Source organism: Schistocerca piceifrons, chromosome 5, assembly GCF_021461385.2.
Source record: "Schistocerca piceifrons isolate TAMUIC-IGC-003096 chromosome 5, iqSchPice1.1, whole genome shotgun sequence".
Lineage (NCBI taxonomy): Eukaryota > Metazoa > Arthropoda > Insecta > Orthoptera > Acrididae > Schistocerca > Schistocerca piceifrons.
In genome coordinates this window covers 382539516-382683694 of record NC_060142.1, presented here as the reverse complement: position 1 = coordinate 382683694, position 144179 = coordinate 382539516, and the positions used below count along the sequence as shown (strand labels likewise).

At 44.0% G+C, this 144179-nt stretch overlaps 1 protein-coding gene across 1 annotated transcript; it reads right to left on the bottom strand.

Annotated features, from left to right (window-relative positions):
* Positions 1-25259: 25259 nt before the first annotated feature.
* LOC124799004 (zinc finger protein sens-like) lies at positions 25260-116589 on the bottom strand. The gene is made up of 3 exons (XM_047262540.1): positions 116242-116589; positions 76147-76297; positions 25260-29072 (listed from the first exon to the last, which is right to left on the bottom strand). Exons 1-3 carry the CDS (start codon positions 116587-116589, stop codon positions 28885-28887), a joined length of 687 nt encoding a protein of 228 aa, XP_047118496.1. The 3' UTR covers positions 25260-28884.
* Positions 116590-144179: the final 27590 nt, after the last annotated feature.

Here is a 144179-nt window from a genome sequence, read left to right as displayed (position 1 = left end):
CCGTGGTCACCACGAGCTTTTCAGAACTCTGGTGCAACGAAGGCCGTAATTTATCACATTGTCATTGCAAATTTATATCGTACGTACTTTATGTTTCCGGTGATAAGCTAAAAATATTTTCTTCGCTGTGAGACGTGACTGTTACGCAAGAGAGTTAATATGTATTGCGGAACTGGTCGCTTCTCACACAGAGCTCTCTCACCAATAGCCTGCATCCTTGCTTGCGTCACTTCCCTCATAATTTCTGCAGAAGATGTTCTTCAGCAAAGTTGTGCTAAATGGAAGGCAATAGTTTGATGTGCACAGCGTAGCGTAGCGTTGATATCAATGGTATTTTGGTTTTGTTTTGTTGATACGTGTTGCGCAGTAAGGTAAGCTGTGTGAGTAGTTTCTTAAAACAGAAGCCACACGCGGCAACATCGAGAAAGTGCACGCTATAGTACGGTGACTAATAGTGTGTCAAATGCCCGACTCCCTAAGCATATCATAAAGAAGTGTATACTACATTTAAATCCAAGAATTGCCTTTCAGAAAGCATGGGTAAGATATACACCGTCTCAGAAAAAGTACCCACATACGTTTTAGCGGACATTAATGTAGGGTGTCCCCACTCTTCGCCTTTATGACGGGTCGAGTTCTGCTGGCGACACTTTCAGTGAGGTGTCTGAATGTCTGTGGAGGAACAACAGCCCATTCTTCCTCAAGAGCCCAAATTAGAGAGATAGTGATGATGAACGCTAGGGTCTGGAGAGCAGTTGACATTCTAACTCATCCCAGAGGTGTTCCATTGGGTTCCGCTCGGGACTCTGGGCAGGTCAATCAATTTCAGGAATGTTATTCTCCTGAAACCATTGCTTCACAGATGCTGCTTTGTGGCAGGATGAATTGTGGTGCCGCTAGAATCAATCTCTCAGAATTGTTCCTCTACAGTGCAAAGTAAAAAATGCTGTAGAATGTGGTCGAGAAACATGTGCCTAATGAGGTGCTGCTCGGTCATTGTACTCCATTCTTTTTAAATTCCTACGCACAATCATTGTGCTAGCTGGACAACTGGTAGCACTTTGGAACTCACGGCAGGTTCCTTTCGCTGATTTCGCACGATTTTTACCACCATCCTGTCCGTCATTAACTGAGGCCTGCCTGCCTGGTGGGCAACTTTAGAAGAATTGAAATGTCCCTGACGGCTGAATTAATCAGGTGACATCCAATAACTAGTCCACATCTGAAGTCACTCAGCTTTGATGACCGATCCATTCTGTCACTGCTTCTCTACTGAACACACAATACTGCCTGCCACATTTTATGTTCTCGGGTCCGCCTCAAGTGGCATCTAGTGGTCAGCTTCGAATATCATAGGAGTGGCGGGATACATTCGATCAGACAGAGTAATTCGCATTTCTGGATCGTCACTCAGCACATGCAAAAACGAAGTTCTCATCGACATTCGAATCGTTTTAAAGCTAATACAGCTCTTTTTGTGCTTTTGCGCTTCAGTTGATTTCTATGGATGAGCCGTGGTTCCATCATGATGTTGTTGGTGTGGTCTTCAATCCGAAGACTGGTTTGATGCAACTTTCCATGCTATTCTATCCTGTGCAAGCCTTTTCATTTCCAAATAAAGACTTCCGGCATAAGAAGTCAGCCTCATTCTGCCAACGGCCTTGTCAAAGAGGGCGGAGAAGCGGATAGAGGTTCAGGGCACTCTCTTGTCCTAGGGGCGGGAAATTGCCCCTAAAGGCGGAAGAATCAGCAATGATCAACGACATGAGGATGCAGAAGACAATGGAAACCACTGCATTAAAGACAGATAACGTGTATCCACAGGACATGTGGCCTGTAATTGAAGAAGTGTCATGATGATCTCTCCATTGGCAAAAGATTCCGAAATAGTCCCCCATTCGGATCTCCGGGAGGGGACTGCCAAGGGGGAGGTTACCATGAGAAAAAGATTGAATAATCTACGAAAGGATAAGGTTCTACGAGTCGGGGCGTGGAATGTCAGAAGCTTGAACGTGGTAGGGAAACTAGAAAATCTGAAAAGGGAAAGGCTCAATCTAGATATAGTAGGGGTCAGTGAAGTGAAGTGGAAGGAAGACAAGGATTTCTGGTCAGATGAGTATCGGGTAATATCAACAGCAGCAGAAAATGGTATAACAGGTGTAGGATTCGTTATGAATAGGAAGGTAGGGCAGAGGGTGTGTTACTGTGAACAGTTCAGTGACCGGGTTGTTCTAATCAGAATCGACAGCAGACCAACACCGACAACGATAGTTCAGGTATACATGCCGACGTCGCAAGCTGAAGATGAACAGATAGAGAAAGTGTATGAGGATATTGAAAGGGTAACGCAGTATGTAAAGGGGGACGAAAATCTAATAGTCATGGGCGACTGGAATGCAGTTGTAGGGGAAGGAGTAGAAGAAAAGGTTACAGGAGAATATGGGCTTGGGACAAGGAATGAAAGAGGAGAAAGACTAATTGAGTTCTGTAACAAGTTTCAGCTAGTAATAGCGAATACCCTGTTCAAGAATCACAAGAGGAGGAGGTATACTTGGAAAAGGCCGGGAGATACGGGAAGATTTCTATTAGATTACATCATGGTCAGACAGAGATTCCGAAATCAGATACTGGACTGTAAGGCGTACCCAGGAGCAGATATAGACTCAGATCACAATATAGTAGTGATGAAGAGTAGGCTGAAGTTCAAGACATTAGTCAGGAAGAATCAATACGCAAAGAAGTGGGATACGGAAGCACTAAGGAATGACGAGATACGTTTGAAGTTCTCTAACGCTATAGATACAGCAATAAGGAATAGCGCAGTAGGCAGTACAGTTGAAGAGGAATGGACATCTCTAAAAAGGGTCATCACAGAAGTTGGGAAGGAAAACATAGGTACAAAGAAGGTAGCTGCGAAGAAACCATGGGTAACAGAAGAAATACTTCAGTTGATTGATGAAAGGAGGAAGTACAAACATGTTTCGGGAAAATCAGGAATACAGAAATACAAGTCGCTGGGGAATGAAATAAATAGGAAGTGCAGGGAAGCTAAGACGAAATGGCTGCAGGAAAAATGTGAAGACATCGAAAAAGATATGATTGTCGGAAGGACAGACTCAGCATACAGGAAAGTCAAAACAATCTTTGGTGACATTAAAAGCAACGGTGGTAACATTAAGAGTGCAACGGGAATTCCACTGTTAAATGCAGAGGAGAGAGCAGATAGGTGGAAAGAATACATTGAAAGCCTCTATGAGGGTGAAGATTTGTCTGATGTGATAGAAGAAGAAACAGGAGTCGATTTAGAAGAGATAGGGGATCCAGTATTACAATCGGAATTTAAAAGAGCTTTGGAGGACTTACGGTCAAATAAGGCAGAAGGAATTGATAATATTCCATCAGAATTTCTAAAATAATTGGGGGAAGTGGTAACAAAACGACTATTCACCTTGGTCTGTAGAATATATGAGTCTGGCGATATACCATCTGACTTTCGGAAAAGCATCATCCACACAATTCCGAAGACGGTAAGAGCTGTCAAGTGCGAGAATTATCGCACAATCAGCTTAACAGCTCATGCATCGAAGCTGCTTACAAGAATAATATACAGAAGAATGGAAAAGAAAATTGAGAATGCGCTAGGTGACGATCAGTTTGGCTTTAGGAAAAGTAAAGGGACGAGAGAGGCAATTCTGACGTTACGGCTAATAATGGAAGCAAGGCTAAAGAAAAATCAAGACACTTTCATAGGATTTGTCTACCTGGAAAAAGCGTTCGACTATATAAAATGGTGCAACCTGTTCGAGATTCTGAAAAAAGTAGGGGTAAGCTATAGGGAGAGATGGGTCATATACAATATGTACAACAACCAAGAGGGAATAATAAGAGTGGACGGTCAAGAACGAAGTGCTCTTATTACGAAGGGTGTAAGACAAGGCTGTAGCCTTTCGCCCCTACTCTTCAATCTGTACATCGAGGAAGCAATGATGGAAATAAAAGAAAGGTTCAGGAGTGAAATTAAAATACAAGGTGAAAGGATATCAATGATACGATTCGCTGATGACATTGCTTTCCTGAGTGAAAGTGAAGAAGAATTAAATGATCTGCTGAACGGAATGAACAGTCTAATGAGTACACAGTATGGTTTGAGAGTAAATCGGAGAAAGACGAAGGTAATGAGAAGTAGTAGAAATGAGAACAGCGAGAAACTTAACATCAGGATTGATGGTCACGAAGTCAATGAATTTAAGGAAATCTGCTACCTAGGCAGTAAAATAACCAATGACGGACGGAGCAAGGAGGACATCAAAAGCAGACTCGCTATGCAAAAAAGACATTTCTGGCCAAGAGAAGTCTACTAATATCAAATACCGGCCTTAATTTGAGGAAGACATTTCTGAGGATGTACGTCTGGAGTACAGCATTGTATGGTAGTGAAACATGGACTGTGGGAAAACCGGAAGAGAAGAGAATCGAAGCATTTGAGATGGGTGCTATAGACGAATGTTGAAAATTAGGTGGACTGATAAGGTAAGGAATGAGGAGATTCTACGCAGAATCAGAGAGGAAAGGAATATGTGGAAAACACTGATAAGGAGAAGGGATAGGATGATAGGACATCTGCTAAGACATGAGGGAATGACTTCCATGGTACTAGAGGGAGCTGTAGAGGTCAAAAACTGTAGAGGAAGACAGATATTAGAATACGCCAAGCAAATAATTGAGGACGTAGGTTGCAAGTGCTACTCTGAGATGAAGAGGTTAGCACACTCTCTCTATGATTTTTAGCCCCCACATTCCCTCCAGTACTAGTTGGTCATCCTTTGATGTCTCAGAATGTGTCCTATCAACCAATCGTTTCTTCTAGTCAGGTTGTTCCGCAAATTTCTTTTCTCCGCAATTCTATTCAGTACCACCTCATTAGTTACGTGATATACACAACATATCTTCTACATTATTCTGTTGCACCACATTTCAAAAGCGTCTATTCCCTTCTTTTCTAAGTTCTTTATCGTCCGTATTCCACTTTCATACACGGCTACATTCCATACAAATATTCTCATAAAAGACTTCCGAAACTTAAATATACACTCAATGTTAACGAATTTACTTTCTTCAGAAAGGCTTTTCTTATCACTGCCAGTCAATATTTTATATCCTTTCTACTGTGTGCTCTGTCAAATTCTTCTCGCAGTATCATAACTCCCATCTCATCTTAATCTACGTCCTCACCCATTTGCGTAACATTGCCCTCAAGTACGTCTCCGTCTTATAGACCCTCTATATACTCCTTCACCTTTCAGCTTTCCCTTCTTTGCTTAGGACTGGTTTTCCATCTGAGCTGTTGATATTCATACAGGTGGTTCTCTTTTTTTCCAAATGCCTAATTTTCCTGTAGGCAGTATCTACCTTCCCCCTAGTCATATATGCTTCTAAATCCTAACATTTATCCTCTAGTCACTCCTGTTTAGCCATTTTGCACTTCCTCTCAGTCTCATTTCTTAGACGCTTGTTCTCCCTTTCGCCTGCTTCATTTACTGCATTTCTATACATTTTTTTCTTTCATCAGTAAAATTTCTACGAGGCCTGCCTTCACCATTCCATTTCTCAACGATACCCATTCGTATTTACTGTATTCCTTTCCCCTCTTCACGTCAATTGTTCTCTAATGCTCTCTCTGAAACTCTCAATAACCTCTGGTTCTTTCAATTTATCCAGGTCCCATTTCCTTAATTTCTTATCTTTTTTACAGTTCCTTCAGTTTTATTGTTTTTTGCATTTTTTCAGTTTTAATATACAGTTCATAACCAACGTGGTCAGAGTCCGCATCTGTCCCTGGAAATATCTTACAATTTAAAATCTGGTTCCGAAATCTCTGTCTTACCATTATATAATCAATCTGAAATCTTCCGGTGTCTCTAGATCTCTTCCACGTAAACAACCTTGTTTTACGATTCTTAAACCAAATGATACAAATGACTAAATTATGCTCTGTGCACACTTCTACCAGGCGGCTTCTTCTTTCATTCCTTTCCCCTATTCAATATTCACCTACTATTTTCCTTCTCTTCCTCTTCCTACTATCGAATTCCAGTCCGCTATCAGTATTAAATTTTCGCCTCCCTTAAGTACATGAATAATTTCTTTTATCTCATGATACATTTCCTCAATCTCCTCCTCATCTGAGGAGCTAGTTGGCATAAACGTGCCCCTGAGTCGTCAGTACACTCGGCGCCTTCCATGAAGTGACTAACACCTCTAGTTGCCGCTGTCCACTATCAGTGTTGTTTTCCCCACCGAAGATATGCAGTTACATGTGCCGTTGTGAGCAATGGCTTTCTACGAGATATCCGACTCCAAATGTCCACTGTATGCTGTTCCTTTCACAATATTATTTCGAAAACTGATTAAGATGGACTTGGATTCATTGACATCCGCAATTCCGGTCAGTTTTGAAAGCAGCTGTCACAGACTCTTCTCCAGTAGCTGTAGATTAACATTTGGAACACTATTCCTTACGCAGGATGAACGACCTAAAATGTGAACAGCAGATATTTCGAAATGGACAATGCTACTGAAGCGCGGCTTTCGCAGAATGAATTGTTTATCCGGAGTTCGTTCTTAGCCAATAAACAGATTGTAATAAGACTTAGAAAATGTATCTTTTATGCAAACATACACTTTTTTAAATGGAACGACGTTTACTGACATTAATAGACTAAAAGTAGGGTAAATTAGAATGTCAGTGGTGTTTTTTGCAGGATTCTAGTGCGAGTCGTTTACGAGATATCGAATTTTAAAAAATGTCCACACCGACACTTGTTTGTGACGTTCATACTGCGTGCGATGTTGTTATGTTTGCTTACAGTGTGCTCGTGTGTTCCTTGAGTGTATTAAGACTTGCTAGTCTACATCTGCATCTACATTTATACTCCGCAAGCCACCCAACGGTATGTGGCGGAGGGCACTTTACGTGCCACTGTCATTACCTTCCTTTCCTGTTCCAGTCGCGTATGGTTCGCGGGAAGAACGACTGCCGGAAAGCCACCGTGCGCGCTCGAATCTCTCTAATTTTACATTCGTCATCTCCTCGGGAGGTATAAGTAGGGGAAGCAGTATATTCGATACCTTATCCAGAAACGCACCCTCTCGAAACCTGGACAGCAAGCTCTTCTTTGGATCTTCTCTATCTCCTCCGTCAACCCGACCTGGTACAGATCCCACACTGATGAGCAATACTCAAGTACAGGTCGAACGAGTGTTTTGTAAGCCACATCCCTTGTTGATGGACTATATCTTCTAAGGACTCTTCCAATGAATCTCAACCTGGTACCCGCTTTACCAACATTTAATTTTATATGATCATTCCACTTCAAATCGTTCCGCACGCATACTCTAAGATATTTTACAGAAGTAACTGCTACCAGTGTTTGTTCCGCTATCGTATAATCATACAATAAAGAATCCTTCTTTCTATGTACTCACAATACATTACATTTGTCTATGTTAAGGGTCAGTTGCCACTCCCTGCACCAAGTGCCTATCCGCTGCAGATCTTCCTGCATTTCGTTACAATTTTCTAATGCTGCAACTTCTCTGTATACTACAGCATCATCCGCGAAAAGCCGCATAGAACTTCCGACACAATCTACTAGGTCATTTATATATATTGTGAACAGCAGTGGTCGCATAACACTCCCCTGTGGCACGCCAGAGGTTACTTTAACGTCTGTAGACGTCTCTCCATTGAGAACAACATGCTGTGTTCTGTTTGCTAAAAATTCTTCAATCCAGCGACACAGGTGGTCTGATATTCCTAGGCTCTTACTTTGTTTATCAGGCGAGAGTGCGGTACTGTACCGAACGCCTTCCGGAAGTCAAGGAAAATGACATCTACCTGGGCGCCTGTATCTAATATTGTCTGGGTCTCATGAACAAGTAAAGCGAGATGGGTCTCACACGATCGCTGTTTCCGGAATCCATGTTGATTCCTACAGAGTAGATCCTGGGTTTCCAGATACCACATGATACGCGAGCAAAAAACATGTTCTAAAATTCGACAACAGATCGAGTCAGTTAGTGTATGACAATCCAAGCAGTAAATCAGATGAGCTGACCATGGGATTTACCAATGAAGAAGAATCCGACATGCTCATGTCGTATGGAGAATGGAGGAAGAACGCAGTTCATTCTTGTACGGCGTATGCGGCAAGATATCCCAATAGATGCCAACTATCTCAGCAATTATTTATCACCTTCAGCCAGTTACGTCAAAGTGGTAGCGTACCACCTAGACGACGTAACAGGAAGAAGCAAGTGACGACAGAAGATGGGGGAAATTAATGTTCTTGCTGCTGTTACTGTTGCGCGCAATCGCACGAGGAAGTGACATGATTCAGACAAGTGTCCTACACGTTGTCCATGGACCAATTTCCATGCGTTTAACACATTTCTCCACCAAGAGCTGCATGGAGACGATTATGAGAATAGTGTACAACGGCGTTAAGGCAGGATACTCCAGATGTATCGTGTATCTTGTTTATTGATGAAACCACATTTACCAATGGTGGTCAGGTAAAACGGCGAAACATGGACTATTGGCCTGTTGATAATCCCCGTTGGCTTCGTCAAGTGGAACGTCAGCGTTCATGGAGTGTAAAAGTGTGTTGTGGGGTAGTGAGCCATGAGCTCATAGGCCAGATATTCATAGTCGGAACGTTGAACGTACACATATATCGGAGCCTCCTAACAGGCCATTTTCCTCGGATGCTAGGAGATGTTCTTCTGCAGACTAGGAGGAACTATGGTACCAAAACGATGGCTGTCCAGCCCGTAATGCACGAAGTTCGACAGCATGTTTTCACGGATTGTTTCCAGATAGTTGTATTGGACGAAGAGGACCTGTACTTTTGCTGGCCCACTCCCCAGATTTGACGCCCGTAGACTTTTGCTTGTGTTTAAAGCGGAAAGACACTGTCTACCAGGACATACCAAGTACATCCGGTTATATGTAACGACGTAATATTGCAGACTGCTCGGACATCTCTGCTGAAATTCTAGCACGCTTGCAGCAGTCGTTTCATACCAGACTGGAAGCGTATATTGCCGCTTTCGGTGGATCATTTTGAACTTAACCTTTGATGGTCAGTTGTCTCGTTTCTGGTCAGAATCTAAAGAAATGTCGACATTGGAACTTCACTGGAACTTTTCAAAATACGATAACTCGTAAACTACCCGCGCTAGAATCCTGCAACAAACACCACTGACATTCTAATTTATCCTACTTTCAGTCTATGAATGTCAATAAACACTGTTCCATTTTAAAAAAGTGTATGTTTACAAAAAAATACATTTTCTAAGTATTATTACAATCTGTTAACTGGCTAAAATTACGAGCCCTTGCCTATCAATCCATTCTGTGAAAACCACAGGTAAATAGCACTTTCCATTTCAGCAGTATTTGCAGTGCAAGTTTTAGGTGATCCACCCTGTATACAATTTGGACCGAACGCGTTGATACACCAACAAATCGGCTACTTCATTAACAAAAAAATGGTTCAATTGGCTCTGAGCACTATGGGACTTAACTTCTGAGGTCATCAGTCCCCTAGAACTTAGAACTACTTAAACCTAACTAACCTAAGTACATCACACACATCCATGCCCGTGGCAGGATTCGAACCTGCGACCGTAGCGGTCGCGCGGTTCCAGACTGTAGTGCCTAGAACCGCTCGTCCACCCCGGACGGCACTTTATTAACAGCGTGATCATGAACCCATTCAGATATGAGAGTTCCTTTGCGCCGTTCCGTCACGAATCCACGTCAGGCCATCTTACTATGTCGACTCCATACTTGTTCCCTACATCAGATTCACGATAATGGTTGTGATGTGGAAGGTGTCAACAGAACAGACACAGAACACTTAAATGTAACTAAATAAAACACATAGAAATGATATTTATATGACCGCGTGCTGGCCGTTTAAAGGCTGCTTTTATTTTTTAACGACTAATTACCTCTACTCAAGAATTTCTCTATGTTACAGAAAGACTTTGTGGTGTAGAAGAAGTTGTTAAGGGTAGAGCTCTTTAAACTACGTTTAAAAATCTTTCTACTGTATCTCGGAAGTTTTATTTCCGTGAGTAAATTGTCACAGAGTTTTACAGCTGCACATTTTATCCCTTTCTGTGGCGAAGTTAGATTCATTAAAGAGTAATACAGAACTTTTTTTCTTCTAGTAAACTTAGATGCATTGCTGTCAACGAATTTCATCAGCCAATAAATGTCAGTATTCCAAGCTGCTGAAAGAGATACCTGCAAGCTGCACATGTGTGAAGCCTGCAGATAATTCTGATTACTTTCTTTTGTGCAATGAATACTTTTTGCCCAAGCGAGGAGTTGCTTCAGAGTATAGTCCCTTAAGACGATGATGCAACGAATGTTGGCTTACCGATTTCTACATCCCCAAATTTCGCCATTATTCCTATGGCAAAAGTTGCCGAACCTAAACCTGTTAGCATTACTACTATATGTTGTTTTCAGTTTAAGTTTTCGTCAACACCCATACACCGGCAGTTTTCTGCCCTGTTTATTATTTCATGTTGGCATGCTGGGCTATTGGAAGTTGATATATTTTCGACAGGAGAAAATATGATGAATCGCGTTTTTTTTTCAACGTTTGCGCACAATCATTCACTAACTTTCACAGTAATGTCGTTTACTATTTTCTCTGTTGATGTCTTGTCTTCTCGGCTTCTTCGTAATAATGCTTGTATTATCTGCAAACAGGACCAGTTCAGCCCCCTGATTCAAACAGAATGACAGATTATTCAAATAAAGCAGGAATGTTATTGGGCTAATAATCGAGTCTCGTGGGACGCACATCGTAATTTTTCCCGACACAGATGATGTGGTGTCCCTCTTTGTATATTCGATCAGCATAAGGTAATTGTCTGCAATGTCCTTCTTAAATAAGAACTAAACCAGGCATTCGCTAAACAATGTATTCAATAAAAATGTAGCTTCCCCAATGCAATATTATGATTGACACTATCAAATGCCTTCGATAAGCCACCGAAGATCCCAGCTGGAGGTATTTCATCATTGAGAGACTTCATAATGCTCTCAGTAAATGTATAAATAGATGGATTAGTAGAATCTCCCATTTAAAATAACTGTGGGAGACTAAGTATCTCATTACTACACAGTTGATGTACATTATCTTCTCAAACATTTTATAAAATTGTATAACAAATGACACTGTGCAATAGTTACGGTCATATTTATATCTGTAGACACCCCCAAACTACGGCATACCTATTTCAGTCAACCTGAGAAAACACAAAATTAATGAAGCATTGTATAAGTGTCTATGCACATTATATATGATAGGAGCACAACTTTTTAGCGTCTTATAGGAGATATTGTCCACACCGTATGAACTTTTACTATTTTGAGTCTTGATGAATTTCCTTATTTGAGAAAGCGATGTGAAATCAGTTTTTAATTCACCGAATGTCCTCTGCATTTCTCTTCTCAACTATTTGCACCAATTTTCTCACCTACTTCTAAAAAGTATTGTAGTTATTAAAAATAACTCTTGTACATGAACTTTATTTTATAATGTTCTCACTCTCTTTAACAGAAATAATGTCAATTCTTATGGCGTCTTTCCCTGTCTCTCTTTGAAAAAAATTTATATTGATTTTTTTTATCTGATGTCAATTTCTGACGAGAGCAAAATCCAGGATTTTATTTACTTTTCTCAATATATTACAGGACCATTTACAACAAGAAAGTGTTTTTGGGTCATTAATTGTTATGGCTATTTTAGACGAATCCTCCATATGTTGTGAAGAAACTCTGATATCTGTAGTGATCCATGGTTCCTTTCATGACTTGCCATTATTGTGTTTAATCGTCTTTTTAGCGAAACTATTTTAAGATGGATAAAGTTAGCACTATACTCACTTTTAAGCTTTCTTTAAAATCTTTAGTAGTTTAGGCATTATTCAGCCTCACCGTTTTCTTAGTTTTTCCGAACTGTACATGGAGCTAAGTTAGATAATGTGACCAACTGTCCATCGTGATCGGACATTCCGTTTACCACCAGAGAGGCATGTATCTCTTTTTTTCTGCGTGTTGGATGAATACATTACCTGTAAGAGTACTACTATCTTGAGTGACTGGGGTAGGGAAATTTGTGACTGATAACAAATTATAAGTGGCTAATAGCACCTCTGGATCACTTTCACTGTCAAATTGTTTCACTAAATTTACATTAAAATCACCAAAAATTAAAAGTCCCTTCCTTCCAACTGACAGAGAGTACAATAATCTATCAACTTTTTTATGAAAATTTCCCAATTACCCATTGGAGACTTGCATACTGCAACAACCACAAATGTTATATTTCCCAGTAATAACTCACAAGTACATGTTCCTGTATCCTGAACTACACAGAATTTTCTTATTTCTACAGTTTTTTATTTATATTGTTCTTTTTATGAACAACACAACTCCTCGTTAATCCGTCTGGATCTACATGAATATGCAGCTAACGTATAATCACTTGCTTTAAACACTTTTAGATGTCTTCATCACAATTTTACTATTCCAGTACGCCTTATGTGTTTATTATGTCATCATCAAAGGCTGATGCTTGGTTTCCAAATGGATACATAGTCTCTTGTCAACATTTCTTAACAAGCAAGTGCAAACTTACATTTTCTTTTGATAGTAATGACATAATATCAGAAAGCGAAAGACTTTTTGGAATAATAAAATTGTAGTCAAGACATCTCAAAGTGTTTAAGTGCATTCAATGGCCGCTTTGTCTCACAGTGCTTTTATGCAAATTGTAACTTACATTAAGATTTACTGTCTTCGTGGTGATATGGTGTTCAGACAGACAGATGACATCAATTTCTTTCCAACTACTAAGATCTTGAAAACAAATTAACAACTCATATATTTTATTTGTACCCCTCCTCTAATATTGTAATGACGCAAGTTGATTTCACTTTTTTCCGTGTCAGTTTAAAGCCATTTAATCCTTTCTGTCTGAATCTGATATAATGTCAGTGTTCCACCTTAGCCAAATAACGGCAGCGATTTGTCTCTGCGTACTGGTGGCCCACCTTATGGTTTCTTCTAATGGATCTGCTTAGTCCTCATTGTCCCTCCGATTCAAATGTTGACCATGAGATATGTATCGCCATCTTCCTATAGCAACTACTGGAACAGTGTCTGTATGAGATTTTGCATCATCTATCTACACAGAAGAGTTAACGCACGACTGATCATGGCACCACAAAAGCTCCACAAAACCCACAAATGTGTGCACAGTAACTGCTCCTATTTTGTACAGGGTACGCCTAATAATGAGTTTTTCGTTTTTAGCCAGGCTGTTTTTACTTCCCCCAAGTATGAATACCTGGTCTTCTTTGTTGAAATACTTATACATTTTCTGTTACCTGACAAATACTGTCACTTGATTTGTCAAAACTTTTGGCCTTGTACATTGCACCTAATTTCACTTCAGCTGTTGGCCTACAGCCTTCCACGATAGGTATCTAGCACCAGAACTCTTCTTTTCCTGCTCTGTGTTGCAGCTGACTTAACTCTAAGGTTGTTAGCATTGTCCTGCTGCATCCTACATTTTTCTACACATCTATGAGACTCTTCCTTCTGGTTGTAAGCGAGATCTGTTGATCAACTGAATTTCAAATTTGCTTGCAAAACAGTTCTCCCTTTGCTTTCAGTCTTTTCACAGTACCACTTTTCTTTTTTCCCTTCCGCTGTGGTAATTGAAATATTGCTTTTTCTAACTCTTCTTGAAGGAGACAAATCTTCACCTCCTTTTTCTCGATTTTCCTGTCTTTCTGGCATAACCTACGATTCCATGGCAGAGAGATCTACTTTCTGGGGCCTGACGATGGGCATAGCATGTTGATCTAGAGTGTGGCCATAGCAGCAAAGACATTTGTTTTTGACCTTCAGAACACAGTATTTCGCTGCCAAACAATGAATTGGTATCGTCGACCACGAATGAAAATGTATGCGAGACATTCACAATGCACAGAATGAACTTACCTTGCCTTCAGTGTTGAAGAGGATAAGAAATCAGTACACCAACGAATCCAGGGAACAGCCTATTATCTTTACTTATGCCGCTGTATATCGTGTGAATTACTGTGACTGGCACGAATGCTTTGCAGTGCACTGTCGCTTTATGTTGTTAATAAGAAGGAATACTCGAATATTATTTAACTGTATTAGAGATTTGTCTAATACACTCCTGGAAATGGAAAAAAGAACACATTGACACCGGTGTGTCAGACCCACCATACTTGCTCCGGACACTGCGAGAGGGCTGTACAAGCAATGATCACACGCACGGCACAGCGGACACACCAGGAACCGCGGTGTTGGCCGTCGAATGGCGCTAGCTGCGCAGCATTTGTGCACCGCCGCCGTCAGTGTCAGCCAGTTTGCCGTGGCATACGGAGCTCCATCGCAGTCTTTAACACTGGTAGCATGCCGCGACAGCGTGGACGTGAACCGTATGTTCAGTTGACGGACTTTGAGCGAGGGCGCATAGTGGGCATGCGGGAGGCCGGGTGGACGTACCGCCGAATTGCTCAACACGTGGGGCGTGAGGTCTCCACAGTACATCGATGTTGTCGCCAGTGGTCGGCGGAAGGTGCACGTGCCCGTCGACCTGGGACCGGACCGCAGCGACGCACGGATGCACGCCAAGACCGTAGGATCCTTCGCAGTGCCGTAGGGGACCGCACCGCCACTTCCCAGCAAATTAGGGACACTGTTGCTCCTGGGGTATCGGCGAGGACCATTCGCAACCGTCTCCATGAAGCTGGGCTACGGTCCCGCACACCGTTAGGCCGTCTTCCGCTCACGCCCCAACATCGTGCAGCCCGCCTCCAGTGGTGTCGCGACAGGCGTGAATGGAGGGACGAATGGAGACGTGTCGTCTTCAGCGATGAGAGTCGCTTCTGCCTTGGTGCCAATGATGGTCGTATGCGTGTTTGGCGCCGTGCAGGTGAGCGCCACAATCAGGACTGCATACGACCGAGGCACACAGGGCCAATACCCGGCATCATGGTGTGGGGAGCGATCTCCTACACTGGCCGTACACCACTGGTGATCGTCGAGGGGACACTGAATAGTGCACGGTACATCCAAACCGTCATCGAACCCATAGTTCTACCATTCCTAGACCGGCAAGGGAACTTGCTGTTCCAACAGGACAATGCACGTCCGCATGTATCCCGTGCCACCCAACGTGCTCTAGAAGGTGTAAGTCAACTACCCTGGCCAGCAAGATCTCCGGATCTGTCCCCCAATGAGCATGTTTGGGACTGGATGAAGCGTCGTCTCACGCGGTCTGCACGTCCAGCACGAACGCTGGTCCAACTGAGGCGCCAGGTGGAAATGGCATGGCAAGCCGTTCCACAGGACTACATCCAGCATCTCTACGGTCGTCTCCATGGGAGAATAGCAGCCTGCATTGCTGCGAAAGGTGGATATACACTGTACTATTGCCGACATTGTGCATGCTCTGTTGCCTGTGTCTATGTGTCTGTGGTTCTGTCAGTGTGATCATGTGATGTATCTGACCCCTGGAATGTGTCAATAAAGTTTCCCCTTCCTGGGACAATGAATTCACGGTGTTCTTATTTCAATTTCCAGGAGTGTATATCTAGAATATCTGTTATTTGAACACATCCAGTAGACGATCGTGAAAAGGATGTCATTTTACTCCCAGCGATTTCTTCCAGTTTCCTGAATACCTCCATAAGCCTGTGTTCAGCTGACAGACAACTTGCAAATTATTAGTGTACTTGACTCGAAATGGAAAGGATGGGAAAAGCACAAATGTCTTTAAACAAGAAACGACATTTTCACCTGAATTGATGGAGGTAAAAAAATGAAAAGCTAAATCAGAATCCATGAACGCGGATTTGAAACGTGTCCCTGACTAATAAAAGCCCATGGCGTTAGCCACTGTGCGAGCTACTTCGGTATTTTCGTCTGTGATCAACAGGTTCTTGAAGTCCTCCAAATATATCGAAAGTTTTCATTGGCTCTCTTTAATGCGGAAACTACCGAGCAAGTGAGCGCAGAGCATATACAAAATGGACCTGTATTCTAAACCATCTAGGTTTAGATTTCCCGAAATCACCTTACGTAAATGTGCGACGGTGCCTGAAGTAAGACGAAAAATTTATTCTGAAGCCCCTGTCCTCCAGAGTCAGAGTTTTGTGTTGAATGACTGGCACCTAGTAGGGGGGCTGACCTCCTATTTCAATTTCTTGCATTATACGTTGAAAAGTGGCTGTATCTTCTGCAAATTTAAGTTATCATAAACTGCGCGATGTTTACGTACGAATAATCGCTGCTGATATAAACACATCTCTGCCTTTCTGCCTAGATATGACGGACTATTGAACATCTGTATGCATATCTGCACTGCCTAAAAAATGTTGAAGCACCCGGAAGACATGATCCCATGTCAATGCAGCTTCGTATACGTACACACCATAAGTGGTTGTGTAAATGGTTTGAGCTGCATTTCTCTGTAACACTTAGAACAGTTACCAGAGTACATTGGTGCTGTCGTGTTTGCGTTTTTTAAATTTAAGAGGAACGTACGGCGGCAGATGTCGAGTGATTACTGTGAAGAACAAGGAGATATCGCATATTCCTCTGAGACAACGGTAACAGTACATGACAGAGTTTAAAAGTGATGTTATTGTGAGTCTCCATTTGGCCAGCTGGTCGAATCGTGCAATGTCCATATTTGTGGGACATTCGGATGTGACAGTGGTCCGATGTCGGTCTGCATGGAATCCTGAGGGCAAGCATACTTATTGTTGGTTCCGTTCGACAACGTCTGACCACCACAAGGGAGAATTGCAGTATCGTCCACCAAGCTCATATGTGCCTGCAATACGAGAACCTGCAACGCCGTATGTAATCCTGCATCACTGGTCGGAGATTAGCAGCAGCAAGCATAGATTGCCGCTAATAAACGTAAACGGCTGCGTTTGGAGAAGTGCTACAACTGGTTAACACGGATGAGCCGTGTGCGGCCCGTGTTCATGTCATTTATTGTTTGTCATCTTCTTTTACGGTAACTGCCGCCTCGTTTTCTTATTCCATTTACTGGCGTCACTAGCTTCAGCCTTACTTGCCCGTGAGTGGCAGCAGCAGCGGTTATCGTTAAGTGCACTGTCGTACCATCTCTGGAACGACTGTGAGTATTTACGGATCGTCGTGTGTTTGAAAGTAAAGTTGGAGACGGACCAGGAGGTCGGGACGCAGCAGCAGTGAAGTCGGGGACGGAGCGCCGGTGAGGTGCGGAAATCCGGTACTCGCCCGATTGCTGGCGATACACATGCACTGTCCGACGGCCGCTGTGGCCGAGTGGATCTAGGCGCTTCAGTCCGGAACCGCGCTGCTGCTACGGTCGCAGGTTCGAATCCTGCCTCGGGTATGGGTGTGTGTGATGTTCTTAGGTTAGTTAGGTTTAAGTAGTTCTAAGTCTAGGGGACTGACGACCTCATATCTTAAGTCCCATAGTGCTTAGAGCCATTGTTGCTTTCTGCAAGATTGGCTCTGAGCACTATGGGATTAACATCTGAGGTCGTCAGTCCCCTAGAACTCTGCGAGATTCGTGCGAGCAACAACGTGCGTGCATTGTAGTCGGCTAGAATTGCAACCGTTTTCTTAGATGGGGTTTAACTTAATTTAATTCACTCCTTCAGTAATGAAGTGCACCAGTGGTATATTCTGCCTTGTGGCCGTTAATGTTTCGGTTACCTGCCCTGGGCGTTGACTTAGTTTTTGGCAGTGTATTTCCTTCGTCGTGTTGTTGCTGTCCAGCACGGCGTGTAGTTTGACAGCTGAGGTGTGTTGGTAGTTCTGGGCGTTTATTCTGACTTGGCTGGATTGGGTACCAGTATCCAGAATGTTGTGCTATTTACGTCTTGTAGTCGTTTTGCTAGTCAGGTGGAGCAGAACTGATTTGTTGGTTGGTTTGTCGGCTGGCCTTCGGTTGGATTGCCTTCCGATTAAGAGGCTGTCGGTCTGGCTGTTTGTCTTATCTAAACGTGCGTTAGTGTTGCTTTCCAGGCCGATCCTTGGAACCTTCTGAGCGCCGCTCCTTGTATTTTACGAAGTGATTTCCTTTTAGTCTTAAGTACTCTGTGTGGCCTTCAACCGAGTTTTAGCTTATTAAAATTGCAAGATTTTTTCTCTTTAGGCCTTAAGCAGTGATATTGTTTTCTCCATAGTGTGTAGCCTTCAGCCAAGTTGTAAACTCTCTTAAAGTGAAAATTCAAAATCTTGCTCTTGCCGTTAAGTCATTACATTCTTATTGTTTTGGTATGAGGCCCTCAGCCGAATTTGCATGAAATGTTTTAAGCTAAGGCCCTCAGCCTGTTAAATTGAAAGCTCTTCTTCCTAGGCTTTAAGCCATTAAATTGTTAGGTTGATGCAGCTTTCAGCCAGGTTTCAGCCTATTTAGAATTAACATTGAAAATCTTTGTTTTGGCCTTAAGCCATAACACTGTTATTGCTTAATGTGTGGCCTTCAGCCTATTTTTATTGAAGTAAAAAAAATTTTGAAAGAAGTAAAACTTCCAGAAGAACTCCTGTACCTCAATTCCTTGCTTAGGCCTTGGATTTTCGTATGTGGCTTTCAGCCAGTTTAAATCAAATCAAAGGAGCTCTTTCGTTAAAAACTTGAGAGTTTTTAATTCTTGCTTATGTTATTGTGTGTTTTAACTAATAAGATTTATATGTTGAGTGTAACTGACAGCAACTTATTTTGGCCCCTTTCCACAAATATAACCTCACCCACTCTGTCCTGATAGTCCAGGGATTTCAATGGAATGCTGGTGCATGGTGTCGCATTATATCCATCAGTGAATCACGGTTCTGCGCTACCCGCGATGGCTATTGTCGATGTTTTGGAGAGGCTCAGCAGTATTACTCCTGTCGTCATGGCATGGGGAGTCATCGGGCATGACTTCAAGTCGCGGCTGGTAGTGCTTGAGGTTACTCTGACATCACCCAGGTACGTCTTGGCCATCCTGTGTCCTTATGTGTTACGTCTCATGTAACAGTATAGTAAAGGCATTTTTCGCCAGAACAATACCACTCCACACGTGGAACGCGTCACTATGAAGAGTCTGCGAGATGCTGATGTACCCCCATCTCTCCAGCAAGATCCATAGATCTGTCCACTGTGGAACACGTGTGGCATCAGCCCGGACACAAGTCCGTCCCAGTGCCAGCATTCGGGATGTTAATGTCCAGTTCATCAGCTGCGCCCCATCTTGCTTCAGGAGAGGATACAATGACTTTACGACACCATTCCCAACTAAATCAGGTGCACGAGTTCACGCCAAAGAGGGTGGCTCGTACTGCTATGTTATTTGTAAATTTTACCTGTTTTTTCAATCACTGAAATAACATGGAATATCCTCGGTAACACCAGTCATTTGGGTAAGCATTTCCTTGCTCCGCTGTGCGTCACATGAAATGATGTCAGAGAAGTTACTCCTCGATTACAGGGTTGAACGCTCTGGCCAGAGACGTTCTGGCGTTTATTTTCGATTCAGCTGGTTGCATGGTGCAGGATGCAGTGCCCCCTTAGCGGCCCCTGGAAAGGCTGTCGTGCTTACGCAGACTGAAATACTCAATTTTGCCAGGCCATTTTGCACTTGGGTCGCAGTGAATTCATTTGCAGAAATTTGATTGCCATTTATTCCTTTTTAACTCACGCCATTTCATATCATGTGTACTTTCACTGAGTTAGTTTCTCTAACGCGCCATTTTTGGCGCTGCACTGCTTCAAAGTAATCCAGTTTTATTTAAAACCACCACCTATCCTCAAGTGCATGTTTTGTAACCTTTTGATTTCTAGGCACTTGTGATCATGATGTTACGAACCGCGCGTAAGTCTGAGGAGTTTCGTTCGATGTTTGTCTTGAAGCAGTCGTGTGTAAAAACTTATATGATACAGGGAGCTTTACTTGCTGTGGTAACATTTTCATTTTCATTCTTCCATCTGTAACACTTGTTTCATATTACTGTGTGTCTAGCTGTGGGTGCGGTCAGTTTAAATAATTGTTCAAATAGATCAGTGAACGCGTGTGTGGATGTGAGCCATCAGTAACAGACCACACGTATTTGTTTTGTGATTCCCATCTTAGTTGGGTTCCCAGTACAACCATGCTTTTATTGAATACTCGTTTATGAAATGAAGGTGCTACTTCTTGATATAGCTTTCCCCAAAGATCACTGTCTTTTCAAATTTCTACCACTTCTAGTTCCGTAATCTCGTCATCTTTCTCAAATTTAGTATAGTATTTGTGATACGTACGTATGGATTTCATCTAACGTTAAGGTTTTTAAAGCAGAACGATGTAGCTGTCACAGAACAGTGACGCAGTTGAATCCATTGCATAACGCTTTGGTTTAAATTGAGTCGGTCTCATTCACATAACTTATCTGTTCGGTTTCACCATATAGCGGAAATGTTGAGTCGCAGATTGCTACATTACTGGCCATTAAAATTGCTACACCAAGAAGAAATGCTGATGATAAACGGATATTAACTGGACAAATATATTATACTAGAACTGACATGTGATTACATTTTCACGCAATTTGGGTGCATAGATCCTGAGAAACCAGTACCCAGAACAACCACCTCTGGCCGTAATAACGGCCTTGATAAGCCTGGGCATTGAGTCAAACAGAGCTTGGATGGCGTGAACAGGTACAACTGCCCATGCAGCTTCAACACGATACCACAGTTCATCAAGAGTAGTTACTGGCGTATTGTGACGAGCCACTTGCTCGGCCACCATTGACCAGACGTTTTCAGTTGGTGAGGGATCTGGAGAATGTGCTGGCCAGGACAGCAGTCGAACATTTTCTGTATCCAGAAACACCCGTATAGGACCTGCAACATGCGGTCGCGCATTATCCTGCTGAAAAGGTAGGGTTTCGCAGGGATCGAATGAAGGGTAGAGTCACGGGTCGTAACACATCTGAAATGTAACGTCCACTGTTCAAAGTGCCGTCAATGCGAACAAGAGGTGACCGAGATGTGTAACCAATGGCACCCCATACCATCACGCCGGGTGATACGCCAGTATGGCGATGACGAATACACGCTTCCAATGTGCGTTCACCGCGATGTCGCCAAACACGGATGCGACCATCATGATGCTGTAAACAGAACCTGGATTCATCCGAAAAAATGACGTTTTGCCATTCGTGCACCCTGGTTCGTCGTTGAGTACACCATCGCAGGCGCTCCTGTCTCTGACGCAGCGTCAAGGGTAACCGCAGCCATGGTCTCCGAGTTGATAGTCCATGCTACTGCAAACGTCGTCGAACTGTTCGTGAAGAATAGCGATACGAGGCCGTTGGGATCCAGCACGGCGTTCCGTATTACCCTCCTGAACCCACCGATTCCATATGCTGCTAACAGTAATTGGATCTCGACCAACGCGAGCACCAATGTCGCAATACGATAAACCGCAATCGCGATAGGCTACAATCCGACCTTTATCAAAGTCGGGAAGGTGATGGTACGCATTTCTCCTCGTTACACGAGGCATCACAACAACGTTTAACCAGGCAACGCCGGTCAACTGCTGTTTGTGTATGAGAAATCGGTTGGAAACTTTCCTCATGTCAGCACGTTGTAGGTGTCGCCACCGGCGCCAACCTTGTGTGAATGCTCTGAAAAGCTAATCATTTGCGTATCACAGCATCTTCTTCCTGTCGGTTAAATTTCGCGTCTGTAGCACGTCATCTTTGTGGATTAGCAATTTTAATGGCCAGTAGTGTTCAACAAATGTCTGGAAGTGAGCTTCCGTCCAAGACCTTTGTCGAAAATAAAATACAGAAAACACACACACACGCACGCACACACACACACACACACACACACACACACACACACACACACACACACACACATACATACATACATACATACAAAAGTAACACACACACACACACACACACAGATAACCACAGCCTCTGGCAGCTGGAGCAAGATTGGCAGCTGCCGGAGACTGTGGTTATTTGTGTGTGTGTGCGTGTGTGTGTCAGTGTGACTGTGTGTGTTTGTATGTGTGGAAATTTGGAAATTTGTGGTCAGAGCCTATGAGACCGAACTGCTGAGGTCATCGATCCCTAAGCTTACACACTACTTAATCTGACTTACACTAACTTACGCTAAGGACAACACACACACACCCATGCCCGAGGAAGGACTCGAACCTCCGTCGGGGGGAGCCACGCGTACCGTGACAAGGCAACCCAGACCACGCGGCTACCCCGCGAGGCTATGTGTGTGTTTTGTCTATTTCGGACAAAGGCCTTCTTGCCCGAAAGCTCACTTCCAGACATTTGTTGTGCCTGTCTGCGACACAGCATCTCCGCTATATTGTGAATATCAACTATCCTTTTCATAATATTGTTAGATTTCATCCTGGATTTTTCATTGTTTGATTTTTTTCCTTTGGAGAGTTAGGCAGAATAGAAATTCCTGTTGGTCAAAAACGTACAGAATCCGCTTTTTGATTCTGTGAATATAGTTCTACAGTCTGTTTTATTGTGTCTGTATGTTTGTACGATTTTGTACTGCTGACGTTTTCCTTTTGTTCCATTTCATGTCACATTTCACAGCACATTCTATTTTATCTATATAATGAACACACCTTATATTACAAATGAATACTTTTGGCTTTTTTTTGTATGTACGAGAACTTCTACATAAAGTGTGGCGTAGATTCAAGGACTTCAGAATTCCCTAACAGTAATTCAACCATGATACCTCTCTACAAGTAACACCGATATAAGTGATCAGTCTGGGAACGATGTCTGGTGTTAGTCATATTCTGCATAAACTGTGAACTTTAGTCTGTTCGCAATACCACTGAAGTACAGTCGCTTGCACGTTTATTTCTGATTTACATAAACTGTGCTGAGCTATGTACCATTACGTAATAAACAAAGATGGGAATGACATAGTACTTGACTATGTTTATCGTAAGCTAATGCATCGTGAGCGAACAATTTTAAATAAGCTTCTTTGATTGACCCCATTAACAAGGAATCCTTCTAGTTCTGTAGAATTAGCTGCAGTAATTCACTGAGTACAAACATGTTCTCTTACTGAAAGGGTACAGTACCGCGCGACATTGAAAATAGGTACAACATACTTCATTATTTTTGTCAGAAGAACACATTTTTTTTGTAAAATAACTCAATTTCAATTAATACAGCGAAACCGGATACCAGTGTGGGAAAGAATGACAATTTATTTATTTAATTGATCACATGTGCACTCCCACAAAATAAATCCCTACATCCAGTTTGGTGAGATCTGTGAAATGAATGAATGTATGGTCGTCTGCTAACCGCAGATAGTGAATGTGAATATATGATCATCTTTGAGTCGATCCTTTGGCCACCTTTGGTGGGACCAAAGAGATGAAATTTACCAGAGCTTTGAGCGCCTGAAATGTGGCTGACCAATACGATAGCAAGGTGCTTCCCCCACCTCGACAGAGATGGGAGAGAACCTCAGGAACGGCCATGTTTCAGCACTCTGCCGCTGGATCTTGTGCTGTTAAGACCTGTTTTAGTTGTGCTCCGTAATGACGAAAGAGTGGAGACATGGTATGCATGTGGAATATTTAAGAGTAGTTTGAAATATTAATTTCTCTATTTCAGGAACTTTTGTGGGGAGAATTAAATGTCAGGCAGGTAATATTAATGTGATTGTAGGAATCTTCGGAAGTGACCAACGGTCACAATGAAACCACGTGTAGCATTAAGTTGAAATACTTCCGTGTGCTTAAGTTAAGCTGAATTACTAGCGTGTGTACAATAAGTTGAAATATTTAAGAAATAGCGTGTGTACCATAAGTTGAAATATTTAAGAAATGGCGTGTGCAGGACTTGAAATTAGAGACGAGTACTTCCACGTGGTGAGTACTGTGTGAGTCTCAAACTGTGTATGAGACAAAAGATAAAGAGAAGTACTCGTCCATGGTATCAGTTGAGGACTCACGTGTGTGATGTTCTTAATATTACTTTGCGTGATATGATTCCGTGTGACGCTTGATTCAAACTCTGAGAGAGAAGCAAGGTGAGTCGGCCGTCTATCCAGCAACGCCACTTGGCTTGCATTGCACAGGAAGACGTGCAAATATCTCCAGAGTTCATAGTAGGAAAGTGGAATTATGAAGTGGGGCAGTGTCGTGTGAAACTGGGATAAATATTGATTGAAGTGGGAAAGCTGAAAGTGATAATGTTGTGACTATTCTCTGTGTAGTATTTCATGTTGTAGTGTGGTGTATGTCATGTAATTTGGGTATGTGTGGTTTGCATGGGAGAGTAGCGAGGTAGTTTCAAAAGATTAGTGGGTTATGCTTGTTCCTTCGGTACCGCTCGGTCTGGAGGAAAGTTTCGTGGTGATGATTGTGAGAGTCGAAGTGTGAGGTATAATAAAAGATCCACCATCCTATCCAGAAAGTGCACAGTAGCGTTAAAATAATTACGAGACCATAATATAGAGATTCACCATTGTAAAGCCATGCCCACTGGGCGGAATTTCTCATGTGTTATTGTTGTAGGTTGTAGAATTTGTGTGTTTAGGTTAGAGAATTTATCGGAATAAATAAGATAGTGAAAAGAAAAAGATTTGTGGATTTTTCCTTCGAATTGTATGTTGTCATAATGTCCCGAATTTATAATGTGTGCGGTGGCCACGTGTTGACAAAAGCCGTTAAGTAAAATAAGAAAGAAAATGTGGTATTGCCAGTGCGTAGTGAACAGTCAGAGTTCTGTAAATCACTGATAGTCAGATATGCGTTTCCGTTGCGTATTAATTATATAGGAGGATAATTTGTAACTAAATTGTGAGTACGAGAGTTCATGTTACTCGATAAATTAAGAACGAATCCACTCGCTTGGCGGACCACTCATCTTGCAGGCCTGACTGCTTGATGCCACAGTATGAGCAAGGCATGTGGGTGCCTCTCATAATTTATCATGATTTTCATTTTCCTTTTCTTCCAAGATTGCTGGTTTGGTTATGGTGGGACAGAAGGAGGAAAGGAGCAACGAGGAAATGGAGAAAAAAATCTTCTACTGAAGAACACATTTATTGTAAATAGGAATTTTATTGATCACAACTTGTATAAGAGATATGCAAACATTATCAGTTGTCGCTGTACTTCATTTTGTAAGGAATGATGAATAAAAATTCTACTGTACACAAAAATTTTCCAAAAACAAGTAAATCCGAATTCCACAACTAAATACAAAGATTCTTTGGTTGCTAGCTGTTATGAAAGTCTTAGCAATGACTTGGTTTTCCTTAAACATAAGAACATGGTAAATTTTTTTGTAGGACGGTACATTAATCATGAGACAGGTTTTATTTATGAAAAAAGAGAACTGAATTGCGATTGCCGTATGGCATCTGTATTGCTGCAACCTGTGTTTAAACGCTGAGCTATGGAAGTGCCCGAAATTCCCATCAAGCTTGTGTAGTATTCTATCAGAACTGCAGGTCTTCAAGCGAGATGGGAACTTCAGCCCGAATCCTACATCAGAGGTATGCTGAAGGTACTCATCCTACAATTAAAGGTGCTTGTGTAGTATTATATACAGTGCATCTGTACATTATTCGAACAAAACGCTTTTTACATAAAATATATTTTGCACTCGCTCAGTAAAGACAAAGAAGAGAGTCAACTTGGGTATGTCATTCCCAGATAGAATAATTGTTTTGCGGGCATCGTATACATGATTTATAAACCTGGCAGGCACATAGCAGTCCGGCCAGACAACCATTTGAAACATTTTTAAATGTTTTACGTCGGTATGACTAAGCACTTTTGCGTTTATCAACAATTCACAATTTAAAGACTAGAATTAGGAAGAATATTTCACTCTGACAAACTGCCTTCCTAAGAGCACCACGTTTAGTTACAAAGCCCATCAGTTAGTAACTTTCATCAACCTCTTTCTTTTATAACATTCCTATATAGCAGTCAATTATATAGGACCCAAACTAGCAAACTGTGACGAAGATACATTGTCATTCGTCGAATTAGAAAACCAACATAAAGCATACAAATAAAATGTATGTAACTAGAACAATAAAGAACAGTTCTTGGAATGAGCAACTGCTTTAGTTTGAAACAGTGTTCTAAAAGACACACAATATTAAAATAATTGTGTGTACATCGAATGACTATTCTGATCTGAGGGGAAATATACGAAATATATTTTAGAATAGCATTTTTATGCTATGTTATTGCTTCAGCTGAATGATATCCGGCTACAACGCTTTAAGAAGCTATGCCTACACTAATCAACGTCGCATATTTTTATTTTTGGTCCCAGTAGAGTGGCCCAGATACTTTGGTATTGTTTACACTTTTTTTTTACAGGACGGAAGTCATACAGTGGACGGATGCGATCATCACAAACGATGAATCTAACCTAATTAAGTATAAAACATCAAAAAATCTTTGGGTTGAGTTGCAGTATAGAATAAGGCCACAAAAACAACCGACTCTTTCAGCTAACTAGGAAAGAGACAGCAACAAGAGACATCTTTGGTGATTTTTCCTCTTTCTTCACCAAACTATTTACCAACCATCCCTAAGTAGCATTATTGTTGAGGTCGTACTATCATTTCAGCGAATAACATTGTTTAGTAGTAGTGTTCACGCCCGTACTTACTTCTCGGAGCCCATAAAATATTTTTCGGGTACCTGCTACTAGTTTTATACGTTGGAAGAACATTATTTTATTAACCTACAACCACTTCAGAGAACTTCTTGTCATTTTGACTTAGATTCTATCGTTATGTATATAGTTTTAATTTTATGAGTTGTTCTACGTTTATCGTGGTTTACATGTTAATTTTGTTCTATATGCATCTAATGAAAATCACGGAAGCAGTACAAGAATAAATATCCATTGACCCAATGAAGCAATGTTAGAAAGTGGCCAGGTTGTTGTAGAGATACTGTCTCCACGTAGAAATGACTGTGCCATATAATGTTTTCACCTTACTGTAATGTAATGCTGTTTTGATGAAACATCCTTTCGCGTTGATAATTGATGTATAAATTACGGAAACATATCATCTCAATACAGAATGACGTTGTAGATGGCCAGTATTCTTTTAATGCCTACTGTGTTGTTTTTGGGGTATTTTAGAATTTGTTTCCAGCCTGAACATTATTTTTAGAGTAGGGTAAATCACGCTGAAGTACGTTGTAGGAGCAGATGATTCGCCCAACATCCCAATGGAGGTGTCTCTGAAGCTTATCTGTGGTTGAGTTTTCAACGTACTCTTTCGGTTTTAGTGCACATATACATCAGCGTATGCACTTTAAATTGATAAGGGTTGTGCACTAAAAAACAGAAAAAGAAGTAGCTGCTGTAAAGAAAGACATTTCCACATTTCAAGACTTTTCAGTTGCAGATCCAGCAGCCCATCCTCAACGGAATCGAGAAAATTAAGAGAGATTTGTTCCCGTGAACGTGTAGTTTAGTGACGTATGTGCTGTAACATTATCGTCACACTCAGAGCACTTTTATAAAGCACTGCACAGATTACGTCACAAGTGAAGAAAAATATTCCGTACTCAGTCGCACACTGAGCTATTAACAGCAGTCTTTTTCTAGTGCTCCTATGTCGTTAAATGATAATGCTTCTTAACACACGATATACGATGGGAATTTTTAAATTTTTTTGTGTTTCAACACTTGATTGTAATGTAGTCTGCTGCTCTTTCCGTTTACAGCAGAAACTTCAAGCGACACGAGACAATAGTTATTGCCACTACTGGCAACGCATGGCTCACAGGTTTTCACATGTTTGATCGTACTGTACGACGAAACGAGTTTTTTTCCCCTCATCTTCCTAACGTTGGATGATACAGATCAGAACCTCGGTGCGTGATGTGACACATCGTGAGAGAATAATTTGTTCATATCTTGAGGGTGTGAAGAATCTTCTTAAATGGTTAACTTCTTTCTTTGTTATGTAAACAGTAACACTAGGAGAAACAAAAATAAGATTCTGTACTTGTTGTTCTTAGCAGCATGCTGTCCATGCAATATTTTTCCTCATTCACGACTCGCTCTGTATAATGTCGTTTCCTTGTGTAGTGACATACTCTCGAAGCCTCATATTATAAATTTATTAAGTCTTCAACGTATTATGTCGCTGATTTCCGGTAACTAAAAGCCCGACGGGAAGTCTGACTCAATGCTTGACATGTGTGGCTCGAATGACGACCACTTCTTATCTTAACATTTCTGTAGGACATACACTAACAGTGACGAGTGTTCAACAATTCTGACACAGACCAAACACTTCAAGAGCAAAAGCTCATAAACATATGAGATAACACAAAATTAGTTGTCTTTACAGACTAGTTCTGGTAATATGAAATTAAAGGAAAGGAAATGCCCACTGTTGTCACTCATGATGGCTACACCACAAATTTCCTTCTCCTTCTTTGCACCAGCTGCCTATACAGCTCTTGCAACATAGTTATTTGGTGTGATGGTCAGCTTGTGCATTATCACAGGATGTCTCTGATGTGACCGAGCCATCTGTCACGGGTGTGGTCACCGCTGAATTGTTATCGGTGTAGCTGCCGAGTCAAGAGGGAGTACTGGCGCAAATTTTGGAAGGTGAGCTCCATCCTGTTCGATAAGAGTTCTGCACTTGGACGTGTGACCGAGGACAGCACCGAAAGCTCGAGCTGAGGCTGGCAGCCGCGGCCGCCTCAGGTGAGCGGCGCGCTGGGGTGCTGGCTCTCGCGGTGCCGGCGCAGGTCGACCTTGCGCTGGAACGCCTTCTCGCACAGGCCGCACGAGAAGGGCTTGTAGCCAGTGTGCTTGCGCATGTGCGTGATGAGGTTCGACGATTGGCTGAACGCCTTGCCGCACACGACGCACTTGTGCGGCTTCTCCCCTGCAACAGAGGCGGGCGAGCACCGTGAGAAACAACAGTGGCGGGGCTTCTTCAGCCGGCACCGCAGAGAAAGCAGGAAAGAGCAAGTAACAGAACTCGAGGACATGGCAGCCACCTCAAGAGGTTGCTGGGCAGCCGGATATCTGATTTGCAAGAAAGAGTGAAATTTGAATATACACTGAAGCGCCAAAGAAACTGGTACAGGCATGTGTAATCAAATACAGAGATATGTAAAAAGGCAGAACACGGCGCTGCGGTCGGCAACGCCTATAAAAGACAACAAGCGTCTGGCGCAGTTTATTTATCTATTATTTATTTATTTATTTTATTATTTTATAAAAAAATGGTGAATGAATGAGTGTGAGAATGTGTTAACTGTAATATGTATGAGTGAGTACAATGTATATATCGTGTGAATGTGTGAGCGAATGGAAAAAATTTAAAATAATTTAAAAAATAAAAAAAATAAAATAATTAAAATAAAAAAAATTAAAAATTATTATCATCCAGCCAATGTCTTTTTAAATCATTTAAAAGAAGAAAAAAACAATACAACCAAAAAGCTATTGTTTTAATGTCAATTTTTATTATTGAAAGCGTAGCCGCATGGCTTGAACTTCTATTTTCAGACTGGGCAATCCTAGATGCTCCAATATATTCTGCAGCGGCGCAGTTGTTAGATCGGTTACTGCTGCTTCAATGGCAGGTTATCAAGGCTTGAATGAGTTTCGTGTTATAGTAGGCGCAAGGACGATTGGACACAGCATCTCAGAGGTAGCGATGAAGTGGGGATTTTCCCGTACCATCATTTCGTAAGTGTACCGTGAATATCAGTTACCCGGTAAAATATCAAATCTCCGACACCGCTGCTGCTGGGAAATGGTCTGCAAGAACGGGACCAACGACGACTGAAGACAATCGTTCAACGTGACAGAAATGCAACAAAGATTTACGCCTCGCCTGGGCCCGTCAGCACCGACATTGGACTGGTGATGTCTGGAAACATGTTGCCTAGCCGGACGAGTCTCGCTTCAAATTGTATCGAGCGGATAGACGTGTTGTGGTATGGAGACACCTTCACGAATCCATGTACTCTGCAGGGGAATGTTCAAGCTGGTGGAGGCTCTATAACGGCGTGGGCCGTGTGTACTTAGAGTGATCTGGGGCCCCTGATACGTCTAGAGACGACTCGGACACTTGACACGTATATAAGCATCCTGTCTGATCACCTGTATCCATTCATCGTGCATTCCGACGGAGTCGGACAATTCCAGCAGGACAGTGCGACACCCCACACGTCCATAATTGCTACAGAGTGGCTCCAGGAACATTCTTATGAGTTTAATCACATCCACTGGACACCAGAATCCCCAGACATGAACATTATTGAGCGTATCTGCGATGCCTTGCAACGTACTGTTCAGAAGAGATCTCCACCCCCTCGTACTCTTTCAGATTTATAGACAGCCCTGCAGGATTCATGGTGTCAGTTCCCTCCAGACATTAGTCGAGTTCCTGCCACGTCGTACTGCAGCACTTCTACGTGCTCACGCGGGCCCTTTACGATGTTAGGCAGGTGTAACAGTTTTTTTGGCTCTTCACTGTAACAAATTGTCTCCGCATGCTATCCAGTTGTCGTTGAACTTGTAACATCGACCCATTGTGCCGTTAATATTACTGTTTTATTATTAACGTCTTGTCAAATTTGTGTATATTTTTTTCGTCGTTCACGGAAGGGAGGAATACTTTTGTGTGTGCTGTACACAGAGACATGTACATACAGAGATGGCAGTAGAATCACGTTCACTAAGGCTGTGTATTGGCGGGGCTGTCATTCGTACTCAAGTGATTCATGTGAAAAGGTTTTCGATGTGATTTTGGCCGCGCGACCCGAATTAACAGTAGAATGATAGTTGAAGCTAGAGGCATGGGACATTCGAATTCGGAAATCATGAGGGAATCCAATATTTCGTGATCCACAGTGTAAAGAGTACGCCGAGAATACAAAATTTCGGGCATTATCTCTCACCACTGACAGCGCAGTGGCCAATGGCCATCACTTAACGACCGAGAGCAGCGGCTTTTGGTAGCGTTGTCAGTGCTAACAGACAAGCAACACTGAGCGAAATAACCACAGAAATAAGTTTTCAACAAAGCACAGTACAGGCTGACGGTGGCTCAATATGAACTATGTCTATATGGAATGTACTGAGTCCTTTGGTCCAAATGAATCGATCATTGTCTGCAAACGGTTATGTTCGGCTACTTGGAGACCATTTGCAGCCGTTCATGAACTTAATGCTGCCAAACAATGATGGAATTTTTATGGATGACAATGCGCTATGTCACCGGGTCAGAATTGTTCGCGATTGGTTTGAAGAACATTCTGGACAGTTCGGAAGAATTATTTGTCCAGTCAGATCGCCTAACGTGAATCCCATCGAACTTTTACGGGATATAATCCAGAAGGGAGTTCGTGCACAAAATACTGCACCAGCCACACTTTCGCAATTATGGGCAGCTGCTGTAGAGGCAGCGTTGTTTATTGTTCCTGCAGGTGACTTGCAACGACTTGTTGATTCCATGCTTTGTCGAGTTGCTGCACTACGCAGGGCAAAAAGAGGTCCGACAAGACTTTTGTCACCTCATCATATGTATGAGAAGGTGTTGGTGCTAATTATTGATTCATGCATAGGATGATGATAATTACTGTCTGATAGCATCAAACGTCCGGGCTATTAGCGCCCGTAAATGAAGTAAGTAGAGACGAGGGTTCTGAAAAATAATAAACTTTAAATCCAAGATGTGTCAACAAACAACAATGTAAGGTACAAAACTGACATTTTAAGATTCATAAAAGGGCACCTACAAAATTCATGCGTAGGGATTGATAGGTACTAATGTACTGTTAGGAAGTGAATAACTGGTGGAAAGTCCCTCTCTGTATAGGAGGTGGTTATAGCGACAGAGTAAAAGTCGTAAGGGTGTGTAGTGAGGACGCCACTAAAGGCGATAGCCTCTAGACCGTCTGTGTGGAAGGAAGCACGTTTGCTGCATAGTAACAGCCACGAGCTAGAGGGAGGGAGAGGGACTTCCCCTACTCTAAGCCTCAAAGTCCAACAGAGAGCGCCTTAAGCATTTCGCAAACTGCGTAAAACAGAAATTAAATAGTGCTACAGTTTTTATAATTGGCTCATAGAATAGTGGAGAATGATGTAGACGTATGAAATAGTCTGACTAAAAATCTATAAGTAGTTTCCACAATTGCCGCTATTATTCCTAATGTTTACAGGCCGCAAGAAAAATAGATAAGAAGCTGGAATTTGGAGAATATATGTGTGTTTGTATAAAACTAAGATCTAGAAATTATGGCGGACTTAATTGCAAACACTTTTTGAGGTTTTGCAAGAAATGTGAATTCTGAACTAAAAAACAGAAAACTTTAATAGGTACACTTTATTCTGCATAAGATGTACACCGCATCTATCGTTTTCTTCCCATTCAGATAATTTACTTGAGGCGCATCGATTTTCTTTATTTATTTTGAGTTCATAAGTTAAGTTGTGCGGCGATAAAGGACACCCTTGTTGATTCCCTGTGTCATTCTCCTGGTTGCTGTACCATCGCGTATCTCGGTGCTGTTATCAGCGCACAGACTATGAATTACCTTCTTAAATGCTGAGGGATGCCGTAGTCTCCTAAAGTGTGGAGGGTAAAAATTGTGGAGGCAGACGAAGAGGTGAACGCAGAAAGCAGGTTCAAAAGGATGTGGGTTGCAGTAGTTATTTGTAGATGAAGAGGTGTGCACATGATTGATTAGCGTGGACAGATGCATCGAATCAGTCTTCGGACTTGAAGACCACCACGAGAACAACAACAGTTAGACAGTAATGCTCGTATAAGAAAAGCAGCTGGCGTGTTGTGACAACCTAAGCGCAGCCACAAGCCATGAGCCGGGAGTGTGCGGCGAGGGAGTGGCAGGGATTGCAGTTGCTGCTGCGGCGGCGGCGGCGGCGGCAGGTGGTAAGGTCGAGGTCCCTGGTGGCGCGGCAGCTGGCCCGTCTGTCCGCGGCCCTCGCCCTGCCATGCGGGCGCCGCGCCGCGCGAGCCTCAAGGTCCGCGCCCAGGACAGCTCAGCTCAGCTCTGCCGCCGGCCCCAGGTGTCGGCGCCTACGCTCGCGCCTCATTACCCACCCGCATCGCGCGTTCCAAACCAGATTCGCTGCCTGTCCGAGATTACGCGAGGGCAACGACGCCGGCAGGACTTGAGGGTCAGCTACTGCCGCACTCTCGCTTTTCAACAAAGGATCTCATAGTTTCAACAGCGCAAGAGTGTGGGTGTTCCAAAAAATCAGTTTATTTAGCTTAGTGACAAGTCTGTTGGCGTAGCCACCACGCGCACCAAGCACGGAAATATTAGCATTGTAAGTAACAACCACATTTTCTGGCTGTAATGTATTTAATTTTTTTGCAGAAGCGTTTCGCCGTTTTACTCGTCTTCAGTTGAATCTAGAATGATACAGATTTGTTTTGGTATGCGGTATTTGTTCATGTCTCTTTTTTTACGTAAACAAGTGCTATTTGAGTTAGGTCGCACTGTAGTTTCACTTACGAAACGTAAGCACATATTCACATTACGAACTTTCTTCCTCACAACTTTCATGTTCCTTGCGCTAATTGCAGTGGAGTACTATTGTTTGTCTGACGCTAGTTGTAGAGGTTTAACCGAAAATTGATTTGAAGTCCTAGCTAATGTTTTTTACTTAATGATCTTTCCTATGTGCTTATGTTTCGTAGGTGAAATGGTAGCATATGACCAGATGAGAGGAAGCACAGATGCCAGCCAAAACTCGAATAACAGTAAGGCATCACTTATTTCCGTGGAAACAAGCATGAAATATTTTGCAATCTACAAATATCGCATATCAAAACAAATCTGCATCATTTTAGATTCCGTTGAAGATGCCTCAAAGTAAAAAGGCGAAGCGCGTCTGGAAAAAAGAAAACTGAAAAAAACATTGCAACAAGAAAAACGCGGTTTTTATTTACAAAACGAATATTAGTTCAGTGAGGTGCAAACACCGACTAAATATCGTCTTTAACGCAACATAATTGAAAATATACGAGTATATGCTAAACAGTAAGTAAATGCAAAGTAAACATAAAAGAACTGTGTGCGTGTGTGCACGTTCGAGGATGAAGCGGACAAGGAGAACGACAACTTGAGCAAAGAATTCTACTCAGTAGAAGTGATGTGAAAGCAACGGTAGTTCTTAATATTCAAAACGTTTGCAACATCAGTGGCTTGCAAGATAACTGTTTCCCTTGTAGGCTACGTAGTAAATTAAAATAAATTTCATGTGGCATTGTTGCTCGAAAATCCCATCCTAAGGGGAGGATTCAGCCGCCTAAAGGAAACTGTGTTCTTCCTCTGCCCCTTTTCTTGCGGATTTGCGAAAGTTATGTTGTATGTTTATTTGTAGAGTGTATGTGAGTGTAATGAATGCGCGAATAATGTAATGTTATGTTTATGTTATATGATGATGATGATGAGACAACGGGGAGGGTCAGATCTTCTGCCTATTTCTCTCGAAAGACACTAGGTTGCTGCCGATCTTAACATCCCCAGCCGAAGGACGTATCACCATTAATAGTGCCACATGCCCACACTTCATGAGATACTCCAGACCGGTTTGGTTTTTAACCCAGGACGCTGGAGTAAAGAATGAACATCAGGAACTTTACACCACTCCCTCTCCTCCCCTTGTCGGCCAAACTCTGGCAGTGAAATTTTCATCCATCATCAGGACTCAAACTGTCGTAACTCCGACATAAGCGATGTATAACAGAAGGTTATATTATGTTTCTTTCATTAAATACACATTTTTAAAGTTGTGGTATTCTTTTTGAATCACCCTGTATAATAAATCTTAAATAAATAATAATTCAAAATGATATTTTGTTGTTGTTGTATTCTAATTTGAAGATTGTTTTGATGCAGCTTTTCACGCTAATCTATTAGTACAAGTAATTTCATCTGTGCATAACTACCGCAGCTTACCCCACTTGTAGCTGCTCACTGTACTCAGCCTGTTCTCACTCTACAATCTCCCTCCCCCCCCCCCAAAAAAAAACCTTCCTTTCATTACTTAAATGATGATTTCTTAATGTCCAGAATGTTCCCCATCAGCTTATTTCTTCTTTTAGTCAAGTTCAACCACAATTTTTTTTTCCTCAGTTCGATTCAGTGCCTCCTAATTCGATCGATCTATTTAAACTTCAGCATTATTTTATAACAGCACATTCAGAAGCTTCCATTTCCTTCTTTCCCGATATGCCTATCATCCATATTACACTTCCAGACAAGACTACTGTGACAAATACATCCAAAAAAGATTTTTAACACAAATTTATATTCAATGTTAACAAATTTATCCTCATTTAGAAATAATTTTTCTGCTATTGCCAGCCAGATTTTTATATCCTCTCTATTTCGGCCATCATCATTATCTTATTGCCCAAATACTAAAACTCACCTGGTACTACTTTTGCTGCCTCATTTTATAATGCAACTCCCTCAGTTACTCCTTATTTAATGCAACTGCAATCCATTTCGCTTATTTTATTATTGTTGTTGTTCAGAGTCTAACCTCTTTCTTAGACAGTGTCTATTCCAAGCCCTTTGGCATTTCTGACAGATATACAGTGTCAGTGGGAAACGTGAAAAAATTTAGTTCCTCTCCCTGTTCATTAACCCCTTTCCCAAATGTCTCCCTCATGCTTGTTACTGTTTCCTCAATTTATAGATTGACCAACGTGGGCGATAAACTTCAAACCTATCTCATTCGCAACTATTGCCTGTGTATTACGTTCTTCGACTTCCATGTCTGCAGTCTGGTTTGTGTACAAGTTGTAAATAAGCTTTCGATAGCTGTACTATATCCGTACTACCTTTAGAATTTTGAAGGGTGCCGTCCAGTCAACAGTGTCAAAAGCTTCCTCTCAATGTACAAATAGTTTGTAGCGTAGGTTTGTCTTTCTTTGACCTGTCGTCCAAGATAAGTCGTAGGGTCAATGTCGTATTACATTTCTCCGGAACGCAAACTGATTTCTTTAACCACATTAAATTCTTGGAAAATGTTGCTACAGTTATGCGAAGCATGTGGCTAGTTTCAATGTTCTTTACAGCTCGCGCGAAACCTGTTAAGTAATTCATAGTTTTCTGGTATCTGTTATCTGGTTGGAACAATGGTAACCTTTTACTCGTATTTAATAATTTAGGCCGTCCATGGCAGCACCGTATTAAGTACGGTATGGATTCATATAACTTAGTCCAAACCTTGTAGTTGAAAAATGTTCCGTTGTTCCCCCAGGCAAACACCTCGCTTCGCCGAGGTACAGCTTGTTTACTGGGAGACATAAAATATACACGAATTCGGTTCCTCCGAGTCATTTTAGTAGCTGCGACAAATCTCTCGAGGGACACGAGAAACCCTGCAGCCCCGTGCAGGAAACAAGTTGTTAATTCGCCGGCGCGAGCAATTGCGTGAGTACTGATTACTTCGATAAGAGGACGCAATAAACGTAATGGGGCGAGCCAAGCCGTCAGTGGCCGCCAGGCGGGGCCCAAATATTTACCCGCCGCCAGCGCGGCGGCTTCGGGGCGCCGTGTTGACGCTGCACGGGCTGCCTGTTTTGCCGCGCCTCAGCTGTCAGGCCGGCTACCAAGCGCGGGCCCGTGATACCTTTGGCAGAATTACTGCTCTCCCTAGCTGGCCCCTTCCGGGTCGTAAAGAAAGCCGGTGTGTATGTGTGTGTGGCGGGTTCTGCGGCACAACGCAGTAGTGCAAGGTTTTGTTGGCGCCGGCACTCTTGAACAACACGGAAAGCTACGTTGGGCGATGTTTGCAGAGAAAACAAATTATCCAAGATTGCTTTGTGACGCGGACTTTGGTTGTGAGGGCAGCACGCGGGCGCAAACTCGAGCGGCGCGCTACTGCCAGACCGTGAAAGTGAGAACCCGTCTACGGCGGGGTGTGCGTCGCTCTTGTTAGGTCCCGTTACTCGGAAACGAGATCGTAATCATCATTAAAATTGAAGTAAAATGGAATCTTCCTTTACTTAAACCCATTTTCTTCATTACGCAGCACTCACTCGAATCTGTTCCAGGCGGCCTCGAATGAAATTATCGACCGAGACGGCAGAGTCGTTTAAGGTACAAGACCCGCATTTGAAAGCAACACGGTTCGAATCTCCGTGTGAGATTTAGCTTTTCAGTTTTTCCCTTAAACCGATTTAGGTGCAGGCTGGAATGATATCTTTGACAGGAAGTTGGAGGTTTTTCTTCATCCCGAAGGACCTCGCCGTCTTAGAATGCAATTACGTACAGACTTATTCGAAAAGTTTCATTTAAAATACATTTGCACTAACCAGGACAATGTTTCACAGAGCAATCAGTGGCGACACGTAATCACAATTTCTTTGCAAACAGCTCTTTTACTAACCCATGTTACCGGAATGTTTTTGCTTCTCTTAATGTATACCTGTTTCAGTTTTCAGTATTAATTATGATACACCGAGAGTTTTCAGCAAGAAAAGGAAGGAAATGAAAAATTATCCCTCGAAACGAGATTATTTTTTTTTCCTCACGCGTAACACGAGGGGCGTTTGATTTTGATTTGTGGTCTATGCCGGCTGGAGTGGCCGAGCGGTTCTAGGCGCTACAGTCTGGAACCGCGCGACCGCTACGGTCGTAGGTTCGAATCCTGCCTCGGGCATGGATGTGTGTGTTGTCCTTAGGTTAGTTATATTTAAGTAGTTCTAAGTTCTAGGTGACTGATGGCCTCAGAAGTTAAGTCCCATAGTGCTCAGAGCCATTTGAACCATTTATTTTGTGCTCTATATTTTCCCATCACTCACGGTGCGCTATTTGACCCAACATTAGGTGTTGCAAGTAACCGGTGGTTGCACTTAAAATGCAGCTACTCAAGGAGGGCCAGCATGGGCTATAATTATCATATAGCTGCGAAACTTAGGTGGTATTCCAATGCGTTAATACGGAACCGATTTGCGCTGGAAGAACATTACCTCCAGTTCTGCAAATATGGCGCTATAAACTGTTTGTATGACGGTACGACATCCACGCTGTTATTTGACAAGCCATAAAGTGAGTGAACAGTATGGCTATCGAGGAGAGAGACCGTGCACCGTCAGAGAAACTGTTACGTGTGAACGGCAGTAATTACGGTGCTATATTGAGTATCGCCGACTGAAAGGTCTGAGGGGGAACCCGTCATCATTAAATGGTTCGAAGAAGATATAATGAAATGAGAAAACATGGGTGAGCGTGGTGTGGCCCCTGGAAGAGGAAGGCGTCGTATTCCAGTGGAAGTTATTGGCGAGGTTGCTGTTGCTGCAACTGACCACGTAGCACGTGCCCCAGGCGGTGCTAATGCTCGTGTAGTGGTACGAGGACTGTCCATCCCGTGGTCAACAGTACGGAAAGTTTCGCGTTCTATATTACACTGGTACCCTACAAGATCCAGACGGTAGAGCAACTGAAACTTCATGACTCGCAGTAACGTCCAGAATTTGCTCTTCGGTTTCTGGCACGGATCGAAGTTGATGACAAGTGACCAGGCAATATTCTATGGAGTGACGTGGCACATTTTACTCTACAGGGTGCAGTGAATACACAGAACTGGCTAACTGGGGCACTGTTAAACTGCGTGTTTGCGCACGAAGAGCCACTGCGCTGGTTATATGTGTCTGTGTGGTGCGGATTCACAAGCACGTTCATTCTCGGTCCGTTCTTCTCTGAAGAGAATTCACCCAGAGAGTCTGTGAGGTATACTGTGACGTCTGCAGGTTATCGATACCTTCCAGTAGTGATATGTGTTTTCTGCTCTGGAAGCGCACAACTGTGTGGAAACCGCTGTTTTCATTCAAGATGGGGGAACACTTCATGTCGCTCGCCGAATGAAAGACCTGCTTAACAACCTTCCACGAGCGTCTTATCTCCAGACGTTTTCCAGATGCATGGCCTGCAAGATCGGTTGATCTGAATCCATGTGATTTTTGGCTCTGGGGATTTATCAAGGATACGTTCTATCTCTTCTTGGGCTGAAGGCGAATGTACAGAAATCCGTTGCTCAGTTCCATCGGAACAAATTGTGTAAGCGGTAGTTAATAATAAAATCAACAATTTGCCTTTCCCTTTTGTTTTACCTTTTCCGCCCACGTCCAGTTCCTAATCCATTACGTATGGAAAAATTCTAACCATCTTTCTCACATTTACAGCTCCAGATATGCACCTGGTTGCCAAATTTAGAACTAATTTTTTTTGCAGGCTAAGTAAGTTCCGCATTAACGCACTGGAATATCTACCAAGTTTCGCTGCCATACAATAATTACAGCCCACACTGGATCCCTGTGAACATCTGCACTTTAATTCTAACCACCCAGTATGTAATACTCTGGTCTAACCGCTGGTGGCTGGGCAGTCACTAGAAGTGTAGTCACTGTGTAGTACAGCCCATTTTACCGACTGGTTTCATTACGTGAGTGGACAACATGGAGTGTCATCACCAAGGTCAGCGCTGAAGTACGTGATTTCTGTGGAAGGAGGATGTAAACAATGCGGATATCCACAGGCGATTAGTGGGAGTTTGTGGAGAGTGTGTACCGTCACGAAAATGTGCTCTTGTAACATGACAACGCTCGTTCACATAAGGGTCGGAAAACATCACTGAAATGGAGCTCGAGGTACTGCCAAGGCCGTCCTATTCTCCTGACTTGGCGCACTTGACTTCTCTTCGAACCACCTCTTCGGAGTGTGTCGTCCCCACCGCAGGACACCTGCTCACAATTCCTGGAAGTCTGAGAAATGATGTCCACACAGAGGTCTCTTCATACCGCGAATAGGTGATACTCAGAAGGGGCCAAGTCAGGAGAATACGGTGGATGTGGCAGTACCGGGAAACCCATTTCAGCGATGGTAGCCGTGGTTTTTCGTTACGTATGGAGACGAGCACTGTTGTTGCAAAACTACGTTTCCCTAACGGTGTACACTCTCTACACACTCCCTACAATTGTCTCTCAGTATCCGCATTGTTTATACCTTTCTATAATACGATTTATTTGGGATGGTTTTTCAGAGAGAAGGGGAATGGAATGAAAGGCTGTTAAACATCCTATCTACGACGAGATCCTTACAGGCTGAACGTATGTTGGATTGGGCAAGGATTCTGTAATACTGAGGAAGTCGTTCTGCTTGATACCCTATACAGGGGATAGGCAAAATAATGTGAACAGTGGGAGTAATGGGATGGTTGTGTTTAACCGTCATCAACGCCAGGTAAGGCACATGTCGCGCTGGACTGTACGGTTCAGTACCGACTAGGCAACAGTGCAGGTTGTTTACGAGTAGTGCACACTTCGTATTTGCATTCAGAGGCCGAGGTCGACGTGCAATGAAACACCTCACAGACTCCCAAAGAGTGCAGATTGTGGGGGCCTGATCAGCTGGAGCATCTGTAACCAAGACAGCCTGCTTACTGAATGTTTCAAGAGCAACTGTTTCAATAGTCATGACAGTGTATACAAAACATGGAAAGACGTCATCTTGTAAGCGTAATAGTGGGTGCAAATCAAAACTAAATGACAGAGGTTGTCATACGCTGCCACAAAACAATGGCGGTTAAAGTGACTGCAGAGCTCAATAGATGTCTTTGAAACCCCGTAGCTATCGACACTGTCCGCTGAGAACTTTATAAAAGGAATATTCGTGAACGAGCTGCTATACCCAAACCATTAGTGACGACAACCAACGCAAAGAAGTGTAAAACATGGTGTCAGGAGCATAAATCTCGGAAGGCTGATCAGTGGAAAACGTCATATGGTCCGGCGAGTAAACGTTTTCGTTATTTCCAACATCGCGCCGGGTTAACGTCTGGAGAACGGCCAAAAGAAGCCTACTGTCCTGACTGCTTGATTCCAACGGTTAAGCATGGAATTCTGCTGGTTTAATCATTACTCTCAAAGGCCGTTTTACAGTCAACGATTATTTGAATATTTTAGGTGATCAGGTGCACTCCGTGATTCAAATGCTGTTCCCCAACAATGATGCCATATTTCAGGACGATAATGAACACATTGACACAGCCAGGACAGTACAATCGTGGTACGAGGAGAATGAACTGACCTGCAGCGTCTTCCCTGGCCAGCACAGTCCCCAGACTAATATTATCGAGCCTCTGTGGGCAGTATTGGAGCACAGACTCCGGAGCGGATTTCCGCCTCCCTCGTCACTACAGGGTATAACATTCCACTGGAGACTATACAATCGCTATATGCCAGTATTCCAAGAATTATCGCAGCTGTGTTACAGGCAAATGGGGGTCCAACCCCTTATTAATAAACCATTCCCAAGTAAGTACAGGTGTTCACATTATTTTGCCTATCCCCTGAATATGTGTTAGATATAGTTTACTTTCGATTACACTTGTTTTGCGAGGGGTGTCACGCAGGTAAACACGCTGCACTCATACTCGGAAATAGAGCTCATATACCCATTGGGTCATCCTGAATTATGATTTCTGTAATGCTCGCAGATTAATGCAGGTATATACCAAGATCACTTCCACTCCATCAGAGATTACTTCTACACCATCAAAGATTACTTCCACACTTTCTAATTACCTCCAAGTCAACTGGACATTAAGGGGCAACCATTCTTTTTTACTTTATTCTTATCTTTTGAGGATGCCACAAAACTGGTTTCACCTTGGCCTGACAAAGGATTCTTTGGCCTTGTTAGGAAATCCCTTGAGGCGAATTCCTGGCTGGGTTCTACGTAAATCGTCAGGCTGATTTCCTGCTCCGTCCTAATCGAGGAGTTGTTAGGCTTTTGCGCATAGCGATTAGGGAAATCACGTAAATCTTAAAACAGAGGCCAGACGGAGATCTGAAGATCACTCCTCGAATACGAGTCGGATGTTTTAACCAGTTGCTCATCGAGGCGATTAGGCGAGGAATCTCGAATAATGATTAATTTGATATCGGTCAGGTAACATTTCTTAAGATGAAAAACTATAACCAGAAGCTTCAGCTGCGTAGTTTATGCGTTTAGGTGTTCACATCATGCAAATGGCCTTTGAGTACATGCCCGGAGTGGCTTCCAGGTGTCCGCTACTGACTGCGTGTCGTCCTATGCATTACGCTGATGGTCGCTTCTGGCCCGTGGCGCAGATGTAATTACTGACTCTTAAATAGCCCTTTATAGATTGAGATTATTTCATGAACGCTCGAAATCCTACGTACTCCATAAAGGACAGCTCATTGACTATTAATGGCGCTTAAAACGCCTTTCTTTCCCAACAGGCGTTGAACGCTCTTCACTGTTAAACGTACTGGGAGAATTATCTCGAGGACAGGTGGCGAACAAACGCGTTTTGGTGACGCTGTTGGAGAACATTACCATTACACTTGATAATTACCGGCCCTGTCCGAAGGCCATGGCTGCCCTGCTCACGTAATAGCTGTAGCTGTAGGCAGGCGGCCGACGATGCGCCGTAATCGGGAGCAAGTTTGTAATTACTGCGCCCTTAACGACACCTCCAAGTGTACCTCGCTTCTGTTTTTCTTGATCAGACTTTCGCTTAGCTATTTTTCTTGGCGCTTTTATTCTGTGATGCAAATGGAACATTCTGTGGAAGAATAAAGCTCGTTATCTCATTACGGATGATTCAAGTGCTCTTATGGCAATATTTGTCGAGTATTGCAAACGCCCGAGTGACCAATTAGAGATTATTTTTAATTCAGATACAACAAGAATTGTGCCTTAAATATCAAAGATGTGTAAGTATCTCCTAAAACAGAATTTAGTCTGGGTAACTTTCTTCAAAGTTCTTCGATAAAAATAGAAGGTTAAGTACTGAATTAAAATTTGTGGCTAGGCCGGGACTTGAACCCGGGTCTCCTGCCCACTACAACACTGTGGCATTGTATCCCAGACATCTGCGTCCGCAGCTCGTGGTCGTGCGGTAGCGTTCTCGCTTCCCGCGCCCGGGTTCCCGGGTTCGATTCCCGGCGGGGTCAGGGATTTTCTCTGCCTCGTGATGACTGGGTGTTGTGTGATGTCCTTGGTTAGTTAGGTTTAAGCAGTTCTAAGTTCTAGGGGACTGATGACCACAGCAGTTAAGTCCCATAGTGCTCGGAGCCATTTGAGCCCAGACATCTGCACAGGCTACCTTAGGCCGTCAGCCGAGTTTCCCCTACTTAAATCGTCAGTATTGCTGAGGTTCTCTGATATTGGAATAGCACCTCAACTCTGTACGTAATGGGGGAATCCTCTGCATATCTCAACCATAGGTGATCTATTCATCTGATAGAATCACATTTTTCTGAAGACATACTGAGTCTCAACCTTATCTTCGATGAGAATAGAAGCTGAGGTGTGAACTGAAGTTTGTGTTAGGGACGGCATTGGACTAGGGTATTCCGCGCAGGTGAATACGCCACAACACCTCACTGGTGTAGTGATTAGCACATCTGTCTAATAAGTGCAGGCACGGTAGCTCAGCGTATTCGAGAGGGTTAACTACCCTCTGTAACAAAAAACTGAGTGCACAGATCAATGGAGAACCTAAATTGAATGAACAATAGAGAACAAAATGAAATAGAGAAAAAGTAAGCAGCCTTACCCCAATTTTTAATTCGTTACTTCAGCTTCTATCCTTATCGAGGATTAAGTTGAGATCATCTGCCTCCAGGAAAATGTAATTTGTGGGAACAGATTACTACTGTTGGAATTTTCGCCTGGGGATACGAGCGACTTGCACGAGGCAGACGTCGGAGGAGGTGATGGTGTTGCTCAGGAACCCGGCATAAAACATTACTGGTAAAAGCATTAACTGAACAGAACATCGTCTTAGGTCTCCATCAGTGCTGCTCAGTGCGGCTGCTGAGAGAATTTTATATACAGTACTTGAGCTGGCTATTCGGTTTTCAATACATATGTCCGCTAGTGGCTAAACACATAGTCCACAAGCTCGTGTTTACTGTATAGCGGAGATTATTCTGTACCAGTCTTAGCCACTCAGTATCCGACTTCATTCGCGTATAGAGTCTACTTCGAATATCCATTGTCTAGGTTTGTCATAAGGTTTCGTTGTAAAAACGGCTCGAATCTCTGCTGGACTTCTGTATGAGCTGTGCTTACCCTTGTCAAATGTAACATCGCGTCTGCGCTTAGGTCTGCTTCATAAAGACTCTGAACACGGGAGAAGTAAATAGAATTTGTTAGACTAGTGATTCCTTCACGAATGCACTTCTTTTTCCTCGAATTCTCCTCACAACTTTCCCTTAAGATCGCCTCCTGGGTTTCATTTCCAGTCATTGCAAAGCCACAAGGAACAGAAACCAGAAACACAAAAAATTCTCATTATTTTGAGGAATCGGTGATTCAAAGTACGTAAAACTTGTCGAGAAAGCGTGGTTGCACACCGCTGTATTACTTTTTACCAGTTTGAATATTAAGAGACCATCTTCCAGAGTATTCTGAAATCGTAATCAGATGGGTGACATCTCACAAGCACTCTTAACCATTACTATCAAACGTGGTAAACTGAACGTGAACAAAAGCGCGAACAGCTGTTAATTGATGATTTGTTCACACGACCAGTTTCGCTGCGCTAAAGCATCATCTTCAGACGGTAAGTATTGTTAGATAGATTAGCAGACAAAGACGCCGCCGAACGATCATAGACACATAATCGAACCCCATGAAGACAGGAAGTAACAAATAACCGGACGAGCATTGGGGCGAATTTTACAGGGGATGAAGCACAAAAATAAACTTGTCGGAACCGAGAATGAACATAGTAAATAGTAGGGAACCCATTTCTAATGGCAACACTGTAGCTGGTAAAGCTGACCGCCCCCAGCGTTTTACCCTCACGACAATCAACTATAGGGTTCCAGGATGAGATTTTCACTCTGCAGCGGAGTGTGCGCTGATATGAGAGTTCCTGACAGATTAAAACTGTGTGCCGGACCGAGACTCGAACTCGGGACCTTTGCCTTTCGCGGGCAAGTGCTCTACCAACTGAGATACCCAAGCACGACTCACGCCCCGTCCTCACAGCCTTACTTCTGCTTGGGTAGCTCAGTTGGTAGAGCACTTGCCCGCGAAAGGCAAAGATTCCGAGTTTGAGTCTCGGTGCGGCACACAATTTTAATCTGCCAGGAAGTTTCAACTATAGGGTTGTCATTTCAAATGGGGTCTCCAACTACCTGATACGTTCATTTTCGGTTTCCGACTGTTGTTTCTCATCCCCTACACCATTCACCCCAAATGCTCTTCCGGTCATTGGGCTCTGAGCACTATGCGACTTAACTTCTGAGGTCATCAGTCGCCTAGAACTTAGAACTAATTAAACCTAACTAACCTAAGGACATCACACACATCCATTCCCGAGGCAGGATTCGAACCTGCGACCGGAGTGGTCGCTCGGCTCCAGACTGTAAGCGCCTAGAACCGGTCATTATTTTTTACTATTTCCCCTCTTCATGGGGTTGGATTCTGTGACTACGATCTTTGGTGACGTCTCCGTCTGTTAATCTGATACTGCTTATCACCTGAAATTGCTACTCTAACGTTGCGAAAAGGGCCGTTTTAATACAACTTCAATTAACAGCGTTTGCGGTTAAGTTAAGCTTACCATGAATTTCAGTGGCTGTGGCTGCCCACGTTATAAAGTTGTATGTACCAAACACGAGCACATGTACCACCCAGTAATGGCACAGAGAAGCGCTTGACTGCGTTTCCAGCCATCCCCTGCCCACTGACGTCGCTCTTTGGACCAGCTCAAGCTTCGGTTAGCACTGTCTACAGAAATGTGTGGCTTGTGAGAAGCTGCTGGAGCTCTGTACCACATTCTTCTTAACATCCTACGCACAGTCACTGAGCTAGCTAGACCACTGGTAGCATTTGGAACTCACGAGTGATTACTTCCGCTGATTTGATGCGGTTTTTTACAACCACCCTCCGCAATGATCAGCGGTCCCCGTCCGTCAGGACAAGATGTCTGCCTTGTCTTGGTGAGCTGTGGTCGTTCTTTCGCTTTCCCACTTTACTATCACACCGCCAGCAGTCGATTTTGGCAGCTTTAGAAGGTTTGAAATGTTCGTGATGGGTTTGTTAATCAGGTGACATCAGCTGACTAGTCCGTAGTCGAAGTCACTGAGCTTTCCTGATCGATCGATTCTGGTGTTACTGCTTCTCTACTGAAAACACAACACTCCCCGCTTCAAATAACATTGGCAGGTGGACCTCTTGTGACATCTAGTGGTCATATCCCCACTGCATACGGGTGTCCGAATACTTATGACCAGATTGCATACGATGTCGAAAAGCAACTGTATTTTTTGTGTGTCTGGCCAACAGTATGTCTCCCTTGCAACACGTTCGAGACTTATATTTTCAGTTATGGGTATTTCTGCGTCATCGTGGATTACGGAAGCCAGTGGAACATTCTGTACAGCAGAAGCCACGTCAACCTATGCTGCTGTCCGGAAGTTCTACTGAGACGCGACGCGATCAGAGCGGACCCCCGTACACGCAGCCACACACGCGCGTGTCACCGCGCACTGGCGTAGATTTTTCTGACGCGCGCTGCTCGCTGGCCATTAGGGCTCAATTTAATGGCTCGGCTGCCATAAAGAATTCATCGCGGCTGGCGTCCCCAGCTCATCAGCGCGGCCTGCGCGTTTCCCGAGTGTCCGGCACTACGGAAGAGGGGGAGGGGAGGGGTGGCGATGGGGGGGGGGGGGGGGGGTGGAGGTTGGGGCCGACTTGTAGGCGCCGGCTTACAGCGGGCAATTACCGCCGCTGCTACTCTGCCGCGGCCGATAGCAATCGGGGCACCTGTCGAACGCACAGATTGAGGGAACCACAACAATGACTTAATTGTACGACCGGAAATTGCACTCTGTCGCTGGACACTGCTGCCGCTCCACGAGGCCTTTCTCGCATTTCATATTTGTTACCGTTGTCATCTGATTATCATAATACTGGTCGATATACATGAAAAGCAGTTGGAACAGGAGAATCATTGTAAGTACCACGCATTGAGGACATTTACTTAAATGTGAGACAAGACACAAGTTAGCATCTCTGCTGTTTAACCGGAATGTTGAACTGTGTACGGACACCGAATGTTTTATGGGGTCAATGCATACGGCGGCTGTGTCAGGGCAAATTGAGAGGCATAAATACAAATAAGTCCGTGTTTGCCGCGGTGGTGTGGCTTAGAGTGGAACTATCCAGGAAAGATGGAATAACACTAGAGTCAGTCTCATCGGCAACTAGGTGGGCGGCAGAAGTCAAAATATGTTCAAAAGCAGCAGTGAAACTAGGAATAATGCGGAACAATACACAGAGCAGACGCTTTCGGGGCACTTGTCGCCAAATATAAAATTTCGAAAGGTTAATGTAAAGCAACCTTTGCGAAATCCTAAAAAGGTAAAAATAAAGTGTAAAGAGACCGTTGCCGCTAGTGCAAAGAGCGTTAGACAAGGTTGTTGCCTCCCACCTTATTTGATCAACTTATACCTTGAATCGATTATTACGAAAGGCTCAGATGGGAAAAGAGAGGTATGTTTTGGTAGGAAGGGAATAGAACATATAAAATTTGCTGAGGATGTGGTACCCGTAGTAGAAAGTGGAAGAACTGTAAACATAATGCTAAAAAATCTGGATGAATCTCGTGTGGAATGTGGTATAGGAATCAATACAGCAAAGACAAAGAACATGATGATCGGCGCAGGAAGGAGAATGGCAAATATTAAGATAGGACAAATTACTGTTAGCCACATAAAAGCATTTAAATATCTTGGAAGTGCCATCACTGAAGACTTGAGATGTCATCAGGAGCCGCAACGGTCGCAGGTTCGAATCCTGCCTCGGGCATGGATGTGTGTAATGTCCTTAGGTTAGTTAGGTTCACTATTCGAACGGTATCGAAAGTGAATGATACTTCGACACGTAAATTAGTCTACTTTGCTTATTTTCATTCACTTATGTCGTATGGTATTATGTTTTAGGGTAACTCTTCCCATTCTAGAAGGAACTTTTTGGCTCAGAAACGGGCGGTTCGGGCAATAAGTGGTGTTAGTTCACGAACCTCTTGTCGACCTCTGTTCACGAGTCTGGGTATTTTGACATTGGCCTCTCAATATGTATATTCCTTATTGTCGTTTCTTGTTACCAATATTAGTTTATTTCCAACAATAAGCAGCTTTCACTCAGTTAATACTCGACAGAAATCAAACCTCCATTTGGATCGGACTTCCTTAACTCTTGTGCAAAAAGGTGTGCAGTATACTGCTGCATCCATTTTCAACAAGCTGCCACTCGAATTCAAAAATCTTAGCAGTAATCCACGCGCTTTCAAATCGAAACTGAAGAGTTTTCTCATGGGTCACTCCTTCTATTTCGTCGAGGAGTTCCTTGAAAAATTAAGATGATTCTCATTGTATTGCTGATAGCGTTTGCTTAAACTTATGGACTGATTTTCTTTCAGGTTCATGAACATTTATTTTTATCTGTTATTACTTTCATGTTGTAAGTTCATGTACTGACACGTTCCATGATCTTGGAGATTTGCTCCTCAATTTGGTCCTACGGAACTTGACATGTAAATAAATAAATAGTTCTAAGTTCTAGGGGACTGATGACCTCAGGCGTTAAGTCCCATAGTGCTCAGAGCCATTTGAACCATCATCAGGAGCTAAAGACTCGCAATGCTGTAACGAAGGAGGCGTTCAACATAAAGAGGAGATTATGTGACAGACTAGAGACAGATCTGAGGAGAAGGTTTGACAACTCTTTATCCTGAGTATTGCACTCTATGGATCAGGAACAAGGACATTGATAAGAGAACGTGAAAAAAGGCTAGCATGTGAGATGCGGATGAGGTGGAGAAGGAGAGGATAAGCTAGCTGAAAAGAGTAAATACGATCGGGGTTTTGGAATGTTAGGTGATAGGAGAAGACTGTTGCAGTTTATAAAGAGAAAGGAAGAAGAAACGGATGGGACATTCGTTGAGGCGGGAGTGCTCGCTATCAGATGCTCTGGAAGAACTAGTTTGTGGGAGAAGATTGAGACGAAAGAGGAGATACGAGATGACGGGACACCCTCTGGGTACAACACTGATGATGGTGTTGAATGCCCAATTGACTTTGACGTTGCAAGAGATGTGGAATGATCTCGCTGAAAGAAAGATCACAGGAAATCTAATTCAGGATGAGCAATAGGGGATTTAAATGCCGCTCTTTCCGAATATGAGTCCGGTATAATACCCACACACCACCGATCAGAAAACACGTGGGTAACCGTAATTGTAATTTAGCTGTCACATATACATTGTCGCACAGCTGTAGATTTCCTCATTAATGAACTGTGTGAGGCAGCATACAATCATCCACCGACAGTAACAGATGCTAACATATCTTTAAAGCATTTGTGGACTTAAAAGACCTTTTCATTTAATCGTATGGCTAGGGCCCCCAGTCGGGCAGGCCGGTTGCCGGGTGCCGGTCTTTCAATTTGACACCACTTAGGCCACCTGCAGTCGATGAAGATGATAGGATGATGATAAGGAGAGCACAAAACCCAGTCCCTGGGCGATGAAAATTCCCCGACCCAGCCGGGAATCAAACCCGGGCCCAGAGGATTGACAATCCGTCACGCTGGCCATTCAGCTACCGGGGGCGGACGTTAAAGGACCTGACAATATGCGACAGAGGAAAGTGTTAAACATGCTGCGGAGAATGATAATAAATAACAGAGCTAGTCGGGTAATTTACGATATATTGTTTAGACGAACAAGGGAGAGTAACACAGAAAATCAGGAAAAGCAGGCTCATGTTAAAATATGTGCAGGAAAATTCACATCGACTTTCGCTTAGCATGTATGCTGAAAAATCAATAGGAATATTGAAGCAAACTTTCATAACAAGAGTAAAGAGCAGCAGTCGAAATGCAACAAACTTGTAACTTTCGCTTGTAACTGAACTGACTGAAATTGAGGAAGACTTGATAAAGATACAAATGGAGCAGGTAGGCTGCTTTCTCACCAGTTATGCTCAATGAAAACATAAAGAACGTATGGCGTAAGTAACAAGCGAAAAAGACAATACGGAACTTTGTACAGTTAATTAGTAGAAGAGAGTGTGACAGTTTGTGTAGAAGCGAAATTGTGCAAGACGTGATCTTTTTGTAATCAAAACTTTTGCCTAGCCGGTCGTTCGGAACTGAAGATTTTCTCCTGATTTCCTGGGTGTTTGTAGGATGTACTGAAGTATTGAGATGAAGCTCTGATTTTTTTAGACAGTTTTGTGCGTGATGTATGTGAAGACGAAGTAGGATTGACTATGATGAGTGCTCTTGCTGTGTATTATTGTACTTATATTATTGCTAGTAAGTACGGAAACAAAAAAGAAGGGAAGGGTGACAATCCGTGCCAATAAACTGCCTACTCCGACCAAACAGCATCAAGATGGTATCTAAACTTAAAACTCATACTCTAACGACAGTTCATTATTAAGAAGCCACATAACCTCACTAGTCGAGACACTGTGTACAGGTTTAAATTTCATCGCATGATATTTGCGGATAATCTGATGATGCGAAATATATATATTACCATCTTTCCTCTTATTTTCCGCTATAAACTGGTGATGAAAATCACGGTAATGACCACTATCGGAATTGAGTACGCAATGATCTGAGTTAGCACACTGGCTTGCCTCAGCGATTTTGACCTCGGAAATGGGTTGTAAATACATGATCTACGCACTATTTACAAAGACGGCTAATCGAGGTGGGGATAGAATTAAGCCATTCATCACAATGTATTTAAGCATAACGAATGAACCCTTTTCAGGCTATTACCAGAAGTATTCGAAAAAAGCTGCGCTCAAACTTCGGCAGGCGTTTGCAACTTTGTCAGCCTGATCTTCACGTACGAGAGACACGCGCTGCTCACATTGTCACCGCCTGCCCTCATGCATTATGCCCGTGAGAAGGCAGCCAGCCGGCAATCTGTTGCACGGGGCATCAGATGGCGGCGGTCGCAGTCGATTGTCTGCGGTCGACTCGAAGCACAGTGCTCGCCTTGCGTATCTCGCTGAACACAGAACTCACATTTGTCTAATTACTCGACCACTGACGTAGTATCGATTGTGACAGTGGCCTGATGATAGTGTTACGCTACTGCTGTGATCGATCTCAGCCCGCGCTTGTAATACCTGTCATCGCCGACATGTCTACAGGAGAAAATAGGAGCGAGAAATGCGCGATACGGAACTGAAGACTTCCAATCCACCGCGTCCGCCAGTGGCGAAATGCTGAAATCGCTGGCGGAGTTATTACGAATCAGGTATCAAGATTTTTACTGAATTTTCTGTAACGTTGTGTTCAAATACTGGAGATACCGAGCGACGTGGCGTAATGATCAGCATACTGGACTCGCATTAGGGAGGACGACGGTTCGAACCCTCGTCCGGCCATCCTGATTTAGGTTTTCGTGAGTTCCCTAAATCGCTCCAGGAAAATGCAGGGATGTTTCCTGTGATAGGGCACTGCCGACTTCCTTCCGCATCCTTCTCCAATCTGATGGGACCGATGAGCTCTCTGTTTGGTCCCCTCCCCCGACTCAACCAACCAACTAACTAACTAGAGGCGTCACCCAAATACACTCTTCTAAGACAAAAAAAAGTGATGTACATGTACAGACAAACGAATTATTGCAATTTCAGAAAATGCGAATGGTTTATTTAAGAGAAGCTTCACAAATTGCTCAAGTCAATAACACGTTGGTCCACCTCTGCCCCTTATACAAACAGTTCTTCCGCTTGGCATTCATTGACTGAGCTGTTGGATGTTCTCCTGAGGGTATCGTGCCACATTCTGCCCAAATGGCGCGTTAGATGGTCAAAATCCCGACGTGGTTGGAGGCCACATGGCTATTTCCATCAAGGAATTTCTGAACCCAAAAGGCATTTCTGATGTTCTACAGCGCCCCCCCCCCCCCCCCCCCCCATTCACCTAATCTGTGACCCTGTGTCATTTTTTTCGCCGAGATTGAAAAATGTCTTAAAAGGGCTTCATTCTGGGTCTCTAGAGAACATTCAAAAGAACGGGACCGAGATGTTAAGGGACCAACCTGCCTTTCAGCGCTGCTCCCAAGACTGGGAACGACTCCACCCGTATATAGCTGCCGAAGAGGATATTATTGCTGTTTAAGAAAAACATAAAAACTTTTATAGATATAATGTCAGTCTTATTGCTTTTCTCACATAGCTTAGACATTTTACAGCACTGAGTGCTGCATACAGTACGCTGATTGCATCAACATGACAATGCACGATGTTATAAAGCAGCACCTGACAGACAGTGGTCTGTGAATAATGAAATTCCTGAAATGGATTGGCCTGCCCAAAGTCCCAACTTGAACCCAATGGAACACTTCTGGAATGAGTTAGAACATAGACTTCGCTGCAGACCCCAGCGTCCAACCTCACAATCTTCTGTGGTTTCTGTTCTTGAGGAAGAATGGTCTGCCATTCTTCCATGACATTCTGACGCCTCGTTGAAAGTGTTACCAGCAGAGTTCAAGCCGTCATAAAGGCGAAGAGTGTAGTTTTGGTCGTATAGCGTATACACTACTGGCCATTAAAATTGCTCCACCACGAAGATGACGTGCTACAGACGTGAAATTTAACCGAAAGGAAGAAGATGCTGCGATATGTAAATAGTTAGCTTTTCAGAGCATTTACACAATGTTGGCGCCGGTGGCGACACCTACAACGTGCTGACATGAGGAATGTTTCCAACCGATTTCTCATACACAAACAGCAGTTGATCGGCGTTGCCTGACCAAACGTTGTTGTGATGCCTCTTGTAAGGAGAAGAAATGCGTACCATCGCGTTTCCGACTTTGATAAAGGTCGGATTGTAGCCTATCGCGATTGCGGTTTATCGTATCGCGACATTGCTGCTCGCGTTGGTCGAGATCCAATGAGTGTTAGAAGAATATGGAATCGGTGGGTTCAGGAGGGTAATACGGAACGCCGTGCTGGATCCCAACGGCCTCGTATCACTAGCAGTCGAGATGACAGGCATCTTATCCGCATAGCTGAAACGAATAGTGCAGCCACGTCTCGATTCCTGAGTCAACAGATTGGAAATTTTGCAAGACAACAACCACCTGCACCAACTGTTCGACGACGTTTGCAGCAGCATGAACTATCAGCTCGGAGACCATGGCTGCGGTTACCTTTGACGCTGCATCACACCAGGAGCGCCTGCGATGGTACACTCAACAACGAACTAGGGTGCACGAATGGCAAAACGTCATTTTTTCGGATGAAACCAGGTTCTGTTTACAGCATCATGATGGTCGCATCCGTGTTTGGCGACATCGCGGTGAATGCACATTGGAAGCGTGTATTCGTCATCGCCATACTGGCGTATCACACAGCGTGATGGTATGGGGTGCCATTGGTTACACGTGTCGGTCACCTCTTGTTCGCATTGACGGCACTTTGAACAGTGGACGCTACATTTCAGGTGTGTTGCGACCCGTGGCTCTACCCTTCATTCGATCCCTGCGAAACCCTACATTTCACCAGGATAATGCGCGACCGCATGTTGCAGGTCCTATACGGGTGTTTCTGGATACAGAAAATGTTCGACTGCTGCCCTGGCCAGCACATTCTCCAGATCTCTCACCAACTGAAAACGTCTGGTCAATGGTGGCCGAGCAACTGGCTCGTCACAATACGCCAGTCACTACTCTTGATGAACTGTGGTATCGTGTTGAAGCTGCATGGGCAGCTGTACCTGTACACGCCATCCAAGCTCTGTTTGACTCAATGCCTAGGCATATCAAGGCCGTTATTACGGCCAGAGGTGGTTGTTCTGGGTACTGATTTCTCAGGATCTATGCACCCAAATTGCGTGAAAATGTAATCACATGTCAGTTCTAGTATAATATAGTGGTCCAATGAATACCCGTTTATCATCTGCATTTCTTCTTGATGTAGCAATTTTAATGAGCAGTAGTGTATGTAAGAGGAGGAAGTGTCACAGATTTGTGTTTGTTGGGCAGAAGACATTACGAGTGTATAAGGTTGCTGGGTATTTTACTGACATGTGGGAATCATAACATCAAGTAGTGATACTAAAGGCGGAATTGTATCGAATCACTGGCTACAAGACTCCGAGATATTGCTCGGGTGTCTACTCAAAAAGGGTTTGTTTCCTCAGCTCACAGCGGCAGCTTTTCATGTGTTGTACGGTGATTTTGTCTTTGGTATATCTGTCGAGTGCAGGTGACTGTAATGGGCGTAATATCTCGTTAGTTTTATATAGTGATAAACAGGAAAGGGTATTGATGCCGCTACAAAGCCTATTCCTCTCGAATAGCACCAAGGCTTAATTACTCTTTCAACAGACGGTTAGTCATCAACAGTATGTCGTGCCCTCACTTGATGACACACTGTAGAGATGGAACTTAATGCAGGAGGAGATTGGCGCAAAGTACGGTAGGTCTAAAGTTAGAAGGCTTAACACAAAAGTGCAAATAATTGTGATTACGTGATCCAAAATTTAGCCTGAGTTCTTCACCAGAAAATAGACCAGTATGGTATATACGTGAAGTATTAATGTTTTGGCATCATACGATAATCATCAATGCGTAGGATATACGAATACCTTTTGGCGACTGTATGGTGATGGCGATCTTGACGCAAAGGAAATACGGCAAAGAAGAGCATAATGGTCCACGAAACGAAGATCAGCGAGAGAGAATGCATTAGTTAAACGCTGAAATATCGGCTCGAAGACTAACGGCAGACGGTGAAGTTAGCATAATGACGGTCGTTTTGCGTATGAGAATCGCCAGTGCCGGCTGCCGGGTTCGCGAGCGGCTACGCAGCAGCTGCCGTGCTCTATCTGATGGCTGCGCTTGCTCAGTTATTTTAAAGTAATAATCATATGTATATGAAGCGGCGCGTGTGTCGTAGATAATGGCCCATATCATTAAGCGATGACCGAGATAAGGGAAGAGAAACGCGCGTAGGGAGAAAGTCATGAGAGGCGAGGCGAGCTGCACCTGCCAATCCGCCCAGCCGACACGGCGGACCGGTCTGCTCTGGGGAGACACGTGTCTCCGAGACACACACATGTGGGTTGCTCCTGCACAAGGGAAAACACACGAGAAATGCGACAGAGAGGGGAGGAAACAAATGCGCTAGAAAAAGATTGGAATGTCGCTGCGCGAAGAACGTTCAGACAAACCGCAGTGGGCAGTGACCGAGAGGTGGAGGTTCCAGTGAGAGATACGACTTCGTTAACCCATTCCGAAGCTGTCCGCGTGCCTTCCGCTCAGAAACAAGTAGTCGTGAATAAGACGCGACACGTGATCAGTTGCTGAATTACATTCAACTACCAGGCTAAACGAGTTCCGCCTGAATTTTTTTAAATTTTATTTTTTTCCAAGCTGCATTATGACTACTAGGGCCTGCCATCTCACAGCTTCATGCACACCGCAGTGCTCCACACAGACCTCTTAGCCAGTACCCATGGCCCCCACGGCGCAGCAGAACTGTGCTACGCAGTTGACTCTGCGTGCACTGTTGCCCATGCAACACCATGTGAAGGTGGGGCTGTGCGGAGGTCTTTTGTCTGCTGTTTGATATTGTGTTGTGTGGTATGGTAACTGTGGGACTAGGAACGACGGAGAGGCTCCGTTCCCGCCGCAGCCGCAGTGGTCCACAACACCACGACGACTACCGCAGTCCTCTTCACCCCTCTGCCTTCGCACACCGGACCCAGGGTTATGGTGCGTTTCGGTTTGCGCAGCAATCGCCGGCATAGTGTAGCTTAGGCGGGATAAGGGGAACCAGCCCGCATTCCCCGAGGCAGATGGAAAACCGCCTAAAAACCATCCAAGGACTGGCCGGCTCACCGGACCTAGACACGAGTCCGCCGGGCGGATTCGTGCTGGCCGGACGCGGTGGCCGAGCGGTTCTAGGCGCTTCAGTCCGGAACCGCGCGTCTGCTACGATCGCAGGTTCGAATCCTGCCTCGGGCATGGATGTGTGTGCTGTCCTTAGGTTAGTTAGATTTAAGTAGTTCTAAGTTCTAGGGGACTGATGACCTCCGATGTTAAGTCCCATACTGCTCACAGCCATTTGAACCATTTTGATTCGTGCCGGGAACCAGGCGCTCCTTCCCGCCCGGAAAGCCGTGCCCTAGACCGCACGGCCAACCGGGCTGGCGATGCTCTTTGATATTGCTTTTTATTTACTTACAGCAATTATACTTGAACAATGGCCGTGTCCCAGTTGAAATACCGGTTGCCGTCAGTTCACCGAAGTTAATTACTGTCGGTCTTGGCTACTACTTGGATGGGTGACTTCCGGGTAAGCCGAACGCTGCTGGCAAGCGGGCTACACTCAGCGCTGGGGAGGCCATTTGAGGAGGTACTTGACTGAGGAGCAGCGGCTCCGCTCACGAAAACAGCGGCCAGGAGAGTGGTGTGCTGACCCCATTCCCCTCCTCATCCGCATCTAGTGACGCCTATAGGCTGAGGATGCCACGTTGGTCCATTGGATCTTCCGAGGCCTCTTCGGAAAAATTTTTAAGGAAAAACACATTAGTTTGGAAAAAGGAAATGATAAATTTATGGCAGATTTTAAGAAGAGAACAAAAAGAAGATAGAATGGAGTATATATGGATGCCCTTCAGCAGCACCACGCGGAAAGAGGTCCTGGTGTTAAATATAAAGTCCAGCGTCCCCTTATGGTGTTACCCATGTAAGTTTACCCGCATTGACGTCACTCCTCCGGAAAACTCGATTTATGCTAATGTAATTAAAATGGTGTCGTTTCTTAGCGTGATATGTGTTAATGTTTGTTAGCTTACATAACAAAAATTATTACTACTCGGTTAGTATGTAAACAAATTTCGCATAGCTTTGGAGCCATATCGCGCCACAGTCTAATCTAATTAAGTTTTATACAGATGTCGTATGGCTGCAGAAAAAAATAACAAGCCTGAGTAACCTAATTATTGAAAATACGTATTTGTACAACAAAATTCGTTCCTTTGAGTAGTGTTCTTATCGCTTGATGTGCTCATTTACGTTACTACTTTACAATAATGTCTACAGATACACCAGTCCGGATAGCTGTGTGCTGTAGCGCACCGTTTCCGCAATTCGGGAAATAACGAGAGACGCTGGTGTGTCGGCAAAAACGTTTTTAGGCTGTTTCCCGCATCCACCTAGGTGAACACTGGGCTGATTCCCACCACGTCCCGCCTCAGTTAGACAATACGCAAACACACTGCGGCGTCAATAGTTGCGATGCCTCGTCGTAGGTGCACGCTCTCGTAAGTTGGCACTACGAGAAGAAGACTAACTACGCCGACCAAAACGCCCTCTGGCCGACGCTGTGGAGCTCAGGGAGTGCCGTCTTGATTTCGGCCATTTCATCAAGAGCAGACGGCCTGGAAATATCACTTCTACTACCGAGTGGGCTAGCTTGCTATTGAGACATTGTGTTAGTTACGATCACTTAAAGTTTGGACAGCAACGAGTATTTTTTAGTTTTGAGATTATGCAGAACAGTCATCCTAACTTCACAGGATTAGACATGGACTACGGCTTCACACCTACGTGCTCGTCCTAGCCGAAGTTATGTATGCATTTGATATTTACTTGTGTTTATGACTCTATTAAAAGTGTTAAAGTTACATGCAGTACCGAAGTGCTTCACCTCTCCTGCTCCTACTCGCTTCCTTCACACTCGTCCTATATTACAGAAGCTGTTCACAGGAGCAACCCACGCACCGCCTATCCAGGCGGGATACAAAACATACAGTAAACAGTCGCACGGGATAACACTAGACGCATACGCTTGAGTTATACAAATTTCATCCCAGGAGAGGGGGCGTGGGGTTCTGCGAAGGCGCCAAATCCGTAAAATTAAAATGCCGAGGCCATTTAGAGACTGTATAGAAATCAGGAAAAAGAAGAAAAGGAAAAGAACAGTGCTGAAGAAGATGTAAGCAATTAATGTCTGAATACTGATGCATGTACCAATTGCTCAGATGCAAATGAAGCAAAACAATTACATAAAGAAGTCGTAAGCCTAAGAATAGCTTTGTTGTATAAACTTCTATTCGTCACGCACCAAATAGCGGCAGGTGTGAAACCATTTGTGGTAAATCCCGAAGAATTAATACGTGCCGGCCGAGGTGGCCGAGCGGTTCTAGGCGCTACAGTCTGGAACCGCGCGACCGCTACGGTCGCAGGTTCGAATCCTGCCTCGGGCATGGATGTGTGTGATGTCCTTAGGTTAGTTAGGTTTAAGTAGTTCTAAGTTCTAGGGGACTGATGACCTCAGAAGTTAAGTCCCATAGAGCTAAGAGCCATTTGAACCATTTTTTGAGTTTATACGTAAGGTATCTAACAACATAAGATATCTACCAAATGCGACCAGAAATGACAGTTTTTTCTTACATGCCACCTCCAGGTGCATGGCTTTCAGTCAGAGCTACCCTCTGCCACACAACGGAAGGTCACTTGCGGAGTAGCAGATGTAAAATTAATAGTATAAAATACATACAAATTAAAATTTTGTTTTCCTGAGACTGAAGACCGTAACTAAAAACTAAACTTTGATCGACTGCTATGTCACCCGTCCCGCATATCGCTCGCTCGACCGTTAATGCAGCTTTCCCGAAGCGGAACAACGGGTTTTTGTTCAAATAGCTCTTACAACTGGTCGCACAAAGTTGAGTTTACCCTTGCGCTGACGTAGTAGTCAGACATAATTACCACTCAACTATAGAGACGGACAGAGAGAGAGGCGAAGCAAAATATTAATTATTTCTGCAATTAAAAGTTTATGCAATGCAAATAGCAGAAACAACACGCACCAACAAAGAGACAAGCGAAGCAAAATATTAATTATTTCTGCAACTAAAAGTTTATGCAATGCAAATAGCAGAAAAATAAAACGTACTAACCGCTATTAGTATAAGAACACATATCATAATCACACTTGTAGTCTCTATTGTCTACAGCAAGTGTCGTTTATAAATGGTAGATTTCAAAAGATGCAAGAGAGAAACGTCGAGGTGACTTGGACCGAAAAAAGAAGAAGAAGAAGAAAAAGAGCACTATGGGACTTAACTTCTGAGGTCACCAGTCCCCTAGAACTCAGAACTACTTAAACCTAACTACCCTAAGGACATCACACACATCCCTTCCCGAGGCAGGACTCGAACCTGCGACCGTAGTGGTCAGGCGGTGCCAGACTGAAGCGCCTAGAACCGCTCGCCCACAGCACTTAGACAGCATTTTCTTGGTGTTCTGTTGGTTCTACCGCTGCTCTCCGCGGGTGAATCCTTCTTAAGATCTTTGAGCAAAATTTAAGTGATCTGGCATGTTATCTGAAGGTACGTATTACCCTAATGAGGAGGCACTCTTCCAGGATTAAAATGAGTTAATATAAAAAGTTCTGTTTCAGTTTAGGTTCCCACTGAAAAAAAAAATTATAATCAGCTGTTAGTTCGTAAAACCGGGTGCACACTTCCATCCTATGATTGCTGACTGTTGTAGATTCTGAACGCAGTAATGTAACTTAAAACAGTCCCCTGGAAGTGTCTCAATGTTGTATATTTACTGCGACACGAATCATAATTTTAAGTAGCTGTAACGTCATTTTATTTCTTTTCGTTCGACTATTTCAATTGTGTGCGAGGGCTGTTCAGAAAGTAAGTTCCTGTCGATCGCAAAATGAAAAACACAGTGAACATCAGAAATGTTTTATTCGTAACATTTACCGACACCATCCAACTACTTCTCTACATAGTCGCTGCTTCGACTTAGACATCTGTTGTAACGTTGTACAAACTTTCCAATACCCTCTTCATAGAAGGCACCGCCTGTGCTTTCCGCCAATTCTTTAGTCTGGTTTGCAGCCCGTTGGCTATGCCACAGTGTTGTCTTCATAGCCAGCGGTTTATGGGAACAGAGACAAAAATTAGGGGGAACCAAGTTTGGGCTGTATAGTGGGTGATCAAACACTATCGATCGACAACGCCGCAGGAGTATCTTCATTTCACCTGCAGTGTGTGGCCGAGAACTGTCATGAAAAAGGAAATGTATGACAGCTACGTTATACGGCGTTGCATAAAATCAGACGAAATCTCTCGGCAGGCACACATGCTTGGCGGAAAGCACTATTTTCTAGTCATCTCACTGTGCGCTCAGAACGGCCAAATGCAATGTGACGCGATCGACGTGCGTACTAGAGGCGCTACCCAACACATCTGTGCAAAGCTTCGTCGAATTTTCACTGTGGTTTCCGTTTCGCGACCGATCGGAACTTACATACTGGACAACTTTCGTATATCGAAGAATAAATATTATGATTAGATGGAGTACAATAATCTGGCCTCTGGATCTCACAGGGAGATCGCTAGATCTGACGTAAGTTCCATTCAAACTTTTGTTATTCGAAATGGGAATCCTTCGAGGAAAGACGACGCGCTTCACATGGTTTCTAACCAAAGACAGATGCAATAAGAAAACGTTGCTCCATTGTATTTTAACAGTGGCACAGCTCTTATCTGTGCCTGCCAAGGAATTTTCCTGTCAGCCGCTTAAGTTGTTTTGCTTAATTATCCTTTGCAGCGCAGAAGCGTCCGGTAGGGCTCCTCGCCGCCGAGGCGACAAAGACAAATTGACCGACGCGGCGTGGACGTACTCGTGCGCCATATCCGGACCTCCGTGTCCGAAACGGCGCGATGCGCAACTCGCACTCGTGCGCCATTAATAAGGCAGCCCCGTACTTCAGAACAAGACGATTCGTCACAGGAACTCATGCAATGAACGGCAAAAGCGAAGTCAGGGACATGAAAAATTCATCCCAGACAGGCGCGACGTCGGTAATTTCTCTCTCTGACTGCAGAAGCGATTGATTAGAGTCCGGTAAGACGTTTGGAGGTAGCGGACGAAGCGGGAGAAGGCTGGCAGGATGAGGAGAAGAGGGCATCGAGCAAAGGGAACGAGCCCGCGGCTATAGAGGCGTCCAAATATACTCCTTTCGCGGGCGGTAGGTCCGAATCAATTTAGTAGGAGAGCAAGAAGGCTACCGCTCAGTCGCATAAATTAATCGTAGCATCGCAGAGAACTGAGACGGCCTTTAATAAATGAACTGCCACGGCAGCCCAGCGATTGCAAAGGCCGCTATTAGAGAAGCGAGCGCTGCTTTCCACTCCGCCATGTGAGTGCACTTCGTGAGTGTGTATTAGCCTTCGCAAGCTGCGTGCTTTTCTCCAACTTGGGGGGGGAGCATTCTGAACACGATAAAGGTCGCCGACTGCTGAGTTCCACGACTACTCCCACCCATACAAAAGGCTCGTCGAGCCACCTAATCACCAATGACAAGTGCTGGGAGTATGATCCGAAGACGAAGGAGCAAAACAAGCTGTGGAAATACTACGTGTGTTCAATAAGTAATGCAACACATTTTCTTTATCCGACAATTCCGCGTGTAAATGAGAAATTTTTTGTGGGATATCGTAGAATATTCCCGCTTCAGCCGCTATGTCTTCATGAAGTTCCGATAGGTGGCAGCGCTATACGTAGCCTTCAAAATGGGGTCTGTAACGGAGGTGCGACCAAATTAAAGAGCTGTCATAGTTTCTTTTGACCCAAAACCATAGCGTCGTAGATGTCCGTAGGCGCTTGTAGAATGTCTTCGGAGACCTGGCAGTGAACAAACGCACGGTGAGTCGTTGGGCGACGCGTCTGTCATCATTGCAATAACGTCACGCAAACCTGTTCGATCTGCTGCATGGCGGCCGGCCGCACGCAGCTGAGACTCCTGTAATTTTGGAACGTGCGGACACTCTCATTCTATATGACTGACGGATCCCATTGAAACACCTCGCTGCGCAACAACGAGAGTTGCCCAGAAAGCAAGGCACCCCATTTTCTTTTCTCAGCGGAAAACAATGTTACGAATTCGAAACGTTACGTATGTATTATTTGAAGTCTCCTGAGGAAGCGCGCCAAGTATCCGTCACTTCTGACAGATAGCGTAGCTGCAACCCAGTTTCAAAATGGCGTCTGTAGGTGATGTACGTTACAAGAAACGTGCCGTCAATGAAATTTTCACTGCAGAGAAAGAAACTGTGGGGAATATTCAGAAAAGCTTGTGCAAAGTCTATGGACATCTGCTGTTGACAGAGGTACAGTTAGTCGCTGTGAACAGAGGGTAAGGTCATCAGAACGTGATTCGGCGGAGCTCCACGATTTGCAGCGGTCGGGGAGACCATCCACGGCTGTCAGACCTGACACATCTGATCTAGCCCCCTCGGACTTCTACTTCTTTAGGCCATTAAAGGATGCCATTCGCGCAAGACATTTTGAGAACGATGAGGAGGTAATTCACACAGTGAAGCACTGGCTTCGCCACCAGGACAAGGTTTGGTACCGACAGAGCGTACGCGCCCTTGTTTCGCGCTGGAGGAAGGCCAAAGAAAGACAATGGTTCAAATGGCTCTGAGCACTATGGGACTTAACATCTGAGGTCATCACTCCACTACACTTAGAACTACTTAAACCTAACTAACCTAAGGACATCATACACATCCATGCCTGAGGCAGGATTCGAACCTGCGACCGTAGCAGTAACGCGGTTCCGAACTGAAGCGCCTAGAACCGCTCGGCCACAACGGCCGGCTCAAAGAAAGGGATGGAGATTACGTGGAAAAGTAGGGTGTGTACGTAAAACACCATTCTTTGGGTTGTGTAATTCTCATTATGTTCAATAAAGAATTGTTGAAGAAAATAATGCACCGTAGATGTCCCTGTTGGTAGTGCTGACACTGGTTCACGAGTTGAGGTCCTCAAATGTGTGTACCCGCTTTGCTCCTCGTCGCCTAACACAAGACCGTAAAGGGCAACGTAGGACTATCTGTGTGGAACTGCTTGCACTTTACGAAGCTGGTCGCGACAATTTTTTGTCGAACATTACCACAGGCGATGAAACATTGGTTCATCACTTGGGACTGCGAAGAAAACGGCAATCCATTGAGTGGCGCCACACCGCAGCTCCTCAGAAGAAAAAGTTCAAAGCCGCAACATCAACCTGTTCTCATGGCGACGTTCTTCTAGGACTGCGAGGCGGTTGTTCTTTTTGATATTCTCCCTCGTGGTGCAACGATCAGTTCTGAGGAATACTGCACTAAACTCACGAAATTGAAGAAACGCTTTCAGCGTGTTCGTCGCCAGAAAATTACAAACTAACTTCGCCTTCTCCATGACAAAGCAAGACCTCACACAAGTTTGTGCGCACGAGAGGAGCTCACAGAACTCCTCATCCACCCTGCAGCAGGGATCTCGCTCCTTCCAGCTTCTGTCTGTTTGGCCGAATGAGAATGCACTGCGTGGGAAGCAACACGTGGGTGACGGGGATGTAACTGACGCAGTAAGGCGTTGCCTCCGACGTCGACCGGTAGAGTCGTACCATACTAGCATACAGGCCCTCTCAGTAGGGTGGGGAAAGGCCGTCGAACTGAACGGAGATTATGTTGAGAAACATGGTTCTGTAGTCAAAAGAGTGGGGAATAATATAGTGTATTTCAATCCTGAATAAAACTTACCTGCTATCAGAAAGAAATGTGTTGCATTGAATGTCCCTCGTACACTATCTGATCAAAAGTATCCCGCCATCTACTAGTTGACATGAATATGGGGTGTGTTCATCCTTCGCCTTCATAACTGCTTGAACTCGGCTGCGAATGCTTTCAATGAGATAGCTAAATGCCTGTGGGTGAATGGTAGCCCGTTCTGTCTCAAGAGCAGATGTTGGAAGCTGGGGTCTGGAGCAACTCGACATTCTGATTCATCCTAAAAGTGTTGAGTGAGGTACAGATCGGGATTCTGGGCAGGCCAAAAACCTTTGTTGACAAGTGGTGCTTTACGACAGCGTGCATTGTCCTGCTGACAGAATCATCGTCTCTGAACTATTCCTCTACTGTGCTCAGTATACGACGCTGTAAAATTTGCTCACATCCTTCAGCAATAAAAGACCGTACCACAAACACTTAAGAACAGTCAAATGCCGTCACACCACCTTCTCTGTACTTCACTGACGACAGGTATCATCCACTGATAAGTGGCGTCACTCCTACATCACCTGAAGCGTAGAGTAGAGTTGACTAGAAAATATGTGGCTTATAAGGAGCTGTTAGACTATTGTAATCCATTCTTTGTAACTCCGTACGCTGGGCTCCTCGTTGCACTGTGGAACTCACCAGGGACCCCTTCCGCTGATTTCATCCGATTTTTTGCGACCAACCTCCGGAATGCTCGACGTTCCCTGTCCGCCAATACATGAGTGGTGCCTGGTCTTGGTTTAGTTGTTATTGCTTTGCGTTTCTACTTCAAATTACCAGCGGTCGATTTGAGGGGCCTTACGAAGTTTTAAACGCTCCTGACTCTCTCGGGTGACTTCTACTGACTGGTCCATGTTCGTAGTCGCTGGGCTCTCCTGACCTATCTACTCTGGTGTTAACTGCTTCTCTACTGACAACACAGTATTCGCCCCAGCCTCCTTTCGTACTGGCCGATCAGACTCTCGTCACGTCTAGGAGACAATTCCGTATTACATAAGAGTATCAAGATATTTTTGATGGATTTTGATGTATTATATGGATCCACCAGCGCCGAAAAGAAGCGAAGACCCCACCATCATCGTGCAAGATGACGCTCGGTGTTTTTTTGGAACAGACATGGTGTGATGCTGTGCTGCTGAAAGATTATCTACTTAAGGGGAATCCGTCGGAGGAGCATCCCCCCGAAATCTCCTAGAGACATTATCGGAGGCTACCGAGAAGAATTTCGCGGGAAACTTTCGAAGAGGTCGGTTTTGTTCCTGTACAATTCATTCTGCACGAGTCAGTCACTCAGGGTGCTTCATTGGGTTATCAAAATTTGCCTATCCACGTGTTATTCGGACATGGCAGCAGAAACTCCTTCCACTTCCCACGGATGAAGAAACCATTACGCGGCAGGCATTTACAGAATGACGAGGTAATTTTCGTGGTGGAACGTTTTCTGAATTGTCAAATCGCGGATTTCTACAACCAATGTCTCCCATAAATCATCGATCGTTGGGTATTGAAGGGTGAATACGTGGTATATTACTACCGTGTTGTTCCTAAAACGAGCCGCACTTGTTATCCAGATTTCATCGTGGAAAAGTGTCTTATATCCGCTACCTTTTCTTTTTACAAAGAATAGCTGTACAAAATTTAAGCAAATTTCGAACAATGCAACTAACGTCACTAGCCTAAACTGGCGACAAGCAAACTTTTACCGGTGTTTTATTGACGTTAACATATTCTAGATCTAGCAGTATTGTTTCGTTAGCATATAATTCATTTCAGTACTGGTAAGAAAGCCTGATTGATGACGATATGAACGACCATTTAGAGTGAAAGAGTCATCAAGCCAAGGAATTTGGCGTAGTTACGATGCAAACTTCAGACTTACAATGGTGCGTTCTACGAAACCACAACGAACAAAGAGGCCGGAAGAAAATGTGGATTGGACGAATCTATCGTGCGACGTTGGGTTGCTTCATAAGAAAAAAATGGATGAAGCGAGTTTCAACGAGAAAATCGTTCAGGCAACTGAAATGTGGCAAGTATCCGGAACTTGAAGCTAGGGTTCTTTCCTGTGTTCAAGATAAGACGGTAGCTGGGATGCCTACCTCAGGGGAAATTATTATCCAAATAAAGGGACTGGAAATCGCAAGAGTCTTAAACGAGAGCTGCGTGGCATCGTCGGTTTATACGGAGAAATGGCTTTGCTCTCCGTAGTACTACACCAGCACAGAGGATGGCAGCGGATTTCGAGGAGAAGGTGGTCAACTTCCAGCGAAACGTCATGCATATGCGAAAGTGCCACTCATACCAGATAGACAATGCTGACGAAACGCCAATGTTTTTAATAAGCCGACCAATACGACAGCAGACATGAAAGGACCACAAAGCATCTCATTAAGAGGAATCAGAAATGGAAAAATTGAATAACTGCGATGTTAGATGTTATAGCCGATGGGAGAAAGTTATCTCCTTATGTGATTCTGAAGCGAAGAATCATGCAAAACAAAAAAAACTTTTCTATGCACTTATTGATTCGTTGCCAAGAAGATGGTTGGGAGACAACGCAATTGACGGTTGACTGGTTGTCTTCTGTCTGTCTGGAATCGCAGACCTGGGGCACTTTTTGCTAAGAGAGCCATGTTAGTTTTCGATGCTTTTAAGGGGCATATAACTGCTGAAGTAAAACATAAACTTGCTGCACAGAAGACATGTCTAATCATAATATCTGGAGGAATGACTTCGAAACTACAGGTACTAGATATGGCGATAAACAAATAGTTCAAGCACAACCCCCTAAAAATGTATTCAGATTGGTTCTGGAAGAAGAACATGTCCTTATACCAGTCTGGTAATACTAGGTAGGCACCAGTAACATTTTTTGTACGAGTCGATTCTTGCTCCATGGACCTCAGTATTATCAGAGACTGTCAATGAGCGGTCTACCCGACGAGAGGCCCTCGTCACACGCCATTATTATTATTAATGAGAGGTTCAAGAAATTCTGCATATCGAATGAGCTGGATGGCAGTGAGGACGACGTGCTGTGGGAAGGGAATGAAGAATGTGATAGGAGTCATGAACCAAATACGGGTACTGATAGTGTTGAGAGTAAATAACACAAAATATGTTGCCAATGTCTCATATCAAATGTTACAACAAATGTTTACGTACATAACTCCGTCTTACATATTAGTACCATAACATTTTTGGTAATTTTTCTTCTCTGAACCAGTGAGCGGCTTATATTTGTGCTACATCCTATTTGGTTTTCCTCGAAATTTAGGGGTGTTGCTTTTATGGGGTGGCAGTTTATTTTCGGGCCAATACGGTAAAACCATGTTTCGTGGTCGCAGTTAATGTTTTCGAGGTGACAAGTAAAACATTGTAAGTAGCCCACACGGTTAGCTACAGCAACGCTCGTTTCAGTCCGAGCGTATCTGAGAATGCTGCGGCGCTGAACACTAAAGCTATTATCAGTTGTGTCTGCGACGTCGACGGAGGCATAGCGCCCTTCACCTCTACGACGGCAAAGCGCAGCGCATGCGCAGTATTGCGAGCGGGCCCTGAGTGTCCGGTACCCCATCAGGGCAGGGTCGTTATTAAATCGTCATACCCGCGCCGCTCGCTGGAGTCCGCGCACCGGCGCAAAAGTTTTTGTGACGCGAGTAGGGGGCGGGGGTGGCGGCTGAATAATTCCTCGCGGTCGTGGGAGGCGCTGCAGCCGGCGGCCGTAATTCCGGCCACGCCCACCGCGACCATGTATAATATAGAGCGCCGCGGCGGCGAGCCTCGCCGTCTGGGACCGCCTGCTGACGAGCTGATTCCACCTTTCTGGGGTACTTGTTTTACCGCCGCCGGCCGGGTTAAAAAGAATATAGCGTTTGCCGCCAAATCCCGGTATTAATCCGATCGTTTTGTCAGTTTGGAGGGGAAAGTTAATGCCGCCACGCGGCACGCTCCGGCCGCCGGAGTATTGCTTGACTTACAAATCGAAATCGTGGAAAGTAAATAATCGGAGAAGCTGGTCCACGTGTTTTATTCAGGATGTTGTTCCTACTCCGGCCTGTTACGGAGATGCCAAATTACAGGTTCCCTCTAATATTTGAAAACCTTTTTTAATGTTCTGTGCTGTAAACTGCTCCCCGTGTTTCGGTAATAGCCAACAAATAACGTGCACAAAACATAGCCCTGAAGGGCGTGTTGCATGTATTGTTATTACAGTCGATAACAAACACCATGCAGCACATTAAACGTAATTTGCTTGAAGGTTTAAAGAGGTGCCGTAGGTCGATTGTGTCTTATCATTGTATCTAAGGAACATGCAAGCATATCGGATGGAAACCCCAAAAAATAACTTAACGCCTGAACAGTTTAATATCAGGCAAATTTATATGAGAAAAAAGCGTATAAAATTTTAAGAAATATATAAAAATAAACCACTGTCGTTACTGTTTTTATTTCAAAATTATCGGTAGTACATGACACTGCGCTGACAATTCCATTCGACAGGTTACTCTGTGACTACAACATACAGTCTGAAGATCTGCGACATTGCCCGAAACCGGTAACTTCGAAATAAAAAGCTTCCTCCGTCAGCTAGCTGTCCCTAACCTGTTTGTTTAATTATATTCTTTCAAATGGTTCAAATGGTTCTAGGCACTATGGGACTTAACGTCTGAGGTCATCAGTCCTCTAGAACTTAGAACTACTTAAACCTAACTAACCTAAGGTCATCACACACATCCATTCGGAGACAGGATTCGAACCTACGACCGTAGCAGCAGCACGGTTCCGGACTGAAGCGACTAGAACCGCTCGGCCACAACAGCCAGCAATTATATTCTTTCCCATTGTCTTTTTACTTAAATATCTTGTTTTAGCGTATTCGTTAACGCAGGCCAATCTTGATTTCACTCTTCTGTCCAATGAAAATAATGTATCAGTCACGTATTAGGAGTGAATTGCATTCTGAAGACCGTCTGGTCTTCCCTATTTTCATATTTTCTGAAATAACTTTAGATGAACAAGGGGATTAGTTTTGTAACACGGGTACTGCAATTTATCCCCTAATTTTCTCTGACTTTGCTCTTGCTAGCTTACCACTGCACTCGACAGTGAATGGCTGTCATCTCTATTCTCCATTCCTGGTGCTAATCCTTTAAGTGAAACTGAACACGCTACTTTCTGTTAATCGTTGTTGTACTTTAGTCTCCCTTCTTTTTCACTGAAGGGCGTTTGCGTACCGAACTGATAAACGGAAGGAGAAGTTTCATTCAAGGAAATGTTATTGTTAACTAGGTGAATATTCTCCGAATGACATTTTCTCCTTAATGTTTCTGAGCCCAGTAACATGAAGGTGTTCTTCACCAATGTAACAAATAACACGAACCATTCATATGCAGAGTTATAAGTTCGGAAGTTGTTTATAGTGTGCCCTTCTTTCCTTCCTTCTCCTTTACTTTTTCTTGACAAAAATGTCATCAGAAATTCTACGGCTACTAAGTTTCATATAGGAGATTTTTACACCCTTGTCACCACAAATGAAATTCATAAACATTTTCTCAAATTTTTCAGTTAATAATTTGATGCTAAAACTAAATGAAATCTAATGCACAAATTAATCTACGTTTTCTCTTTAAGATTAAAACGGAGCTGCAGTACATTCATCTAGTTCTAATAGGCCTACTATCGAAATAGTACATGACGCCATTCAGTCGAAATAATGAACGCAGCTCTCATAAAATGAAGAAAACATTCAAACAAATGACCACAATCCATTGCATATACACAAGGCATCACAGATAAAACCTGAGGTAAATTTTTAAATTCATGGCTTTCCCGCCAAATGTGGTAAATCTGTCATCATAAATAAAGTATGAAGTCAAAATGATCTTTAACCTTCCAGAGAAAACAATTGCAGGCCTGCCAGGTTCGCCGAGAGTGCTAATGCGCCACCCGGCGGATTAACGACGTGGGTCGGTGTGCTGGCCAGAGTGGATGTAGTTTTTAGGCTGTTTAACACACACTTCTAGGTGAAAACTGGGCTGGTCCCCACGTCCCACCTCAGTCACACGCCTCGCAGACATCTGAACATGTTCACACTATTCCATGTATTACACTAGAGTCAGACAACTGGGATACACTAATTCCGTCCTGGGTGGTACGGGGTGGCGTCAGGAAGGGCATCCTGCCACTCCTTAACATTAACCTTGCCAAATCCGATTGTAACATTGCCAACCCTGCCAAACTGCGGGATAAAGGCAGAAGAATAAGACAATAGAACTTTTATATCCCGTCAAGGGTGACTTGATGCTTTGCACGCGCTAGATTTACAAAATTACTGCGAATTTGGCCTTTCGTACATCTGACACAGAACACTGGAAAATCTTGCCATATGCCAAATGTACAGAAAACTTTGGCAACATGCGAAGACGAAGAAGATGACAATCAACTCCTGGTACTGACTATGCTTCATCTACAGCCTATAAAAGAAAGAAATGCTAATTACTGTAAAAAAACCTGAAACTTTTTAATGCGTCGAATAACAAAGACATTTTTGTGCAACATGATATGATTACGTTTGCATTATGGTGATAAATTGTTCAGTTGTAGAGATGCGTGCAAGGCGAAGGTACATTCGATTATTACAGCCCAGTAAATCGGGTGTGACAGTGCTCTGTGATGAAGGAAGCAATGGAAGTTCGTTTATCGAAGGATTTAATTGATAGAGATAGTGGTTTTAGCCTGGACGAAGCATGGAATCCGGCGCTTTCATCAACTCGCAACTATGTAGCTACATTGCAGCTCCTACTCATGTATGTATCGAGAAATCACTTTGCACTGACCGCGTAACCATAGATTCAGCTCATACATGTACATAGCTATTCGCTGCCGCATAACATTTCTGCCGGTTGAGTATTCTGTGGGCGCAAGCGCAGTAACACGGCTCTCGTGTTTAAAATAATGGATGCGACTGCTGTAACCTCTGTCTCTCAGCGTACACGGAAGATGGCCGAAATACGTTGAAGGGATGAAATTTCTGTGGCTGCATGCCAGAAATGTAATGGAATATTAACTGAAACATCAGAAACCGTGTTTTTTTAAGAAGGGAACCGATCGCACGCCGAGAAGCGACACTGATCGATGTGCTTCGCGCATGAAAGTGCCGTTCTCCTTGTAGCGAGACAGCAATTGCTTCCAGCTGTTTTAAAGAAGCAAAGACGGTCGTGAAATTTTAACTTTCTCCACAACGAACGACAGTATTTTGCTGTGTCCCGCTTTCTTGAATTGATTTATTAAAAAAGAATAAATGCCGCATTTAATAATCTTTTTCATTTCGTATTAAAAATTTCTGCCTCGATTTATCACAAACGCGCAGATCAATCGACTTGCATGCATAAAAAGCGCTTCATTTGTTTCACTATTTTCCCCCCTTGTAATTTGTACCGTTTTTGTAGAAGAATTAAATTCTGCATCAGCATTCAGTTCACGTGCTCTCGGGTTTCACATTCTACTTTTTAATATTATAGCTATAATTTAAATACTGCGCTAAAACTTATGAAAGACTTGTCGCTTTAAGATATTCATTTCAAAGAGACTCGTATATGCAAACCCCCTCGTGCGTACTCGCAATGTTAGGGCGACTGCAGAGCTGCTAAATATTTCCGAGAAAATATAAAATCCCCCTTTGGAAAACAGTGGCAGTCGTTTATCGACATTGTTAATGTAACTTTATGTGCTCCGTGCACCCCAGATTACTCAAGCGTAGAAGTTGTTTAACACAATAGAATGGGAAATGGTACGGTAAGATAATTACGCCGGTGCCGTTCCATTGCTACTAGAAGACACAAAAGAAACTAATTCAAGGGATTTGTATTTCGTAATTGCAAGATAAGGTCTAGAGTATAAATGAATGTAATCGGTATATGATGACAGATCGTAAGAGAGACGTCATCACTAATTCAGCTTCCATACTGAACATCCAGTTCCCCTCTCCGGTGGAGACCTGAGCGAAAGGGCCCAGATATAGCTGTGTACCAACCTTAGTGCTTGATTTAGCGTGCGATACTATTTTTGTATTGCTAATGCTGCATGCAGACGACGAACAGTGAGGGATTTTGTTGCAATGTGGCACACATTTAGTCTGTATGATTGTGTGGTCTGCACATTCTCAGTGGAGTGATTGTGCTGACTGCGTGGTATGTAAGTGTAATATACATGTTTTTACGAATACGAATGGAAATGAAAATAGAGATGTGTTACCGCATTTTTGGAAATAACAATAGAAGCTTATTCATCAAATAAACAAATATTATGTACGAGTTTCTGAAATACTTCATCTGGATCACAGAAGATTTTTATAGAGTGCGACAGCGATTAAAGCCATTCTCATACGTAAGCGAGGCTCGAATGAGCTACGGTAGATCTTCAGGGTACAGCCTACCTATACAACGAAGTAGGTGTGAGAGCTATTTAGGAAGATTTCACAGTGTGACATCACGTTATTTACATGGAGCATAGAAGGACTAGGATTCATACACTGCTACAGTGCAACGAAAACCTAAGATTCTTATCGCTATACCATAGATAAGGCATTAGATTCCATAAAAGATTATAGTGAAACGCATTCCTTCCAGAACACCACTCTTTTTCTACGTAACGCAGCATCACGTTAGGGATAGTTTTTGGTATTGAAATAGTAGTTGTTTTCACTGCTGGGAGGTGGTAAACAAACTGTTCAAAGCGTGTCTGAGTTAAGTTATGCATCTCGATTTGTCGTCACAGAGAGTCTAGCTATTCCACAAGATTACTGGAAAAAAAAATGGTTCAAATGGCTCTGAGCACTATGGGACTTAACATCTGTGGTCATCAGTCCCCTAGAACTTAGAACTACTTAAACCTAACTAACCTAAGGACATCACACACATCCATGCCCGAGGCAGGATTCGAACCTGCGACCGTAGCAGTCGCGCGGTTCCGGACCGAGCGCCTAGAACCGCTAGACCACCTCGGCCGGCTACTGGAAATCAGCAGAAATGAAATGAAACGGAAATACGATCACTTCACTAAACTGTCATTACCCATTTTGGTTTCCTTCTCCACCATCGAGAAGCTGAAATGAGAGAAAAAGCTCTTACAATCACACATGTGTAGAACGAGAGTTTTTGGAAGGAAAGATAATTTTCGTTCCACACCTCACCGAGTCTGATCCTTCTTACTTAAGAGACGAATTCCCTCCCGAAAGCACTTATAAATAAATAAAACTGAAATTTCGACCATAGCAGCAACGACGCCGAGTTTACGCCAGAAAAAGCATGGCATGTGATCGCTAAAACTTGACCGACGCGCTTGTTTGGCAGTACACATCTGGTGCCGTAACTTTGACACTATTTATTCTCAGCGTGGTGTGTTCGAATTATCATCTAATCTAAGTAAATGACTTACTTTTTAAATTATGAGGAGCTTTTCGTAAAACATGTAAAGTTGTTCCCCCGTTCATGACAACTATTTATCATTCACAGTCTTGAAGCTTTTAAAACTGAATCTGCTAAGCATTCGAATACAGGTGGTTGATGAAATTTGCTTTATCAATATTTGTTCTTGTCCGGCAAGAGGAGAGAGTTAGTTGCCTTCTGTTCTTCGTCACCATACTTGGTGCCCATGCCTTGAATGCAGTCCCAAGCCTTTCATCGTTCTCATGAGTGAGATCTATAACAGCAGATTATGTGCTGACTCTATCCTTATCCCTCTCCCTTCCTTTCAACCATAACAATATTACAATGTTTAAGCATTCATAGCAATGATGTGCATGACACACATATACACCGTCAGCCAGAACATTACGACCACTGACCTACTATCGATATAAACTGTCCAACCGATAGCAGCATCACTCGGCGAGGAATGACCGCTAGTCACACACACGTACGGTGCGTGTAATATCAGTGATTGTGGGGTCCGTATGAAGAATGGGGAAGGCACGTGATCTATCTGAGTTTGACCGGGGGCAGATTGTGATGGCCCGGAGGCTGGGCGTGAGAATTTCGGAAACTGCACAACATATCGGGTGTTCGAGGAGTCCTGCGGTGAGCGTCCTCGACACGTGGCTATATCAAGTGAAACCATGTACAGATGTGGGGTTGGGAGGCCACCCCTCATCACAGATGTCGGAAGTTGTAGGCTGGGCAGACTGGTAAAACAGGACTGGCGGCGAAAGATGGCGAAACTAACATCGCACTTTAATGTTGGGCAGAGTACAAGAGTGTCTGAACACGCAGTGCACCAAACATTCCCAACGATGGGCCTTCCCAACAGACGACCCATGCATGTATCAACGTTAACACCATGACGTCGGCTACAACAACTGAAATGGGCACGTGACCATCGGCACTGGATGTCGGTGCAGTGGCAGAGCGTTGCATTGTCTGATGAATCCCGATACGTTCTTCATCATGCCGATGGGAGGGCGCGAATCCGTGGTCTTCCAGGAGAACAGCTCTTTGACAACTGTACTGCGGGACGGATACAGTCTGGCGGCTGCGGCTCTGGGAAACATCCACGTAAGTATCCATGGATCCAATGCAACTCGTGCAAGGCACCATGACGGTCAAGGCGTGTCGTACACTGGTTGAAGACCACGTACACCCATCCACGATGATCATGCTTCCCGACGGCAGTGACATTTTTCACCAACATAAAGCAGCATGCCACAAGGCGAGGAGTGTGATGGAGTGATTCGAGGAACACAGTCTCGAGTTCCAGTTGGTGTGCTGGCCCGCCAACTCGCCAGATCTGAACCCGATCGATCACGTCTGGGATGTGATTGAACGTGGCGTCAGAACTCATCGCCTCCTCCCGGAATTTACGGGAATTAGGTGACCTCTGCGTGGAGATGTGGTGCCACGTCCCTCTAACGACCTACCAAGGCATTACTTCCAAGCCACGACACCTCGCCGCTGTTATACGTGCCAAAAGTGGACATTCTGGCTGATCAGTTGACTGGGATTCCCTCATCTGCTGTCAACTGTCATTTCCTGAGTAAGGGCCTTACTTTGACTTCATTGTCTAACCTAGACTTATAGTTACGTGCGGCAAAAATTAAGTTATTGTAGGGCTAGTACGTTGCTGTAAGCACATTTACGCATATCGTCTGCGAAATATTGTGAGTATGTCACAACTTCTTATTTGCAGAAGATATTAGTGTCTTACTCACTTCTACGCAGTGTCCTAAAATGGTTTCTTTTCACACAAGTGACGTGTTCAATTTTAATACTTTACAATCACGTTCCATAACTGCTCTGTCACTGTGGCTACTTCGCCCTGTTCATCGATTTACATTTGCTTTTTTTTAGCCACTCCTTAGGATTGTTACGGCAGACACTATGCAGTAAGAATATACATTACTTTGAACTGAATCGTTACTACATCAAGTAGATTTCTGCTGCGGTCGGCCGTCTCGTAACACTTGACATATGTTGTGTACATAGTTCCGCGCAGTCAGCGCGTACACAACTTTCCCACTAGAGCGCGCCCCGCTAAGCACAACAGCGCAGGCGCAACGCTCGGACTACGAGATGGCGCTGTCTTAGAGATGGACCAAATTCTGCTTCCGCCGATCCGCGTATTAATATGTCTCGCAGCCAATGAGATTGCTGCTAACGTAGAACCTTTTCTCCTCGCGGATCACACTCGCGCAGTGATACCTGAACGCTCGAGGTATTGTAACGAGTGTACAGACCTCCGATTAGTCAGTCTGCATTCGTCTGCATTTATCTGCACCTGTCTGTACCAGTCTGCATTTGTCTGTACCAGTCTACAGTCAAGTTTCAGTCTGCGCCTAATAAGATTACCATATTCCTGTACATAGCCATGAAGATAAATGAGTAGACACTTTGTCAAGTATCAGAGATATGTGAGAATAAGATTAACCTACCAAGACCAAAGGAACTTCAGATTGTCAATTGTAAATAGCATCCAGAATCAAGTTAAGTAAGGTTTATGCTTGTTACAATTTTAATAAATGTGTGTGAAAATTAATCAAGTTATGTTTAAAGTTGGTCACCGTCAATCTGCTACTCTAAGCGTGCAAGTGGCATTTCTATCGTCTGACCTAACGGCAGAAGATAAACACGCCACGATAAGACCACGAGACATAATGCTGACACTCGCCTACTTCGTTAGAGCGACAAGTCAAATAATCTGATGGTGTGTGTACCGATGGTCTTACAGTACGCACACCACAACATATCTGTATTTGCTAGGAGAAGAGTCTTGCAGAAGTCGCGTGCGCAGCAGCTTGCAGAGGAGACTCACCTGTGTGTATGTAGGTGTGCTTCTTCATATCGGACTTCTGGTGGAAACGCTTCCCGCAGAACTGGCAGGGATAGGGCCGCGTGTCCGAGTGGATCAGCAGGTGCGTCGACAGCGTCGACGACCGTTTGAACGACTTCCCGCACTGTTTGCACTGCCGGCAAAAAGACGGACGCACCCAAAGTTAGCGACACACATTGCGTCTAATATAGTGTACAAACATCAAGGCCGATATTTGTTACTGTAATATCTTTGGTCATTGATTGTCACCGAAAGCTTCACTGCAAACGCTCTGAGCAACGTATATGCTCTCTTTTCTCCGAAATACTATTACAACACTTTTGGTTCAAATGGTTCAAATGGCTCTGAGCACTATGGGACTTAACTTCTGAGGTCATCAGTCCCCTAGAACTTAGAACAACCTGAACCTAACTAACATCAGGACATCACACACATCCATGCCCGAGGCAAGATTCGAACCTGCGACCGTAGCGGTCGCGCGGTTCCAGACTTTAGCGCCTAGAACCGCTCGGCCACTCCGCCCGGCTCACTGCCGTGAGTGTTCTACGCAGTCCTTGAGGGAGAGGATTCTTTGCAAAAGATTTCGGAGACAATGAAACTGACGACTATGAACTGAAGTATCTCGTTAGCTGTTGTAATACAATTATACACATGTCTGGCTAGCATTTCAGATTTGTATAGATTCGTCGACAATGTCAATATAAGGTTTTTAAGAACACTACAATTAGTCCTGTGGCACAATTAGTTTTATGGGTTCTGTTTCATAATACTGCGTTCATGTTTCAAGCCCCATAAAACTCTTTGTCCCCAATATGTTATCAAGGTAAGGTACAAGTACACATTGCTGTTAATACACACGTCAATACAGTGTCCATGCCCAAATGCATGTCATTGTGAACCGGCCGAGGAAAATGGAAGATAGAAATTAGGGGTACCGGAAGGCAGTTATTGTAAATAAAGGCTTTCTTTGGATTATTGAATATACCGGAATCCACAATAATTCTAGCAGACGCATCTCATTTATTTTCCGAAAACGGATGTGAATTTCGTTGATGTAGGCACCAAGATGGCTCTGAGCACTATGGGACTTAACATCAGTGGTCATAAGTCCCCTAGAACTTAGAACTACTTAAACCTAACTAACCTAAGGACATCACACATATCCATGCCCGAGGCAGGATTCGAACCTGCGACCGTAGCAGTCGCGCAGCTCCGGACTGAGCGCCTAGAACCGCGAGACCACCGCGGCCGGCAGGCACCAGTAAAACTCAGTGTTATCCATGAGTATATTTCCATTGTTCACGAAGAAGTTCTGTGATGAGGCATTGACGTCCAACACCTGGTCGCCTACTTGTGGTTTCACCGTCCTTGAAACATTTTCCGTAGATGCTCAGGACAGTAGCACGCCAACAGACGACCAACTTCGCCGATTTCGAGATGCTTGTTCCCAGATTCCGGACCATAACAACCTGCCGTTTGTCAGAGTCTCTTAAGTCACTGGATTTCCTCATTTTCAACCCTTATGTTTCCGACTTTCCGACTACATCTACAGGTTGCATGCAGTCTTGCGTTGGATACTGCTCATAATGTTTTCACTTATAATTTGTATAACAGATGATACTTACAAGCCGCAGAGAGGATGGGGGCACTGAGACGCAACAGGCGCGTATGAGGCGCCGGGGGAGGGCTGGTACGGGGACAGTGGGTCGAATACATGGGCACTCGTCACCGAGGCGTCTGGTTGGTCCCACGGTGGATTTTCCATAGATATTCAAATTACGTAATCTAAGTCCGTGTCGTTCCAGGGGCTTTCTGCTCTTTGTTTACAAGGGATGCCATCAAGTACAAGCAGTCAATAATTTGCCTCTAACGATGATGTAAGTCATTGATTGCTGAAGCTCATAACCGAACTGACGAGAAGATTTTAGCGAAACAATAGGCAAATTTAAACCGATGCATTTGGGAGACTCGCAGGACTAGCATGGCAGACATTAAGGGATTTAGTCAACCGCTTACGTCCATACATTGTTACCAGTAGGTCTTTTTGTTTTAGAAAATTTCGTTCTCCTCAGAGGGTGCTGTTTGCAGCCAATTTTTTTGTTTTCTTTCGTATCTTCTTTGTTATTTTGTACTGTGAAACTGAGGAAGTGTGGTGACGGAGCAGAAGAAGGGAATATCTCCCAGACGGAAGTAAGTTTAGAGAGATTTTGGGAGATAGCTCCTGTATTTGCCTCACTGCCAGGCGAAATTCCAGAAACCGTAGCTGAAACCCGATGCCAGAAGGCTGGACATAGAGAAAGAGTAGAATCTAACGACCTGTCGATAATAAGATCATTACAGATCGAGCACAAGCTCAGATTGCGGAAGGATGGGGAAGGAAATCGACCGTGCCGTATGCAATGAACGATCCCGGCGATTGCCTTAAATGATTTAGGGAAATCACGGAGGACCTAAATTTGGATGGGCTGGCAGGGACTTGTGCCGTCGTTCTCCTGAATGCGAGTTCAGTGTGCTAATCACTGCGCCACCTCGCTCCACAGGAGACTGGAGCGGTCTCTCATTGAATATGTACCGATTAGCTGACGAATGGCGGTCCATGTTCTCTTTCCTAAGTTCGATACCATGCCAGCTCTTCGCTTGGCTCCTGTCACTCCGTCCAGTATCCCTAGTCTCGCTGCGTGAGCTTACGTATTGTCAGCGAGAGGTTGGGGGGGAGGAGGTGGGAGCTGAGGCCTTCATGAGTTGGTATCCAGAGCCGCGGCTATGGAGGTAATGGGTAACAATGTTTATGAAAGGAAGCGTATATTCTCTTGTGAGTGTGACTCTAGCTGGTACCACTGTTTTTCGAGATGAAGAGTGGCAGCAGACGCAGGATGACCGACAGTTCGTTTGTTTGGTGTCGTGCCGGCGCGCAGGTGCGCGGGAGGTTCCGCTCTTGTGTGCTGCGGGTCTGGTTTGCACAACACTGCTTGCACAGCGGCGCAAGTGTTCCCCCTTCAGGTGCGGCGTGATGGAGCACATTTCCTGCCGCCCGGCCCGCCTCTTGTCATCTGCGATACCCTGCCTGCTACTGTACACCAAGCTGCCGTAATCAGCGCACCGCCGATATCCGCCACGTTAGCACTGACATGAGAATACTTCACTCTTACTGAAGGCCTAAATTTTCTTAAATTTACGCTGAGATTTCAATGTTTATAGAATAATAGCGATTTTCCGAGAATGATTTTGCCCCTTTTTGACAGTTAAAAATGTCAGTAATGATATACGCGACGGTGTAACTAAGCAGGACGAGACAGGGAGATGAGACAGACCTGGATCGAATTCGCGTGGTGGTTTGACGACTACTGCTCTGTTAATATGGTACACCGTCCACACTTCGTGTCCTTTCTAGGCGCTTTTCCACTTTCCTTTAGGCAAATACTTGCGCTCGCCAATCTCGACTTCAGAAAACACGATACTCAAAGAGTTAAAAAAAGATAGCACACAGAACAAAGCTTACACAGTTCACATACATATGACTCACAATGCTGCCCATTCCGGCCTCCCCCCCGTCCCCCTTTCCCAAACTCCCACATTCGCTGACGACTGTGACGACAGGAAGAACATCCGGCCGCAAGATTAAAATAAAATAAATTTTCTAGATCACTCCGTAAGAAGGGCCAAACGATACTAAAGAGAGAGGGGGGCGGGGCGGAGAGACAGAGACGGAGAATGGTCGGTTGATTTGGGGGAGGGGACCAAATAGAAGGTCATCGGTCCCATCAGATTAGGAAGGATGGGGAAGGAAGTAGGCCGTGCCCTTTCAAAGGAAACATCCCGGAATTTGCCTAAAGCGATTTAGAAAAATCACGGAAAATCTAATTCAGGATGGCCGGAGGCAGGTTTGAACCGTCGTCCTCCGGAATGCGAGTCCAGTATGCCAACCACTGCGTCACCTCGCTCGATAGAGACAGACAGAGAGAGAGACAGAGAGAGAGAGAGAGAGAAAGAGGGAGAGGGAGAGAAAGTGGCGAATGACATAGTAATTGAAGTTATAATATCTGAGCGGCCACTTGTAATCTTTCTGTCATCTCCGTAGCCTACAACGCTATCACACGTTACAGATATTTTGTCTCGGAGGTAGCAGGTTCAGATTCCGAAGGTCGAAGAAATTTACATCACAATGCGGCGTAGAGGGAAAGGGGAGGCAGTGCTTTGCTGTTCTTCTTCACCTGACATTACAGCCGTGTTGTGGCCCTAAATCCACATCTTCCCACAGATTATCACGTATTGGCGCCTGGTAACACTGTTAATAAGGACTTTAAGGTTGCTGGAGACCGTTGATAATGGAAGCAAGACTCAAGAAAAATCAAGACACGTTCTTAGAATTTGTCGACCTGGAAAAAGTGTTCGGCGGTTTATAACAGTGCAAGATGTTCGAAACAAACAAGAGTGACTTAGAGGGAAAGATGGGTAATATACAATATGTACAGGAACCAAAAGGTAACAATATGACTGGAAGACCAAGAACGAAGTGCACGGATTAAAAATAGTGTAAGACGGGTTCAAAATGGTTCAAATGGCTGTTAGCACTATGGGATTTAACTTCTATGGTCATCAGTCCCCTAGAACTTAGTACTACTTAAACCTAACTAACCTAAGGACACCACACACACATCCATGCCCTAGGTAGGATTCGAACCTGCGACCGTAGCGGTCGTGCGGTTCCAGACTGAAGCGCCTAGAACCACTCGGCCACTGCGGCCGGCTGTAAGAGGGGGGGTGCACTCTGTCACACCTACTGTTTAATCAATACATAGAAGAAGCAATGATGGAAACAGAAGAAACATTCCAGAGTGGGATTAAAATTCAAGATGAAAGATTTGCTGATGACACTGCTATCCTCAGTTAAACTGATAAAGATTTACGGGGTGTATTTCATAGAATGAACAGTGTAATGAGTACGGAATATAGATTGAGAGTACATATAGGAAAGCAGCAGAAACGAGAATACCGATAAATCAGAATTGCTGATCACGAAGTAGATGAAGTTAAGGAATACTGCTACTGACGCATCAAAATAATCCATGACGAAGGAACAAGGACATAAAAAGCAGACCAGCACTGGCACAAAGGCTAGCACTGGCAAAAAGGATATTCCTGGCCAAGAGAAGTCTACTAATATCTAATATAGTCTTTAATTTGAGGAAGAAATTTCTGAGAGTGTACGTGAAAAATGGCTCAAATGGCTCTGAGCACTATGCGACTTAACTTCTGAGGTCATCAGTCGCCTAGAACTTAGAACTAATTACACCTAACTAGCCTAAGAACATCACGCACATCCACGCTCGAGGCAGGATTCGAACCTGCGGCCGTAGCGATCGCTCGGCTCCAAACTGTAGCGCCTAGAACCGCACGACAACTCCGGCCGGCAGTCTACGTGAAACATGGACTGTGGGAAAAAGGGAACAGAAAAGAACAGCAGCATTTGAGATGTGCTGCTATAGAAGAATGTTGAATATTAGGTGGACTCATAAGGTGAAGAATGAGGAGATTCTCCGCAGAAGGAAAGGAATATGTGGAAAACACTGACAAGAAGGGACAGGATAATAGGACATGTGGGAATAACTTGACGCCAAGGGGAGCTTTAGAAGATAAAATCTGTAGAGGAAGACAGAGATTTGAATATATCCAGAAGATAATTGAGGATGTAGAGAGCAAGAAATTTTGGAAGTCTACTCTGAGAGGAAAAGATTAGCACAGGAGATGAATTCGTGGCTAGGTGCGTCAAACCTGTCAGAAGACTGATGATATAAAAAGAACTTGCCAGTCGCGTGGAAAGTATTCGGAGGAGTAGCTTCTGTAATGAAATCAACAGTCGCCTCGACGGGGCTTTTTTCCGTTTTCTTTAAGAAAGAAGCTCCGCTTTCTGTTCCAGACGGAATAATCAGGATAGACCGACCGCCGTGTCATCCTCTGCCAATGACGTAATTATGATGCAGTATGGATGGACATGAGGTTCAAAAATACACTCCTGGAAATGGAAAAAAGAACACATTGACACCGGTGTGTCAGACCCACCTTACTTGCTCCGGACACTGCGAGAGGGCTGTACAAGCAATGATCACACGCACGGCACAGCGGACACACCAGGAACCGCGGTGTTGGCCGTCGAATGGCGCTAGTTGCGCAGCATTTGTGCACCGCCGCCGTCAGTGTCAGCCAGTTTGCCGTGGCATACGGAGCTCCATCGCAGTCTTTAACACTGGTAGCATGCCGCGACAGCGTGGACGTGAACCGTATGTGCAGTTGACGGACTTTGAGCGAGGGCGTATAGTGGGCATGCGGGAGGCCGGGTGGACGTACCGGCGAATTGCTCAACACGTGGGGCGTGAGGTCTCCACAGTACATCGATGTTGTCGCCAGTGGTCGGCGGAAGATGCACGTGCCCGTCGACCTGGGACCGGACCGCAGCGACGCACGGATGCACGCCAAGACCGTAGGATCCTACGCAGTGCCGTAGGGGACCGCACCGCCACTTCCCAGCAAATTAGGGACACTGTTGCTCCTGGGGTATCGGCGAGGACCATTCGCAACCGTCTCCATGAAGCTGGGCTACGGTCCCGCACACCGTTAGGCCGTCTTCCGCTCACGCCCCAACATCGTGCAGCCCGCCTCCAGTGGTGTCGCGACAGGCGCGAATGGAGGGACGAATGGAGACGTGTCGTCTTCAGCGATGAGAGTCGCTTCTGCCTTGGTGCCAATGATGGTCGTACGCGTGTTTGGCGCCGTGCAGGTGAGCGCCACAATCAGGACTGCATACGACCGAGGCACACAAGGCCAACACCCATCATAATGGTGTGGGGAGCGATCTCCTACACTGGCCGTACACCACTGGTGATCGTCGAGAGGACACTGAATAGTGCACGGTACATCCAAACCGTCATCGAACCCATCGTTCTACCATTCCTAGACCGGCAAGGGAACTTGCTGTTCCATCAGGACAATGCACGTCCGCATGTATCCCGTGCCACCCAACGTGCTCTAGAAGGTGTAAGTCAACTACCCTGGCCAGCAAGATCTCCGGATCTGTCCCCATTGAGCATATTTGGGACTGGATGAAGCGTCGTCTCACGCGGTCTGCACGTCCAGCACGAACGCTGGTCCAACTGAGGCGCCAGGTGGAAATGGCATGGCAAGCCGTTCCACAGGACTACATCCATCATCTCTACGATCGTCTCCATGGGAGAATAGCAGCCTGCATTGCTGCGAAAGGTGGATATACACTGTACTAGTGCCGACATTGTGTATGCTCTGTTGCCTGTGTCTATGTGCCTGTGGTTCTGTCAGTGTGATCATGTGATGTATCTGACCCCAGGAATGTGTCAATAAAGTTTCCCCTTCCTGGGACAATGAATTCACGGTGTTCTTATTTCAATTTCCAGGAGTGTAGCTCTGAGCACTATGGGACTCAACTGCTGAGGTCATTAGTCCCCTAGAACTTAGAACTAGTTAAACCTAACTAACCTTAGGACATCACAAACATCCATGCCCGAGGCAGGACTCGAACCTGCGACCGTAGCGGTCTTGCGGTTCCAGACTGCAGCGCCTTTAACCGCACGGCCACTTCGGCCGGCGGACATGAGCTGATTCGGCACACCGCTCTTCCGACCGATGTAGGGTTTCTTGACTCTGGAGCCGCTATTTCTCACTCATGTAGTTCCTCAGTTGGCATCGGGTGGATGAGTTCACCTCATTCCAGTCCCTGAATCATGAAAAAATACCTAGTAGTATCGGAAATCCTCGTAGCAGCCAGACAAGCTGACCACTGAGCCACGAAGGTGGACTTCTTGATAAGTCACATCTTCAGGTGCAATGAATATCTATACGAATCACCTAGGATAATATAGTGATTCTCAGGCATAAGGCACATGAACGGAAAATTCATATTATTGACCACGTTGAGCACTGTAGCCGACGTTTAAATGCAATACGTGAGGGCATATTAGTGGCGAGCTTATGTCTTGAACTTTGACCTGTTCTGCATGTGGTCGCCAAGAATCCCTGCTTACAATCTGCTGCTGAACCGATGCTGATCGGACACCCCGACCATTCGCCGAAGATTGTCTGTAGCCCACAGACGACGAGTATTCGATTGATGCTGCCAATTCTGGTAAAAGATAAAGAAGACTGATAAAAGAAATCCTATAACTGTGATGGTTTGACGGTTTTAATAACATTCATCCTGTATACAACCGCTATCTGACGGTAGCCGCCGGCCGGTGTGGCCGAGCGGTTCTAGGAGCTACAGTCTGGAACCGCGCGACCGCTACGGTCGCAGGTTCGAATCGTGCCTCGGGCATTGATGTGTGTGATGTCTTTAGGTTAGTTAGGTTTAAGTAGTTCTAAGTCTAGGGGACTGATGACCTCAGATGCTAAGTCCCATAGTGCTTAGAGCCATTTGAACCATTTGAAGTGTGTGATTCCATTTCCGCAGCGGTGGTTAGTGCCTGTGGAACCAAACTGCTGAGGTCATCGGTCCCTAGACTTACACACTACTTAATCTAACTTAAACTAACTTACGCTAAGGACAACAGTCACACCTATGTTCAAGGGAGAATCGAACCTCCGACAGAGGGACCTCACGGCTGCCGCGCATTTTGGCGGCAGGTGGGAGTGTGTACCTCGGTAAGCTTCTCAGACCTTCGCATATAGTGGAAGTTTAATATATTTTCTTATTCCATTTGTAAATGATTGCATTCATGTTGTCATGGTGAAGGAGAGGGTGCTCCGTGTGCGGACGAACTGTTCCAATGTGTACTTTCAAATTTCTGAGGGTCTCTAAGAACCTTGCAGAGTTTATGGTCGTGCCTTTAGGCCTTTCAAGTGCGACACACCTTGGACATCCCAGAATACAGTTTTGAAGTTTCTCGGTGTCGGAGATTCTTTGCGGCGGTCCTCCATTCATCGTCTCAGGGGTCAAAATGGTGGAACCCACCCTTCATCAGCTGCACACTGTTGTTAAGCAACCCATCATACTCACGCTCAAAACTCAAGAGAAACTGTTGACAGATATCCAAGGTGCTGTGTTTCATGTGTCACGCTGTATCTCAAGCACCGACATTGTTACATCACACATCGCCATCTTACATGCTACAATTCGGAGCCCTCTTGCGGCAGGGTGTTGCAATTTGAGTCAGTGAAGCGAGAAAGCCGACCGAGTATTGTGCATGACATGTAATACCTCGACCAGTACTCAGAACGGAATAAAAAATTCGGAAGCGTTACTTTTCAGCAAGACCTCATATTTTTTTAAATAGAAGCTATTTATAACTGTTAAGACAAAAAAAGGAAATTCAATTCATTTTTTGGTATCATATGTCCCACGGGAAAAGATCTTTTGTTTCAGGACAGAAGATGGTGGACGACCGACGAAATATGGCTTAACTGTCCATGTGATTGATAAATAGTTCCAAAAATATATAGAATTTTTCGCAACACGAAATTCCGGACCTGAAGAATTAGCAATGTTTCTAAATAGCCTTGATAAATTCTACAGCACTTGAATGTGTGGAACGCGAAATATTTATAAATGCCTCGAAAAACGAAGCCTCATGTCTGACAATAACAAAAAGTTTAGAAAATATCGAAAATTGCTTATGTCGGCCTTAGCGCGCATTCCTTCCCGTTATTCTAAAATTAAAATCAGTTACTAGACTGAACTACCGGAAAAACAGGTACAACACTCTATCCCGCATATACGACGCTATATGCAGCACTGTGACTTAAAAATCAAATCTAGACCGCAAGTAATACAACACTTTGTAGGTGGTAAAGCCCGAAAATGATTTTCTGTGTTGTTGGTTTAGAGAGAAATGTTCTACATGCATTATTATCTCGTATTTTATTCGTGTTTCTATTATGGCCATTAGTACATACAGAATAAATATTGATCTTGTTCAGGCAGCTTGAGTTATAAATTCCCCAATCCGTTCTGGGACTTTTCCATCAAGCAGCAACTGTGTACACTGCCTTCGTGTGCGAACGGGGAGGGGCTAGGGACATAGTCTTCCGGCCGTCGGCGGTGCGTGCGCTAATGAGCGCCTATTGTGGGCTGGCCTCTTTGGTTTACGCACTGCGCACCTGCGTCTCAAGGAATTCACAACACCCTGCGTAAATACCGGCAGCTGGAGTCTGCCGCCGACCTGGTAGGCACACACACACATTTCACGCTGCCGGAAGGAAGTGGCGGCGCTATAATCTGGACACCGCCAGTCTCTGGCAGAGTGACGGCTCTGTAGGGGATCAACACGTCTGAGAAAGTCATAACAGTTACTAGTTTGCTACACACTTTTTGTGCAGGTCCAGCTCACATACTTCATTGACAAACTTGTAAAAGCGATTATCGCAATTCGATACAAATGCTAAAACCGTATCTGAAATATCCCGTCCACGTTTCATTCGAGTTGGAGGACATTTTTGGGTATAGACAGAGATGAGGAAAAACATGGCACACGACCTTTGAAGGAAGTCTTCATTTGAAATGAAATAAAGCATGGATTCGGCGTGCCAGGTGTTCGACAAGTACAGGGTGGTCATAATTAAAGTGCAGCTACACAGATGAAGTGTGAGCTGTAATTATCGTATGGCAGCGAAACTTGGTAGATATGGTAATGCGTTAATGCGGAACCGATTTATGCTGGAAAAAAATTAGTTCCCATTTTAGCCACCAGGTGCCAATCTGGCGCTCTACAGCATCTCGTCGACGTCTACGGTGCTCATGTTCAACACACAAAGCGGTGGTTTATAATAAACTGAACTTTATGCCTTTCTCATTTGTTTGACCTTTTCTACCCACGTCCAGCTTCTAATCCGTAACATATGCAAACGTTTCTATACGTCTTTCTCGTATTCAAAGCGCCGTATTTACACCTAATGGTCCAAACTGGAATTAATAACTGACCGTTTTCGACCTCTGCGAGTAGCTCCACTTTAATTATAACCACCTGGTACTTGATAGGTTTTTATAGGTGTGCAAAAGCAGATGTCTAGCACAAGTCACCGTAACGTGGAGTGTGGGCGTGGTGTTAGCCCCTGTTAGAGTCCCAGACATGCACCATCGGATTCGAATTTGGTGGCGTATGTTAACTACCACGCTCCTCAAATCACTGTAGCACATTCGTGATTCATAATATCTTCATACAGCTGTATTAAATTTTAGTTTCCAATAAAAGGAGAGTACAACGAGCTTCAAGGAGAACAGTCACATCTTCAGGTGCAATGAATATCTATACGAATCACCTAGGATAATATAGTGCTTCTCAGGCATAAGGCACATGAACGGAAAATTCATATCCTTGACCACGTTGAGCACTGTAGCCGACGTTTAAATGCAATACGTGAGTGCATATTAGTGGCGAGCTTATGTCTCGAACTTTGACCCGTTCTGCGAGTGCTTTTTCCAAGCGGCCTTGGAATATATGAGACGAATTTTGAGATGATTAATGAAAACCACATCAACTGTAAAATTACTTTTTTTACAGTTCTACGACCGGTTTCCTTCTTCGAAAATCTCCAGGTTGCCGAGTTGTGCTAAAGCAATCTGAAGACATTGTAAGAGCGAAACTGGTCGTATCACAGTAAATGTCTAATTACACAGCTGTAAATGTTTCCATTAATCAGTTAGATTTGTCAGCTGTAATACTCAACATGCTCAAAAATACAAGTTTTCTGCTTACATGCCATGTACTTGGTAATTTCTGTATTACTCCTGCTGACTCATAAGAATATTCTATGCGCCTGAAGATGTGATTGTTGCTCTGAAACCTGGTTTGCCCTCCTTTTATTGGAAAATAAAATGTAATACGGCTGTGTGCAGACGTTGTTAGTCGGGAATGATATATACAACATGTCAACTGAACATATAAAGTCTGAAAATGAGTCCGTGATCATATTTTCTTGGCATTTTATTTTACAGGCCCATCTTGATCACACAAAGTTTTACATTTCACCATTACCGATTTCGGTTACTGCCATCTTAAGATCATAAACTATTCTGATGCAGTATCAAAGTCAAACTAAACATGTAGGTACATATTAAGTGCGCACTTACTATGTACCTGTATGTTTAGTTTGACGTTGATACTACATCAGAATAATTTATAATCTGAAGATGGCAGTAGCCGGAACCGGTAATAGTGAAGTGTAAAACTTTGTGTGATGAAGACGGACCTGTGAAATAAAGTATACAACAAGTGTTGATGTCCTATCAGGAGAGACTATGTAGCATGATTCTGGTCTGTGACGCGAGCAGTAATCTCTCTGGCAGTCGCCGAAGTGGTGTCAATTAAAATTGCACCAAGTGACCAGTCTACAATACATGATCGAAGGCCCTAGCCACACGCACATTTTATCTTACTGGAAGATTCCATCACCGTCAGGAAAGACATCTAATACGAAAGGACGAAGGTGGTCCGCAATAATGGTCACGTAGTCCACAACTGACATGGAGCCTTCGTTTATAACCACCACAGATTCCATGGAAACCCAGGTAAGTGGCCCGCATAGCATAATACTGTCCTCACCCGTTTTGTGTCATGGCGAGATGAATGTTTCGATCAATTGTTGGCATCGATGCTAGCCTGAAACTTGGTGTGAGTCAATTCAAGTTCAGGTGAAAGTTGCAGTTTCCCTTCAAGGGCGCCATTTCCGTTGTTAGTACCAAAAAGTAAAATTATATCTGCTCACAGTATTCACAACGATGTCTACTGTTAGCGAGGGAAATAGCGAAGTGCTTAAAGCTTTGCAACCACGTACTGGGGGAGCAAGGTTCTAATCTCGGTCTAGCCATCCAGATTCAGATAGCTGCCGCGGTAGTTCTACAGACAAGGCCACTGCTGACTTTCTGTCCCATTCTTGTCTAATAGGAGCTCTGTCATTAACTTTAATGACCTTGTCGCCCAACGGGCGTTAAACCTTAATCCTCCTTCGTCTGGCTTAACAACAGGCAATTTGCCCGCAGTGAGCCTCATCGAGGATGACATAAGTCAAACCATAACCGCTGTGTTTGTTCAAGTGCGAAATGTGGCCGTCTGGAATATAAGCCTTCATTCATCAGTGTCGGTTGGTTTCCTTTGTTCTCACACCTACAGTAATTTCGTTTCTTCTCTACCATCGTCAACATACCAGCCGTGGAAAAGGTGTTTCAGGCAAGAGCTGCGCCTGCATATTGGATCTTCTTATGAAACATGGTGCCAGAATTCATTTCCCTTTTACTTTTCGATGTCGGCACGACTGCACTGCTAGCTACAGTACGACATACGGTACAAGGGAGTACGTGCACTGTTTCTCCAGTTTCCTCTTCCATTCGGGAATGGTACGCGCAAAGAACGATTTTCGCTAAGTCTTTGTACGAACTTTTACCCCCATGATAGGTTCATGGCAAGTAGTGTTTAACTTCGAGACTTGTGTGTCGTATTGAACATTAATAAACCGTTAAAACTTGCAGTGTGTCCATTTCAACGTGCTGTGCGTTAATTATATTTTTCTAAAGTATTTGTGTCGGCTTTCATTGCCTGGTTACAGAGGCATGATGATAGCATAAAGGGGAGTTACCGAGAGGATCGCTGGTGCCAAAGCCTCAGGCACGTATTTCTGCATCGAGACACAGAAGCTCTTTGGGCACCGTGTGTCGACACAATCTTTGGCGAGATGGAGACTGGTTTTAGGTGACAACACGGTATGAAATTTTGATGGCCTTGCCCTACTTGTTTAAATTTTTTATTTTATTCTTACATCATCATGCTTCAATTTTATACGAATTTTTAGAGAAATATTATGGCTCAGTAGCTTGTATATACTTTCATGCCATCTCCATGTCAATACCCGCCTAGGCATAGACCGGCAATGGTGGAGACCCGTCAATCAGACACGAGGTCAATGCACTTCCGAATAATGTCCTAAGTGATATAGAGTTTCTGCAGGACAATAAACAGCTCGCAACGAACAGTCTGGCATTCATCGCGTGTCATAATTGCAACTTTCAAAGTTATCCTTTTTTTGCATAATCTGAATCGCAAGCATACTGCAAGGATGTTTTGTACGCCAAATGATAGCTCAGTCTTTGACTAGTTGAGTAAAGATACGTTCACCGAGAAGTTCTTTGGCGAGTGGCGCTGTGAGCGAATAGTGAGCCAGCGCTGCTACATGGCGTCGGCGTTCTGCCCAGTTTGAAGTGCACAGAACACTCTATTCCATTCCTGTGGGCGTTTTCGGATGGTCTTCTACGAACGACTCAGTTACTTCCACGTTTCTGCTATGGACGACTGATGTAGTAGCCTCCCTTGAAGTTGCTTTCTAATTGTCATTCTCGTGTAACGAGTGAGGAAAGTGTGATGAGATTTGGTAGCTTGGCGTAATATTTGTTTAAGCCCGGGCGGCTACCCGTGCGGTCTAACGCACTACTTCCCGAGCGGGAAGGCGTGCCAGTCCCCTAGAGTTGAAGTCCCGTGGGCCGGCCAGTCAGTGGATGGTTTTTAAGGCAGTTTTCCATTTGCCTCGGCAAATGCGAGCTGGTTCCTCTTATTCCGCCTCAGTTACATTATGTCGGCGATTGCTGCTCAAACACTGTCTCCACGTACGTGTACACCATAAGTACTGTGCCACGCAAACATTGGGGCTCCACTCGTCTGGAATGAGACGTTCCTGAGAGGGCCCACTAGGGGCCGAAAGGCACAGTAACCCTGGGTTCGGTGTGGAGTGGCGGTGGGATGAGTGGACTGCTGTAGCCTGATGTCGGTTTGTGTAGCACTGAGGGCTACGGCGGGGACGTAGCCTCTCCTTCGTTTCTAGGTCCCTAGTTCAATATGATATTTGCTTTTAGCATTTTCAGCTCATCAGCGAGCTTTCACATGTTCTCAAACGTTCGTTATTCAATGGGGTAGTCTGTTTTCGATGCTCATCTTACGGAATCGAGTTTTCAGTGTGCACCCGAATTGTAGGCGTGTTGAATACATCACACTCTCGTTTATTTAAATGATAATAAGATTTCCTAATGCGCCAATAATTCTTCATTGTGCAGTTCCATCTTATGTGGTGGTCTTCCAGGGTATGTGGAACACGCACGGAAAACTACAGTCTTCTCTATATCCATGACTATGATTCGTGATATACTTTCAACTGAAGCATATATAATTCATTTACCTTCCTTTGTCACTGATAAATTCAAGTTTAGGGAATAACTATTTACTTGGCATTGAATTGATTTTTTTCTATGCGCAGGAGTCGAGTATGAATTCTCATCCACCCTCTGCCTTCAGCAGGAATGTTTATTAATGCGAGGCACAACTGCAATCAATATACAGTTTTTTTCGGAACTACAAACAGCGGAAACCTCTGAGTACTCTTTGCATGTTTTTCAGGTTAGAAAGTAAGCGACGGCATTGAGACCCCGAGTCACAAACTTTCATTTATGCGCATAATTCTTTCCGTTGTGCAAAGTAAGCAATAAGTACTCTTGAATGTCTTTAAAAATGGTCAGATTGCGTTATAAATCCTTTCTTTGTTCAAAGGATCGTGTAAAGGGGAGCATTTATTCAGGGTATATTAGTAAACACATACACTACTGGCCATTAAAATTGCTACACCACGAAGATGACGTTCTACAGACGAGAAATTTATCTGACAGGAAGAAGATGCTGTCATATGCAAATGATTAGGTTTTCAGAGCATTCACACAAGGTTGGTGCCGGTGGCGACACCTACAACGTGCTGACATGAGGAAAGTTTCCAACCGATTTCTCATACACAAACAGCAGTTGGCCGGCGTTGCCTGGTGAAACGTTGTTGTGATGTCTCGTGTAACGAGGAGAAATGCGTACCATCACGTTTCCGACTTTGATAAAGGTCGGATTGTAGCCTATCGCGATTGCGGTTTATCGTATTGCGACATTGGTGCTCGCGTTGGTCGAGATCCAATTACTGTTAGCAGCATATGGAATCGGTGGGTTCTGTTTTCAGCATCACGATAGTCGCATCCGCGTTTGCCGACATCGCGGTGAAGGCACATTGGAAGCGTGTATTCGTCATCGCCATACTGGCGTATCACCCGGCGTGATGGAGTGGGGTGCCATTGGTTACACATCTCGGTCATGTCTTGTTCGCATTGACGGCACATTGAACAGTGGACGTTACATTTCAGATGTGTTACGACCCGTAGCTCTACCCTTCATTCGATCCCTGCGAAACCCTACATTTCAGCAGGATAATGCACGACCGCATGTTGCAGGTCCTGTACGGGCCTTTCTGGATACAGAAAATGTTCGACTGCTGCCCTGGCCAGCACATTCTCCAGATCTCTCGCCAATTGAAAACGTCTGGTCAATGGTGGCCGAGCAACTGGCTCGTCACAATACGCCAGTAACTACTCTTGATGACCTGTGGTATCGTGTTGAAGCTGCATGGGCAGCTGTACCTGTACACGACATCCAAGCTCTGTTTGACTCAACGCCGAAACGTATCAAGGCCGTTATTACGGCCAGAGGTGGTTGTTCTGGGTACTGATTTATCAGGATCTATGCACCCAAATTGCATCAAAATGTAATCATACGTCACTTCTAGTATAATATATCTGTCCAATGAATACTCGTTTATCATTTGCATTTCTTGTTGGTGTAGCGATTTTAATGGACAGTAGTGTACTTTCATATACTCACACAGAGTATTTGGCTTACAATCGACACACGTGCAGCAGCTAATTCGCTTTAACAAACTCTTCTTGCTGAGAGCAATAAGATCTGTGATAGTAGCTTTGCAAGAACGAGTGGGTAATTTGTTGTGCAAAGTTGCAGAAGAGCAGATCCGTCCACTGCAGTGGCGAAGTATCTCATGGTTTAAGCGCTCCTATGTACACAGCTACGTGTATTGGGAGTATTTTTGACAACGGTCTCTGTGCACTGTACTGATGCCTCCCCGCCTGCCGCCGATTTGCTATCTCTGAAGCCGTGCTGCGGCTGCTGCGCTGGCCGTCCCAGTTACGGCCGCCGGCTCCCGCCGCCTCCCACCGCCACCGCCGTGTCGCGTGCCGCCGCCCACGTGGCCGTCGTCGATGACAGGACGGGACGCGGCGCGAATACCCGATGAGGCACGCCGGTGGGATAACAGGCTGCGTTCCTCTTCAATAAGTCAGCGCTTCCTTTTTCTGCATAATTAATTCCGTTGCCGGTTTATCGTGGTGACACCGGTTTTCAAAACAGAGCAAGGTGTTTGCCATAAATTTCTACCGTGAATACTTTGCCTCCAGTGGCTTTCATCGGTTCTAGCTCCACACGATATAATGTCTGCTGTTTTCGTCGAATGAAAAATGATTCCTTGACCCACGTTCTGATTTCCTTTCCTCCTTGCCGACCTTCGTAATCGGCTCATTATGTGTACATTCCACAACTGAAGAAGAACTAGAGTTACTCTAACAACCCCTTATCTTGAATCTGGGAAACTTGGATCATAACCACAGACAGAAGAAACCGTTCCATACACTTTTCCCATTTCCGGCAGCACTTTACTCAAATAGACTGCCGGTACTCACGGTGTGTTAGTTTCATTGCTTTTCTTTTTCTTTTGCTTCCGTTAGCGAAACGTATCTAATAATGGGGTACCTCACTGTATATCCGCGCCTGCAGTCCTATGGAAGGACTAAATAAGCAAACAGAAAACGCTATTCCGGCGAACCCCTGTATTACAGCAAATCTGAATAGCACTGGGAGCTGTTCTGAGACAGTCAACTAATTGACACAAGCAGGGAATATTGAAAAAAAAAAACCACGCTGCTGCTGTAAATTCTTTATTAAAGGCACGACCGGTTTCGTAATTTTAAATTACGAGGGCTATTCGTAAGGTAATGAACGATAGGTCGCGAAATGGAAACCACAGTGAAAATCAAAACTGTTTTATTTGCGACAGTTAGCTACAACTTTCAGCTACTTATCTCCATAGTCACCGATCCGGCTTAGACGTTTGTCGTATCGTTGTACCAACTTTCCAATACCCTCGTTATAGAAGGCAGCCGCCAGTGCTTTCCGCCAGTTCTCTACGCTGGCCTACACCTCGTTGTCTGTGCCAAAATGTTGTCTTCATAGCCAGCGGTCCATGTGAGCAGAGATGAAACTCAGAGGGAGACAATAACGGGCTCTATTGTGGGTAATCAAACATTTCCAATTGAAAACGATGCATTGCCCCTGAAGAATGCGGCTGAAAATTGTCTTGATGAAGAAAACGCACGACACTTATGTAATGTTGGCATCATAGCTCCAGGCGAAATTTCTTACGAGGTCCACGTACTTGGCGGGAGACACTATTGTTCTAGGTATCTTTATGTGCTCCCTGTGCGCTCAGAACTAAAAAGAACGAAGTAACGCGATCGACGGGCATAGTAGAGACACTGCCCAACACACCTGTGCAAAATTCATCGGATTTTCACTCTGGTTTCCATTTCGCGACCGATCGTTCCTTACTTCCCGAATTACCCTCGTACATCATCAGGTGCAGGAGACCGTAAACACTTTTTTCGCAGACCGTATGACACTGACAAAAAGTGTCTGGAAGAGCGAGTACTTACATTAAGTGGTTAGGCCATGTTTACAGTCCGATCCCAACCCTTCCTTTAAAATACGGGAAATTTTGGAAAGAGCGAGATCATGGATTAAAATACGCGGGATGAAACTGGAACCTATGAACAAATCGGATGAAGGATAAGATTATAAAACACTCATCAAAGAGGAAAGCGGGGGGGGGGGGGGGGAGAGAGGCGGAGAGGGGAGGAACAAAGTACAGAGTAAACAGTGCCTTACATAAAGCCACGCCGGGGCGGAACGCTGCCACTGCCATACATGGACGGATTGGATTTCAAAACATAGCTGCCCTCAGATTACCACGTGATGATGTAATTTAAAATTCCGAAACGAGTCGGGCCTTTAATAAAGGATTTACAACAGGTGTAGCGGTTTTTATTCAACATGCAAAAGGTTGGCTGTGGTTGCCCATCCAGTAAACTGTTATGTTCAAGACAAGCAGGGAAGCCGAACACACAAGTCACAAACAAATTCCTACGCGACCATACACAAAGAGAAGCCTTTTTGTAGTCAAACTGACCCTAGTATGACGACTCGGTACGTTACAGGTACGCTGACGCTGCAGCAGAACCAGGTGACTCCATCAGAGACCAGTTACAATGGTAATACCTCTCTACCAACAACCACCAACGCTCAACATCAACTATCGCTACTGGCACAAATCCGCCAGTAGCCCTACTACCCGCCCACATTACCGCAGAAGTTTTTCCCCAGCGGCGCTATCCGTGGCACTTTTCTCCCTCTTTGGCCTTAAAACCACTACCCTTCAATCGCTTTCTGTCAACTATCCCCTCGATGGGACCGTATTATTGGGCGATCGCACCCAGACGTACGGACAGGATAATACCACAGGCCCGCATCCTGTGACTCCTAGATTCGAATACTAACCCTTTTGCTGAGTTGGTAATAGAAGAACATTTTGTGATGGTCGCTATACTGGTGCGAGTGAGGAAGGGCTCCAGTGCTATAGATCCGGCAACAGTCTATGACGCCGAACACAGCTTTATCCTCTTACTCAAGCACACACACACATACACTGCATCAGATATATATATATATATATATATATATATATATATATATATATATATATATGTGTGTGTGTGTGTGTGTGTGTGTGGGAAGAGATATACTCGACAATCCAATTCCTTCTTCACGTCCAGGGCACCCATTATAAGATATGTTTCGCTAAAGGAAGTAAAAGAAAACGAAAAGCAATGAAACCAACATACCGCGAGTACCGGTGGTCTGTTTGAGTAAACTGCTGCCGGAAATGGTAAAAACTTGTGCACATCAGGGACAGGCATCGACTTTTGCGGATTGTTAACAGCATATAAACTGACGCGAAGAAACATTATGATCGTGTGGCTACGAAGCCTTTCGCGACGGAGTCCTTGGATAAAAAGTTCTCGGCAAAAGTGATGCACCACATCTCCATAAAATCCCAAGCTTTCGGTGATTATCTCCATCATCGTCATTAGAGGCATCGTCTGATTGTAGCGAAGCTGACGAGCTCAGAGGCGCAGGTGATTGGCTGCATTACGTCATGATGACATCAAGGAAATAGCGCTTACTCAGATGACACCCTCTATGTCCATGGATTATGTTGGCGTACTCTATCCAGCGTCACTTGCCACGCCATCACTCGTATTGGGTAGTAAACTACGAGAAGTTCTCCTGTGACGTCTTTATTAAGTGCACGATTCCATGTATTTCAAAGTACATGATTGTTGTATCCATTGAAGATTTTATCACAGCGGCTAATCTCCACCGCTTATTTAACCGCAGAGTCCAATAGCTCGAAGCGTGGAACAGAATTCTTGTATGCTCAGACATACAACCTGTCCCTAGTCACCGATATTTTTTTAGAATTCTTGCACTTTAGGTGACGCTGTCCAGCGCGGCTATCGGCAACAGTCCGTGCAGACTGAATCACGTATCATCTCCTTCATTCACAAGGAATATTATAAATCCCTGGTAGTCGGCCGGAACTGACTTTAAGGGGTCGCAACATTTCCTTACTTTTCCTAGGAGGACGAAACACCAGTCTGATTCCTTGCCCGTTTAGGATTACGCATACCTTGCTGGTTATTGCATAACAGAATAGAACTTCCCTTGTGTTGGTCCTCGTGGCTTTGCTGAACGATATCACGTTTTGGTTTTCTCGAGCGGAATGACTTAATGTCATGCATTGAATACTGGTTCCTTCTGAACAATTTCGTCCGAAGATTCGTCTCCGAGCCGAGATGGCCATTGTCCGAAAAAGTCCTGGCTCTCTGCATTACGTTGTTCTGCATTGCTCTCTTCTGTGCTGGATAATGAAAGCTGCATCCATTGAGATTACGTCTGTGTGAGTCGGTTCTCGGTACACAGAATGGCCAAGTCGACCATCTGCTCTTCGTTCAAACAACGCATCTGAGAGTTACATCTTTTCATCCTTCTCAACCGTAAAGCATATGTTTGGATGCGTACTGTCCATGTGGTTAGTGAACTGCTGCAGCGCCTTTCTGCCATACAGCTAGATTGTATCACCGTTGTATATGAAGAGCCTGGATGGATGGAGGAGGTGGCATTCGATGCTTCCTCAAACTCCTCCATCAAAAATTTAGCTGATGATAGTCGTGACCCCATGGCTTTTCCTGCAGTCGTTTCATAATACGTAGCCATCAGGGTGCATCGGAATAATTTTAAGATTTCAGACAGAAATGAGTGGTCAATGGAGTTAACGTTTCTTATACTGGTCGATGACATCGAGGCTAAGCGTGATTTTATTGGGGCTGTCCTCATCTCCGTGATCAGACCCTCAAACCTTTGACAGTTTTTAATATGTAACCTGTAGTGGCCAACTATAGGTGCCAATAATTTAGATAAATACTTTGCCCAGTGTATGTAGGAAAGCTGATAACACATCGCTCTTAGTGGTATGCCATCCTTTCTTGTTTTAGGAAGATCCGAGCTAGGTGTTCTTGGCCTCAAATTATACAAAAGTTCGTCATAAAGACCAGAGATCTTTAACAGTTTTCCTGTCTTCCGATGTCAAACCTCGTTTAAGAACCTGGTGACTGAAATCCTCCAATAATAGACGTACTTTGTTTCGATAATCATTTGTTTTGAAGATAACCATAGCACTCCCCCTGTCATCCTCTAAAACAACCAATTCTTCATCTTTCTCCAACAGTATAAGTCCTTTCACCATGCAGCTCAGAAGTGGACTATGTTGAACACCGCGAGTCATAAAACCAGGGCCATTTAGCACAAGGAACACCTCGGCTCCAACAAGAAACATAAGATGATGGTATTCAAAAGGAACGAGTTTTCAGTGAGATACATTAGGCCAACGCTGTCGAGAAAACCAAGACGCGATATCGTCCAACAAAGTCAGGAGGACCAGCACACAGCGCAGTTCCGTTACTCGGTGCAACAACCGGTAAGATAAGTGTAATCCTAAATAAGCAAGGAATCAGAACGGTATTTTGCCCTCCAAGGAAAATTAAGGACTTGTCACGACCTGCTAAAGACAGTTTCGGCCGAGTGCCAGGGATTTGTAACGCTCCTTGTGAGTGTAGCAGCAGTTACGTGGGTCAGTCTACAGGGACTGTTGCCGATAACCGTACTGGACATCAGCGTCACTCACAGTACAGGAGTTTTGAAAAATATGCGGTGGCTAAGCACAGTTTGTATGTCTCACAATATAAGTATTCTGGCCCATGCTTCGACTTGTGCTGGGACTCTATAATTAGAGAAGTAGTGGAAATTAGACTCAGTGATAAGAACTTCAGAAGAGACATCTGGTATTCACTTAGAAATACATGAAAGCGTGCACTTAATAAAGAGCACAGAGGAGAACTTCTCGTAGTTTGCTACCCAATGCCAGTGATGGCGCTGCAAGCGACGCTGGATAGTGTGTGGAAAATTAGTCTATGGACATAGAGGGTGTTACCCCAATACGGGCCATTTCCGTGATGTCATTATGATACAATTTTACTAATCGGATGTCGTCCTTTGAGCGTAAAGTGGAGGCCTCGCCAGTTTTGTGACAGTCAGACAGAGCCCCTGATGACGATGGAGGAGCGAATCATCGAAAGTTTGGGATTCTATCTGCATGTAACGCGGAAAGTTTACCACGAATTACATCACCTGATTAACAGCGCATTGGTCCATGTTAGGAAGGCAAAACAGCACCGATTCTTCGCAACATGGATTGGACAAGTCCTTAGTAGGTTTTCGGAAGTACGCGCCATCAGATTTCTCTGCACAGGTCCCACAGTTCCTGCAAATTACGGACCGCTGGTTATAGATGCTGAGCTGGCGCCCTATAACGTCCCAGTGTGTTCCATCGGGTTGAGCTCAAGCGAATTTGGAGGCCAAGATATCAACGTGACTTCACTACGATGCTCCTAAAATAACTGTTGCACGATTCTGGTCTTTTGAGACGGGTAGTTATCCCTTTGGAGGATGCTATCGTAGTCGGGGAAGACATCAAGCATTAAACGACTCATGAGATAAATAATGTTCATGTGATCCACAGCTATCATGGTGCCTTCGATTACTAACATAGAGCCCATGGGCACTCAGTTGAATGTCGGTCGTGGGATAATAGAGCTCTAACCTGGCTGTGTCCATGGTGGAGTACGTATTTCTAGTAGCTAATCGTCTAGATGACCTATTTATCCGACCAGACGTCACATTTCTTTTAGTTCACGGTTTACATGTATCCGTTATAATTGAAACTGACGATGTTGTTGGGTCAACGTGGGAACACATAGAGGAGACTCATGTCGAACAATTTGCAGTGAACAGCATTGCGCTCTACCACAAATCGTTGCCTGTCCTACTTTACTGAGCGATCAATCTCCGGTCTCCACATGTTGTAATGAGGCGGAACGTCCAACACATCATGCACTCATGAATTCACTGTGCTTTCGATGGATGCGCACGACAGTAACACGCGAGCAGCTAATGAGCTTCGCTGTTTGCGAGATGCTCTTTCCCAAGGACCGTGCTATAACGATCAGCCCTTTGTCGAAGTCGCTTATAAAACCTTTTTCGGCCTATGTCGTCATTAGAATGATTCCGCATTCGTTTATGCTGCCCTTATAATGGGTGCTCTAAAATTTCCCTTACAAACTTATTTGTAGAGGGGACTGAGTAGATAATATTTTGACCTGGTTCAAATGGCTCTGAGCACTATGGGACTCAACTGCTGAGGTCATTAGTCCCCTAGAACTTACAACTAGTTAAACCTAACTAACCTAAGGACATCACAAACATCCATGTCCGAGGCAGGATTCGAACCTGCGACCGTAGCTGTCTTGCGGTTCCAGACTGCAGCGCCTTTAACCGTACGGCCACTTCGGCCGGCTATTTTGACCTGGAATCTATGTCTAGGAACGTACCGTTTGCGTGCTACAGCGTTCTGAAAACAAGTTTGCTAGGTTGGTATGCAACAGGGTGGTCATGGTGGGAGGTGCTTAAATCAGTTCGGTTGATGTCATTTTAAGTATGTCCTACCTGTCTGACCTGGCTCGAGCCTCATTCATGTGTCCTGAGTGTTAGAGAAACATGACTGAGAACACGTTTACAGAATTAAACGACAGTATCTTTCCGTATGGTGAAGCTCACGGTAATGGAAGAGCTTCTCGTAGCCTCCGTCAGGATCGTAATCCACGACGTCCGACTCTATCGCGTATCCTTTTCGCCACAGTTAACGCAGCGGCTTCGAGAAAGGGGTAACTCCACTGTCAGCAGGTTTGACTATGGTGCTCCAAAGATACCCTGAACACCCGAATTATAAGAGGTCGTAGTGCATCACGTTAAAGAGAACAACATCATTCGTAAGTACAATGTGTGCTTCGAAGTTGGTGGTTGCTACACTTGTAGCGGATCAGAATGCTAACCCTCCTCTGAAAAGGTGTTTGTGAAAACTGATTAAGTTTCCTTTTTATTTGTCTGGTTATTAACGAGACTTCACATATCCGGACCTCTATCTTTGGGGAAAGATATTTGCTATCGTGATAAACCGACAACGCCTGAAAACATGCACCAGAGCATTGTCAATGCACATGCGACAATTACTCAAGGCGATCTACTCGCTATCGAGAGGAATTTCGTTAGGCGTATTGCCAAATGCTTTGAAGTTGAAGGACATCATTTTGAGCATTTATTACATTAATGAGGTTATTACCATTGCTCACGCCGTAACAGCATGCGTTTCCATAATTTATGATAAGGTCACAAAAGTAAGAGTATCACACTGGAACAAGAAAAATAAAGTCCAAACGTAACTACTTTTTGTGTTTTAATTTAAAAAAACTACATCGTCATCAACTGTTCATCTAAATTGGTGAGGCATATTATAAGTTTTGGAATATTACAGCACCATCCATCCAAAGCGAAACAAATTTTCCAAATCAAACATTCCTATTCATTTACTTACTATACGAATATGTAATAAAATGGGAGCACCTATTCAAAAAATGCAGTTACTACCAATTTGACCTATGGCAGAGCCATGGGCCATCCATGGCGCCATCTGTTTTCCCCCGTCACGATGGACCACACATCGGGAAAACTGTTATACACAGAGAAAACCCGGCAACTAATACACTGAAGTATGTACATATTACGGTACGAATTATCATAATAACAGCACTTATACCCTTAACACCCTTATACATATATGGGTGGTTTCGTAAAATCTGATTGACCCTATCTGAGATCAGAACTAGAGCAGAAAACTATTTCGTGTGAGAAATCGCGTGGGCAGCCAGAAGCCAGGGAGAAGTGATTACCTGGCAGGATTTCGTAAACGCCGCTACGTTTGACGTCGTGAGGTACAAAATAACCTGTACTTTTGCTGCCACCGCGTAATGGGAGCCGTGTCGCAAGTCCGCCGCCTTGATTTCATACCCGGCGGCCAGCAGGTGTCGTCGCTCCCACGACTCGGTTACCTCACGCCCAATCATGTGTCACCCTGGCCGCTGGGCTGGACAGCCGAACTCACTTCCGCTCTCACGGCCTGCATGCCGACTCTCGCTAACGATAAGTAAACCCCGGAAATATCGGCTTTGCCGACGGAGGAGTTTTCAATTCAAAGCTAACGAGATGCCGGCGAGAGATCGTTGTCGAGCCACGACACGGGAAGCCGAGGCGAGCGCGGTATTGTCGGCGGCGTCGCTTTGCGGAAAGCAGAGCTATCGCCGGCGCAGATCGGCGCTTCCGTCTGCAGACAATGCCCGAGGATCGCGACCTCCGCCACCGCTGATAGTTCTGCTACACACGGGTGAATAGACGCCAGCCAGGCGCTGTTTCGTAAACATTGCTCTCACTGTTGTCAAAGTTTACAGACCACCTCAAGTCTATAGATTTTCTGAAAAACCTATATCAATAGCATAAAGTGTTTTATCTGTCTGCTGCACGTGTCTGCTGCTGTCAGATGTCTCGATCATCTGTTTTGCACGCTCCTAATAAACAATGGCTTTCCTTTTAATCTCTTACTGAGTATACCATCTCAGTGATAAAACAAAGCATTAGGCTTTTACCAGGAATAGTGACCCTTAGACAATGTGTCTAATAGTGTATTTTAAATAAGACAGGCACTGTATAACAGTAAAACACTTGATAATGGCACTTTAAAGCCGAAATCATGATCGTGTAAATGTAACATTGCAAATAAAAAATAGTCTAATGGCGGTACTGACTTTAAAGGAATATATTGCGACTGTGGCCCCACATTATGAAAAAATTATTAAATGCACGAATGCTGATGCAACTGCTTTAGAAAATGAGCCAGTAACATTAGTAGACGAGTTTTGCTGTTTCGTGAGAAAAATAATTGGCGATAGAATGTGATAGAAAGGATAAGAAATTTGTCGTTAGAAAGTCATTCCAGTGTTCAGTCGACAAAGAGGAATCTCATTGCGTATTCTCATCCATACCCTTTTCAAAATACACAGAAAACTTCCCCTTCATTCTCCTCGGCTTTACAGTTGTACTATGTTTAACCTCAATGTAACTTTTCGCCCCAAAATGAGACATGATGATATTATCTAAGTTTTTTAAAAAACCTTGAGCTAGTGTTTCAAATTAGAAACAATTTTTAGCTGAAGAAATCCTTTAGAACTTACGCCCGAGCTTCATAGGTGTATTATCGATTTACTGTATTCTGCGTTCCACGTAACAGAATTATTACCTACGTTACTTTTGCCGATTTGTGCCCGACCGAAATTTAAAACTTCTGCGTCACAGCTTGAGAGGCATTCCTTATTTTTCACTACCGAATCACTACAGTGACTTACTGAAAGTTTTAAATTATTCTCAGACTGACAAGATAAACTATCACATTACGACCAGCTAATTGTTGAGAGTTAAAAAATGTAATATAGTGTTTACATTCCGGCAGAAAAAAAATCATTTTTAACAAAATACGATTGACACTGTGGATTGCGGAACTTTCGAAGCTCGGAGAGTGCTTTACTTATTACGAATTGACTAAGAACACAGGGATGGCGGAGAAGAGAATATACGTACCGTAAGATTATAGGTAAGCACCTTTAAGAGGTTGTAGTATGGGCCAAACCAAGGCCAGCCACAGTGGCCGAGCGGTTCTAGACGCTTTAGTGTGGCACCGTGCAACCGCTACGGTCGCAGGTTCGAATCCTGCCTCGGGCATGAATGCGTGTGATGTCCTTAGGTTAGTTAGGCTTAAGGAGTTCTAAGTTCTAGGGGACTGATGACATCAGATGTTGAGTCCCATAGTGCTCTGTGCCTTTTTTTGAATTTGCCAAAACAAGAACAAAATATCTATTAAACGTAGGCTCTAAAATGCAGACATTAAGAGTTCTGGGCGCTTAATCATGTCCGCTACAGTGAAACACAATACCTCTGGTATGCATTTTAAAACCTACGTTTCCTTGAGACTTTTTCCTTGTATTAGTCGATGCTACCTCCTCCAAAAATTTGAAAACCAAATAGCTTGCAATAGAAGAGCTGTGTTTCATAGTATCAAATATGATAAGTGTCCATATTTACTAGAGATTTTTTCTTACTTTGGTCCATACTACCCCCTCTGAAAGTTGCATGCTCTAAAATCTTAGCAACAACAGTCGCGGTAGATGTTTTCCATTGTCGGAAGTATCAGAACGATTTTCGCATACAACTTTCGACCCGTCCGTTTCTGGACCAGAATCCTTCACCTCAAGTTGATACATTTACCCTTCACCTTCATCCCTGACGGTTTGTAACATCACCACAGAACTACGCTGTATTTTATTTCGCTGGAATGGACTTAGGTGTACCAACAAAAAAGTGTTAAAAATTATCGCTACTTGCAGCTACGAGTATAAGGGGCGATCACAAAGTTCCCCTTCGAAGGCCGTACAGTCCAGGCAGAATCGATATGAACACTGAGAAATCATCCTATAGATGCGCCAGGTTGAAGATACCCGTTTGGTAAAACACCGAGCTTCACTGAGTGAAGAGGTCCGTAACCGCCGTGTCTGACAGGAATCGTCGATCCTTAAAGGCGTTTTTTAAGGGACCAAAGGAGTGATAATGCCATGGGAAGAGATCGGGTGTATAAGGATGGTGCCCGAGTGCCTTCCGCTTGTTATTGTCTGTAATGGATGAGGCCTGCCTCCCAGATCGATCGGCGTCTGGTGTCGAATCGCGACCAGTACAGAACTTGTCGCACCGTCCCACAACGATGGTTTTCGACAGATATGTCGCCCCATACACAACCTTCATTATTCTATGGATGCCTACTGCTGTTCCTCCTTCAGCAGCCTAGAAAATAATAAGAGAACATTGGTCCTGCTCGAAGCATTTAGTAATAGCGGCGCGGTAAGTCACGTTTCCGCATTTACCTCACACGCTTCGGAAAGACACGAAGGTCACATTGTTCCCTTGCCTACACGTCGGTGATTATATTCCCGGAGCGGAGTCGCGATACGTCGCACATACGCTGCAGCAACGCCCATAAACGGAGACGTTTTGATCGGATCTTGTACTTTAGCATTAACGGATATGTTTTCTGCCAACGCTGTTTACCTAGAGGCAGATTTAATTTCCATTTACTTTCCAGGCAGCACACGTGCGTTAACGCGCTTTCACTTATGATAACGCAACTCCTCTTTATGCTGTTGAGACGCCTATTGTAATTAAACGTATTGTCGCAGCCATTGATGTGAAGACAAATGGTGTTGCTCAAAACAAATCTGTTATGTAGCTATGTCTCATTTAGTCGGTAATCTATGGATCGAATGACGAATCTTTTAGCATAACAATCAACTGTACCTCTCCCAAGTAAGAGAAATCGGGTTAACTCTTGCATATTTCTTCATTGTTTGTTGCGCTTTCACGCCTGGTGCATGTGCAATACTTTTCCCACGTGACCTGAATTTATTGACATCTATCAATAGAATGTCTGCCATTATTTGGCTCACTATATCGACTGCAATGGACGATTGTTGGTGTCAGTTCTTTGGTGTTTATAATCAGTCCTGAGGTTTCAAATGCACGCAAGGCCCTGCATTTGGAGCCTCAGTACTGATTAAAAACACCAAAGAAGTGACATTAACAGTTGTTCACTGCAGCGAACAACTGCACCACAAGATTAAATTACCACGAGATAAATGAAATAGTGCGAAGTTTTCTTTTGCTCTCTATACCTTCGTTATTGGATTCAACCGGAAAGAAAGTGTTTAGTAGGATAAAAAAGAAACGCAGCAATGACACAAAAAGTAATAGAATATCAACATCACTCCTCGTAGTGTATTTATGTTGCAGAACAAATAATACTTCCCTTGTATGTTTTAAATTCTTTTGTAGAACTTAATAAATATGATCCATTTTATATAGGTGGAGGTGTTCATTGAGCAAGAGTCTATGTGTTGTTTGCGGAATGATATGAGGCGCGTACAGAAAGCAAGTGCCGTTTCGTTCTAGCACAACCGTAGCACTAGCGTCGCAGTTCCGAATATTCGCACTCGTCTCCCTGGTTCACTGTCTTTCCGCTGACACCATTATAACTGTATTGTGTAGTATAACTGATGTGGGGCCATCACATAACAATCATTCAAACAATATTGCAGATATTCAGCGCAGTTATCAGTCGTGTGATTATTGCCACAACATGTTTCGGGACAACATTATCCCATTTTCAAATGTGAAAAACAAGGAAACCAGATACGATAAACAATCCTCCTTATACCGACAGACATATAAGGATTACAGACGCCCTGAGTTATAATCTACCTTAAAAATATTTTTATGCCGCTAGACCTCGTCACAACTTGAAAACAAGCTGCACACGCTCATTGTCAATTCAGATCATAAAACGTAAAGCATCACAAGCCGGTGCATCCACCTTTCCTGAGGTACAGTCGCAAACTGAAAGCTGCTACTATCACCTGCCTAGGATGATATTTACTTAAACTTAATGCTTAGTATCAACGATACTACTGTCTGTCATAAAATATTTGAGAAATGCCTCTCTGTTCCTAGCCTATTCTAACTTAAAACTACCTCTACGATGCAATCTGGACGGAAACAGCGCTTGTAAATCCTAAGCCACTAGGTAAAATATGATGTGAAACAAGATATGGGGCAGACGGAACGGAATTTGATTGAAAGAGTATAATAAGAGAGAGACTGACTTGTTACGTGTAGCAAAGCATCCCAAGAATGAGCAACATTATTTGGTGGATACAACGGAAAGCATGAGGGTATTGCACTTTGAAGAAAAAGAGTGGTTGCTGTCACTTTTAGAGGAGGTAGAGATTTATTGTGCTTTAAAAGAGAAGTGCGTCGCCGTTTTAAATGAGGTGATGAATGTGTCTAAAGGGCATTCCTGCGCACACTTTAGCGATATCCTCCTTAAGAATCAGAGACCAACATATTTTATCTAGTGACATGGCATTTACGTATGATATTTACGTTCAGACTGCAGCGTGGAGGTAGTTTTAAGATTGAATGGGCTAGGAACAGAGAGCTGTTTCTTAAAGATTCTGTGACAGACAGTAGTATCGTTGGTGCTGAGCGTTAGCCTTTAAGTAAATATCATCGTTGGTAGGTGATGGTAGCGGCTTTCAGTTTGCAACTGTACCTCGGGAACAGTGGATACACCGGCTTGTGATGATTTATGTTTTATGGTTTGAGTTGATAATGCACGTATGGAGCTTGTTTTTAAGTTGTGACGAGGCCTAATAGCATAATTTTCTTAAGGTAGTTTATAACAAGTGGCGTCAACTCGAAAGACCTGTACCAGGCGAACGGTCTACCCGACGAGAGGCCCTAGCCGCACGACATTTCATTTCATTTCACTCTGGACTTGTGTAATCCTTATACGTCTGTCGGTATAAGGATGATTGGTTTATCTGGTTACCCTGTTTTTCGCACTTGAAAATGGGATAATGTTGTCCGGAAACAAGTTGTGGCAATAATCGCACGATTGACAACTGGGCTGAATATACTCAATATTGAATGTGTTGTGTTTACGTTTGTTAGTGATCATCAAAATGTTTAAGACAATCTTCCAGCCCGCCAGCTATGAAGTCAGTTCTGTAACACGGTTGTTAGAACGCAAAGAATGTTAAACCAGCTAAAATTCCTTGTCAACTTGTAGATATTTTTGGTGAAAATACAATGTTTGATGGAATGGTGAGAAAGTGGGTGGGACAATTCAATGATGGTCGAACCAATATCCATAATGAAGCACGGTGTTGGTGGCCTTCTGTTAACAATGATGGTTTGGTTGAGAAAGTGAATGAGACAAATTGTAAAAGCAGACGGTTCTCCATAAGAATGCTTTGTGAGGAGTTTTCACAAATTTCAAAAACTGTTTTGGATGAGGTTGTCACAGATCGCTTAAATTTTCGTAAACTAGGTTCAAAAATGGTTCAAATGGCTCTGAGCACTATGGGACTTAACATCTGAGGTCATCAGTCCCCTAGAATGTAGAACTACTTAAACCTAACTAACCTAAGGACATCACACACATCCACGCCCGAGGCAGGATTCGAGCCTGCGACCATAGCGGTCGTGCGGTTCCAGACTAAAGCGCCTAGAACCACTCGGCCACACCGGCTGGCAAACTGGGTTCCCATGGTCTCGAAAATGCTTATGGATGCCCACATAACGAAGCAACATGTCAGTGCTTTGACATTTCTTGCCCGATGCAGTGGTGAGGGAGAAGAACTCTTAAACAGAACTGTGACCGTTGCCAGGTCACTTAAGAATCAAAATAACAGTCTATAGAGCGAATGCAATAACAATCTCGCAAAAAACGAAAATTTGAAACAACGTTGTCATTACAAAAAATCATGTGCACTGTGTTTTGGAACAGACCGGGCAATCTGCTTGATGAGTCCCTTGTCAGAGGTGAAACCGTCAATGCCATACGATTCTGTGAAACACTGAGAAAACTCCAGCGTGCAATTTAAAACAAAAGGGGTGGAATGGTCATCAAGGTACTGTATTGCTTCATGACAACGCAAGTCTCCATGCTGCTAATGTCGCTCGAAACCTTATTCAGCAATTCGACTGGGAACAGTTCGATCATCCACCGTACAACCCCGATCTCTCACCTTCTGACTGCTATTGGTACTTGACTTTGAAGTAATGCCTTTTGACAGCCATGACGACACAAAAAACAATGTTCGGCATTGGCTGTCTTCACTGGCAGCATCTTTATATGTAGAGTACACAGAGAAGTCGGTTTCCCGCTATGACAAATGTCTGAACAATAGTGCTAGTTATGAAGTAGAAAAATAGTTTAAGAAACTCTCTTTCTTGCAAAAAAATTAATTTTGGTTTGAAAAAATGTTTTTATGAGTATTTTATTATGTTTTATTTTATTTTTTCCCCATAACCTTACTTACTTTCTGGACAGGCCTCGCTTTTGAGAACTATACAATTCTTACGGAACTAACCATTGGTTCCTGCCCCACTCAGAAAGACCCAGGGAACAGTACATAATGCTTAGTTACGAGGATCACACTATACAAATGTTACATATGTGCGTATAAATACAATCGTTTTGCATGGAAAGTTGTTCAAGCAGCCGTTATTTTCTAACTTTTACAGATGAAGAGTAAAAACGTAATTTTTACAAATTTGTAACGCATTTGTTATAATATGTGCTGAAGTTAACACAATTAATTTGGCATACGATACCAACTTGATGCTTATGCTTTTAGTAGCCATTGTTTTCACAGTATACGGTTAAAGGACAATATTACGACAGACACTTTCAGTTCCCTGCTAAAATATATCTAAAATCTTCGTATAATAACATAAAAGTCTCGTCTTATTAATGGAGGCCATCACGTTACTGGCAAAATTAAGGTCTCCGGTTACTTTTTATTAGGAAATATTTTTATACGAATAATTAAAATCAGAACAAAATTTCCTTGGCCTCTGTATTGTGATGCTGCATCGTTCAACGCAAACAGGGACTATCAAGATCCATTGGTAATGATCTTCTGAGTCCTCCTTCTATGATGTGCGAAATGATAACGTTAGTAGCTTTCTTTCTTCCTTTAAGATATGTGTGGGGAAGGATCACAATAAAAGTTAGTGATCATTGTGCTTGCAGATCGTCTGCCTGATACTTTTAGTCTGAAATAAGACTGTTAAAATTTCTAAAACAACACAAATTGTCACATCAGCGTAACGCTACAGAACGCTTTAGTTGACAAGATAACACGCAATATTATCTTATTTATGGTTTATTATTCATGGTTTTCTTAGCAGCAGCCGTACGTTATTTTGCAGATTAGTTTGCTAAGAACAAAGAATAGTATGACATGCATCGCTTACAAAATGTAGACTGTTTCATTCGGCAAGACAGAGAACTACCACTGATTCGAAGTTTTCTTTGAACATTTTGATGTTCTACTGCACCTGATTAGGCTTTTCCCCACTCTGATATGGCCGCCAGATCTGCAAAACGATTGTCGGAAAAATTGTGTTTGTTGAAAAAAAAAACTATAAATTTCAAAGATTGCTTTATAGTATAAATCTGGATTATGGTAACGCCAGGCCCAGATTGTGATGCCCAAGGCAGTGTATTAGCAGTCAGTGCTCCCTCTAGTTACTACATTGAGGCGACACGCGGATGTTGCCCGCGTAGCAATGGTGTTACACTGCGCGGCCTAAGCGGTAGGGGCGACAAAGAGAGGATTCTGCAGAACATCACAGCACTCTACTACAGAGATATGGAAACACCGCGAGAAACGCATGTTTGAACAGAAATGGAGATGCATGCCAAGCCTGCAAATGGAGCAGTTGCATCTGATCATGAACGGTACCTCGTCAAAGATTTATATAGTATACAGGGAAAACGGAAAAAACATCATCCGCTAAATCAAAACGCAGACAGAAGTGTGTGTTGAGTGATCGTGACAGACGGACACTGAAGAGGATTGTGACGAAAAATAAGCGGACGACAGAAGCCAAAGTCACTGCAGAACTGAGTGTCGGACTCAAAAATCCTGTCAGTACTAAAACAACACGAGGGGAGCAGGAACTGCAGGGCGAGCTGAAATTCTAAAACCCTCGTCAGTTAGGCAAAAGCCCGTAACAGAAAAACGTCGAGCCAAATCCATAAAACATGCAAGAATGACATTAGGTCGGATGCGTCTTGTTTCACATTGCTTCCAGCTTCTGGCCGGGTGTAAGTCTCAAGTGTGAAACATGCAGGGGTCATGATTTGGGCAGCCGTATCGTGGTATTCCATGGACTCCTTGATCACTCAGCAAGGTCGGTTTGTGCCAAGGATCATGTGACCATTCTGGTTGATGAGGTACATCGCAATGGTGATGCTGTGTTTCAAGACGCAGAATCCCTATTCACACTTCTCGCGTCGTCCAGGACTGCGTTTGTGAGCACGATGATAAATTGTCGCTTTTTCCCCGGCCACCACAGTCGCCAAGATTTCAATATCATTGAGCCTTTGTCGTCTGCTATGGAGAGCAGAGTATGTGATCGCTATGAACCTCCATCATCGGTACCTGAGTTTGCCACTATTTTGCAGGAAGAACTGTATAAAAATCCACAGAAAACCAAACAAGACATGTATTTTTCTATTTCAAGAAGAGTGGAAGCCAATTTGAGTGCCAACGGTTTACCTACACCACTCTGGGTAAGGTAATGTCTTGCGTTTGTGGTATTTCCATATTTTCGTTGAACCCCTGTACTTCAATATTTAGAGACACTCTTTTGTGCGGGTTGTATATAACCATTCTCCGTACTTGATCCCTAGGATTATAACTGTGTCTCTCGAAAGGGTTATCATCATTGTCACCAATAGCCTTTTGCCAACCACTGCTGAATCAGGCGTCCTGCAGACTCCTTTGTACGATGGGGCTTAAGCCTGTACGTATCCACGTTTGTTTTGATGTTTGTCTAATATCTCCTATCCACCTTCCATTATGTCGTTTTCTCGGTCTTTTCACATGTTTTTGAAACCACTAAAGAAATTTCTTCGTCCATATGAAAACTGTTGTTCGAAAAGGGACAGCTTGTATTGACAATAAACTTACTGTGAAACAGCTGGTAAAGAAATGAAGGCAATACAATTTGCCCACCTATGTGGAGTGTGTAGATCTGGAGAACGCCTTTGATAACGCAGCCAGACAGGAACTATGGAATAGTGTCTAAAAGTGACTAACCTCAACACATAATTTGTGTAAAACGTGTATGATGGCACTTGCTTCAGACTCAGTTTATTTAATTACAGTGGGGGAAATGTAGCTACTAATCAAGGACTAAGACAAGAGTGCTGGCATATGCTAATGAGTGAGTGATTATGTAAAGCATTAAAGATAATCTTCAAAGAGCTACATAAGATCTTAAAGAACGTTAACTTTAAAATCACTACCTCAGAATCAGTAACCATGGCATTCCAGGGCAAACATAAAGTATGACCAAAGATTTTTTTGGACGACAGAATTTTAGAACCCGTTGACAATTTTAATTATTTAGGCTGCCGTCTTCGGAACAAGATCGCACAAATATATCCGATCTCCTGCATGCCAGCCGGCGACACACAGCTGTGACTTCTGCAGCTTTGGAAAGTGCGGACACTCTCGTTCGAGGTGATCGAAGGACCACAATCAGAGATATTGCTGATCAACTGAACATCTCTGTTGGTAGTGCCGACACGCTCGTCCACCAGTTGGGGGTACTCAAAAGTATGTGCTCGCTGGGTTTATCGGTGCCTAACAGAAGACCATAAAGAATATCGAAGAATCATACTTCGTAATTGCTTTCCACGCGATGCAGTACGTGAATTATGGGGAGGTTACTGATGCAGCTAGACGTTGGCTTCGACGTCGACCAGTAGAGCGGTACCATGTGGGCATACAGACCCTCCCAGTAAGGTGGCGAAAGGCCGTCACATCGAACGGAGGTTATGTTGAAAATAGGGTTTTGTAGCAAAAATAGTAGGCAATAATATGGTACATTGAAATTCTGAGTGAAACCAACCTGTTTTCAGGAAAAAGTGCTGCATTGCTTTTTGAATACCCCTCGCAGCAAGACGATGTTGCCTGATGTTATAAGGACAGACCATTCAGTTAGCCTGCAACTACTGAATAGGCTGCTGTTCCTCTACGTGAACCACACGTTTGCCTGATATTTCCACAGATACCCCTCCAATGTGGTCGCACTAGGGTACGGCTGTCTGTATCGGTAAGCACTCAGGTCACTATCTCGGCAAGGTCCACCTTTCGTCATAATTAGATCTTCCGCTGTTATCTACTTCATTTCATTATTTTCGTGCCTCCACATGTAATTCTGAACATCTGTCTTCCAATTGTTCGTGGAGCGGCCCTTTGCTTTTGGATGATTTTACCACAAAGTCCACATCTCACTGCCATAATTCAGTTTGGTAATACATACGGACTGTAGACTTACTGTGTAAGACTAACAAGTAAACTTAGTTGATATCTTCCATTTACTGTTGAAATTTATCTGCACTAGATATAAACAGTTCAATACCATCAGCTCAGTGAAGGTGTAGATTGGAATCCTTATACTGCAGATTACGTGGTATATTAATTAGGACCTGTGGCTGATTTCTGTTGGCAGTCATAGGCCGCAAGCACATCATGCAGGAAAAAAGTATAGTAAGATAGTTATGTCTCCGATTTCTGTATGTGAAAACTCTTAAAGATTTTTAAATAGGACAAATATTATTATCATTCTGCATGTCTATTTTTCATGTCTACAAATTTATTTCTCAACACAGTCACCCTGGTGAGGAACACATTTCTCACAACGAGAGACCTGTTTCTCGATAGCATCATTGGAGAATGTTTGACTTCGTTGATAGAGCCACAACCTCACCGCTGCTTGCATCGGTTCATCACATTCAAAGCGACGTCCTAAAAGGAGATCTTTAAGTTGTGCGCTTCGCACGCCCGGGTTCCCGGTTTCGATTCCCGGCGGGGTGAGGGATTTTCTCTACCTCGTGATGACTGGGTGTTGTGTGATGTCCTTAGGTTAGTTAGGTTTAAGTAGTTCTAAGTTCTAGGGGACTGATGACCATAGATGTTAAGTCCCATAGTGCTCAGAGCCATTTGAACCATTTTTAAGTTGTGAAAACAGATAAAAACCGATGGCGCAAAGTCGGGACTGTATGGAGAATGATCGATGATAGTGAACCCAAGGCGTCGGTTTGTTGGGGGTGGTGCAGTGCTCATGAGTGGTGAACTCTTCGAATTCGAAATTCAAGTAAAGCACGCTGCTTCTCACGCACGCTCGCATGGTACACGCAATAATTCGGAGCACTCTAATAGCAGAGGATTGCTGATACGTAGGAATGAAGACTAAAGATGTAGAATATTAATACAGTTTTTTTTAAGTTTTAAGAGTTTAATGCAATTGCAGCCCTCAGTCACAAAATTTAAGCCTTTTGGCCAGGTTTCGACACTTCTATGAGTGTCTTCATCAGAAATTAAATATTCGAATTGGCATGTTAGGTATAAGATAAATATCAAGCAAATTAGTCACAAAAATTTAAAAAAGAATATATGGAAGGCGAGCCACAATGGGCTGCTCATACATATAGAGCCACGGGTAGCAACAGACTGTTGGCACTCGCGTCCGTCGTCTGCTTCCATAGCCCACTAACACCAAATTTAGCCGAACAGTCCTAACGGATACGGTCGTTTGTCCCACACTGATTTCGGCGGTTATTTCACTCAGTGTTGCTGGTCAGTTAGCACTGACAACTCTACGTAAATGCGATGCTCTCAGTCGTTAAGTGAAGGCCGCCGACCGTTTTATTGGCCATGGTGAGAGGTAATGCCTGAAATTGGTATTCTCGGCAGACTTTTGACACTGTGGATTTCGAAATGTTGAATTCTCCAACGATTTAGGAAATGGAATGTCCCATGCATCTAGCTCTAACTACCATTCCGCGTTCAACGTCTTGTCAATTACCGTCGTACAGTCATATTCACGTCGGAAACCTTTTCACATAAATCACCTAATAACAAATGACGGGTTACCTAATGAACTGCTCTTTTATACCTCGTGTACGCGACACTACCGCCATCTGTATACGTGCGCATCGCTATCCCATGAACTTTGTCGCCGGCCGCTGTCGACGAGCGGTTCTAAGCGCTCCAGTCGGAACAGCGCTGCTGCTACGGTCGCAGGTTTGAATATGTCTCGGGCATGGATGTGTGTGATGTCCTTAGGTTAGTTAGGTTTAAGTAGTTCTAAATCTAGGGGACTCATGACCTCAGCAGTTAAGTCTCATAGTGCTTAGAGCATTTGAACCATTTGAACTTTGTCACCTAAGTGTGTATCTATTCCGCGAGAGGTTTGCACCTTGCCAACAGCTTCTTATCCGTCCATCTTACACTCCACCCCCCCCCCCCCCCCTCAATATCTTTCTTTCAACCATAAATTACTTTGAAAGTCGTACCTTTTTAAGTTCTTTCTCTTCAGTTCTACTGCGTTTCATGCTTCTGAGCCACGTTTACGTGTCTACAGTTTAAGTAAAATTCAAAATGTGAAAATAATGTTTTCGGCAACTGGCACTGAGCGAATATATGTGTACATTGGTATAGTCAATCATAGTAACTGCTTATTGACTAAGTACCAAAATGTGTAAATGTTGTGTACATAGTTCCGCGTAGTCAGCGCGTACATAACTTTCCCAATAGAGTGCGCCCCGCTAAGCACAGCAGCACAGGCGCAGCGCTCGTCTGTCTCTGCACTACGAGATGGCGCTGTCTTAGAGACTGACCAAATTCTGCTTCCGCCGATACGCGTATTAATATGTAACGCAGCCAATGAGATTGCTGCTAACGTAGAACCTTTTATCCTCGCGGATCACACTCGCGCAGTGATACCTGAACGCGCGTGGTATTATAACGAGTGTACAGACCTCCGATTAGTCAGTCTGCGTAGTCTGCATCAGTCTGCATCAGTCTGCACCTGTCTGTACCAGTCTATAGTCAAGTTTCAGTCTGCGCCTAATAAGATTACCATATTCCTGTACATAGCCATGAAGATATATGAATAGACACTTTGTCAAGTATCAGAGATATGTGAGAATAAGATTAACCTACCAAGACCAAAGGAACTTCAGATTGTCAGTTGTAAACAGCATCCAGAATCAAGTTAAGTAAGGTTATGCTTGTTACAATTTTAATAAATGTGTGTGAAAATTAATCAAGTTCTGTTTAAAGTTGGTCACCGTCAATCTGCTACTCTAAGCGTGCAAGTGGTATTTCTATCGTCTGACCTAACGGCAGAAGATAAACACGCCACGATAAGACCACGAGACATATTGCTGACACTCGCCTACTTCGTTAGAGCGACAAGTCAAACAATCTGATGGTGTGTGTACCGAAGGTCTTACAGTACGCACACCACAGTAAACATGTAGGAAATGAAGCTATTGGTACTACATTTGATGACTTCAGGAAAAAAGGATTATGTCAATGTAGTGTGTTAATGTTCATGGTGAAACTGTGATGCTGGAAAAAAACGGGCAGACAGTCTGTAATAAATGAACTCTGTCGAAGTCAGAGCTGTTAATAGCTTTCTTAGCTTTTTTACGCTAATTTGTTATTTTAAATATTTTCTAAACAGTTTTTCAGTTTCAGTGTGGACATTAACGCATATTATACTACTGCACACTTTTTTTTTCAAGACATAGGTCTCTAAAATTTCGTTGTAGGTACGTCGTTACATAAAAAAAAGACGTGGGTTTTCTAAGTAGGACGGTTGATTCACGCGCTGTCTCCGCTTATCGTCATTGAACGATGACCTCACACAGCTGTCTCGAAACGATTCTCGATTGTCTACACTGTCCAAGGGGAGGATCAAGTTCTGCCTGAACGACGCAGACTATTGACGAGATGCAGTGGAATCGATACAGAAAAAGATGTGTTCGGAGGAGGTATTCAGTGAGAGAGTTGTCAAGAAGGAGAGGTAATTATTGAAGTAGACTTACCTGGAACGTCCTCTCGTGGGGCGGCGGCCTCTGTGGCGGCACAGCGGCGGTGTCCGCGGCGGTGGTGGGGGCGGCGGGGGTAACGCCGGCGGGTGCGGCGGTGGGCGGCGGGGCGGTCCTAGCGCCGCCCCCGCTCTCGCGTTCACACTGGCTGCCCGGCGACCAGATGGTGAGCGAGCGCGGCTTGGTGCACAGGTTCAGCGGCGCCTCCTCCGGCTCGCCGCTCACCTCCGTCACCGCCAGCGTCACGTCACCTGGTCGCGGCACTCTGCCCAGGGCGCAGCCTGCCGCAGACAACAAAACACACCGCTGCTGCAGCACGCGCCGACAGTATAAGCACACTTCCATCTCTGCTAGCCGAAGAAGCTTGGATCTTCATTGGGATTGGTGTATTTCAATTTCGAATGGCAATGATTAGGGTCCTACCCGGCCCTACCCCTATTCCTGTCCCATACACAAATGGCACGTGGCAAGACCTACACATAAGCTCTGTACTTGCAGCAGAATGAGAAAATGAATTAAGACACAAAGAAGTTACAGACAATAGCTGCGAGTGAGCATTGGTTGAAGTCCACTAAGCCAACCTGACACAGTGGTCATTGCTCCTGCACATACACATATATAAACAAAATGAATGGCAGCTAGACGAGGAATGGGGCAATGTTAGCGGTTCATCTACACTAGCAAAATAAAATATATGACTGTAAAAGCAACAGTTGTGCATTTCAGTACTGAATTCCTCCGTACGTCTGTCATTAATCTACATACTAAGTTCGCCTTGCAACCACATGGTGGTCTTATCGTTTTCCAGAGATTGTTTTGGGTATTATAAACAAATTGGTGGTACCAAGCTCGTGCTCAGGTTGATTGTTGCTATGGAAACTCTTCTATAAACAAATGAATGGTACAATTTCTTTGGTTTTCTCATCGTGGCGAGATTGCGACTGTGCTGGGAAGCAATGTTGCCGTCTCTTTCCGGAACGTAAACAATCGTAAGTTCTGCAGTAAACTTCTCAGTGATGCACAACGCTTCTCTTGTAGCGTATGACACAGTAAGTCATAGAGCACCTGTAAAACAACTCTCCCGCTTGCTGACGACCCTGTAACGAATCGTCCGGCTCTTTGTTGGATCTTCTCTATTTTTTTTAAATTCAGTTTGCTAGGCTCCCAAACAGATGAAAAATACTCAAGAATCTGTGCACAAGCATTTTGTAAGACACCTCTTTCGTGAATGAAATATATTTCCTTACTACTTTCCCAGTATATCTCAGTCTGGCATCGTATTTTCTACAGTTAGCTCTATGTGGTCGTTTTCGGATAATTTCTCCTAAATTTTTCATGATAACTACTGTTACCAACTCTTTGTAGCCAATAACGTAATCGAAAAGTAGCGGATTTCTTCTGCTACTTATGGGCTGTACGTAATATTTATTTACGTTTAGGGTCAGCTACCACTCACTCGACCAATTGTTGACTACTGCAGTTCTTCCTGTATTGGGCTACAGTCTTCTATATTTGCAGTCTTCCTATAGAAAACAGCATCGTATGCAAGTAGCCACACAGTGTCTCCACCCTTATCCAGTAAATAAATAATACAAATTTTAAACTGTAACAGCCAAATACCATTCCATTGAGATTTTCCTAAAATCTACTTTATGTTTATGCTATATTGAATGCCTTTAGGCAGTCCTGGAACACGGTGTCAGCCTGGGAGCCTTTGCCTCTGGCGCTCTGGTTTTCCCGGGCGAACAGTGCGACCTCTGTTCCGAACTTTCTGTCAACCTCCTGAGAGTTACTGGATATCGCCAGTTGCAAAATTTGACTGTTAATTTCTCACTACAACGTATCTACAATATACAGATGAAGTGCGTTGCATGGACAGGACATACAGCGGTGAGTCAAGACATTATGACCACCTACTTGAAAGCTTGTTTGCCTGTCCTTGGAACGAAATACATAACTTATTTTGCATAACAGACACCGACAGTTTTTGGTAGGTTTTTTAAGGCATGTAGCATTACATGTCTACGCACAAGTCGTGTAATTCGGGTAAATAACAGGCCGCTGGTTTTCGTACGCGGTGATGGCGCCCGATAGCGACCCAGATGGGTTCCAAATGATTTACATCAGCCGCATCTGGTGACCGAGACATCAACGTCAGCTGACTATAATGCCCCTCAAACTACTGTAGCACGGTTCTGGCTCCGAGACAGGTACAGTTATAATGCTGAAAGATGACATAGCCATCGGGACAGACATCAAGATGAAGGGATGCAGTTGATTCGAAATTATCAGCATGTCTTCGGCTATTACCACAGGTCCCATGCAAAAGCAGAAAAATGTCTTCCATTACAGAATGTTGCTCCCACAAGCCTGCGTCCGTAGCGCGCTGCTCGTTTGATGACGGCGTTTATGGAGACGACCTAATGTAGCAAAAACATGGTTCACCCGAAGAGCCGAAACGTTTCCATTGATCAACTGTCGAATCCCGATGGTAACGTGTCCACTGTAATCGTAATTGACGATTTCGTAGGTTCAACACGTTATCATGTAGGGGTGGTCTGCTACGGAGCTCCATGTTCAACAGTGTACGACGAACGGTGTGCTCTGAAACACCTATGCGAGCACCAGCAATGTACCCTTTCGGCAGAGAGACCACAGATCACCATCTATCCTACTTTAAAGTACAGACAAGCCTTCGAATCCCACGTTCCGTGAAGAGGCGTGGACGTTCAATTATTAACGGCCTAGTGAGAGACGACAGTAGCAGGTGAACAGTCCACCAACTTCCCCTTTTCAAAATTCTCGGTCACAGACTCCGCTTAGTAATAATCTGCCCTTTCTAAAATTGGTTATCTCAATGGATTTCCCCATTTGCGACCCATATTTTCGCTAGCGTGGTGCCCTGTCCATGTCTGCTCCGCTTACAATCTTTTGTTACCACGTCACTTGCCCTCAACGCCACCAGGTGGCAACAACGTTGCGGTGGTCAGTCGTCATAATGTTTTGGATGATCAGTGTACAACAGGCAGCAACATGCAAACTTTTTACTGCTCTACTGCCCCTCTAAGTAAAATTCACGTTTTTAACTTCGAAAGTGCCTTTCCTAAATCAACAATTTTTACCACTGGCAGAGGGGGTGAAGCTGACTCCTGCACGTGGTGCCCCTGCATAGGTACTGGACTAGATTCTCCAGTACTGAACTGAACGTCAGCATTCCAAAAGCATTGCATTATAGGTTTCACTATGAATGGAAACCAAAGGTCTTTATCAAGACCTCACCTTGTGATTGTATCAATCAACATAGAAGGATTGTCTGTTGCCAAAGAAGAACTCCTGCAACATATTGCCAAGGAACCTAGGTGTGATATTTTATGTATACAAGAAACCCATCGAGATGACACCATGAGAAGACCAAAAATCCTTGGGATGAAACTGGCAGTTGAGCGACCCCATAGACAATATGGCAGTGCTATCTTTGTGAGGAACGATATAGCTGTTCTCTCTACCTCACTTACAGAATTCAACAATATTGAAATACTGTCTGTAGAACTGAATGGTTGTATTGTGTCGTCAATTTACAAACCCCCAGGAGCAGATTTCCAATTTTCACCTACAGACAACTACACCAATCAACAAGCTCACTTTATTGTTGGAGATTTCAATAGTCATAGCAGTGTTTGGGGTTATGCTGAGGACGACAGTAATGGTGAAGCAGTTTTGACTTGGGCTGATACCAACCATCTTAATCTTGTCCATGATAATAAACTCCCACCATCTTTTAACAGTGGGCGTTGGAAACGTGGGTATAACCCCGACTTAATTTTTGTTAGCGAGAACATAGCTCACCAATGCAGAAAAACTGTTCTAAATCCGATACCAAATACTCAACACCGCCCCATAGGCTGCCAAGTGTTTGCAGCCATTACTCCTAGAATCACATCATTCCGAAGGCGATACAATTTCAAGAAAGCAGACTGGCAGAAGTTTGCTGATCTCCTTGACTCAGAAGTTTCACGCATAGAACCCTCAGTTTCCAACTATGATGAGTTTGTAGAAGCCGTGAAAAGATGCTCAAGACTCTCAACTCCCAGAGGCTGTCGAGTTAACTACATACCTGGCTTGACAGAAGAATCCGTGAAGCATCTACATAACTATATCCAACTTTTCAATGATAATCCTTACAGCATTGAAACCTTAACTGCTGGCCAAAATTTATCCTCAGCCTTAGCCAAATCCAAAAAAGAACGATGGATAGAGCTACTCGAGAACCTTGATATGTCTAAAAGCAGTCAGAAAGCCTGGCAGTTGCTGCGACGCCTGAACAACGACCCTGTCCACAATCATGGCCATGCAAACATTGCACCAGATCAAATTGCTCATCATCTAGTTCAGAATGGAAGGGTCAATTGTTCTAAAGATAGAACAAAACTCAAAAGAGAACCTGAACGTGAAAACAACCATATATCAAATGACTTCATCTTACAAGAACTCAGAACCGCAATTCAGAAATGCAAAAATGGTAAAGCGCCTGGTCTAGACGACCTAATGATTGAGCAAATTAAACATTTTGGTCCCATCACGGAAAGATGGCTTCTGCAATTCTATAATGGTTGTCTGAAGCGGAAACAGATCCCTGCCATCTGGAGGAAAACTAAAGTTATTCCCTTACTAAAACCTGGAAAGGGTGCAGCTGATCCCAAGAACTACCGACCGATTTCGCTCCTTTGCCATTTGTATAAAATCTATGAAAGAATGTTGCTAAATAGACTCACTCCCATTGTTGAAAAACAACTCATACCTCAACAAGCAGGTTTCCGACCTGGAAAGAATTGTACAGCACAAGTCCTTAATCTGACTGAACATATTGAAGAGGGATATGAAAAAGGATACATTTCCGGGGCTGTCTTCGTGGATCTCACAGCAGCATATGACACCATCCAACATCGACAATTATTGCACAAAGTCTACTACATCACTAGAGACATTAATTTCACCAGAACTGTGCAGACACTTTTGGAAAACCGGCGATTCTATGTGGAGTTCCAAGGAAGAAAGAGTAGATGGAGAAGTCAAAGGAATGGCTTGCCTCAGGGTAGTGTCCTTTCCCCCATATTGTTCAACATATTTACAAATGACCAGCCTCAACCTTCTCTTACAAAGAGTTTCATCTATGCAGATGATCTTGCCTTAGTCACACAAGCCAGAGATTTTGACACAGTAGAAAACCAGCTTACTGTTGCTCTCAAGGACCTATCTGAGTACTACAGAGTCAATAACTTAAGACCGAACCCTGCTAAAACTCAAGTTTGTGCTTTCCACCTACGCAATCGAGAGGCCTATAGAAAACTTACAGTGTTTTGGGAAGATCAAGAGCTTGAACATTGTTTCTACCCCAAATATCTGGGTGTCACCTTAGATCGAACGTTGACCTACAGAAAACACTGCACTAACACCAAGCAGAAAGTTGCTGCTCGTAACAACATCCTGCGGAAGCTCACTGGCAGCGTTTGGGGTGCAGATCCCAAACTACTAAGAACATCAGCCTTGGCCTTGTGTTATTCCGCAGCTGAATACGCATGTCCTGTATGGTACAAGTCATCTCATGCAAAGCAGGTTGATGTGGCCCTGAACGAAACCTGCAGGACAGTAACGGGATGCCTCAAAGCTACACCTATTGATAAACTCCATAAACTAGCAGGTATTGCTCCTCCAGACATAAGGCGTGAAGTCGCAGCCAAACTTGAGAGACATAAAGCAGATCATAACACCGATCACCTGCTACATGGATACCAGCTACCAATTAGTAGACTCAAATCTAGGAGGAGCTTCATGAGAACTACTACACCCCTCACCGGTCGGACTGGAGCAGCCAGACTATCTCAGTGGACAGCAAAATCTGACAGTAACGATTGGATGACTCCTTCTGAGACCCTTCCTCCTGGTGGAAATCAAGTCTGGACAGTGTGGAAGTCTCTAAATCGGCTCAGGAGTGGCGTCGGACGAACTAAGGACAATCTGTTTAAATGGGGCTTCATGAAGGAATCTTCCACCTTGTGTGACTGCGGAGAAGAACAGACAACCAAACATTTAATTAACTGTCCTAGATGTCCTGTATCATGTTCCACACAAGAGCTTGTTGATGTTTCAGACAATGCTGCTGCCGTTGCACAATTTTGGGCTAATACCGTTTAGTTTGTTCTTTTATGATTTGACCTGATTTGTTATATTGTATATATTGTAAATATTGTTGTAATGTTTTTGACTCGAAATAATAATAAAACCACTGGCAGAAGACGCAGTTGCTTACAGTTGGTCTGTTACCGTGAAACGACATCCGTACTCTTCTGCGTCACAAGATGTATTAATAAACAATTCTTCACCTGAAGATAATGTTGTGAACCACCGAAACGCATAGTATCTGGTTTGCTTTCATACGTACAGAGAAGATTGTACAAAAGACTTTGCTAAATCTTGAGCACGATGACGGTAGTTCTTGTTGCTCCGCTTCTGCACATATTGTTGTGGAATTTGCGAAACTCTACCGTGTTTTCTTCTGGCAACAAATTTAATTACCTAAAATGCCGAAAAAGTAGTATTAGAGAAAACATTTCTGATATTTGTGGGCTAATAGACGGTAGTCCAAATAAAAATACTTGAGTATTTTCTTATTGCGTAAGAGCAAATTTTCGACGGTGGGATCACGCTTGTGTTTACAATGAGCTCTAGCAGCGTGCTGTCTTTCACACAAAGAGACTAATGTTCAGTTACAAACTTTGGTGGTAAAACCTTATAGCGCAAAGGACGACTAGGTGTTCCCCCGTGTAAGATTTGGGCCTTAAGCTTGTAGAGTGAGGGATCGTCGCTTCTAGCTGGTTATGCAGATTCGGGGTGGGAGGTGCCGTGAGACAGAAGCCTGGAAACGTCGACAGACCCGCCCGAGGCGAAGCCGTAACAGTGCTGCGCAGTCAGCAAATCTGCGCCTTCGGAATCCTTAACAGCTATGCCGTCCACTCAGAGAATGGCAGGCGCCGGGGGCAAAGGAACCCCAATAAAAGAACTGAGATGTGGCCACTCTGTACATGTAAATTCTGAGACTTACTAACGAACCAAAACAGATATGTATCGCAAAAAAACAGAAAAGAAATAAATGCATTGATATGTCTTCCTCCTCACTGTGATTTGCAGCCACGGTCAGTAGAAAAATCTATAATATAGCTATAGCGGCAGGAATATAACCTACGAAGTACAACTTCAAAATGATGCATTCATCACACATAAGTGTAGATTCAATGAAGAGAAATGCTCATTCATTTACAAAGGAATGAAGTTTGTGAATTAGATCTTCATAAAAGGATACTTAAATATGAAAGCCATACTGAGCGCTGAATGGCATCAAAAGTGTAATCGTTTATTTTGTGCAATTCCAACACTCTCTTCCAGAGAAAATTTTTTCAAGCTTGATTCGTGGAGAATTAAATCGTAGTGATTCATGTATTATGTATTTTCCCCGCAGTTATATCGATGAGTTCTGGAACTGTTTCTTAAATAAAATTGCAACCGATTTCTCAATTTCTCTTTCAGTTGAAGGTCAAATGAGAGTTTACTGTGGTCGAATTAAGTCATGTAATAGTGCAATTAGACTAGAAAACGTTCATTCTTGAAGAAGCAGATAATTTCTGGTATTTGGGAATTTCGGTAACTAATGATGACAGAAGTAAAGGTGATACCAAATGTAGACTGACTGCACTAAGAAAATATTACCTGAAAAATAAAAAAAATAAAAAGTATTGTGGCAGCGACTATAAATTTAAGGGCTACGAAAATATTTGGCTGGGGTTTGCGATAAACAGTGCCGCTATGAACAGAACAGAAGATTTTAAAATGTATAATTTGAAGATCGCTAAATGGGGTGACTGACGGACTGCAGTACTGAACAGAATCGAAGATACCCTAGTTTTTGGCTAAAAGAAGGGATCAAGGTACAGAAGCTGGACAGAAATACGAGAACAGCTAAAACACAACACATTAGCATGCCGAATGCGGTGTCGGAAAACCGTAGGCATTCTGAACAGTTCCCGCGTCATGGGTAAATACTGGTCCCGTATGGTTTTCAGACGAATCCTCTACTATTGTTCTAGCAAAATTCTGGCAAGGACAGGTAATGTTGATGAAAATTGCTCTGAGCACTATGGGACTCAACATCTGAGGTCAGTAGTCCCCTAGACTTAGAACTACTTAAACCTAAGGACATCATACACATCCACGCCCGAGGCAGGATTTGAACCTGCGACCGTAGCAGCAGCGCGGTTCCGAACTGGAGCGCTTAGAACCGCACGGCCACCGCGGCCGGCGCGATGTTGATGAAGATGGATAGAGATCACTCACTCTTCTCTCCAAAGTAGAGCACAGTGGCTCAGTAATATTGGGATCTGATGACTGTGGTAGCCACTAGCTAGTAATTCATCTCCGCGTTCACGCTAGCTGATGAACAGGAATTCTGTCGTATTGGATCACAGCATCTTCATCAGGGAGCAAACGTACCAAAGGAAGGACCCGATCAACCAGAATGGACACTAAACCTTGGCAGAATTGCGTCCTAGCACAGTAACCAAAGAGTTCATGGAATGCCGCGATATGACTGATGAAATCATCACCGAATTCCCGCCATGTTTTACTCTTGGGACGCAAACTCGATTACAAATTGGAAAACGTGTACAACAGGACTCGTCCAACTAGATGACATTGGGGATGAGTCTTCGTTAGATTTTATGGCTTCAGCACCACGTTTTCCTGTTGCTGGAATTTGCGTCATTGATAAGTGGTTTTGGAATTCCAGCTCACCCTGCGTTTCTGAGCTTATGGAGCACCCTTCGTGTTTTTTGGTTGTAGCAGCTGTACAGTGACTTTGCAGCTGTCCTCTTATTTTTCATCATAACTTTCTTTAACGACCTCCTGTCACGATCACTCAACACATAGTTTCGCCTACGTTGGGACTTTGTGGGTGATGCTATCTTTTTCGTTTACCCCGTACCCGGTATAAATCTTTGATGTAGTGCTTTTTCAGACACCAAACACTTCGGCTCCATTGGTTACGGAAGTACTCACCATACGAGTATCAACAATTCGCTATGTTCGAATTCACTTAGTTCCGACCTAGTACACACACACACACACACACACACACACACGCACACACACACACACGAGTACCAGGAAACTATTGTGACCACTCAGTTCGGGCGTAGTACACACACACACACACACACACACACACACACACACACACACACACACACACACCAACGCAAGAGTACCAGTAAAGTATTGTGACCACGACTGATACATGCAACGTATTGAGGACATTGCACAGGTGCCGTTGGTTGTTAAATACAACAGCTCGACCTGCAGTCTCGGCTAGCGTCTGCGTTTACGTTCAGGTTTGCAGTTCTCGCGGTATTTCCATATTTTTGTCCAGCCCTTGAACATTTAATTCGTTACTGGAGGGAAGTGCGGGAAATCATACTTGGATATTGAGACCAAGCAGTAGAAATGTTGAAATGGATGTACGTTTCAGTAGTTATGCAGAGACAAAAGGCTCGCTCGGAGTAGCCTAGCGTAGACAGGTGCTTCAGACCAGTCTTCGGACTGTAGACCACAAGACCAACAAACGAAAAGAGGACAGAGAGAAACTATCTTCCCTTTGACAAAATGAGAAGCACGTGTATTTCAATGCGAGTGAGTAGACAGTAAAGGGGAACTAGTATGTTTGGAAAAAAGTTGCCATTAGCAACAATTAAATTTTGTAACCCCAGAAAAGGCATTCCAGTTAGTTTAGATATATTGAAGCAAACATGATTAATACTCCCTTGGGCGCATTTATCCATCAACAAATTCTCGAGTTCGTCCCAAAGTTGTTTGCGATTTTAAGTCTGAACCTTAGAAAACCCCAGTTAACATGTTTTCAGAACATGTAGCAGCATTTTCTTCGTCCTGTACGTTACTAGAACATGAACAACCAATGTTTTTTTGGGAGGGGGGGGGGGGTGACGTACGAGGGATAAGTTAAGTTACTCGGCCTGATAATAATTAAAATTTTCGTCGGTTCATGTTGGCTTTTAACGCAAAGGAAGTGCCTACTTTATCTGCTGAATTGTTTATGGCTTTTTAAAGCAGTGATGTGTATTTTGTTTTAATTGATATACGGGAATAGTGTGTCGTTATAAAGTTCTTTGTTCTGGATTGGTTAGTGCCATGAAAATTCATCGAGAGTTGATGGTCTATAATGACTCAGCTCCGGTGCAGAAATGTTGATGACAGACCCAAGAGTGCCGCACTTTTACTTACTATAGTCCCCGTGAAGGACGTTCGAAAAAGTTCAATTACTCACGTAAACACAGGGGAAGTGCTCATTATGGTATTGCAAGCTCGGCCGATTATGGGTGTATCAGATATGTCAGACTACAGAAAGTGTACGGTACATGTTACACTAGTAAGTGGCTGAAGTGTCTTCATGGGATATGGGGGCGGAGTTTAATGAATATTTACCGAAAGTAAATGGAAAAATAAGTTTCTTTAGACCGGCGCAAAAGCACTGATTGGGTACTGCGGAAGCGACGGTGATTCACCACTCTAGACCTGAAACTAGGTTAGGTTAGGTTAGGTTAGTGTTTTTTAACGTCACGTCGACAACGAGGTCATTAGAGACGGAGCACAAGCTCGGGTAAGGGAAGGATGGGGAAGGAAATTGGCCGTGCCCTTTCAAAGGAACCTTCCCGGCATTTGCCTGAAACGATTTAGGGAAATCACGGAAAACCTAAATCCGGATGGCTGGAGACGGGATTGAACCGTCGTCCTCCCGAATGCGAGTCCAGTGTGCTAACCACTGCGCCACCTCGCTCGGTACCTGAAACTAATCAGTATTCAAAGCAATGTATAAATCAAGTCGGTATGCGTTCATTACAAAATCTGGTGCCTTATTCATGTGTAGGGAATACTGTGGTTAGCAATATCTGGGAATTTAAAGAAAGTGCTCTTACTGATGAAAAGAAAAACTGGATATCAACACGCAAGTTTGTTGCCTGACTGGTTGAAAAATAAATGGGAAAAGCTGACTTCATATAAAGAGAAAAGCAAATAATCTTACATGAAGGGAATGTCCTTTCCAACAAACTCTTCTTCAGTAATATAAAAAGCGGAGAGATTTTAGAATATCCGCTGTAGGCACATGGTTTTGTACCTTTTAACTACCACGTATTGACACATTTGTGTAACAACAGGTTCTGACATATCTTTCAGAGAACATTTCTCATATATAATAGAAGAAAACACGGACATGGAAACATAAATGTTTCATTTCTACAGCAACAGAATGTACCCGTATAACCCATGATCCCTGTTCTCGAATGAAAATGTTCAGTACACATTCATGGTTACCTTTGGTTAACTATTAGAGATGGATAGCAACAGATCTCCATGTTCTCCGGTCCCAAACACACTAGACATTCTCTTTTCTTTCCTAGTAGACATTTCGTCGGACACGGGCCGATCTCTTCAAGGTTTCACAATTTTATTTTACCTTTGTAGCCAACCGCTCTTTCTGCCGCCACTATCGCGTATTAACCTAAGCGAAGAATCGTGATAACTTTGTTCTATGCGCGATCGTATTTTCGCTGTTTGTGTATCGTATTTTCTGAATTCGGACTGGAGACTAGCAATCATTGTCAGCGTTGCCGGTGTATCAGCCAAGAGAAACTGCGGAGAGGTTTGGAATTGAACCCAGGACCTTGACGCAATGGCTTGTGGTGGCAAACGTTACGCCACCAGGTCTCGTGTTCTTTACCGGAAAGGTACAGGAAAGCACCCAACATCAGGTGGCGTACCTGGATGGGTAGCCACAGAAGTACCAGTCACGTTCGACGTTGCTTAATCACCAGGAAACAGATAGCCAACAACTGTAAATTTATGGAATAATTTTATTACGCTACCAGTTTCGGTGTCTCATTGGCACCATCTTCAGGTCCCTACACTCGAAACTACGTAGGCCATCCAGTCGTTTGTGCTTACTAATGAACCACAATATCAAACTGGCTTCTGTAGATATCTTCACAACAGATGTGGACACTTCACACATCTTTTCATTAGATGACGCATCGAAACGTCGTTTGTGCTTACTAAGGAACCACAATATCAAACTGGCTTCCGTAGATATCTTCACAATAGAAATGGACACTTCGCACATCTTTTCATTAGATGACGCATCGAAACGTGTAGTGTAATAAAATGATTCCATGTGTTTTCTGGAAGTCGAGCAATGTCAGGGATGGCTGGTACATGGATGGCTAACCGTCCGGGTACGCCACCTGCTGTTGGGTAATTTGCGGTGCCTTTCCGGGAAAGAAAATTCATCGACCAGCTGCAGTCCCATTCTTCCGTTTATACAGCATGGAATTAGAGAAAGTTGCTTAACTTCGGTGATGTGACGGAAACCAGTGTATTCAATGAAGCAAGGCCGTTGGCATATGGCAGATCACTCTTAATTGACGAGAATAGAGGTTTGTGTATGAAAAACGTTTTGAGTACAATGAAGAGATAATGTCAGCCGTAGAGTTGCTGAAAAAATCTAAGGACACTTTCGACTGATCTATTAGTAGTTACACCGAAAATTAGTGGAGGTTTGTCCAGATTAAGTAGTGTACCAAGCGCAAGCCGATAGTGTTATACGTTACAACGGTAACGAGTTTAGGTTGTTGGTATGTCAGCACTATCGTTTCAAAAGATAACGCACGAATGACGACAAGTAAACGTTAGTAGAGATTCGTGCGTCTGTGAAAAGATCTATGCATATTATTAGCATCAAACGTTAGTAAAATATCTGCCAGAGAACAAGAGAAAATTCTGGTTATATGTAAAGCTGCTAAGCGGCTCTAAGGCTTCCATTCTGTCCCTTGTTGACCAGTCTGGTGCGGCAGTTGAAGATAGTAAAACGAAATCCGAAGTTTTATATTTAGCGTTCAAGAAATCGGTCACGCAGGAGGATCGTAGAAACATACCGTCATCTGACCATCGAACAGACTCCGTATGGACGACATAGTAATAAGCATCCCGGCATAGCGAAACAACTGAAAGATTTGAAAGCAAATAAATCACCAGGTCCGGATGGAATCCCAGTTCGGTTTTACGAAGAGTGCTCTACGTCCCCTTACCTAGCTTGTATTTATCGGGAATCTCTCGCTCAGCAGGTGACTCCTGTATAGGGCATATAAAAAAGGTGAAAGAAGGGACCCGCAAAATTACAGATCAATACCACTAACTTCGGTTTCTCGCAGACTTCTTGAACATATTCACAGTCCCAATATGGTAAATTTCCTTGTGACTAAGAAGCTTATGTCGACTAATCACCTTGCTTTTAGAAGGCATCGCTCGGGGGAAACTAAGCTTGCCCTTTTCTCACATGATATCCTGCGAACTATGGATGAAGGACAACAGGCAGATGCCATATTTCTAGATTTCCGGAAAGCATTTGACACGGTGCCTCATTGCAGAGTGTTAACGAAGGTACGAGAATATGGGATAAGTTCACAGATACATAAGTAGTTTGAGGACTTCTTAAGTAATAGACCACGAGTGTTCGTCAGAGACGAGGGTATCGTCAGGAGAGCCTCATGGAAATGTGATAGGACGACTGTTGTTCTATTCATACATACGCAATTTGGCGGACGGGAAGGGCAGCAGTCGGCGGTTGTTTACTGATGATGCTGCGGTTTACAATAAGGTGTCAAAGTTGAGCGACTTTAGGAAGGTACAAGATGATTTACACAAAATTTCTAGTTGGTGTGATGAATGACAGCTAGCTCTAAATGTGGGAAAATAATGTTAATGCGGATGAGTAGAAAAAACAAATCTGTAGTGTACGAATACAGCATTAGTGGTGTATCCCTGACACAGTCACTCATTTAAATACCTGGGCGTAACGTAGAAAAGCGATATGAAATGGAAAGAGCGTGTCAGGACTGTGGCAAGGAAGGGGAATGGTCGACATCGCTTTATTGGGAGAATTTGAGGAAAGTTGGTTCATCTGTATGGGAGACAGCATGTAGGACTCTACTGCGAGAAATTGTTGAGTACTGTTCGAGTGGTTGGGATTCCCATTAAATCGGATTAAAGGAAGACATCGAAGCAATTCAGATGCGGCCTGCAAGATTTGTTACTGGTAGTTTCGAACAGTACGTAAATGGTACGGAAATGCTTCGGGGACTCAAATGGGAATCCCTGGAGGGTAGACGACGTTCGTTTGGCAGAACACTACTGAGAAGATTTGAAGCCGACTGCCTATTGATTCAACTGCCGCCAACATGCACTGCGCTGAAGGACCACGATGATGGTAAGAGAAATTAAGGTTCATACGGAGGCATACAGACAGTCATTTTCCTCTCGCCGTATTTGAGAGTGGAACACGAAAGGGTACCTCCGCGAGGCACCGGACAGCGGATTGCAAATTATCTATGTACCGGGTGATCAAAAAGTCAGTATAAATTTGAAAACTGAATAAATCACGGAATAATGTAGATAGAGAGGTACAAATTGACACACATGCTTGGAATAATACGGAGATTTATTAGAACCAAACAAATACCAAAGTTCAAACAATGTCCGACAGATGGCGCTTCATCTGATCAGAATAGCAATAATTAGCGTAACAAAGTAAGACAAAGCAAAGATGATGTTCTTTACATGAAATGCTCAATATGTCCACCATCATTCCACAACAGCAGCTGTAGTCGAGGAATAATGTTGTGAACAGCACTGTAAAGCATGTCCGGAGTTATGGTGAGGCATTGGCGTCGGATGTTGTCTTTCAGCATCCCTAGAGATGTCGGTCGATCACGATACACTTGCGACTTCAGGTAACCCCAAATCCAATAATCGCAAGGACTGAGGTCTGGGGACCTGGGAGGCCAAGCATGACGAAAGTGGAGGTTGAGCACACGATCATCACCAAACGACACGCGCAAGAGAACTTTCACGCGTCTAGCAATATGGGGTGGAGCGCCGTCCTGCATAAACATCGTACGTTCCAGCAGGTGTTTATCAGTCAGGCTGGGGATGATGCGATTCTGTAACATATCGGCGTACCTCTCACCCTCACGGTAGCACTGACGTTTTGCTGTCCAGCGCCATCTGTCGTACATTTTGTGAACTTTTTTTTTTTTATTCTAATAAAACCCCATGTCATTCCAAGCATGTGTTTATTAAGTTTTCAAATATATACTGACTTTTTGAGCAGCCAGTAGGTGTAGTTGTAGATGTAGATGTAGAGATGTGGCGCTTACCGAGCTTGGCCTTCTCCGGCGACAGCGGCTGCTGGGCGGCGTGCCGCGGCGCCACCAGCGGCGAAAAGGACTGCAGCAGCAGCGCCGGCTGCGCCCACAGCAGCGCGGGGTGGGCGGCGCCGCCCCCGGGCAGCCAGCACATGGCGCCGCCCTCGCCTGCAACACCAAGCTGCGCTCACGTCACCAGCTCTCACCACGCCACAGCACTCACTCTGCACAACCGTGCACTCTGCAGTCAGTTACTCGATCCGATTTCACAAAGCAAATAACTTCTCACTCATTATCGTCATACACTGATGGCAATTAGAACTGCAGCACCAGAAACGACAGAATATGACGCAATTTTATTGGGTTGGTGCGTAAGTCCGTAGCGTTTTTCCAGAAGATTAATACACAAAATAGATACATATAACAGGGATTATAGTCGTTAATAATACATTCTCCTTCACTATTTACAACAGCCTGCCAGCACTTGAGTAAATTTTCCATTCTGCGACTGTAAAATCACGTAGTTTTGAGGCGAAGAACTAGTCGAGGCATGTTCGGAGCGCATTTTCATTCGGAAAGGAAGTTTCTTGAAAGCTGTTCGATAAAAGCGGTAACCTGAAGGCTCAAGATAAGATGTGTAAGGTTTTTGCTGTATGACTTCCCAGTTCAACTCCTGTATAGTGTTTTTTATCAGTCTAGCAGAATGCGGGCGGGTGTAGCATTACTTCACGGCGTCTTCCTGGTCGTTGTTCTTGGATTGTATCAGCTGGGGAAGCAATTCATAGTACACCACACTGCCGCTGTTCCATAAGACGCATAATATTATCTTTTGTGGACGCGCTCAGGTCTTTGTACGGAGAGCTTCTTCAGTGCGGATGCGCAATCACTTCTGACATCCTGAAGGAATCTCAAAGTAGCCAGCATGGAGTAGATGGGCAGGGGCTGCAGGTAAATAGCTCTAGGTGGGAGTGTGAGTCTGCCGAGAGGCGTGCAGAGGTAGTTCGCACGGTTGTGATAAACCTTGTGTCTGGGTGGCGCAGAGGTTAACGCAACTGCCCAGTAAGCAGGAGATCCTGGCTACGAATCCCGGTTCTCGCTCCTCGCCGCTGATTCGGAGTAGTGTCCCGATGCAGCTGACATCAATAGTCGCTTCCCTTTCCTTTCGTTTCCGTCCTCCCCCCTCACCTTCAGTTTACATAAAACGTATCACAGCTGCGTATACCGTGTGGTATCTGTCGCTTCGGACATGTCGAAAAGAACAGACACCACGCATTCATACAGATATTGAATATGGATGGCTTTACTCATTTGTACTTAAAGTGGTTGCGCTGAAATTCATTTGCATAACCAAGCTGCAGAAACTTCTTGCTAATACGACGTTTTTATATGCCACCTTTATGGTGCTGCGGTTTAATGGTCAGCAGTGTAGTTTTATCAATTATATACGCTTCGAACAGTCACAAACGATAGCCTCTCTGAATTTTTTGATGAAAGTCGGTTAAAAGGAAGGACTCGCCTGATAGGACACAACCTGAACCATCGAAGATGAGAGTGGAGGGAAGTATGGGAAGTATAAATTGTACATAGGTACAGAACAGTAACCTGGTTTAAATGGGTGTGGGTTGCTGTAGTCATACACAGAAAATGGAGATGGACAGGTGTGACTAGTGTGGAAAACTGCATCGAGCTGGTCTTCACACTGAAGACCACAAAAAGAAAGAACAAGTGAGAAGCTGAATGACTCACCCCGGAAGTCTCTGGGCGAGACGAGGGAGAAGGCGCTGTGGCGGCGGGGCGGCAGAGGCAGCGGCAGGGGCGGCGGGGGCGGCGGCGACGTGGCGCAGCGCGCAGGCGCGGGTGGCGACCCTGCTAGGCGCAGCTCCGGGGAGGACGGCATGCTGCGGGCCGAAGACGCCGGCTCCACAACTGCCCAAAGAAACACGGCCTGGCGTCAGTCGCTAGCGCTACGCTCCGGAATAAGGGGCGCAACACGTACAATAGCGCACAACAGTTTTCGCAAGTACAACAATTTCTGCTAGTATAATTGATTTTACACATTCATTTTTATGTTACCTACCATTTTATTTGTTTATTTTTCATGTTTCGTGGAACTACGGGAGACATAGCAACTTAGCCTTGCACAAATTGCTACGTACTTTACAGAACACTGATTAAAAAAATTAGAAACAAAACAAACTGAACAACTAAAAAATTGTCTGTTAGTACTGGAATAAATGATACATTACAGACAAGATCCCAACTACAGCGATGATCTCCCATACAGAATAAAACGAATGTACCATAAAGACAGATTTCAACTTAGATTTGCGACTTGAGGTTTGCCATTATTTTTTTTCTATTTTGTTGGATGCCTATAGAAAATGAAACCCACTGAATAGTGTACACTCTTCTGTATAATGCTTAAGAATATATTACCCAAATGCAAAGAGTAATTCATTCTAGAGTTCACTGAATAAATGTTACAGTTAATTCTGAATGAGTCATTATCGTCAAAACAAATTCCTTGCATAAGTACAGATGGCAGAGTTAGAATACCGAGTCACCTGAACAACGGCCTACATGACCTTCACGAACTGAACTCGCAGGTCTCCTGACAACCCTTTTCTTGGGTAAGAATATTCTTGCAGCTTACAAGATAGTGTACATGTCGATACCAGGATACCAGTACAGTGAAACATCACGAGACGACGCGTCCCATTTGCCTTAAGCGTACAGGAAGTTGGTGGGAGTATTCTTATGTAGAACCTGTTCACATGGAGTAATGTAGCATCCCTGATATTTACCTCAACGGTGAACGACAGGAGAGCCTATTGTCGCATCTTATGCACCCGTTTGTTCGGACCGAATGAGGGGATACGATGGGGAAGACAGTGGTCTCGCGTCCTCTTTTTGGTTTCGATTGTTTTTCAAAATCACTTACGGCGAATTTCGAGAAATTTCCTTTGAAAATGAGTCTGCCTATTTCCTCTGCCTGATTTTGACCTCAGATTGCCTAGTCGTCAACAAAACGTTAAAAATGAACAAACCTACCTACATTCCCACCTGACCTCACACACGTAGATATAGGTGCTTTGACTATCCAACCAACCTCAGTTTTAATATCCGCTGCAATGGCCAATATCAATCACACCTCTGAGGCGGTACAGATCGCGAATGACGACTGCCACCATGGTTGTGCATGGTACGTCACATTGGCTGAACCCTAACTGCATCGAGACCAAGACGGCGGCCATGATTCGGCCTAGTACAGTGCGTCCCATCATCTCTATCAATCACGCTGTCCTGCTTATTGGTTTTTGACCTTGCACAATGTCTGGACTTCCTCGTTCTCGTCATTGGCTTTCATTCCGCGTTCTGCTCACGACGAATTTGGACTTATTTACGGATTACGCGGTCGCATTGGAAACGAACATAAAATCAGTGAGTAGTGCGCGGCAGCTGAGCAGTCGTTGATCATGGAGTCGCGCAAAGCCCGCGCCTCAGTGCAACCCCGCCAGTATGAGAATCCATACCGGACATTGTTCTGTTGACATGCGTAATTTACCTGAAGGATGGCTGGTTCAAATGGCTCTGAGCACTATGGGACTTAACATCTGTGGTCATCAGTCCCCTAGAACTTAGAACTACTTAAACCTAACTAACCTAAGGACATCACACACATCCATGCCCGAGGCAGGACTCGAACCTGCGACCGTAGCAGTCCCTCGGCTCCGGACTGAGCGCCTAGAACCGCGAGACCACCGCGGCCGGCTTACCTGAAGGAGGGGTAGCAGCTAACACCTTCTTGAAATACCAGCGGTTCTTCAGATTTCTTTCAGTACTCCCCAAGTCCAGAGTGTCTTTTTATCTACTAAATCCGGAAACGATACAGTTGGTGGTTATCCGCCATGTCGATTACGTATGCAGTAATCACTACAGAACAGAACGAAGTAGGAATTATCCTAAAATATTGCAATATATTTCTCGTAGCCCGTAATTTTTTAAAAAAAGTCATATTTCAAACAATTCTTTATTTACTACCGGTTACGATCTCTTGATAATCTTCAGGTATCTCAAAATCAGTTACGACAACGTACGTGTCAGCGTTCTCACAGTGGCACCAAATATAGTTGAAACAAATCTGCGCCACTGTGTTCGGTCATACCCTCTGGAACCCGTGCATCAACCAGTAAACAGTGTTCAGCTATGCAGTCGTTAGTATGTCGAGTGTCGCCACATGAAAAGGTTAAATCGGATTATGATATTATACAAAGGTTTTTTAACTGTGCTCGTACGTTTCAGCACTGATTCCACATGTATTTTACTATTGCCGGTATGTAACAGTAAAAAATGAAGTAGGACCCACGCCCGGGTTCCCGGGTTCGATTCCCGGCGGGGTCAGGGATTTTCTCTGCCTCGTGATGACTGGGTGTTGTGTGCTGTCCTTCGGTTAGTTAGGTTTAAGTAGTTCTAAGTTCTAGGGGACTGATGACCTAAGACGTTAAGTCCCATAGTGCTCAGATCCATTTGAACAATGAAGCAGGACGAACTTTATTTTATGTGACGCCTCAGTAAGAACGATACCTGAAGATTATCGGAAGATCAAAACCGGTCGTAAATAAAAAATTACACAGCCAGACAAAACAACTGAAGCACGCAGAAGACTTGATCGGATTTCATTGTAACTTCGTTCACGTACACACGATCGACGAGTATGTAAATGATTAGAGTTGCAATTCTCTGTGACACGCAGAATGGTTACCATAGTGCATCAAGATTGTTCGGGTTTAGTATCGTTGCCAAGAGTTCTTAGGTATACAAGGTGCGTGAACCGCACAGATGTTGGGTGATCACTGTGAAGGACACAGGGATGTCGCGTATTCGTGTGAGCCAGCATTTACAGTATCCGACAAAGCTTGGAAGGGGCCTCATTATGCATCTCCATTCAGCAGGCTGGTCGAATAGCGCAATACCCAGATTTTTGCGCGATTCACTCATAAGAGCCTTCCTGGAGCCACTCTGTAGCAATTCTGGGCGTATGGGCTGTCGCATTGTCCTGCTGGAATTGCCCAAGTTCGTCGGAAGGCACAATGGACATGAATGGATGCAGGTGATCAGACAGGATGGTTACGTATGTGTCGTCTATCAGAGTCGTATCTAGACGTATCGAGGGTCCCATATCAATCAAACTACACACACCCCACACCATTAAAGAGCCTCCACCTGCTTGAACAGTCAACTGCTGACATGCAGGATCAATGGATTCATGAGGATGTCTCCAACCCGTACACGTCCATCTGCTCGATACAATTTGAAACAACGTTTTCCGTCATCAGCAGTCCAATGTCGGTGTTGACGGGCCCAGGTGAGGCGTAAAGCTTTGTGTTGTGCAGTCGTCAAGGGTACACGTGTGGGTCTTCGGCTCCGAAAGCCTATATCGATGATGTTTCTTGAATGGTCCTTACGCTGACACTTGTTAATGGCCCAGCATTGAAATCTGTAGCAATTTACGGAAGGGTTGCACTTCTGTCACGTTGAACGATTCTCTTCAGTCGTCGTTGGTCCCGTTCTTGCAAGAACTATTCTCAGTCGCAGCAGTGTCACAGATCTGATGTTTTACCGGATTCCTGATATTCACGGTACGCTCGTGAAATGGTCGTATAGGAAAATCCCCACTTCATCGCTACCTCGGAGATGCTGTGTGCCGTCGCTCGTGCAGACTGTAGCACCACGTTCAAACTCAATTAAATCTTGACAACCTGCCATTGCAGCAGCAGTGTTGTTGTTGTTGTGGTCTTCAGTCCTGAGACTGGTTTGATGCAGCTCTCCATGCTACTCTATCCTGTGCAAGCTTCTTCATCTCCCAGTACCTACTGCAACCTACAACCTTCTGAATCTGCTTAGTGTATTGATCTCTTGGTCTCCCTCTACGATTTTTACCCTCCACGCTGCCCTCCAATGCTAAATTTGTGATCCCTTGATGCCTCAAAACATGTCCTACCAACCGATCCCTTCTTCCAGTCAAGTTGTGCCACAAACTTCTCTTCTCCCCAATCCTATTCAATACCTCCTCATTAGTTACGTGATCTACCCACCTTATCTTCAGCATTCTTCTGTAGCACCACATTTCGAAAGTTTCTATTCTCTTCTTGTCCAAACTATTTATCGTCCATGTTTCACTTCGATACATGGCTACACTCCATACAAATACTTTCAGAAACGACTTCCTGACATTTAAATCTATACTCGATGTTAACAAATTTCTCTTCTTCAGAAACGATTTCCTTGCCATTGCCAGTCTACATTTTATATCCTCTCTACTTCGACCATCATCAGTTATTTTACTCCCTAAATAGCAAAACTCCTTTACTACTTTAAGTGTCTCATTTCCTAATTTAATCCACTCAGCATCACCCGATTTAATTTGACTACATTCCATTATCCTCGTTTTGCTTTTGTTGATGTTCATCTTATATCCTCCTTTCAAGACACTGTCCATTCCGTTCAACTGCTCTTCCAAGTCCTTTGCTACCTCTGACAGAATTACAATGTCATCGGCGAACCTCAAAGTTTTTACTTCTTCTCCATGAATTTTAATACCTACTCCGATTTTTTCTTTTGTTTCCTTTACCGCTTGCTCAATATACAGATTGAATAACATCGGGGAGAGGCTACAACCCTGTCCCACTCCTTTCCCAACCACTGCTTCCCTTTCATGTCCCTCGACTCTTACAACTGCCATCTGGTTTCTGTACAAATTGTAAATAGCCTTTCGCTCCTTGTATTTTACCCCTGCCACCTTCAGAATTTGAAAGAGAGTATTCCAATTAACGTTGTCAAAAGCTTTCTCTAAGTCTACAAATGCTAGAAACGTAGGTTTGTGTTTTCTTAATCTTTCTTCTATGATAAGTCGTAAGGTTAGTATTGCCTCACGTTTTCCAACATTTCTACGGAATCCTAACTGATCTTCCCCGAGGTCCGCTTCTACCAGTTTTTCCATTCGTCTGTAAAGAATTCGCGTTAGTATTTTGCAGCTGTGACTTATTAAACTGATAGTTCGGTAATTTTCACATCTGTCAACACCTGCTTTCTTTGGGATTGGAATTATTATATTCTTCTTGAAGTCTGTGGGTATTTCGCCTGTCTCATACATCTTGCTCACCAGATGGTAGAGTTTTGTCAGGACTGGCTCTCCCAAGGCCATCAGTAGTTCTAATGGAATGTTGTCTACTCCTGGGGCCTTGTTTCGATTCAGGTCTTTCAGTGCTCTGTCAAACTCTTCACGCAGTATCTTATCTCCCATTTCATCTTCATCTACATCCTCTTCCATTTCCATAATATTGTCCTCAAGTACATCGCCCTTGCAGCAGCAGTAACCGATCTAAAAACTGCGGCAGACACTTGTTGTCTTTTGTAAGCGTTGCCGAACGCAGCGCAGTGTTCTGCCTGTTTACATATTTCTGTATTTGAATATGCATCCCTGTACCAGTTTCTTTGGAGCTTCAGTGTGTAATTTTGTTTTGTTCAGAAGGCAATAGACTCGCAAAATTACATATTGGATGTAGAAGCTATAAGGATAGACAAGAAAGACCCTTATGGCTTCACCATTCCTTTATGCCAATATGTGATTCTATGTGCCCGTTTTCCTTACGAAGAAGACAAATTTATATTCGTTGAAAAAATAGTAAACAGGTAAGAAACTTTTAATTGTGCAACAAGTTGACTGTTATTTTCCAATTCTATCAAATTTCTGTGTGAAATTTTTTCCGTGACACAGAGGTACTTCCATGGCCAGGAAGATCCCCAGATCTGTTCCCGGTAGAACACACGTATGGCCAACTGGGACGTCAACTTCGTCCCCAGCCTAACAAGAACCAATTATATCACTTGTTATCCAGCTTGCCTCAGCAGGGGATACAACGGCTTTAAGACAACCTTCCCAACGGAATCAGCAGACGCATCCAGGCCAGACGTGGTACAACGTCTCAGATAACTGGGCTCATTCTGCCAAGTTCTTTGTACATTAGACTCGATTTTGTAATCACTGAAATAGCATCACCCATTTTCTCAGTCTACGAAGTTTCATTTCATTTCCTCCTCCTCTGGAAGCTTCACTTTTTCAGGCGAGATATTTTATCAACAGCCCTTGGCAGTTTTGAATTACGGAATACATGAATAAAATTAAATTTCGTTTCTTAATCACGCCAGCGACGGCATTCACTGGGCTATTACAACCTGAGACGTTTGTGGTTTCTAGCGAATGAGAGACAACGACGCTGCTTGTGTGTCAACGGGAGAGCTCGCGCAGACAGCCTCGAATCGTGAACGCAGCCAACACTATGGCCGAAGCTAAACGTTCCAGGGTTATGCCGGCAAGATGCTGGCTCCTTCCGTGCCGTGGTGCAGCACGTGGCCGTGGCTCGTGTAACCTTTTCTACGTCACGCTCGCTTTAATATCGTGACTGTGTGCTCGGTGCTAGCCGAAATGTCACTGTATGACAAACCTGTTTTTCAAGAGCCAGTCATTCCGCAACGTCCGAACACTCACATGCAGATATTGTGCCCATTGACATGGACAAGAGTCTGTGACTTGGCTTGTGGCGTTTTTCCATTTTGGTCCGAAGCTCGTGGTCTCGCGGTCACGTTCTCGCTTCCCGAGCACGGGATCCCGGGTTTGATTCCCGGTGGGGTCAGGGATTTTCACCTGCCGCGATATGACTGAGTGTTTGTATTGTCCTCATCATTTCATCATCATTCATGAAAGTGGCGAGATTGGGTTGAGAAAAGGTTGGGAATTTGGACGGGCGCTGATAATCGCGCAGTTGAGAGCCCCACAAACCAAACATCATTATCTTCTTTTTCTTTTTCCTCTTTTATGGCTTAAAACTTCGTAGAAATCCCTTTAAAAACGTTTTTTCCTCTCTTTGTCATCCTGTTAAATCTGCACTTCTTTGCAAAAAATAAAATGAGATAATGTAATTGAAACCATCAGTAAAATGAGAGTTTTCAGACGAAGGAGGTATGTAAGGCGTAATCTATGGAACAAGTGAAAGGAGAGAGAGATTATAGGGAAACGTCATCACGAGAAATGTCGAAATACGGAGAAATGATCTTTAAGAGGATTACTTTGAGCAGTGAAGCACACCTGGATTTGGGGGTGATAACAGTTGAGTTCTGATTCACCAATAGGGGGGGGGGGGGGCGTCAGTGGTGGTTTGACTGCCTTAGTCTTATTGCCAGCGACAATCCAACTCAGTCTGGCCTTAAGTGCTCCGTTATTATTAATTATCAAGTGCACGCAAAAAGAAGGGTATAAACTCGGCCTCTACAGCAAGACTGAAGCACCAGTTTACGTAGACAAATCGTTGTACTACGGATCTTTAAAGGTATTTGTTGGTGACCCAAATCGCAACACCAGCCATACATAATGACGAAAGTAGTATTCAACATTGGATTTCTTGTCGGAGTAAAAACTGTAGAATTCCATGCGAAATAAGGCGAGCAAATAGGCTGCCAACTAGGTAAATCCTTTTTCAAAATTGAAAAGCATGTCTCTTTCACGTATGTTTCTTAAATATTATACACTGATGAGCAAAACATTTTGACCACCTGCTTAATAGACTGTTTGCCTCTGGAACGAAATATGTGATTGATTCTGCTATGTGACATTAGATGTCTACGCACAGGTCATGTAATTCGCGTAAATAAAGTGCCGCTGATTTGAGTACGCGGTGATGGCGCCCGATAGCGAACCAGATGGGTTCCACAGGCGAATTTGGTCGCCGAGACGTCGACGTGAGTTCACTAAACTGCTCCTCAAACCACTGTAGCACGGTTCCGGCTCCGAGACATGGACTATTATACTGCTGAAAGATGACATCAGTGCGGAAAATACATCAAGCGTGAAGAGATGACGGTGGTTCGCAGACGTCTGCGTGTCTTCGATTACTATAACAGGTCCCATGCAAGAGCAAGACGCTGTATCCTATAGGATAATATCGCACCCATCATCCTGCGTCCGTGGTGCACTGCACATTTCGAGCTACTATTCACATCGATGACGACGTTAAGGGAGAAGACAGTCGACCTACTGTAGCTAAAACGTGATTCACCAGAAAAACAGGCACGTTTCAATTGATCGGTTGTCGAATCCCGACGATTCTGTGCCCACTGCAACGATATTGTTGGGTCAACATGTGAACACTGCTGCGGAGCTCGGAGCTCAATTTGAACAATTTACGATTAACTCTGTGATCCGAAACACTAGTGCGTGCACCAGTATTGTACTCTTTCGGCAGAGATGCCACAGATTACCGTGTATCCTACTTTACAGAGCAGACAAGCCTCCGAACTCCATGTTCTCTGAAGAGTCGTGGACGTCCAACCACTTGGCGCCTGGTGGTAGTTTCACTATTCTTCTATCTCTTTCCGTAGATGCTAACGACAGTAGCACGTGAACATTTGACCAGCTTCGCCGCTTTCGAGATATTTGTTCACAGGCTCTGCGTGATGATAAACTGTTAAAGTCGCTCATCTCAGTGGATTTCCTCATTTACAGCTCATATTTTCGCTCGGGTTATCCCCGTTGGTGTCTGCTTCTCTGACATACTTTTATTACCTCTTCAAGTGCCCGCAACGCCACCAGGTGGCACCCAACGTCACGCTCTGCAGTAGACACAATGTTTTGCTTGATCACTGTATATGACATACGCGAACGAGTAGAGCAGGCAAGTTGAAGAAGCCGACAGACGCGTAGAGCCAATCATAAAAGATACACGCTACCTTGAAGAATGGCGTAAAAGGGGTTTGCAGTTCGAATACCTTCGTGAGCGATCCGCAGACGGACAACCCATAAACCGAGGGCGTGGCGCTCCTCTGTAGAATGGCCCAAGTTGAAGAGGATCCACTAAGAATTACATGTTTTGTAGTGAATTCCAACTTTGCACTCAGTGACGTCTCACTGGAAAAATATCTCTGTGTAGTGCGTCGAATATCTCTCCACGAGCGATGCGGTAACATCGTAATAAAAGTATGGCCTCTAAAAGGCGACATCAGTCTGAAACGATCTAACTGAAGAAAAAAAGTCGTAATATACTTGGGGGAATTATAACTGATGGAAACACACCAAATCGGCTAACAAGTTTTCCAATGGAAAAAAGTATGTATTTTTGGGATACAGTATGCTGGTATCATGGACTTCTGATGACTGAGCAGCAGCTTATGTTTGACACCGATGAAGCGAACAATTTTGTGTGAACCTGCCAAAGGAATTATTCATTCGTTTGCACAAGAAGTGACTGAGACAGGCGACTCAAAAACTGAAAACAAATTGTTTTACCGTTTTAACTCCATATGCAGTGTGGAAATATTAGAGACAGTGAAGAGCTAGCAGTAGACAAAACAGTACAACCAGGAAGCGATATAAAGTAAACCTGCCGATAAATCTGTCCAAATTAATAGAAAAAGTCAGGAAGTGTCGGTTACGAAAATGAACGAGAACCGGAGGACTGGGGTGACGTCGTTGCCGGGCGATTGTATCGTAGCCGATGACGCGGCCTGCTGGCCGTGCCCGGAACACCAGATGCGATACGAGATAAGTCCCTCTCAGTGACAGGCTGCGGTGACCCAGATGCTCAGAAAGCAGAATGCAGCTGTATAGTTCCCGGCTGTTACACAGCTTCTTTCTCCGGAAAGTTCCATCTTCTAGCCATCTATTTTTTAAGCAGCCAACGGAACTTACTATGCGGTTACTTTCGTAAAATCTGTTCTGTGGCTTAGGTAAAGCCCAACCGATGTCATGAAACACTTCAAGCTGTGTGTGTGTGTGTGTGTGTGTGTGTGTGTGTGTGTGTGTGTGTGTGTTTCGCTATCGAAGATAGATAAATTTAAACATCGGATCTAGCGGTAGTAGATAAACTGACTTGAAATGTAGGTCATCGAAAGCCGAATGAATGTAATCAAAGAGTATAAGGGGACGAAATACTTATTTCCACTTCCTTTTCTATTGTGACGAAAAAATACGAAAAGAATGTGTTTTGAATAATAGACTTGGAAAAGTTTAAAGCCATCAAGTAGCAAATCACTGGCGTAGTCATCTCTGGTTATTAATGCTATTATGTATTTGAAGCTTACAGTCATTGAAGCAAGTAAATCCATGAAACCGCTAAATTCCAGTATTAAATACAGATGTAGTGTAAAAAAGTTGCATGGTATATCTCTCAGGATTCTACCACCTAATTCGAAAATATTATTATTAACGCATGGGCTCGCGTAGCAGGCTTGAATTTCATTAAAAGCTTTCTGGAGATACTGCGTCTCCTGAAATAATTAAGATACTAAATAGAAGACGTTTCGACAGTATTGCAGTGGTCTTCATCAGAGCGTTGTCTCGTGGCAGTGCAGCCAGATGGATATCAATGAAACGGAATGGCTTTCCATACTCGCTGCCGTTGGGCAGCTTGCGGTACTTTCTGCTCTTGGTCTAGCTGACTGTGACGGGTGAGTGTTGAGTAAAGTATCATGTCGGCATTGATGATGAGGACGAAAGAGAAATGGAAACAAGTTTGATATCTCGACCGTTTAACTGTCTTTTTGGTTCTTATCACACGGCCTTGGTGT

Bases quoted from the DNA above. Each gene is read 5' to 3' on its own strand.
- LOC124799004 (XM_047262540.1), bottom strand. From the start codon at position 116,589: ATGGAAGTGTGCTTATACTGTCGGCGCGTGCTGCAGCAGCGGTGTGTT. The intron at 76,298-116,241 runs GTAAGTCTACTT...TTTTGCCGGCAG, and splicing joins CCCACGAGAGGACGTTCCAG to TGCAAACAGTGCGGGAAGTC. The intron at 29,073-76,146 runs GTGAGTCTCCTC...CCTCTGTTGCAG, and splicing joins GCACACCTACATACACACAG to GGGAGAAGCCGCACAAGTGC.